Source organism: Setaria viridis, chromosome 9 (genome assembly GCF_005286985.2).
Source record: "Setaria viridis chromosome 9, Setaria_viridis_v4.0, whole genome shotgun sequence".
NCBI lineage: Eukaryota > Viridiplantae > Streptophyta > Magnoliopsida > Poales > Poaceae > Setaria > Setaria viridis.
This window is the reverse complement of record NC_048271.2, coordinates 51,289,146-51,417,996: the sequence shown is the minus strand read 5'-3', so window position 1 is coordinate 51,417,996 and position 128,851 is coordinate 51,289,146. Positions and strand designations below refer to the sequence as shown.

Here is a 128,851-nt window from a genome sequence, read left to right as displayed (position 1 = left end):
GCACGCTTTCCGATCCATTCCACGCACCCGGCGACGCGATCTATCCATGGCGGGCTAGCAAAAGCTAGCCGAGAGAGACGCCGGGACGGCCACACCTTTTGGAAACCTGGCAGGCGAGGTAGTGTGTGCCTTCTCAAGCCGATATGCTAGCGAGCTACCCGTAAAGCATGTAACGCCAACCCGCAGCTACGGTTCGGCACGCAGGATTCTCCTGTTTGGAGGAGCCCAACCCAAGTCGTGCACTAACACCCGGTGCTCTCTGCGAAAGCGTGCGGTTGAGATCGCGGCGGCCGAGATCGGGTACGCGCACTGCTCCTTATCCACGGCGCGCATGTGGTCAAATGCTATTTATGCGAGAGCTACGCGAACCACTCTCTGGTCGGGTTTGAACAGGGCACCAGTACGTGTGGAGGTCTGAGAGGCCAGAGGAGTGAGCAACCGGCTCCGTGCAAGAACCGGGGGTTGGGGGGGGGGGGGGGGGGGGGGGGGGGGGGGGGGGAGCTCCTCGTCCTGGTCCCCTCGGTCAAGCAGCTCGTCGTCCTCAAAAGCCACTAGGGTTAGGTACGAGCATCACCTGTGCGTGTAGTAGCTTAGGCTACGGCATACGGCTGGCTCATCATTTGATGAGAGGGAGAAGACCAGGTTCCCATCTCGCAAAGCGTCTGCAGCAGCTAGCTCTGCCAGAGAGAGACGTGTACTGTTTATCTTTGCAGCGCAGCTGCTGATGAGGGGTCGGAGAAAGTTCTCGCAATCCTTTTCCTTTCCTTGGAAGCATGGCCGCCAGCGAGTAGTACCGTGTCAGTGCTGCTGCGATGCGTCCACACTTTGTACGTGCAACTGCTCTTCCGTGTGCTGCGTTTTTATTTTTTTTATTTTTTAAAAAAAATTGAGGAGTTGTTCATCAGGCCTTCCTCGTCCACACGGGTCAAAACATTGCACGGTCGTTAGAAGCATGCCGGACGCACGTGAGGAGCTAGGCAGCTAGCTGTTAATCCAAGCTGTTGTTAAAAAAGTCACGATTAACGCATGCATAATGTTCGTTAAAGAAACATTATTTATGATATGTTCCAAGCTTGAATCACCGAGTAAAAGTAGAATTTCAGAGGTCACAGGCCAAAAACATTTACCGGAAATACATGACAAAAATTCAATACCGGTAAACATTATGGTATGCCTTTATTCCGTTCCCGTGTCGACTAGTTAAGCTCAAAACTAGCTTTATTACTGATTTCTACCGAAAAATATTGGAAAACAGTTTAATGTAATGCTTTCTTTCAAGAAAATATTTTCAGGTGGCTGACAGTTTAATATAATGTTTTCTTTCATAATATCCTCAGATAGCCAAGGGTACTTCTAATGTAATTTGTACATTTGCCTAGGTTGCGAACAAATCAACCACAAAAGTTAATATCAATGGAAAATTGGGTGGTAAATATTTTTTTTTATCCCACTAAGACCTTGCTCGGTTAATCTGGTTTGAAGTAGATTGGGGGGAATTAATTCCCCTACAAGTCTATAGCTATAGGGGAATTAATTCCTCTGAATCCACTTGGAAGAGAGGATTAACCGAACAAGACCTGAGACATTTGGGGCATTTGTATTCTTGCCCCTATTTTGAAGTATATATTGTGATTTTGCCCTCATTTTTCAACTTTGTGATTTTGCCATCGACTATTCAAAAGTCAACGGTCAAAATAGAGACAAATACGCAAAGACCAAGGGCAAAATCACAATAACTTTTGAATAGTTCAGGGCAAAATCACAAAGTTAGAAAAATGAGGGTAAAAACACAGTTGCACTTCAAAGTAGAGATAAGATCACCAAAAATCCAAGACATTTCAGGTGATTTTAGCTTGCTATACATGACGACTATCATCAAGTCTTAGCTAAATGCCATATTGATGATGTGAAGTTTCTCTCTTTACATATGCTTATTGCTCAGTTCTCTAGTGTCGCACTCTGAAATTTTTGGATTTCAGAATGTGATTAGAAAGAATAATTAAACAATAATTTCTCATAATTTTAAAATTTTCCCAAGATTTATTTTCTTTACCGGTAATTTAGTATATGAAAAGCAATTGGTTTTTTTTTCTAAATTAAATAGAATTGTTCTTTGTGTGTTGCATTCATGCCAATACATTCTGGTGTTTCATGAGTGTAAAAGTTTCAAAAATGCATTCAGACAAAGATTAGGTTCCTCTGAGAATTTTTCAGATTTTTCTGGAATTTATTCTCATTTTCCTAGAGCTTAATCCAATTTTTTTGGATAGTTCTACATGTCTTTTCAGGAGCTTGAAATATTTTATTTGGATTCCTCGTGCCCCAAATCATCTTCAGGAATTTTCCTGAATTTTTTGAAGTTTTTGAAGTATTTTTCGTGATTTGATTATAATTTTAGGATTTTTTGAAATTATTTTTGAATCCGAAATTAATTCCCGAAATTAGAAAAAGAAGAAAAATAAAATCGGACTCCAACAGGTCTATAAATACTTTCCGCTAGTATCGCCCCTTGACCCGACCGCCGGTCATCTACCATCGATCGAGATGCAGCGCGGAGGTTGAAGACGGTGACTTTGCACTTTAGCCCTCGAAGAAAAAGAAAATCGTGATCTAAAAGTTTGTGTCTTGTAGGTTTTGCGAAAAAAGTCCTCAAAAAGTTATTCTCGCGATCCAATCCATCTTTAAGCTTTTGCACGTTAGCCATTGTGTTTCTATACAAAATTAGATTTGTGCCCTCGGTTTCTCGCAATTTAGCCCCTAGAAGCTTCTAATCTTCACCAGCAAGTCCCTAGAGCTTAGTTAAGCCATATCTTTTGCATTTTAACTCCATTTTGAGTGATTCTTTCACTCACACATTCGTCTTAACATGTAGACTAATTTTGTACCGCTTTTCAGTACTGTTTATGATAATTGGTATATTGTTTTTAATTTAATTCATTTGTTTATTTGTATGTGCATGCTCTGGATGTTTGCTTTGGATGATTATCATGAGTAGAACGAACACACTTCAAGGACATTCAAGAGTAAGGAGATGGAGACATTCTGAGCAGCAGCGGTACTGTGGATAAAGGCAAGTGTGTCCTTGTGTTTTTGTCCCAATAACTTTATTTAATCACTTGCATTTAATTTTATGGGTCCTATTAAGGTTTGCCTTTCCTTATCAACCTAGGTTTTATCTCTCTGTTGGGTAGCTATACTTAGCTGCTATATTTGGGTTATGGTGGTTCTAATGAACAATAATGATGAACCTGCTTTACTTTTATGCTATACCTCTGGTTAATTAAAAGATCACCCTACTTAATTGGAACATGGAGAATCACCTAGGAAAACAGTGTAACCACAAGAACTGTATAGCTCTGGTCTTGACTAATTAATTGGAAACTCTAGTTTGTAGTAGCTTTACCTGAAAGGGGCAAGAGGGGGGGGGAGACAATAGTTGGTGTATAACCCGACCCTCAAACTGATCTGCTCTATAGTAGCTTCGCAGTTTGAGAGAGGTTTATGCATTGCGCTGATCATGAAACCTTAGCGAGCTATCCTTACTACGGAATCTTTGTAAAGGCCTTGTAGCGTCCCTATGCAGTCACATCTCGGTAGTGTGATGAGTGCCTCATCAGCACATCAAGGTTGGGTCTAAAGTTCTTCTGAACTTTTACGCGACTTGTGGGTAAATATGTACAACCTCTGCAGAGTATAAAACTGATATATCAGTCGTGCTCACGGTCAAGAGCGGCTTGGACCCTCACATGATAATCGAACTTGAAGATGGACTTACATTGTAGTTATGGTTATGTGCTTGTGCCATATGCTTATGGCTTATATTTCTATTAATGTGGGTTGGTACATACTTATACCTTAGTAATTAGGTGCTAATAAAATTTGACCAACTAAAAATGCTTAATGCAATTAACCAATCAGCCTTTTCTTGTTTAAGCCTTGCATTCATATGTTTCCCACACTTGCTGAGTACGACATGTGCTCACCCTTGTTATAACCAACATTGCTCAGAAGAAAAAACTGCCATGAAGTTGTTGTGAAGATGGTGCTGAGTTCTAGGCGTACGCAACCCCCAGTCGATTGCCTGTGAAGGTTGGAGCCTTCGTTTCCAGGATTAAGCATAAATCTCTGATATACTCTCTTGTTCTTTATGTGATACTGTTGATATTATTTACTTATGATGTCATGATACTATATTCTGATATATATATATATATAGGTAGCACTTGATTTTGTTTTAAAATCATATGTGACATCTAGTCAGCCTTCAATTCACTGTTATCCTCTTTTTGTTGAGTGACAGATTTGGACGTGGAGACATTCGCGGGCGTGTGCGGGCGTGCATGAAGCGGCCAGGGTAGTGGACGACAACGACGCACAGCAATCACCTGACCACCAGGAGGGACTCTATATATATACGCTTTGGAGCATTTAAGCTTGTCTTTTCGTAACCAACAAAATCTTACGCCATACTTACATCCAATTATATGTACATGATGCGATCTCCGTTACTTTAATTTGATAGATTTCATTGGATCTAATCATCTAAACCTGCATAGAGGAAAAGCTTCCGGGAAACGTAATCCGGCCATCACCATTTCTAGCAGCTGCAAGATTTGACGTCTTGACAGGGTCCCTGGTGGCCCGGAAACCCTTGTGCTCAGCGATAGTGGCCGCCGGCCAATGAAGAAAGAAACTACCCATAAGTGTTGTTGTGGGTGACCAGAGAGAGAGAGAGAAGACCCCGGGGCAAAAGAATATTGAATGGCCGGCCCGGGCTAGCCTGTGATGCATGCATGGAGCACGGGACGGGGGCGCTTGGGGGCTGGGGCTACACCTAGCCGCCTACGACACAAGGGTGCCTGCAGGCAGGCTGCCGCTGCCCGGTCGTGCACGGCGGTGGGGCAGGCCGTGGAAAGATCAGAGGCGGGGCAAAGGCACCACCAGCGGCGAGAAGGTGAGGCGAGGACCAGAGGCCAGAGCCCAGCCTCGATCGATCGGTCTCGATGTCCCGGGCCGGCACATGGGACGCCTCGAACGTGTCGCGGCCCCCGCGCGAGCCCGGCGCCCGGGGCCGCGCTCCCGCCGCGCCGCCACGCGTCCCCCCTCTCCCGTGCGCGCGTCCAAAGCCGATGAGATGGAAAAGCCTGCGGCGCGCACCAGGCCAGGGCAATCCTATCCGCGGCAGGCTTTCGGGGGAAAGCGACCGCGCGGGGAGCGCGCCCACCACCGCGCCCCGCCCCACCCCACCCGCCGGGACGGAATGGATGATGCCCTCTGAGCTCGGCGGCACCACCGCGCTGGGGCTGGGCGCGCCACGGCGTGAACAGGACATCCTGTCATGCGGCCGGCGCCGGAGGGGCGCGCGGGCCAGAGGGCCGGTGCTCTGGTGCCTGCCTGCCCCGACAGGCGCGCGCGCGTACGATGCATCTGGACCGAGCCCCCGAGCGCGGGTGGTGGAGTGGAGGGCAACTCGGATGTCATGCGGCGCGGAAAGAAAAGTAAGCGCTGGGGCTCCCGCGCGTCGTGAATGATGATGGGATCACTGACCCGTCGCATAGACCCGTGCGACGACAAGTGCGCCAAATGGCAGTGACCAAGCGGGGGAGCGGCGCGTAGACCCGGGCCCCGGCCGCGCCCCCATTGGCCAGCCGTGCTTCTCTCTCCAGCCCCGTCCTATCTCTCGTCACCATGCATGGCGTACGTGATCGAAAGACTTCAGGAGCCGGACACCTAGCTACAGCCTACAGGGGCTATACGGAGGGGCAGGGACGTTTTGATTTGGGCGGGTGAACAGAATCCATGCCGTTGCCGTAGCTGCTCGCTCTTTCTATTTCTCGGAAAGAACAAGCATGGCTAGGGGAGACGAGACGATATAGCCCTGCCCCTGGCTGATAGACCGTAGACGAAGCTGTTGCGTCAGGGCAGGGAGAACGGCTGGGGTGGTTGTTGGTTGGGTGGCTCCGCCTCCGGAGGGCGGATCGGAGGTGACGTTGTAGGGGGGCGGGGCAGTCACCACTCACTCATCAGGCGTGCGCGTACGGTACGAGCGTAGCTGCATCCTGCATTGCCTTGCATGTGGCGATGCAGTGGGCGCGTAGCTGCTCCGGAGAATGGCAGGCGCCTTTCCGCCACCTGCTCAACCTACGTACTGAATCGATCAGAGGCAGGCTTGACTTTCGGGTACCTAGATTTACAGCACGTTGAACAGGTGCTTCAAAAGTTCAAGATCCAGTCCCATGTAGACGCAGGACTTCTTAATTTACCGTGGGAATTTATAAAGGATGAAGATATACACTGAATTGATGAAAATGTATTACTCCAATGCTAGACTCTCTTCAGGTCTCTCCCTCAATGGCAAGGTAAAATTGTCCTATAGCTCTGTAGTTGGTGAACAAAATATCTAGCTTCACCCGTCTCTGCTGACTTGCAGCATATGTAGGCCACTTAAACTAGATAAAACCGTCAAGTACTCCGTACATGTCCACGCATATGATACTGCTGTTATCGCACATGTACGAAATGAATTGATGAGCATTCTTTATCTGCTCCAAAAATTAAATATTGCTGGATTGCCTATGCAAAAAGACAAGGTTATTAGTATATGTTTTCAAAAAAAAAAGATAGCAAAGGACAATCATATCTAATCTCCATTTGTGTGTGTCGTATTCTACCGCAATGCTTATTTTTGGAACTCACATGCACAACTGTAACTCCTCGTGCCCCAGTTTCGGTAACAGGATAAGGCGTACTCATGGCCATCCAATGCAATCGAGCTACTAACTGCATTGCATGGGAAAGAAAGTGTCGAAATGCAAGGTGTAAACGGAACGTACATGATCCATCAGCGTACAAATCATCATCTAAAACTTTATCCATCCCTGATCCCTCTTTGGCTGTTTGCTCTCAGGTATAGGACGGCGACACGCAGGCGAGTTAAAAGAGAGGGTGGCGATGCGCCACACACACACCCACACGCTACGACACTAGCGCAAATCTAGACATCCTCGCTTTAACCACCAGATTAAGGTACCGATCAGTTTAAACAACTACTCCGTGGTACGACTAGCTTTGGACCTATCCGGCCTGACCCTGACCGGAGCGTACGACTCGCCGGCCTTTCACGTGCATCCATGATCCCAACCCCTGTAGTCACCAACCTCGCCGGGGCCGGCCAATCGGCCGCCCCCGCGCCTTTGTACACCGGATAAGGATCGTCGCTTTGTTTAGGGCACGGTAAACTCCAGGGTTAGGGTTAGCTCCCAACAACTACCCATGCATCTTTTACAAACTCCAGCTTAATAAGCTCTTAAGCATCCAGCTTTTGACTTCAACGCAATTTCACTTCCTTTGGCCCTGGACCCCTGGTAGTTGTCCTTTTCCTGCTTGTTGCTCTTTTCGTTTTGCTGACTATTCCCTGGCCAGGAATCTGCCCAGCGCATCACGCGAAAATCTAGGGTCATTTGCAGGAGGTGTAGCACTAGTAAATTAACAAAATTCTGGCAGTAGTATGTAGTAAAAAAAGAGAGAGGTTGGAATAAGATGCCAAGTAGCGTAGAGCACATCACCCCGGGCTGAGAGAGTGTGATTCCCTGTCACATGCCTAGCTACCAAAGCTAGGAAATAAGGCCCCTTTGGCATGGCATGGGCCGATGCTGATGCGCATGGCACCTCACACCACACACACGCAGCACAATTTGGCAGTTGATTAGTGATTAGTCTGAAAAGAAAACCCCAAGTGACCGTTGATTAGTACGAGAGCCGGCGCATAAACTAAGCGGGTGTCATCCTTATCTCAGACACCTCCCCGCCCTGTTTCCCCATCTCCAACTCGTGGAATCCCGACGCCATTATAAACTAATCACCCCCCCACCACCACAATCACCAGCATATCCTAATATAATCCGCCAACCCACCAAACCTAATCTCCTCGGGCCACGGGCTACGCCTCCTTTGATTAGGCCTGAGCTTTGGAGGCTTTGACGATATCAAATCAGCATATGTTTAATCGGGGAGAGAGAGATGATCTTTCTCCGCCCGGATTGGGCGGCAGCTCGGAGCGGTGTCGTGGGCGCTGCGGAGGGCGACAGCGACGGCCGTGGCCGTCTGGCCGATGCCGATACGGCCGCGCGCATGCACGCTAAACGGAGGGAGAAAGCGGCAAGGAACGCCTCGAAGTGCGTACGGGGATTCGGTGATCTCCCTCTTCTCTCTCGTCGCCTTTGCGTGATCGGCTGATCGATCTCGACCACAGCTCGGTTTAGGTTAAAGTTTGGAAGAGGGTTTAGCTAGCGCTGCTAATACCGATGGTACTAGCGGCCTCGTCGTCACGCGCGCGTGCAGCTAATTTCGCGCCTGCCTTAACTGACTTGATCGTCAGCTTCCGGACGTGTTAGCTAGCCCTTAACAGTCGTGTGTCGATGGGTCAAGGAATTCATGAGGAGAAGTCAAGCTCCCCTTCTCTGATTTAATCCACTGCACAACCTTACTTTAGTGTGTCCACTGTTTTTTTACTGAGTACTGTACTACTACTGATACAATGGATGCTGCAAACATTCTTTACCATCATCAATCAGTTTGTACTCTTGAAAAGCAAGCATTTCTATGGTAAATTTGTCACTACTACTAAGTAATTTCTTCATCCATAAATGCAAGGCACATTCTGATCTACGGAGTATCATGCATTCATGCTATTGAAGTAATTAAGAAACATCCATGGTTTTTGTGGCTGCGACCTCCTCCAATCACCAAGCTAGGGACACGTGTTCAACAAATGCCAGTACTAGGGCTCGCACCATCGTAGCAACAAGTGTAAACTCGAGGCTTTGTTTTCACTAATGCCGCCACGTTAAACCGGAATCATGCATGGCCCGGCTTTCCCCGAAAGGTGCCAAGTTTCGTGCCACATTTTAAGGAGGCGGATTAATTGGCTGGCAAGCAAGCTTCAAACCCAAGGCTGCTGCACACTTGGCATGCTCCAGGCCATGGTTTGCACGGTTTGTTAGGATCCTTCTTTTCCCATGCCAACACCTTCACCACACTTGCTCCCTAAACTAATCCCCAGTTGCACGGTAAAGCTTAACCCACCAGCCACACAAGCAACCACACTTGCTCCCTAAACTAATTCCCACCTGCCTTTGCTAGCCTAGGGTTAGGGGTAGGGGACCTCCGGACCTGGGGGACCTTGGAACATTCAGACAAATTGAAGGCGGAAGGCTAACGTTAATCGCCACTAAACAACTCGCTAACCTTTGTGGACTTATTCTCCGGCCACACGCCGTAGCTTACACCGAGTAGTGATCTGGCATGACGTGGACGGACATCGCTGACTTGGCATCTCCCGGGACGCGACACGTGTGAGGCGGGTTCGGGCGACGACATCGTCGCGGGAGCGCTAGGGGCCCGGTGCGGATGCCGAGACGCCCTCGAGGATCGTTATATGAATTGTTGCGGGAGGGGGAAATGATGGGATTCCAAGCTTAAATATGACCAAGTGTTGAGGCTAAACAAAGGGTTTTGCGAGTGAGTTGGAGGAGAACACGTCCATGGCGAGGCGAAACGTGGCCATCGTGTCGTGATTAGTTTATGGGCCCGTTTTAATTAGGTGTCGGATTAACCGTATTGAGCGCTTGAAAGGTGCGGGAACTTTCGTGTGATCACTTTGTTTTAGGGGCTCACTTCTCAAGGAAAAGCTTTATCGTGTGATTTGCTATACAAGGCAAGTGTGTGACATACGGGCTGACGCATCATAACCATGTCAACACAACACCCTATGCTTTTTTTATATATGTAATCAGCCTCCGATCGATCGATGTCGATCGTAAAGAATGCAAAAGTGTCAGCTAATCTTGGATTAGCAGGAAAAGGAGGAAGATTAGCAGTAAATTGATATTCCACCTATACTCAATCATATCCACTCACCGGTTTAATTGACACCCGCTAATTGTTCTTGGAATAAAGAAACTTTTGGTAGGCAATCAGATGCAAGGTTCTTTTGTTGGGGAATAAAAGAACAGAGCCATGAAATGGCGAACTGCTAGAACATTGTATACCGCATTGTCTGTACATAGACACCAGGACCAGACACCGTACATTCAGAAAACAACACGAATCACTTTACATCAAGGCCAATCAAAGTGCATTCTGCAATACCAATATGATACATGTCAGAAAGCACGCCACACCTGAAAGCCGTTTAATCTTCTTATACACTATATACACCACTTGCTCTGTAGCATCCCAATGCACTGTCAAACTGTCATGACTATCACAGATAAAAAAAATCAAGCTGACTTCAGTGATTAACTACATCTCCCTGATATCTGAATCCTCTGAAGATGGTGAGCTCAACTTCCTATCAGGCAATGTTGATTCTGCTCTCACATTGTTTTCACTGGCCTTGTGTTGGCTGCAAGCCTTAAATCTGAAGCAACACGATAAATGGTCGTTAACGATCCCGGTAACCTGCATGAAGGAGTAGATCGTTGTAGGGCCAACACACTGGAACCCTCGGCGCATCAAGTCCCTGCTTATGGCTTCAGCTTTCGGCGTCTTTGTAGGTACTTGGCGAGCATACCGGAAGCAGTTTGTGATGGGCTTGTGGTTCACAAAGCTCCAACAATAGTTGCTGAATGATCCGAATTCCTTAACCACCTACATGTAAAGCATTTCGAAAGTTTAACACAACAAATATGGAATTTATGGAGCACATGGTACTACACATGAGCTGTTTGATGGTAAACTGCAAATCGTTTGCAGATGAAGGAAGCCCATGTATCACATTGTTCAGATTCTCAAAGGGTACAAGATTTGGCCCATGCAAACGAGGTCTCGACCTCTTGGGCTTTCTCTTTACTTACGGCTAGGAAATGACTCTTGGCACTCTGCTGCTCAGCTGATAGCTAAAGAAGAAAGCAGCAAAGGAGAAAAGCAAGCTGAAAGGATCTCACTCGTGCCTTTTTTTAATGCGTTTTGGCAAATGGTCATTATTTACCATGTTGCCAAATTTCTGATGCCCAATTTTCCCACATGTTGTTAAATGACAGATAATAAAACAGCAAAAAATTGTCATTCAGCCTGATCAGAAGTGCAATACGAAGATTCCAACATTTCTGTGTCACTCTAAACTCAACAAAAGAATTCAATGCAACTGCGAAACATTGTAAGAATACAGACTCTGTACCTTCTGCATTTGCTTGGCATTTGTTACAACAGCTCGTATCTTTTGCTCTGACAGCAGCACACTTCCGTTTGACCTCATCAGGTTTATCTTCTTCTCTGTAAATTCAGAGACAGATGCAGAGTTGAAGCCATCAAACATCTCCCTGTTACAAAGCTGAAGTATCAGTGACCATTACAACACTTCTTTTATGAACAGAGTTTTAGTCGTGAAAGCGAACCTGAATTCCTCCCTCTTACTCAAAATAGCAGGCCAAGTGAGTTCAGCTAAGGCTTGTGATAGCGTGAGCAGCTCGAAGAGCGTACGGTCATCATGAACTGGAACTGCCCATTCTTCGTCATGGAATGCAACATAGAGGGGATCTGTAGAAATGGAGGTACCACCAAAAGCATGATGTTAGTTGATAACTGCGGGCCTATACTTTCATAGAGCTGAAAATTCAGCAGGTGTCTCTTGTTGCAAGAATGACTATCTGTACTAAAGATGCATGATCCGCTATTTCACAATCTTCATGGATAACAATTCTAGAGCTAAGGATTTTCAGTACTAATTCACTAGCGTACAATAGTCAAAACAAAAATACCATGGCCGATTTATTTTTTATATAATGACAATACAACATAGGCACGCGATTCCACCTGATTATGCATCAGCTCCAGAGCACAAAAAAGAATTCTCAACCGTAACACTTCAAATTTGCAATGTACTAGAGGAAGCGTAGACAAAAGGCAATTGCTTGTACTTCTTGTAAAATATAGTGCTTGGTGCAGCAAAACAAACAGGAGGAATCAGAAAACAGTGAAGAACTTAGAACTCACCCGAGTTTGTGGTGATCCAGGAACACCTCATCCTCCCCGTGTCCAGGCCAACTGGCAGCGGCGGCGGCGAGTTCCTACGCCTCGCAGACGGGACAAGCCTGTCATTCTCCCCTCTACCACTCTTGCCCCGCCTCTCTTGATCATCCGGTCCCTTCGCCTTCGAATTGGCCGGCGACTTGGCTCTCTCGGCTAGCTTGGCCCTGGCACTGGCTACCTTGGAGGAAGCGGTGGGTAGGACCGTCTGGACGCGGCGGAGCTCCGGCGAGGTGGATCCTGATCTGACGCCCGGCATTTGCAGTTGCAGAGTCTAAGGTCCTTCTCGAGCTCTGCAGTAGTTGTTCAGTTCGGCAGGGATGAGCGGCTTATTAACGCTGTTTGAAACGGATGAGCAAGGACGGAGTTACCCCTGCCGCGAGTGGCAGCCTAGTAGCAGCCATGCGCAGGGGCAGATACGTGGTGGTGTTGGACAGGGCGGCCGTGTCGGGCTGGGCGTCGCCGTCGGCTGCGGGTGCAACGGCCTCGGCACCAGGGGGTGGCGTCGCCACGACGCCACGTACCGTTACGCACAAGCATTGCCATACGCCGCCCAAGTCCCAACTCGTAGTCAGTCTCCGTCGCCGCCTCGTCCCATTTGCACAACCGTCCGCCGCCGGGTATCCGTGGGTTCGCTTGCGGCAGCCGGCAGGATTCCCGTCGGCAAAGATATTCCCATGCAAGTACTCTGCAGATGTAGTCCTTGTGGAACCACCTTCCAAAATGTAGGTATGCAAGGAACACGACAGGACGAATGAACACAGAACTGAAGAATGCGATAGGAGAAACAGAGAATAAGCATTGGATAATACGGCAAAGCTTATGTCCATCCTCCAACCATTATCTTCAAAGCAGTGGTACACTCAACTGTTATACCGGGAGAATCGTCAATTTACAAGAGGAACCTAACCAGGGAACTCCAGCAATGGCTGTGGGATCTTGAGCTGAACTGTAATGTTGTGTACAAAATTTTTCATCTCTCTGACTGTCTGTTGCCGCTTGCTCTGAGTTTCCCAGGTATGCAAGGAACTGGGTGGAACTATAGAGTAATAAGGATGTCAGCTCCCAGACCAGCCTAGATAGATAGGATTCGCTTGACCTTGCTACCAATCAAGTGCTGCTGGGAATCAAGAAGTCACGGTAGGACAGCAGGCAGGCGACCAGTTCGTCTGGAGCTAGGGTGTTCTCTTCCGCTTCTTCAGCACCTGAAGAAACACATGACGTGGTGCTAAGTCAATAACAGTCAGCGAGAGAAGCAAATATACAACAATTTATACACCAGTCATGAATTGGCTCTCTACTGGAAACCGAAACATACAATGGTAATACAAAAGCACTTGACACAGGTGGCAGTTTCAGATGTTCATACCATGCTATTGCCAATCAAATTACTTCTCTGAGAAGTAAACGGAATCCTGAAAATGAAGTGGCTCATTTCCCCAAGAGGTCCATCTGGGAAACAACTCTCTGGCAAAAAGCTCGAGGCATCTTGGAGGTTTAGGACCTGGAATATATTCTGATAGTAATTCTTTTGCAGGTTAAGGATTAGTGTAGCTATAAACAGAAGGGGCACTGAAGTATTTCAGTGAAGGATACTCTCAAGGGGAGGTTTCCTTGAGTGAGCACCTGGAACACTCATGATTACTTGGCTTCCTTCTAATAACTTGAAGTTTAATTCTTGCTTAGCATCTGTGTTCTACATGAACATAACAGAAGAATAAAATCGATGAATTTAATAATACTGCTGCATAACAAAAGTCACAATCAAGAAAAATGACAAGTGGGCTGGTGGGACAAACTTACAACATTTATGTAGCCAAGAAGGAGGCACTCATAAGGCCTGTGATGGAACAAGTCTAGATCACCAATTAGAGAACCATCAGGTTTCACCTATGATTCACTGAGATTTTTAGAACCAGATAGCAGAAAAATAATAATGCCACTATAAAATTAGCAAATGTATTAATGAAACACGGTGCCAGCAGGTGCCAAATGAGTATCAGACCTTCAGCCAATAAAACACAGTGGGGTCTTTCACCCCCCAAGAAGGAAGTAATTCTTTCTCAACAAACATCCGCAGTTTCTCCCTATTTGTAATCCACAAAACAAGAAGGGCTCCGGCTGTATGGGCAAGTTCTTGCACTGGAAGATACAGCAAATATCTGTTGGGAAGTGTAGGGTACCTGCAGCATAATGAATGAATGATTTATCACTCTACAAGGTTCCTAACTCACAATCTATAAATGTTGAAATGATAATTAAAGAGATGAAAAACAGTGATGACCATGAGCTCATTTTAACCATAAGTGGTTTAGTTTTGCAGAGAGCCAACTCATGCTTTAGTTTTACGGAAGAAAATGATACAACATAAAGGCTCTATGGTCAGCCAGGGGCGGAGCTTAGTGAAGATCAAAGGGGGCCATGGCCCCACCTGCCCAACGCAAGTTTCTACTAAATGAACAGTAAACGTAGTACTGTACACTGTCATTTAACACCTAATTACATGGACCGGCCCCCCTATATATCTGGTGAAGCTCCGCCTCTGTGGTCAGCTAAGGTTATAATACCTGCACTCCATTGGACTGCACATTCTGACTTGAATATCAGCTAAGGAGTGTACCTAAAACATAGTTAAAACCAAGAGCATGTAACGAAAGCAAACAGAACAGTGTATTTTGAGACATGAAATTGACAAATGTGAAGGATAAAACAATATCTGAGACTACTCCTAAGAGCAACTCCAAGAGGCTGCTAATCTTACCCCCAATACCTTTTTTAGGAAAAAAGAGAGAAAAAATGAACTCCAACAATCCACCTAAACCTTTCCCAATTTTTTAGCGACGCTAAAAAACAGCCTGCCACCGCGTATATTTTAGCGTTGGCGTTCCTCCCCCAATCCTGATTCCCGCACGCCCGCGCGTCCTTTCCGATGGGCCCAATACGATGACGTGGCCTGTGTTTGAAATATTGGGGGCTATTTATTAGCGATCTGCTATGGACTAATATGTTTTTGGGGGAAATTTTTTTTAGGAGAACCCCCAATACATAGTTTTGGGAAGAATTTTTTAGGATACTCTTGGAGTTGCTCTAAGGACTGCAAAAATGCAAAGCCCAGCCTCCATAATGTCAAGTTGTCAACCATAGCTTAAGTCATAAGGCCCATCTAGCGCTCTAGGCAATAACTTTTATTTTACATGTCAGGGAAAAAGGTGTGAAAATTGTTATTAAATACTTCATAGACAAAGCAAATACAAAAAAAAAACGTACGCTTCTTTCTGACGAACACATCCATTCTCCCAAGGTGGGTCAACAACTATAAGATTATACCCTTCATCTGAACTACCTGAACGAAAAAGGGCAACAAAAACCAAAATAAGGAATTGCCGCACAGTGGTGGAGGCAGGGGAGGGGGCTGCAGGGGCCAAGCCCCCCCTCCCCCCACCCCAACCCAAGCCATGCAAATTTCCACTTCCGACTAAATTTTGAAAATTTTAACAGTATACCCCCACCCCTCCCCTAAAAAGGTAAAATTTGAGTTTCTGGCTCCGCCACTATTGTCACATACCAGGAATGAGATCTTGAACACGTTTGAAGTCGGACTTTAAGTCATTGGGTCACCAAGAGCATGAAAAGGCATTTCAAAATTAAAGGTGGATCATTGAGTTAGCTGAAGCTATATGTAACAGTAAAGAACAATATACTTACCATCAAGAAGCAACTTCCTCTTGGTAAAATATAACGCTTATTCTGGAACTCTCCTTCCGCCTCATCAATCGCTTCAACACTGATTATGCTATTAAATAGTGGAAAGGATGTCCTTTGGGCATGAAAGGAACCTTAGGACATCAGAACGAATACAACACTGCTTCAGTATTGCATTATGTAACTCCAAACATGGTCATCAAGAAGTAAATCATCTGTAGAATTATTTTACCTTCCCCATTGCCCAGAACAAGGGGTTTCCGAAAGCAAATAGTAATCTCATAGAATGGTGCTCGCCATGAGGTCCCAAGCTCGATGAAATTATTCTCAGGACCACTTCCCACATCAAGTGTGTGCTCCTTGCCCTCGATCATCTTGGAAAGGTGCTCCAGTAGATATTTATCCTTAATGAGTGATTCATGTGCACTCAACAGTAAAGTCCTCGCTTCCTAGTAAAAGGTAACAACAAACTACTCAGGCAATAGAACACTATCATCACTCTTCACTACACCTGCGAAACACACTTCAGAATTCTATACAGCCTCCAAACCAACATTGTGTCTCCACTTTCAACTGCCTAAAGCTTAAATAATCTAGCACACAGGCAATGTCAGCCAATGATCCTAGCAGCTCCAGTGCATCAATACCATCAGTTTAAAGTTTAAACCAAATAACCAATGTTTCTTAACCTTTATCATTTTTATTTTCCCAAAGTAAAGCAGTGTTACACATCACCTGGTGTCGCGCTTCAGCGATCCGCTCCATGGCATTGAGCTCCTTCGGCTTCGGCTTCTGATTACGCTTGCGCTTCTTCCGCTTCTCTGGCTGCTCGGTCTCTGGGTCGCCTAGCTGACGCGGCGGCTCGAAGCTTCTGGAGTAGTACGCAGAAGGGACGACGCGGAAGCGCTGGTAGGACCCGTTGAGGAGGCGGACCGGGTCGAGGAAGGTGGCTCCGGTGCTGGTGCCGGTGCCGTCGAGGCGGTAGACGCCGGTGGCCTCGAACGACCGCAGCTCGTCGCAGATTTCCATCTGCGGCGGCAGCAGCAAGAGATTGGGAGGGCTTACCCTACCCTCCCTAAACCTGAGCTCCTTCCTTCGGACCTGCGCCGAGCGCCGCGCCGCCGTGGGAGTGCGCGGGCCGCCTCCCTCCACCTCAGGTAAGCGGCGCCGCCAAGCAGCACCGGCCGGCAGGGAGCGAGCGGGCGTGGAGGTCAGGGAGGCACGCGCCGCAGGTTGGGGTTCAACTATTCAGAGGGCCCCACCAGTCAGAGACGAAGGAAATGTGAACTGGCACGCGGCGCCGCCGCATCGCCCACAGAAGCGAAGCGAACCAACCCCCGCGAAATCTTCAAACCCATCCGCCATTGCGCCATGCCCACCGCGCACCTCCTCTCGCCGCCTTCCCTCCCCTCCTCGCCGCCGCGCCTCCTCCGCAACGGAGCGCCACGGCGGTGCCCGACGCCAATCCATGCCGCCCTAGCGCTCCCGCCTCCGCGCCACCTGGGGCTCGCCGCGGCCCGTGGCGATGGGGGGATACTGGGCTCGAATAGAGCGCGGGCGGCTGCGACGGTTAGGGTTTCTGCGGTCCCCGGAGACGGTGATGACGGCGCTGGTGGTACGGGGATCGCGGCGGCAGCGGCGGCCACGGTGGTACTCGCGGTGATGAACCGGGTGCTCTACAAGCTGGCGCTCGTGCCAATGAAGAATTACCCCTTCTTCCTCGCCCAATTCGCTACATTTGGGTAATTGAGATATTTTCAATAACCTCTCACTGATTGCCGCGGAATCGTACATAATTTGTGCTACGGAGTATGGATTGCACCAGTTGTGCACTTGTGGTTTTCTGGGCTGATCAAATGTAGACGTACATTGATGGTGGTTTTGGACTTTTGGGTTTTGGCTTGACGAAATTAATTTTCCTAGGACTTACGATGTGCAATGCTTCGATTGAATTTAGTATTGGTAGAATACATGTGTTCTTTATACGCCTCAATGTTTCCTTCGCACAATTTCTAAGAGCAATGAACTACTCACTTGTTCTTTGCAGGTATGTCCTAGTGTATTTCTCTATTCTCTTCATAAGATTTCGTGCTGGTATTGTTACTAGAGAAATGTTAGCACTTCCAAAGGCACAGTTCATGCTAATTGGCTTACTAGAAGCGCTAGGTGCTGCTTCCGGCATGGCTGCTGCTGGTAATTGATGATGTCTACTTTACTGTTACAAGTCATTGTTCCAAGTCTGTGCATTTAGCAGTTTCAGTAGTTCAAAGTTATGGTTTCTTCAGACCATAACTAAATGGAATTGTACTGATGTTTGTTTGTCCTTGCAGCTATGTTGCCTGGGCCATCTATTCCAGTATTGTCGCAGGTAAAATGTCTAAATGCACCACTGGGTCACTTCTGATTACTTCGTACATAAAGCCCTGACGGTGGGATGTACGAATGCATTGTTTATATATAACCCTGTAAAATGCTGGTCACATGTATGCTGTTTTTGCTTAGCATTTCTCTTTAGATTGTTGTGTTCATTATAAGTGCTAGATCAACACTTCTATAACTGTTGTAGTCACAATGGTGGCTTCATTTCCACATACTCACGTGTATATTACTTTTAAGCGATCATATCAAGTATATCCACCTTCTTCATGACTACTTTTCATTTTATCTTCCTGTGAGTACTTTAACACATGCTGTCATCTTTTTGCAGTCTTTTCTGGTTTGGCAGCTTATCTTATCTGTCCTCATCTTGGGAAGGAAATATAGAGCAAATCAAATTCTTGGCTGCTTGCTTGTCACAGCTGGAGTAATTTCAGCAGTGGCTAGGTGTGTATTGGAATAGTTAGCCTTCTACTTTTGCTTACTCTTCTGTTGCACTACCATTTTGGGCACAAAATAATAGTTACATGCTGTCTTATTCAACACCATGCTTGTTTGTTGAGCTTGCTTTTGTAAAGATCATACTGGCTATTATCAAAGCGCATTGGTTTTGTCGTAGGATGTGCAGGCAATAAGAGAATTTGCATGTGCTATTTCAGTTTGCGCTAACAATGACACTTTGTTTCATAAAAGTTAGTGGCATAAATATTGACCAGTACATAGACATTTAACAGATTGCTTGTGTATTCCAAGTTTTCAGTTGCATGTTACTGAGAACAAGCCTGATACTCCCACAAGATATAATATAAAAGCTAAACAAGAGCTTGGAAAAATACAAACTGAGAACTGTTTATGGTGGACCAGTTGTATGCTATGACTTTTTTAGTGGTATTATGCTCATGACTTGATTAGCTTTTGTGTGTCTCTTTGTCATTTTTTTTTTCTGTATGAATGCAGTAGAGCCAACGGTGGTCCATTTCTATCTGAACTCAATTTTTTCTGGCCAGCAGTAATGATGGTTTCAGCTGCATTTCAAGCTGCTGCTTCCATTATCAAGGTTGAGTTTCCTCGTCAGTAGTGTTGTGGTAGAATTTTCAGGTTATTCAGCTTTATATTTCTTTTTTGCACTACTGCAGGAGTTTGTTTTCATTGATGGAGCGAAACGCCTTGAGGTTTGTATAATTCCATTAACAGTTTGTTTATTTATGTAATTCATTTTCTGATACTGAAATCATGATTACTCTTTTCTTTTATTTTGACATTTACATAGGGAAAGCGGCCTGATATATTTGTAGTCAACTCTTTTGGTTCAGGTTTTCAGGTAAAGGATGGAGTTCTGTTTTTGTTAACTGTCGGTTATTTTTCAATAATTAAAACAGGAATGGTACTAAGTTTTAAGATCGTCTTTGATACTCTATGATGCGTTAGAAAATTGTGGTGGTTTGCTTATGAATCATAGATTTTTGTTCCTTTTGTTCATTGAAAATCTGCTATCTTGAATCATACAGGCTCTTTTCATTTTCCTACTCCTTCCATTTCTCTCTAACTTGAAAGGGATACCTTTTGCTGAACTCCCTGCGTACTTAAACCGTGGTGCTGCATGCTTTCTGAATATCGGAGGGAATCTGAAGGGTGAGTACGTTTCTTATAGTAGTACCTTCAGATGGTAAATAAGTGGAACATTATCTCATATTTTGTAACTTCAAATATATGATTGATTGGAGGATGATGTGGCTATATTATTGGCTGATGAACACTATAGCAGGCTCTGAGCTTTAGGCTTATCTTTCTGCTTGATTACCATCTAATGCGCCAGGACTCTTATATAATGAGCTGGCCTGACAAATCCCAACTAATTGCTACTCTATCACTAATCTGAATCTAAAATAACTAACTAGTATCTCCTGGAAGAGCTGGACCCTTGTGCCTGCGGTGGAACTTCTTGCCAAAGAAGTTGTCCACAACAGAGGAAACAAAACTTTTCTGGAGTCTTCGAGGAGTGAATATTATCCATTTTATTGTTTTTCATCTGTTCAGTGTAATCATTCAATTATTCATTGAACAGAAATATATCTACAACACTGCAATTTTAAACTCAACACTTGAGGCCCTTAGCCTTGACTCTTGACCACTGGTTATCTATAATCTATGATGTCAGATCATTTGCTAATGGTTTTATTTTCAGAGTGCCATGGGGCTCCTTTGCTACCACTGCTCTACATAACTCTGAACATGGCCTTCAACATTTCTGCTCTTAATCTGGTGAAGATGTCTACTGCGGTGGTCGCTTCACTAACATCAACTTTAGCAGGTTATGCAACAGTCTGTTCTCCCTCTTCGTATTTTAATGTTGAACCAAAGTACTAGTGCAAGGCAATCAAAAAAGGGTATATCGATCTTTTAAGTTTCTAAAATATTAAAAACTGAGGTGCCTTGCAGTCATTTGAAGTTGTGCTAGAACATATTCCTATAAGCAGGTGGCATACTCTCTTACTCTAGATTGCCTTCATGTGATTCATGACTAAAAGTTCGAGGAAACAGGGCCTTTAATCAGAAGTATTTGCCGCACGTTTCTTCCGTTAGCTCTGCTGTATATCTTTTCTAATCGTTATACTTCCCTATGTCTGTTGTATATCTTTTCTAACGTTATACTTCCCTGCAGTACCTCTTACCATCTACGTCCTGTCACTGCCTCTGCCATTTCTACCTGAAGGAACAAATTTGAGCACTCCTTTTGTAATTGGGGCTGCGACCTTAGTGCTCGGGCTGCTTCTATACAATCTTCCTCAAAAATCAGCTGATCAAGTGAAGAAAGATTAATCTAAACTGGTATTGTGTATGAGGATGACGGGAAGCTATATCTATTGGCGCTCCTTCATACGGCACAATTTGATGCGGAACTTCTGCTACAGACATTTGAGACACACCTGACTAAAAGTATTCAAACTTCTGCTATCAGTTCTTATTGGGCAAACGTAAGTATCAACTACTCCCTCCGTTACAAATTGTAGGTCATTTTAGCTTTTCTAGGTTCATAATTTTTGTTATGCACTTAGATGTAGTTTATGTCTAGATGCATAATGATATCTATGAACCTAGAAAAGCTAAAACGACCTATAATTTGGAACGGAGGGAATACTTTCAAGAGAGTTAAGGCTTCACAAGTTCCTTGGTTGTATAGTTCTTTCTCACCATTTTTTGGGGGTTAATACAAGGATGTCATGCTTTCCTTTGTCTCACTCTCATGCCTGTCACCTGTGGCTCCCTTTTCGTTTATATCAACGTGAACTTCTCTTAATATCTGTCTATGTGCTGCTAACTAATTGCTTATTGCTTAGCCTGATGATAGGCATAACATCGTGACCTGTTTATTTAGTAGATATCTGCATACCATGATGATAAGCATGACACTCCGATTTCAGCAAACCATATTTCGACACGGGGGATTGTTTCTACCCTCACGGCTACTGCCAAACGGATTAAACTGCAGAACGATTCCTGCGAGCCGTCAGCAATCCCGGTACAGGTAAGTTCTGCCTTGCAGGCTTGGATTTTCTGGCATCATGACCAGAGAACAGAAACTTGTCGGACAAAGCTCCTAGTACCGACAAGTAACAGAGAATGTGGACAGGACGGAGTTCGTTGCTTGGCTCGGTACCCAAGTCCAAGTGACATCCGTGTCATACGTATGCGGGCGCATCCGCATCGACATCTCAGGGATTTTCATCGGGCGATGACGCTCGCAGAAGAGAGATATGCGTGGCAGATACATCGAAAGTAACAGTAGCTGCACACCATTTCGGCAGTAGCACGCATATGGGTTTTGGGTTTTCTCTTCAGAAAATTTGGCCCCGGCTGAGTGTTCCAGCAAGAAACCTGTGTACGAATTGGATAGCCTAACCGTTCGAATGTCGCCGAAAATGTTTTGCCGATCCGTGGCGGTTTTTGTGTTCAATGGTGACAGTTTCGGCACGGGGGAAATTGTTTGGAGCTGTATGGGTTGTTGGGTAAGGCCTTTTGTCCTGGATCCTTGTTCGTTCGATCCCGTATCGTGTTGCGAAGAAATAGGTTTGCCGGGTCATGGTCAGGCCGTGGTTTGGTCCGATGCTTTCTCCATCGATGCGAAATCATTTCGATGTGGATTTTCGGTCATGGTACTGTAACTTGCTAGCGAACGGCAAGCTGACTACACAACTCAAGAGTCACTATCTGAACGCAACTAGACTCGCTCTCGGGCCTGCCTCACCAGTCAGCGTCCACCCAAGAGCCGGCCCCCCGTCCTTCTTTCTCGGCCGCGCATGCGTCATGCACAAACACGGGCCTGACAAGCCATGACCTTGTGCACACACGAAACGGCTCGCTCTCGCTCGTGACAAACTAGCCGAAAATCCTGTGGAAACCAGCAATCTACGGGTCAGGATTGGTGCAGAGCCTGGCATCCAGCGCACAAGATTGTAGGCTGTAGGCATGGAGGCACGTCCTGGGTCGAAACGTCATGCGTCAACAGGCATGCATAATTGCGTCGGAAATCACGCACTCGAGATCCTCTCTCAGCTGGAGGAAGAAGAAAAAATTGTAAATGTTTGGCGATGCAATGCAAGCCAAGTAACCTGGTCTCTGGATGATAGATCGACCACCCGTGGCCGTGGGCAATGGTGTAGCAAGGCAAGCAAGGAGAACCCGTTAAGCGAGCGTGTCCGCCCAATCGGGCACACCCGAAGCTCTCAACCCTCTCCTCAGCTGCAGGGCGGCTACCGTGTGCCGCCACTCCACACGTGTCGCATCGGCGAGCTGGCCGCGGATCACCGGCCGTGGCTGCATTGATTTCTCAACGTGGGCACGACACGATCGATCGATCGATAGATGTGAGACCGTGTCATGTCGTCGTCGTCGTCGCGGCTGGTTGCTGGGCTGTGCCGTCAGCAGGTCAACACGCAAAGCGAGCTGAGCTCGAGTCCATATCTGTTTCTTTGCTCAAAAAAGTGTCCATATCCGATCTCCATGGTCATCGTCTGGTGAATCTTGGTCCGACTAAACTATGTACGTAGTGTGGACGTGGTAGTAGCCCCTACCGAAGAATCAACCTTTAGTACCCCCTCTAATATCGGGCGCTTGACCACCCGGTATCGCTTGTTAAGTCACAAGTCACGCGAATATCATGTATAATATGTGCGTGCGCGGTCCGTAGGATTCGAATCCACGACCTCAAGCCTCGCACAAACCTTCTTTACTATCTCACCTACACAGTACATATCATTGAGTTAGATATGCTTTACTTTTGAAGTAACCCGTGAAAAAGCTTTTAGTATCGGTTGGTGTTATTGACCGGTACTAAATGGTACTTTACATGGTACTTGTGTTATTGTCCAATACTAAAATACCTCCGATGATTGAAATTTTTTACCCAATATTAATTCCGCGCGTTAGTATCGGATGAAAAGTTGTCCGGTACTGACGAATGCTCCTACTAGCTGGAAGACTACGGCTAGCTGTGTATATCTGGGACGCCGTGGCCTCCGTGCCACGCGCATCTCGTGAACGAGAAATGACCCCGTGAGAAATGATCGAGAACTTGATCTTGTGGATGAACACGTACGGTGGAGTCAGCCTTTTGCTGCACTCTTCCATGCTGGGTTCAATCTTCTGGCAGTTGATTTTTGACCCCGCATTGCTACCAAATCGGTAAAAGCCGCAACTTTTTTTGCAGATGCTGTAAGTTTTTGTGTGTCCAACAACGTCGATTCAAAATGTATCAATGTCGCTTTAGGGGGTGTTTAGATAGCATGTGCTAAATTTTAGCACATGTCACATCGGATGTTTGGACACTAATTAGGAGTATTAAATATAGTCTAATTACAAAATTAATTGCACAACCCCTAGGCTAAATCGCGAGACGAATCTATTAAGCCTAATTAATCCATCATTAGCGAATGGTTACTGTAGCATCACATTGTCAAATCATGGACTAATTAGTGCGAGTGCTTGAAGAATTTTATTTTGATCTAGAAACTGTACTGTGCATGTGGTTTCAAAAGTTTCTAAATCAGTAAAACAAGGGTGTATGGGAGTACAGTAAGACGGCGCTGTACTGTGCTGACCAGGCATAGAACCGGTCAGCGATCATGTGGCCGGGCCAAACGCGGGCCCGCATGTCCACGCACCGTCCTTCTCCGAAGATTCCTGGGAGACCACGTGGTCGCGCCCATTCGCTCCGGCCGGCTTTCTTTCTCTGGTTTTTTCTGCTGCGCGTCCGCTTTTCAGCCGTTCACACTTGTCAAACCGGGTCTTGCGGTGCTTAACCCCGTTGCCATTTCCCTCTAGAAACATTACGCGCTCTTTCTTCCTAATCACATCTCCAAACTTCATAATGGCCATGGAGAGACTGGTGCGTCTTACCCTTGCCATGATGCTGCTGCATCCAAAGCTAAGCTTCACACAAGGGAAATGGATAGAAAGCTTTTGCGACTTGGCTATCACACAAAGGAAACAAATAACGGCCACACTTGGGCTGATGGCATGCATTAAGTCTGGGATTCTGTATAGATGCATTTATTCAAACGGTCCAAATGTGGAATTGTGGATATATACATTACGTATGTATGAGTTGGATTAGTGTAAGTTACTCTTACTCCTAGTCTCACCTCACACGTTTTGTGATTAGCCATATGCGTGCATAATGTGGCTAATTAGTGGGAAGAGATGAGCTTAAACTGACTGGGTAGTATCTAGCTGGAAGAATTCAGACACTCCACTCATCAGTTTCAGCTCGGAAACTTTCAGGGATTTCAGCAGGAAAATGGAGGCCCAACATGTCGGCTAACGCTACGAAATCTGATCAGAAGCTCACCGGAAACGCACTAGATCTTGCAACTGAATCTGGATTGCAAATCGCCAAATTCTTTTCTATGCACCGATTAGCATTTTGCCTTTTACGCTTTTTGCTGTGAGCCCGACAAAGCACCATGCCAAACAAACACGCGCACGCTCTCTTTCTCTCTCTCTCTCTCCTCGCTTGCTTGCTTCCACCAGGCAGCAAGCTCACCAAGCAGCAGCTGAGCCGCCTCCGTCCTCCTTGAGGAGAGAGAAACGGAAAGAGGCAGGCAGCGGGAGCACGCGCAATTGCTGAGTTGCTGCTACACACATCGCAGCAGTGCACACCACATCCACACGCGCGCGCGCCCGGGGGATGGAGTGACAAGCATCGGGTTGCTTCCGGCGATGGCCATTGCCAACCCCGCGCCATCCCCTTCGTCATGCGTACAAGCCATCCCCACATCACCCCTCCACTACCTCCTCCTCCTCCTCCTCGCCTGACGGCATCCGCCGCGCCGGCACCGCACCCCCGCAGAGCTCCACAAAACCCACCGCAAATCCATCCCCCCTCTTCCCCGGCCCCAGCATTCATTCCTCTTGCTTCCCCGAAACCTCGCGCTCGGTCTGACGCAACGCGCCTTCGATCCCTGAGATAAAGCCCGCCGCTTTCCGCCCCTTCCGCCAAATCCAGTTCTTGATTTTTCCCGAGCTCTCGGAATTTCTCTATTGGTTTGGTTCTTGGGAACCCCTTAGGTTGCCAGAATCCTTGGGTTCTGCCAATGCTCGCTGGTTTGATCCATTTTAGTTCCTGAAACGTTTCTTGATTATTTGGTCCTAGATTCCATTCGTCCAAGGGGAGTTTTTTTTTCCCTTTTTGGGGGTTTCTGATTTGAGTGTGTCACCTAGCGTCTCTGCTTCCGGCAATGGGGAACGGCCACAGCAGCGGCAGCAGCAGGCGTCCGGAGACGTCGGAGCCGGCGCTGCCGCCTGAGGCGGCGCCGGCGGAGGAGCTGAGCTCGTACGAGGCGGCGTGCCAGTCGGACCCGGAGCTGCGCACGTTCGACACGACGCTGCAGCGGCGCACGAGCCGCGCCATCTCGACGCTGGCGGTGGGCGTCGAGGTGCGTTCGCTGTCGCTGGACTCCCTCCGCGAGGTCACCGGCTGTCTCCTCGACATGAACCAGGAGGTGGTGCGCGTCATCCTCGACTGCAAGAAGGACATCTGGAAGAGCCCCGAGCTGTTCGACCTCGTCGAGGACTACTTCGAGAGCAGCCTCCACACCCTCGACTTCTGCACCGCGCTCGACAAGTGCCTCAAGCGCGCCCGCGACTCACAGCTCCTCCTCCACGTCGCGCTCCAGCGATTCGACGACGAGGAGGACGCCGCCGCCGCCGCCCCCTCCGCCCGGTACGCGCGCACGCTGCACGAGCTGCGCCAGTTCAAGGCAGCCGGCGACCCCTTCACGGAGGAGTTCTTCGCCGCCTTCCAGGCCGTGTACCGGCAGCAGCTGACCATGCTGGAGAAGCTGCAGCAGCGCAAGCACCGGCTCGACAAGAAGATCAAGACCATCAAGGCGTGGCGCCGGGTGTCAAGCATCATCTTCGCGACCACGTTCGCGGCCGTCCTCATCTGCTCGGTGGTTGCCGCGGCCATCGCTGCCCCGCCTGTCGCTGCCGCGTTGGCCGCGGCCGCTGCAGTTCCCCTGGGGTCTATGGGGAAGTGGATCGATTCATTGCTGAAAGGGTATCAGGACGCGCTCCGAGGACAGAAGGAGGTGGTTAGCGCAATGCAGGTCGGCACGTTCATTGCCATCAAGGATTTGGACAGTATCAGAGTTCTCATCAACCGGGTGGAGGTGGAGATCAGCTCAATGATCGACTGTGTAGAGTTTGCAGAGCGGGATGAGGAGGCGGTGAAATTTGGGGTGGAGGAGATCAAGAAGAAGCTGGAAAATTTCATGAAGAGTGTTGAGGATCTTGGGGAGCAGGCAGACCGGTGTAGCCGGGATATCCGTCGGGCTAGGACCGTCGTGCTGCAAAGGATCATCCGGAATCCAAACTGAAAAGAAAAAAAAAAAGAGGAGGAATGTAAGGTATGAATGTCTTAAGATATAGTCATGTACTATGGATAATGTTGTGGTGGAATGTACATAAGAGATACACCTTGTAGAAATATGTAGATGAATCAAATTATTTAATCATCATTTGATTCATGTTATCTTTGCTTTCCCCCCGCAGTGCTGTGTAAGATTAGTGTTGACGTTACTACAAGTTCAGCACATGTTTTGTTTGATCAATTATTCCATCCTAGCTATAAGTAAATATATTTTAAAACTCTACTCTTTGTATTGCTAGTATTAGACGCAATATGAGTCATGATCATGATCCGAAGAGCGAAGAGGTCATATAAGTTAGCACTTAACAGTCATGCTATTGAACTTAACTTCCACTTTTCTTGAAGTACCAATAAGTCCAGATTTCTCAAGTCTCTTGACAAAGAAAAATAGAGAAAGGTCGTTATCTAGGCTCGTGGTTGTTGCCGTGTTCCAGACGTGTAGTTGTTGTAGTCTCTGTTCTTTCCTCAAGTCATCTATGCTTCTAAGTGAAGGGAAATTTTAAATTCAGAAGTTCTGTGGTCTAAGAGAACATCTCAGTAGTGGCCCCCCTGTCTTTTCTTTAATCAAAATGATTGGTAAAAATGCTGTGATCCTAAAATGTAGCAAACTGTTAGGAATTTATTTTCAAAAAAGTTATCTGCTAACAAAAAGCATTTTATATTCTGTGAGGTTTATGTAACTTTTAGTTAACTCAATGCCCAGTTAGGACATCCTTTTCTTTTCTTTTCTATTTTTGGAAGTTAGTATCATCCCTTTTTCCATTATAGAAACAACAGAAATACAGAGTGATGTCTTTCAGTTACAGAACTAGATCGAGCCAGGGGAGAGAGAAACTAGAAATCTTGAGACAACCCTGCATAATCAATTACAGCATTCATGCTAGCCTGTGTGCACTTCTTGCTAACTCTGCACACATTATTTTCAATCACGTACATTTTTATTTTCTTGCTTTTAACCTATTGTACTTGTTTCTATAGAGCACGTTATTGTTCCCGGCGATTCCATTTCATAGCACTAGAAGTATCTGCACTTTTTCCTACATTCTGAATATCTGCACTTGCTCCATGATGTCTTGTATAATTGAATGACTAGCAATTATTTCATAATCTATGCAATTCATTTGATAAGATAGCCCCCATTTTCAGCAACGTGGCAATTGTGGTAATCATGGCCCTGAAAAACTGTTCTACAGTTCTTTCAGAAATTTCCAACCATGTTATACAGTAAACTACTGATAGTTATGGTCAGAATAGCAACATTTTTTTTGTTCTTTGATGACGCAATGAGCTCACCTTGTATGATCGTTTACCTCCTCGTAAGACTGCATGGAATTGGTTGTTCATTTGATCTTACAATTCATACGTGGATCAGAGTTCTGAAGTGCTAAGTTTAGTTTGAAATGCCTTGAAAATTGCATCATACAAAGTTACTGCAAGATATGTTTGATCTGTTCTTCATTATACCATGTACATTTTCCTGTGAAATTATTGATCAGTGAGGAAAATCCATGAACTCATCATGTTTCCCATGATTTTGCAGGGATTGGTGACAGTGATGTGCATGAAAGGGTCTGTGGCTTAGACGAAGAAGCAAACAAAGTAATGATTGTCCTAAAGCAACAAATAATGCTCGTGGACTTGTGTGAAGAAGAATCCGCATAACTAACTTATATGTTCCTTATCCAATTGTCTGATATTTATGGTTAAGAACACCGGCATGATTCTTTTCCCCTCCTTATACCTTATTTTTAGGACATCACTATACTGTTCTCTGGGTCGTATACTCGTATCCCTATATATCTCTCCTAATAATCGCCATGAGAAATGCTGAGTGTATTTGGCACTGGGAGTGCTGCCTGTTTCTTTCACCTCTGACATTCAGTTGAAGCCAAAGAGGTACTTGTGGTACTTGTGCACCGTTTGTGAAGAAAGAGCTAAGCTGTACTGTGCTAGTGATGGTTTATTGGTTTCCTTCGCATCAGGCTTCAGCTGGCGGCCTGGCGCACTTCCGGTGTACTGTGGCTGGTAATCTCTTGCCGTAATCGAAGATTGTTCATGCTGCATCTGTTACATGTCCTCGGTGTGTTTGGAACTTAGATTAGGTTTTTTTTTTGAGAAACGGAACTTAGATTAGTGAATTAGATTAGTGAATGGATTTGCAGTAATCGCTCCTGCAAAGGCCCACGGAATTTGTCGAGGTATACGAAGATTGAAGTGGGCCAGCCTAGGGCCCACGCGGGTGTATCGCCCCGGTCACGGCCCACGGGGATCCCACTAGTAGAAGCGGTCGGAATCGAGTCGTCGTCCCGTCCGAAAATTCCCACCTCACCCAGTCGAGTCCGGCCCGGCGAGCCGCACCCAACATGTTCGCCTCCATCTGCCGGAGGCGCCTCTTCCGCTTCCGCCAAATCCCCTCCGCTGCCGGCGCAGACCCCAGCCGGCGGCCCTACCCCATCGACGCCCTCCTCTCCCACGGCTACTCGTCGGCTGCCCTCGCGGGCGCCCCGCTACCCGAGCCCTGCCCCGCCACCGTCTCCAACCTGACCTCCTGCGGGCTCTCCCCCGCCTCCACGGCCGCCCGCAAGCACAGCATCCGCTCCGCCGACAGGGCCGACGCCGTCCGCGCGCTATTCCGCAGCTACGGCTTCACCGACGCGGACATCACCGAGATAGTCCGCCGGGCCTCGGCGGTTTTCACCCTCGACCCCGACCGGATCCTCCGCCCCAAGCTCGACCTCTTCGCCTCCCTCGGCGTCAGGCCGCGGAGGCTCTCCACCGCGCCGATCCTTTTCATGCGCAGCCTCGACAACCACCTTGTCCCCTGCGTCCAGTTCCTCCGCGGCGTCCTCGGCACCGACGCCGATGTCTGTGACGCGATCTCCCGCACCCCACGCGGCCTCCTCGCTGACCTGGAGAAGAACATGCGCCCCGCCGTGGCCGCCCTGCGCCGTCTTGGACTCCCCGACGAGTTCATCTCGAAGCTCATCACCATCGAGATGGGCGTGCTCATGCTTTCGCCCGACCGCATCACCCAGATCTTCGAGTACCTCAAGTTGCTCGACCTGGGTGTAACAGACCGGGGCTTCCTCTACGCCTTCCGCGCTCTCTGCTGCCTCAGTAGAGAGACATGGCTACGAAAGGTGGCCCTGTACCAGAGCTTCGGAGTGTCCGAGGGAGAGCTGCTCAAGGCGTTCAAGAAGCAGCCCACGATAACCCTCTTCTCCGATGAGATCATAACGAAGAAGCTGCAGTTCTACCTGGACGAGCTTAAGCTTGAAGTAAGCGATGTAATGCGGCATCCTGTGCTTATGGGGTATAGCCTGGAGAAGTGCATCATACCAAGGTGCGCTGTGCTGAGTGTGTTGATGAGGGAGGGGAAGATTGAGCCAAACATCAAGTTACCTACAGCATTGCTCGGTAGTGCCAAGAACTTCTCTGACAAGTATGTGATGAGGTATGCTCATGATGTGCCAGATGTTGTTAAGGCATATGAGGGTAAGATCAAATTCGAAGGTTTCAGGTAGCGGGGTGTTTCAGTTCCAGTGAAGCATTATGCGTACGCTGCATGTTTGCAATGACATTGGCATCAAAGCATTCTGTGACTTTCCAAAGTGCCATGTGCTGATGTTACCCATTTCCCTCTTCTAAGCACTTCCCATTTGGTAACCTCTGTCCTAACAAATCTAGAAATATAGACCTTGTCATGATGTCAAAGTAACTGAATCTGGAATGTTGAAGTGATTCATTCAATTGCTTATGCTTTTTAATCTAGTTCTTCCATAGATTTTGATATTTCTCTCTGGAATTGCCTTAGTGCTTCTTTACTTTTTACTACCTACCTGAAAACTCTATGCTCCTTTCCAATCGATAAATTTGTTGGTTTACTAAAAGTTGAGAACATTCTGATTTTGTTGGTCGTCAGGATATTTGAGTGTGCATCTACTGAGTTTTTCCATACAGAACTGTTGAGCATTTAAAAGTGAAAGCTTGTAGCTCTGTTTACAAAAGCTGCTGTCAGATTTGTAAAGCTTGTCTTTATATAAGTGATGTTGTGTATGAAAATGCCATTCTAGAATGACGCTGTTGCCATTGCGAATCACAATGCCACCGGCCAAGTTTGTAAGCTGGATAGATGACCGTAGTGGACAAAAAGCTGATGAATTTGCTTATGAACAATATCAGAAAAGAAAATATGGTAGGGGAAGTTAGCCCGGTAGTCGCACTCGCCACAGTTGGCCCGGTAGTCGCGTGTTGACCGGCCGGCTCCGCGATGCGCTAGCTTGTGTGTGACGGGCTGGCTATGCTGCGTTGGGGCATCAATCAGCCCGGCCCGATTTTGTTCTTGGGCTAGATCGCTTTGAATTGGTACATGGCTTTATTTGTTTTTCTTGCGTCAAGCGAGCCAGCCTGCTGCTGCTACGCGCACCAGCGCCCTAGCCTGCTACGCTGCTGACCTCGAGCTCGAACACTAGCAACGTGGCGCGGCTCGGTATGCTCGAACCCCATGTGGCTTGTCAGGTGCCAACTCACGCTCGGGTCTTTTGTTTTGCCGATTGACTCCTAGGGCTCGGCGACGCGCCCCTCCCGCCGTCCCGTACGCCCTCCCCATCCATCCCCTCTCCCCTCAGCGCCGTGGCCGCCGCCGCGCATTTGCCGGGCCTGCCCGCGGCCTTCGATGCGGAACAGCGGCGTAGGGCCCCGCGACGCCCCGTGCACACATGCCACGGTTCCGTGCGCGCGCCCGCGTCCCCCGCATGTGGATGCTGGCACACCCCTACAGGAACCAGGAATCCGCGATGGTGGCGCGCACGTGCCCGCCGATATGGGCACGCGCGCGGTTCGCGCCCGTCCGGCCGACGCGTCCGCGTCCCAGTTTTTGTTTGCTCTGCGAACCGAGGGATGGGAGGAACTGAGGTCAACGTTTCGCCGTTGGATATCCTAGTTTAGCACTGTGCTCCCTGCTGCGACGAGAGGGAGCACGACGTGCAATCGAAGCACAACCCAGCACTGTCGCTGGATCAACAAATCCACGAACCTTTATGCTGTCACAGTATCCTGAGCACGGGGACTGGAGACCCAACAGCTCTGCCTGCCACCCGTTGTATCAGCAACGTTGACGAGCGAGCCAGGAAACGCTGTCACGGCATGCTGTCATCTCCTTCCATCAGTGGAAGGCTTGAGCGATGGTGGTCACTGGTCAGAACAGGAACTCCATCCGACTACTCCGCTCTCCAAGCGCCGCAAAGTCATCATCAGACCATCAAGGCGCCATCAGCTGATCAACTCCAACGAGACCCGCCAGCAGCGCCACTGTCAGATCGATCAAGAAACCCGGTGCACATTCCACGAACCTACCAACGTTTCAGAAACGGGAACCCGCCCCACCACAGGAACGACGAGTCGACGACGAGGTCCTTTTGATGCAAAAGAGCACCACCACCACACAGTGGCAAACACACAAAGGCCTGAACCCAGTGAACCACCATCCTATCCAGCCGTGTACAGAGAAGCGTCATTTGGATTGCTAGGCCAACCGCCTGGGCGGCCGATCGCAATCCATCAATCCATCTAGTCGACCTTTTCTGGCGTCGCCGGGGAGCACTGCGTGCACTGTGCCGCTATAGTCTCTGAACACAGAAAGGCTCTCTTCCGTGATGGACGCACATGCGGGCATCAGAATCGGATAACGGGATCGCGAGCAGAGAGGTTTTGATTCCGTCCCCAATCCCGGCCATGATGGGCATAAAGTCGCTGCCACTCGGCATGATGGGCTGGCCCTGGCCGGCTGCAGCGGCGAGGCAGTTAGGCAGCTCCTTCCCCATGCCCTGTGCTCATCTCCATACAACACACACATGTGTGCGTGCTCGTTTGAGTGCGCGTGAGATGATTCTGTCCGCGGTTCGGATAGGCCCGGGGAATTGACGCATCAGAAACGATAGTGCCGGATAGCAGGATGGGAACTGTATTGTCCCCGGAACACTTCACAAACCTGCGTCGAAATGCTTTGCGATGGAGCTGGTCGGGAGGAGGAGGATTGATCATGAAGGAAAATCAGACCAACTCCTACGGTGGGGGTGAGTTTTCAGACTTCTATCTTGGGTCTCACTCGACGACACTGGAATATTTGGAGATAGATTCTGCAACTGCAAGCCCGATACTGGATTAGCTTTGCGTCAAGCGTCATGCAGTGACAGAATCAGCAGGATTAGAACAGAGCCCCAAAAGAAAACCAGATGCACCTGCAGCTGATCCGAGCCTGACTGTCCGTATCTGCGTAGCGGCCGTGCTGGTTTTCCGCTTCTAGGGGACAAGGATTGACTTTGCCTGTCATATTTTAGTGCCTGGCCTTGCTATGAATGCAAGCCTATTATTACACCAGGATGGATCCAAGGGGGACAGCCGCGGATGTGGCAACGCATCGTAATTAAATCGGAGGCATTGGCGGGAATCTTACCTCACTGTACATGGGATGTCGTGATCCATCCTTGGGAGCTTCATCTGTTCAGTTCTTGGCTTCTTGCCGCACTGTGCTGTTCTTCTCTTTCACTTCTCTTTTTTTTAGATTTCTGAACGACATCATTTTTCAGCTGCAATGGATTGGACTGTAAAAACGAAGCACTAGCTCAGATAAACCTTACATCCCGGAGCGAGTACATCGTTACGGTGAGCACAATAACTTTTGTCAGTGCATGTATGAGGCCACATGTACAAAGCCACCGCGTGCCTTTACGCAGAAACAACACGGCTCCATTCATGCATTAACGATACGCTGCCAGACACCACCACTCATCGCAAGCTGATGCCACCGCTGCGATCGGCGGCACCGGCAGCAGGCCAACAGCTGCGGCGGCATATGGCGAGGCACGATCCCTCTTGAATACCGGCACGCCCCCATCGTATCGTATCGATCAGATCGACGACAAGGCGACCGATTCAACGCCCAACAGTATGTGTGTGCTGGTCGTATAAATACTCCTATACCAGTACACCGCGTCGCAGGCGTATACAGTGTCGTTGCAGGAGGCGTACAGCTGCCGGAGTACTCTGTGCTCCACTAGGGGCACTGTGCGCAGGGTGTGTGTGGTGTGAGCACCTCGCTGCCTGCCTTCCTGCCGCTTGAGCGCGGGCACGGCCAGCGCGGGCGCAGTAAATGAAGCCGGAGTAATAGGCGTGTCCTCGGATTCACGGACAGCGCGGCTAGATGCCCCCGGCGCCACCCGCGATTGACAGCCAGCGCGGCCTTATTTACCGTGCAACCTCCCAGGGGTCACTCCGAGATCAGCACTGACCAGTCATCGTTTGGGTTTGGCTGGCATTGCCTCGTTGTTATTACCACAACGATTACCGGCTCCAAAAATTACCCAAGCCGCCAACAGTGCCAGCAGTTCACTTCACTGTCTCACTGAGACCAGCGTCAGTCGCGGCTCAGCAAGAGTCGTCGTACTAGCGCCATGCATGGCGCCCAGCCCAGTAGATAGAGCCTTGCAGGTAGCCATGCAACCCTAGCCGGTAGCCACGGAAGCCGGATGGGAATTTGGAGTACCGTGGCAGTCTAGCAAGGATGGGGAATCGCCAGCCGGGCTTCAAACGGCGCACAGATCCCGGCGCGTGACCGCGGTACGGCGGCGAGGGATCATCAATCGATCGATCGCCAGCGCGCCGAGGCCGGCAGCGGCAGCGGCAGCGGCAGTACAGGCGGCCTAGCTGGAGCACGGTATGATACGCGCCGATGCGAACAATCCCGCTTCCATCCTTTCCTGACGCCACGGGGCCGGCACCCCCCGTTGCGGAAACCGCCACATCAGGGCGCGCGCCCTGACGCCACCGTGATCGGTGATCCGTGCGCCCGCGCTTTTGCCGCGCTATCTCGTCGCGTCCCGTCGTCGCCCGGTGCTTGCCGGGCTCGTTAAGCCTCGGGCCACCCTGGCTCCGAGAGCGACCATGCCTGCGAGCACCTCACGCGAATGGCAGTAGGGCACCCCCTACAGCAATGCGCTCTCCGTTGTCCGTTGCCGACTTGCCGTCGAGGCCTTGACAGCTGACACTTCCAAGACAAGTAGCCTCCTCATTTGAATACTTTTTTTTTAAAAAAAAGATCTGCATGCATCATGCATGACCCCGACCGTCCTTCTGGGCAAACCCGGAATGAGAGATGGAAAAAGGGTAAGAGGAGGGAAACAGAAAACACAGGAACAGGATCGCCAGCCAGAGCCACCATACCAACCAATGCGTCACTTCATGTCACCATTGTCTGTCCTCCCCCATACATAAATAAATATATATAAGCTGATAAATAGCAAAACTGTAAATATATTCCCTCATCAAACAGGGTACCAGATGCGGGTATAGCAGCGAGCAGCAGGAGTATGTCTCTGAATCCTCAACCTCAACTGTAGTAGCGGGCATAACGAGAGATGCTTACCACTTACTGCAAAAAAACCGCTGCGATTCTCAAGCCCGCCCGCCGTGACCGTGGCATGGGCTCATGCCAATATACCATACGCACGCATGGCCGCGAGGGCGCATCGGTCCCGCTGTAAAAATATCCGTCGTCGTTGGGTGAGGGTACATTGGTTTTGCGAACTAGTACGAAATGTTCGGGAGCCATCCGGCGGTGACGAGGCTCACCCGAGGGCAAGGCAGCGGGACGGGTCGGGGTCGGCCTCGGCGCCGGGCGTCGCACGGTTCGAGCTCCTGGCAGCTGTCGCTGGAGGCCTGGAGCAGGAGCAGGCAGGGATCGCAGTTACGCTGCCCCGCGCCTGTCGCCGCTTTGTATCTTACCGCAACCGTGCACTAAACCAAAGGGACCCCCGCGGCCGCGCGGACACAAGTACTCGCCGCGCACATGCCGCGCCCGCCGCTTTAAAGAATTGGCCAGAGAGATCTTGTGCTGGAGCAGTATTACGCGCCCCTGGAGCCACACGCATACGCTCCCATCCCCTCCACTCGCCAAGTCGCCAATGCTTTGCTGCCCTCTGCTAATGCTGCTTCTCTCGCTCTCAGCTACCGCCACTAGAGAGAGCCTCGCTCGCTCGATCGTCCTCTTCCAACTTGGCAACTTACGCTGGGGCCTGCTCCCTCCCCCCGCGGCGTTTTGAATACGATGAGTCGTGCCGCTTCCTTTTGGGAGTATCACACACGACAAAGACACGCATGGCCACTGCCCGGCCATCCGTTCTAGCCTCACACGGTCTGGAAAAAAAAGAGGGAGAATTTTTTTTTTTTTGGCACGTACGAAATCTGAAGGCTTTGTTGTTTAGTGGACGGGGCAGCACGCACGGCGCGGGCGCTTAGAGGTCCAGGCTGGTCCTAAGATTATTTCGCGGATAATGACACTCGCGTTGGTTGGTTGGCCGGCATTCATGGTGGCGAGCCGCGCGCTGAATCTTCTGTTGCAAATATCTAGAAGTGAGCAGTGGACGGTTCCATCAGCGGGGGATCGCGGCTCGCGGGCGCCGGTTGACGTCAACGTTCACACAACAGGGACACAGCCCTTGGCGTCCCCGAAAGAGATGGTTATACATATACTCCCTTCCTACCTCTGACTGACTGCTCGGAGAGGATCATGCTCATACACAGTGACAAAGCGGCGGCAGCATATGACCGCGAGGTGGTGCAAAAGGGATTTCACGTCGGCGCGCTTGCTTTGTTTTGTTTTGTTTTGCCTCAGGTTGTTGTTTCCCACTGCAATGACAGCTAAAAAGTGGGGGAGAGACTAAACTCTGCAGATGTGGGAGGAGGAACAGGGGGGGCACACAGTTCACAGTGAAAACACACCACCAGGGGGCACAGAGCGAGGTGGCAAAACAGATGGGGATTACTGGATGGAATGGGAGGATCTCTTGGAGATCTGAAGAAGATTTGCAAACGCACTCGAGCCTGCCGGCCTGCCTGCCCATCTCCCCGTGCTCCCAGGAACACAGCAGGGCGGAGCAAAGCCATGAACATCCTTTCCTTCACTCCAGCCGGCACCGGCGAAAGCTCCTCGATCAACCAGCACTCGGCGGTCACCACCTCTTCTTCTCCGGCGCACCTCTGCTCACCTGCAAAAACGTCACACCGGCCATTTTTCTTTTGGTAAGATAAGACTGGGATGCAAAGTGCAACGAGGATAGATACGAGTACTATATTTGACTCTGTTTGTCTGAACAAGAAACAGAGCAGCATGCTGGGACTGGGAGGAATGCTCACTCACCTGTCTCGTGGGCATCGGATTGACAGGAGCCGGGGAGTACTGCATTTGCATGTAGCCGCCCAGAGCAGTTCCATTTAAGGGAGACTGCAGGAAGAAGAGGGAAATGCAGAACCAAATTAGTCATCGCCGTGGGCGAAAACGAACGGTGTCAGGCATTCACCGCTTGATGTCATGAGCCGTGACCGTGAGCGGCGCACCTTGAAGCCCGTCGTGGTGGAGAAGGCGTAGGAGAAGTCTGCAGCATTGGCGATCTCCATCATCGGGGCGTCGGCGCCGCCATAGCCATTGGCCTCTGCCGAGCCCATCGCCTGCAAATTAAAAAAACAGCAAACTTTGCATCAGCAATCATGGATGGCATGGTAAAGGAAAGCCAAGAAGTGTGCGTGCGTGCGTGCGTGCGGCCGGCAGCGGCGCATGGGCCCGGCACGTTACCTTGGAGTAGCCGAAGAAGGCCGGCGAGCTGGCCGTGTCCTCGAGCAGGGACGCGGCGGCGGCCCTCTTGCTCTGCCGCCTCGCCACCGCGGCGGCCTCCTCCCGCCTCCCTCTCCTCTCCGCATTGGCGCGTGCTGCGGCGCCGCCGCCGCCTTCGACGTCGTTGCCGGCGGAGCTCTGCTGGCGCGGGCCGGAGGAGGCGTCAGAGATCATGGACAGGTCGTCCTCCTCCGAGTAGTCGCAGTAGTACGGCTGCCCCGCCTTGCCGTGGAACCGCGCGGTGCCGTAGGAGTAGGAGGAGGAGTGGTCGTCGAGGTAGGTGGTCCAGCCAGACTGGCAGCCGCTGCTGCACTCGGAGCTCGCCGCCGCCGCCATCGCCATCGCCAGCTCCTCGTCCATCCCTCCTCTCCCCTCACCCGCACAGCTCAAACAATGCCACACACCAACACCACGGCTGGCTGGCGTCCCTGTCTGTCTACGGCTCTACTCTCCCACCCGTCCACCGCTAACGAATCCCTCACGAGCGAGCTGAGCTGCAGTGGTCAGGTAGACTGATTAGAGTAGCGGCTGTACACGAGCGCGTGTTGTGTTAGCGGCGCTGGTACTGCTAAGTAGCGGCGCGGATGAGAGGAGAGAGCGGGGGGTGCGGGAGACGGTAGGGCCTCCGCCGGGCGTCGCTGACAGGTGGGGAGACGCGGCGTGGGGCCGCGGCGTCGGCGGCGACCGGCGAGGGAGAGGCGGAGACGGGAGCGACCACGTGCGGGACAGCGAGGCAGAGGGACGGACCCCGTCGCGTGGCGTACGCAAACTGTGACGCGGTGGGGGCGCCTCGCCACGCCACGCCGGCCCTCGTCCTCATCTGACTCCCTCCGCCCCGGCCGTACGTACGCCACCGCGTCCGTCGCCACGCCGGTGGATTGGGGGGATGGGCCTCGGCCGGGTCGCGCCGCGCCTGGGGGTTTTGGACTTTGGAGGGCGATCAGGGGGCAACGCGCGGGAGGTTGGTTGGTGGCCTGGTGGCTGCCAGCTCCACAGTGCCGGGATGGTCGCGCGTACCCGCGCGCGCGCGCGCCGCGCCCGTGCCGCACGGCAGGAACGCCCGCGCGCCCGTGTCGGCTTTTTCACCTGAGCGAGCCGTGCGGCGCGCGCGCGGCGGCCGCCGGCGATGGTTGACTTCGTTTTGGGTACTTTGGGAGCTTGGGGGTTGCTGTCCACACGTACTTTGGCGTACGTGCGACGTAGTATCTCCTACCGGTCGTCAGGTGGTTTTTGTGGCCGGTTTGTTCTTGCTGGCCGGCGCACGCACGAGCACGGGACGGATCCGTGCTGTGGCGTGACGCGATGCCGTCCGGCGATGTGCGTTGTAGCTGGATGGAGGTCGCTGTGAGCTGGCGCGTGTTAGTGTGATCGTGATTTGGTGACGCAGTGTAGTAGCACTAGCACCACACGCGTGCCCACAGCAGTATCCGGGCTAGCTCAAGAACGGGAAGCGTTGGACTGTCTGAAGAATGAAACTATTGACGACTCAGAGTCTCGTATCATAGTATCATATGGCAGTATGGCGCCCCTGAGAGCTGGAAGTGAGGTGACATGTATCAACTCCAGGTGACATCGCAACGTCGACCGGGGGTAAACTTTGTGGTTGGTGAGCATCATTACGACTTTTTATGAATCGCTGCAAGCCTAGAGAACGTAGTACTGCTACGTCGCGATTCGATAAAAACACGAGCGCCAGCTGCTCTAGCTCCATGGATGAGCGAGAGGGGAGGGAGGAATACGACAAGAAGAAAGCGCCTGCTGCGAGTCCATCAGGCCATCAGGGGGGAACAGAATGGAACCTCTCCGGCGGCCCAACCTGGTGCAGCGTTTAGGACCTGCCCAGGGTTAGCGTTTTAATTTCCGCGTCGGCAAAAGCGCTGCGCCCGCCCAAGGCTGATTGAGTGATTGTGCTTTCCATAGGCCGCTCGATGATCCGATCCGAGTTGAGCGCGGAGCAGTACGAGTCCTTTTTAGACACAGCTTCTTTTATAGCTAACCGGATTAGCCCAGGCATAACTGGCAGATTTAATGCGCAGAAAAGTGCTCAGGTCCAGATTGGCAGGAAGACCCTCATGAGTACATTGGCAAGTATTTGAAAACGAAATACAAAATCTGCAGATATATTCGATTAGTTAACTAACATGATCCAGCTAGCTGCAGCTCCGCCAGCCCCAAACAGGCTCCAAGAGTCCAAGTGGTGCTGGTTTTAATTTTGACTTGTACGCATTTGTCCTGGTTGGAGTTGTGTGGGACGTGCATGTGTACATATTTCGAATTTTCGATCCGCGACCCCTTGGTTCAGGAGTTAACAAGGGTAGTTATGTAGCATCATCTATCCCTTAGCACCCACCGTAAGATCATTTAACTGTTCAGATTAGTACTTGCTCACTGGAGCATGCACGCTTTGCATTGCATCCAATGCGTTTGAACCCGCCGGGCCATGCGGGCACGAGGCAGAGTAAAACCTCTAGACCATCTGCCAGGCAGCCAGCGCGTAGCGGGCACGATGACACGGGAGAGACAGCTGGGCGTGCGTACGCGCATGCGATCCTCGAGAGGAAACAGTGGCGCCGATCAAAGCTAGCAGCGGCGGCAGGCCAAGGACGCGTACGCGACGACAGAGCGCTGCCATGTACGTACTACGTCGCTGCATGCGTGCACTGCTGGAGGCCACCCACAGCATATAAGACCCGGCACATGCACGCAGGTCATATGGCTGTAGCTAGCACGCAGATGCCGCCCGGCCGGCCGGATGCCGCCGCTGGACGTACGCCAGCCGCCTGGACCAGAACAGTTGTGCGCGAATTAATAGGCGTACAACGCGAACGCATCCACCCGATCAGATCACGTCGGGCGGCCCATGGCTCCTCGATCGCCTCTTCCCAGAGCTTCTCGGCACCCCGCCTGGTTCAACCTCTCACCGCCTATGGCACTATGGCAACAGAAGCACCCCCATCGATCGACAACGACACGATCGAAGACAGGCTACCAACTGCGCAGCGCAATTTATCTGCAGGGATGTTGCACAGTTGCAGGTAGATTGCACAGTAACCTGCTTTTCCTTAGATCGGGCTGACGTACTACATGTACAATCTCTCCCCCGGCCCTCCCAGAGCTTAATTGACACGGCGCACTTCAAGTGCGTCGATCCAGGGGGTTTGGGATCTGGGACACAGGCACAGTGGCTCCAGCGAATGCCGCGCAGCCGTCCAGCTCGGCGCGCGCGTCGCGACAGGCGACGACACCGCGCCGATCGACCGGCCCGGTCGACGCGGCCGACACTGTTCCGGCGTTAAGGGAGCGATCAGTGCCTGCAGCGAGCACCCTGACACGGGACAGTTAGGCCGCCAGCTCGAGCGCGCGCGCGCTCGCTCGCTCGCTCGCTCGCGAGAGAGAGAGAGAGAGAGAGAGCCCAGCCGTCGCCGCGCGGCCGGACGACGCCACGGCCCGGCCGCGGGCCGCCTGCATGCACACGGCGGGCAGGCGTAATTGAATGGCTCCACATGCGCGCGTGTAAGGCGCGCGCGGCGACACCATTCGAGCCATGACCCCATGGGCGGCCATGCTACGTGCTTTATCGCGCCGCATTAAACTTGCACGTGCGACATCGTACGGCCCACAGGGAGCGGCTCGCTGGCCGTGGCTGGCCACCGGCACAGCTCTCTCCGGCCACTCCACTCCCATGGACCTTTTGGTTGCATGCACGCGTCGCACGTAGATACGTACTCTACGTACGTATGCTACAGTGCGCGGACAGTGGCGCGAGTGCGCGCGCGTGCAAATGGGCTACATGCATGTAAGCACCGAAATATGCATGCATGTGCGAGGGGTTAGCTTCATCTCCACACATGCTGTGCCTGCCGCCGTGTAGCGTCTAGCGTGTACAGGATAATAGCAGCTGGCCGTGGGAAACAACTGGCTATATACAAGGGACCGTACCGTATCTGTTTGAAACATTAAAAGTTGGAAAATTTTGAAATAACACAGCCAAAGATGATTCATGGAAGGAAGCCCTTACAAATTTTGAAACTTTTTTAAAAGATAAATTTCGAAACTTTTATGATCCATGGATAGTTGGTATTATATCGTGGGTTCCACATGACTGTCATCGAGTTCCGATAACAAGCTCGGTCCCAATACGAATCCTGGGTTTATTTTTTATAAGCAGCAAATCCAGGGTTTAGATGCATGAAAGGGCAGATTTTGTTATTTTTGTCCTTTTGTGTGCAGGCGTGTCTGATTCCTATAATAGAACTTCCTGTGATTTGGTCAATTCCACTTACTCTTGTAATGGCAATTTATTCGTGAACAGAGGAGACAGGAGAGTAATATGTAACTAAATGGTATGGCAGCCCCGTGTCCAATGTGAAAAAAAAAAGAGTGACGCAGGTAAAAGTGGAATCTAGCTGCAATAGGAGGTTGAAGAATGACGACGACAGGCAGGAGAGCAAGACCGATGGAGATTCAGCCGCGAGAATGCATTGAGCGAAAAGCCGAAAGCCAAAGCAGTTGAATGCAGTGGAATTCCAAAACCGATTCTTCCTCCCCTCTCCATCAAGCCAGCGAGGCGTAATACGTCGCGAGATATTCGCTGCCGTAGCTCGCTACGTCGACTGATCATGAGTCTCATGATGGTCAGGTGCTTGTTGCCCGGCCGCCTTGTCGCCGTCACGCGAATAATGCGATCGCGATTCTTATTATTGCATTGGCCGATTCGCGCGCACCGGTGCACGTAGGGGGTATTGTACTTTCTAATTTTTTCTCCGTCCTGCGCTCAACCCGCACATGAACGAGTCGTCGTTCATGCTGAGTTTTGATCGCGATCGGACGGGGCATGCGTTCGGCAGACCACCCGGCAAACCGGCAGCTAGCAAGCGAAATGGCGACGGGATTGGTGGAAGTTGCAAATTGCAATGGATCTGGTGGTCCTACTGGGAGCTAATCGTCGATATCACTGCAGCTGTGTTGGATATACACACCGTAGATGCAGCGTGGCATGCATCCATCAACGCCTCTTTGTACACTGGTGCCTCTGCATGTGTGAGTTGGCACATGCGACGAGCCGACGATCGATGCCTATATACAGTGGCGTGGATGTAATATAGACTGCAGCACCATACTAGCTGTACATGATCTGGACTCTGCAGACAAATCTGATACTACCCATCATATCGCCGGCTGAATGTACGCTATACATTTAGACTTTGCTAGAAAATCAACCAAAGAACAAAAATGAAACGGAAAGGGCTCGAAGATATTTCGCCACTAGCACCCAATGCACAATCACGAGCTTTTCGCGCTGATATACAAGGCTCACATGTCGACTCGTATCAAGTGTCTGCTGCACTGCCTGCCTACCCAACATTCTCGGGGGAAAATATCTGGATAGGTCTCGATCAAATAATGCTCCCGATCGACGACGGGAGATACATTGCATGCGCCTCTCGCTGTCGCCACATTCTCATGCCGCTCACGTTCTGGACGCTTCTCACGTATGGTTGGCACTTCGCTAGCAGCCTACGCTTGCTGCGTATCTACCCGTAAGTACATCCAAGACAGAGAAATAAACGAGATTTTTTTTTTGCTGCATTTACGGAGGAGAATATTGGATATATACGTGGATGAAAAGGCAGGGGTAGCTTATTAGCTGGCTGGCCGTAACGGGTTCCGGTGACCAGGCTAGGCGTGCATAGGACAGGAGGAGTATATGGTACTTGCGATGGATCGACAGACAACTTGTTGGGATCGGCATGAGTGCTCGCGACCTGACCTGATGGATCGCGCGCCTCTCCCAGCCGTGTCTTACCGCGACCGATCGACGCTAACGGCTTCCATGTGCACCCGCGATTTATTCGGTGATGCGATGCGATGCGAAATATGCAGGTGCCGTTGGCACCACCGCCCACCTTGTCGCGTGTCGATCCGGAGCCCTGGCTGACGTAAACGTAAGGTACGTACCGGAGAGTTCGTCGTATATCGTACGTACGCTTTGCTAACTTAGCTACACAGCTACATCCGGTACGTGCCGTCGTCTTCTTACACAGGGGTATGCGTGCGAGGAAAAAAGAAGACGACGACGAGACAGTTGCGGTGCTGAATCGTATGCAGATCGACGGTGGGGCTCCAGGAACAATACGGCGAGACCAAATGTGTGTGGCCGTATATATGGCTTGTCGTGTACGGTGGACTCACGTAGCACCTGCTGGCCCGCGTACGTACAGGTGACACTACGCCGCATATGGAGAATTGAAGACAGACAGCGAGATTTAGGGCTCATTTTTTGGGCTCCAGCTCCGGCTCCAATCGCGACTTCTGCTGGAGCCCTACCAAAAGGCAGCGTTGCAAACGGCTTCACAAGTGGAGCACCCACGGAGCCGGAGCCCATTTTGTACTGCCGGGGATGAGTCAAAAATAGTAGCTCCTCCTCCTCTTCCTTGGGGAGGGCCCACAGGAAGAGCCGTTTTGCCAAATATTTTTTTTCAAAAGGAGAGGTAAGAACTGGAGAAGCCACTTCATTAGAGGAGCCAGAGCCAGAGTCCTACCAAATTGGTCCTTATACGATGACGCGCGCGACGCTACTGGGAAGACATAAGGATTTGAAATTTTCGGAACCTGAACGAATTTCACAAGGATTTGAATCCACAGCACATCCATTGCGGAGAGATGCGTGCAGTTCTCGTGAGTGGTTGTCGAACGTCTGGAATAGGCGCTACAGACTTCCAGGTTGAACTCTGAATTTGGGATTCAGTCCAACTCAGCCGGCGTTCCGTCGTTCTTCGTGGAAACAGAAAAGACCAGGCCTAAGCCCAACAGTGCAATAAACAGGCCCAGGGCCCGCTATCCTTCCCCAGTGCTTCGTGTCCACGGGCCGTTGACATCCCCGTCCCATCCCGTCTATTGTCCACCGGAAATCCTATCCATCCTCCGAGGAGGAAGAATTTTTTCTCCCTCACTTTTCAATGTTTGAGGTTCATGTAAAATAATTGACATCGTTGAATCCCACAACCCTAACAACACACCACACCCACCCCCTCTCTCCTCCATTCCTGCCGCCACCCCCTTAGCCCGGCCACATTGCTGCGTCGCCCCCCACGCCAGCACGCCACCATGAAGCCCGGTCCCTCCCCCCTCCCCGCCCTCCTCCCTCGCCTCCACCGCACCGCTCGCTGGCGTCGGAGAAGAAAGCTTTCGAAAAATGTTGGGTTCATAAAAAATGTTAGCTGAATTTTGTCGAAAAAATGTTAGTTCAACTTTTGTCGGAAAAATGTTGGTTCTATCTTTTTTTGAAAAAATGTTGATTCAACATTTTTCTAAAAAATATCGATTCAACAATTTTCATCCAACATTTTTTTCATCCCCATGCTGGTTCACCTAAGGCACAAACAAAATGGGATAATTAGCTAGCTAGCACCAGGCAATAGCTATAGCTAATGGATTTAATTGGGCTCCATCAACCCATACTCCCACACGGGCTAATGTTTTTAGAAGCTATTATATTTGAAAATTATTTAAAAATTAAACTCCTAACTAATAATCAAAATTGTTTACCTACTACTCTCTTATTTTTTAATACTTCAATATAATATTTATAAAGATATGTACCTATCTTTGTCCAGTTGTGATTGATTTTTAATTAATAATTACTCTATGCACGTTTTCATCCATATTTGTACTTATTCCATTTTGTATCACACCTCCAATCCTCCATACATTATGTTTAGCATACAAATCAATATTTTTCATCGATTCCTCATGTATAAATGGTCTAAATGGTGGCACTCATCATGTGTATATACTTTAACTTAGTATTTTTATACTAACAATGACATAAATAGGTAATTTAGAATCATATATTAGTTTACTTTTTGAAATTTCTGTATGATGCACATGAAGATAATTAGATTAATATTTAGGTATTTACTTTAGATTATTTTTCATAATGACACACGTGGATAACATAGATAAAATTTTAGAATGACATTTTAAGTTATGCTTTATAATGATGTGTATTAGTAAATTGGATGAAGATTATGGGGTTACTTTAGATTATTTTTTATAATAGCTGAGCTCGGAAATTTAGATATAGGTTTAGAGCTTATTTTTGAATATTTTCACAATGACAATGGAGGGTAACTTTTTAGAAAATATAATAGATCAATGGCTATGATTATTAGAGTTTACAGGATTGGTGTTTGATGTTTTTAATTTTTATGAGAATTTATCTCTTTTTTCTAGCTTGTCTCATGGGAACTAATGCGGAGTCTTCAATGAAAAAAATGAGACTACATTGCTACAAAACTATTACCATAAGCTACATCTCGTTTGTGAAATATTCGAACATAATACTTATAGATATATATACTTAATATCTTCATCCAGTTGTGATTGATTTTAGTTAGTAATTACTCTATAGTATTTTCAACCACATTTATAATCTTTAACTTTTCACTTCGCATCGCAGATATGCGCTTGAATTTGTTTAATGAATCCTAAGTTTGAGATACAATTTTAGCATAGAAATCTATATTCTCATCACTTTATATCTTTATAAATGGTGACACACATCATGCGTATAGACCTTAAATATTATATCGTATACCAATAGTGAAACATATAGACGATTTAGAATCATATATTGCTGTATCTTTTTAATTAAGGTTATTTGATTCAAATGTAGGGTTACCCAATGTTATTTTTAATAATGGCATGTGTGGGTAATATAGATGCAAATTTAAGGCTTCCTTTAAGTTTTTTAAGTAATAGTGGTAGGCAATTCAATTGTAAATTAGGGGTTATTTTAAATATTGTTTATAATGGCATAAGTGGATAATTTGGATGAAGTTTAGGGGTCACTTTAGTTTATTTTACATAATGGTAGAGGTGTGTAATTTATATGTAGATTTAGGTGTTACTTTAGGTTATTTACATAATGGCAGAAAACATAATAGATCCAAAGGCTACGATGATTTCAATCTATTGATTGATGGTTGGATGTTTCGATTTTTTGTGAGAATTTTTAGGATTTCTCTCTTTTTTTGACTGTCCACCTAGAAATCCTAGGTGGCTTCACCTGTAGGCCTCAAAAGGAACCTCATAATTGAAGCCTCCAATTAGTAACAGTAAGGTCCTGTTTGGTAGAGCTTCGGCTTCTCATAATACGGCTTCGGTTTCGGCTTCTTCGGTGGAGTGGCTTTTTTAGTGAAGTTGAAGCCGTTTTGCAAAACGTTTGGTAAAACGGCTTCTCAATGGCAATATATGTAATTTTATGATCACTTAATGCTTGGAGAGAGAGGAGAAGCCGGTGAAGCCACTTTTTTCGGCTTCTCCTCTCTAGTGTAAGCCGTTTTGCGGCTTCTCCCCGACTTTGGTGGTGAAGCCGTTTTGAAATTGGCCCTCTGGTAGGGCTTCACCAAAAACTGGTGGAGAAGCACTTTGAGAAGCTCTACCAAACGGGACATAAGACAGCTCTTGTCCACCTTCTGGAATATGCATAGGAGCCCCGTTGTCCACGCGCGTCGCGCACCGAACAGCAGAAGAAACGCTGAAAAGTCGCAGCGCCGGACCTCGGACCGTCGGACGGCACCCCACCGGCGGCAGTGCGCGCCGCCCGCGAGAGACGAATAGGAGATCCCGCACTTGAAGCTGAGAACCGACAGAGCTACCGTACCAACGGTCGCCGGGACGGTGTCGTGGTGCTCATGCCGCTCCGATCCACCAGATTTTGCTCCCAAGGCGGCAGCCGAGACAGGGACAACGCAACGAGCTACCACCCGATGCCCGATAACCGGCGCCTTCACATAAAAAAAAAAATTTGTTGGCAGATTGCTGCCGGCTGCCCCTCGCTTTGCCGACGCCGAGGAGTATATCATCGTCAGCACAAAGGGGATATAGGGACATGTGTGATTGAATTGTGATCGCCCGTCGCCACTCGCTACGACAACATTTTGTCCAGTGCGAAACGGAGAAGAGTAGTATACAACTTCTTATGGAACAACGCGAAGCGTCGATGCGAAATATGGCGTGTGAGCGAACATCCAACCAGCGCGCGCATCATCGGCAACAACAAGCGCTGCTACTTGGAGCGTGTAACTGGATCGGTCGAGCTCGCATAGGATGTATCGGCAACGGAGAAACACAGGGCCTGGAGGGGCCTTTCTCCAAGAAGCAAGGAGCCATGTCCGATACTTCGGCATGCTAGCGGGCTCCACCCGCGGCGGATACTACATTTTTCTTTGTACAAACGAGGGTGACACTACTTTGCCTAGGTCACGAGAGGCATCCGGAAAAATATGGTTCCAATTCACCACTAGCGTACCATTTTAGTGTGTCACTGTATTGACCGTTGACTAGGCTTCTCGCAGATCGTTGGCGTGCCGGACCGCTGGCCTTTGTTGCTGCTTTCAAATGTCAAGCAACGGAGTTCCGACTTGAACACACAGTGGCAGCATCGTTTCTCTGACGAGGCTCTGCTTGCTGATCTGCACCTGCCCTGGCTTTACATAGTTTTTATCATCCGGTGACCGTTTTAGCTCTGCGCCCTGATGATTTCTTCTTATGATAAGCCGCCAAAGGTGAACTCCCGTCGTGCTTGCCGTACCGCATCAGTCCCTTGATGTCTGACCAAACAATTCTCATTTCCCACGAGCAAAAATTGAGCAGCAGCAACCCTACAAGACTGCAACTGCCAGCCCATTTGACAGAGGAACAGGAAATCCAAGGAAAATCCAGCACACTGACTAGTAGTACACCGAAACAGAACAAGCGAATGCACCCGGCTCGGCTGGTCCGCTAAAACCCGCGCCAAAAACTGGACCGTGACCACGAATACAATTTCTCCATGTCCCGGCCGCCCGGCCGCCGTCCCACTAATCGGACCGGTTCGCGGTCACAGAATCCCCGTACACGAAACAAGCGACCTCGCGCTCACACACAACCGGCTGCCGCGCCGCCTATTTATATCCCAACAAGCTAGCGCAACCATGCAAAACACACCTCCTCGGCTCTTCATCAAGTGGCACGAGAAGCCGTGGTGCACGAGGACTTCCAACAACAAGTCAACAAGCGGCTGGCCGGAATGGCTTCCACGGTGACGCTGGAGAAGACGACCACCGTCCAGAGTGGTGACACGGGTGTTGGGTCGCCCAAGACCGTGTTGAGGTCTCCTCTCCTCATGAAGGGGCGGAAGGTCGGCGACGGCGGCGGCGAGGACGCCACGGACAACTGCTGCGGGCACAGGTGCGAGCTCATCAGCTACGACAAGCTCCCGGAGTTCCTCAAGCACAACGAGTTCATCGTCGACTACTACCGCAGCGAGTGGCCGGTGAAGGAGGCGCTCCTCAGCGCCTTCTCCATCCACAACGAGACCATCAACGTCTGGACGTAAGAGCTCGATCGTTCATGTCGCGAGCTGAGCACGATCAAGTAATTAGCTGCCGAGGATCGAGTAGCGTGTGACCTGACGTTTTCTTCGCAATTTCCTTTCAGGCATCTGATCGGCTTCTTCGTCTTCCTCGCGCTCACCGTGTGCGCCGCCACGATGGTCCCGATGGAGTACGAGGTCTCTCACACTCCCCTGGCGGCGTCCACGGGACTAGACAACATCACCGGCAACGCGATGGTGCTGAGGAGCTACAGCGCCGACGGAGCGGCCGTCGTGGCAATGAAGGCGCTGCGGAGCAACGTGTCCGTCGAAACCGAGCTCGCCGCCGCGCTGTCGCCGCCCGCGGGGCACCGCGTCGCGCGGTGGCCGTTCTACGCGTACCTGTGCGGCGCCATGTTCTGCCTGCTGATGAGCAGCGCGTGCCACCTCCTGGCCTGCCACTCGGAGCACGCCAGCTACGTGCTCCTCCGCCTCGACTACGCCGGCATCACGGGGCTCATCGTCAGCTCCTTCTACCCGCTCGTCTACTACACCTTCCTCTGCGACCCTCTCTACCAGGCGCTCTACCTCGGCTTCATCACCGCCTCCGGCGCCGCCGCCGTGGTGGTGTCCCTGCTCCCCGTGTTCGAGAGGCCCGAGCTGCGGTGGGCGCGCGCGGGGCTGTTCGCGTGCATGGGCATGTCGGGCCTGGTTCCCATCGTGCACAAGATGCTCGTGTTCGGGGACCGGCCGGAGGCCGTGCTCACGACGGGGTACGAGATGGCCATGGGCGCCGCGTACCTGGCCGGCGTGGTGGTGTACGCCACCAGGGTCCCCGAGCGCTGGATGCCCGGTCGGTTCGACCTCGCCGGACACAGCCACCAGCTGTTCCACGTGCTCGTCATCGCCGGCGCCTACGCGCACTACCTCGCCGGCCTGGTATACCTCAGCTGGAGGGACATGGAAGGGTGCTGAGGAGGCCTGAGGGCGACGCGCGCAAGCTGTAGAGATTTGACCGGATTTACTCGCTTGGTTGACTCGTCGTTGATTGATTTTCTTTCTTAGTTGTTGCTGTGTTTTTGTTTTACAGAAAGTGAACATACATGTACCAATACAAGAGGAATGTAACCAAATCAATTAACTTGAATAATAAAAGCAAGAGAAACGTGGTACACCTGCGTCATAATTCGGGCGGCTCCGACATTACGGGGAGCTCCGGTAGCGAAATGCTTGGCTACTAGACCATCTTGGGTTATAGCACGCGTCTAATTTTCGAGCGTGCAAAGATGACAAATCGCCTTGTGGAGTTGTGGCAGGCGGACTAATCTATGCCGTGGGGGCGGACTTGAGCGAACGATACAGGACAGGTCAGACGACTGTGAGCGCCCCTCGGCTCGCGACGAGGGGTCGAGGCGTGCGGCGCGGGGGCGATCGCGAACCGGGTCGGCCAGGGGCGGCTGGGGTTGGCGCCGTCGGAAACGGACGTCAAAGATCTGGGGACCCGGACCAGGCCAGGAGTCGAGGAGTCAATTTCGAGGCACTGGTGAATTTATTATTGTGAGGAAAATACTGACATGGAAAAGTTCCGTCAGAACGGCTGGGAATTTTGTCGCTTGAATCTGAAGGGCTACAACTGCTTACGTGTAGAAAGGCGTGGGTGATGTGATGTTTACTTCCACTGAGGCACGTTCCTGTTACTGGGTGCCCTGCAGCAAGTTTACGAAGTGCAGGCGTGCCGGTCGCCACTGCTCCGATCCGGAAAATTTGCCGCACTTTAGTTTCGAAAGAAAATATATTTTGATCAATATAGTTGGCCGCAAGATGATGTAGGGTCAAATTTCCGGGTCGAGTAGGGTCAATTTAGAACGAAATTGACCGAACAAACACGAATGGACCTCTTCCAAACTCTCCAATAGGAAGGAGTTTGTGCGTGGCTGACATGGCCCGATACCAGACATGCCGGCCCACTACGCTTGATGTTTGTGCGGCCCACCATATAGGCCGGAGAAATTACCAGATTCGGCCTGTTCGTCTTCGTCCCGTATAACAGCCCAGTAGCCCACAGAAGCCGTCAATTCGAAGGGCCCACTTGTAACCCAAAGGCCGATGGCTGCTGTATGTGTATGAACTGTCGCTGCTCTGGTACGGTAACAACATCTCAACCAAATTTTCGATCGATTCGCCTGGCATCTCCCCGGAACAACAAGTAAGCACAGCACTGCATTCTTGGATCAGTCATTCGCCAGTGCTTTTCTTGTTGATCCAGGCTTTTCATCCCAAGTAGTAGTTAGTCGTGCCCTGCTCGGCGCTATCCTCTCCTCTCTCCACTTCGCCAGCTCAGGGCCCCTTGAGCCTGCCGGATGCACGCACGCTCCCAGCTGAAGCAAGCAGCAAAGCGACACGACAGGGCTCGCCACGTTGCGGGAGGCCCCAAGCCCGACCGCCTGCCTCTAACTTGCGCATTAATCCACACAGGAAAACCCGAGCAAGCAAGAAAACAAGCGGATACGTCCGCCATAACGCACAGGATTGTGCGGTTGCGGCCCGCGCGGGACCATTCATCCATCCATCGGCGCACAAAACGCATCCAGTTGTTGTTGCGAGATTACACTCGTTGTTGCTTAGGCTCGCAACCTTCCCTTCCCGGCGGCCATGTGTTCGGTGTTCCCCCCTGCACCGCGTCACCCTACTCTTCAGGGAGACGAAACGGAACCTCCCTTTTTGGCTTTTCCCCTGTCATGACCTCAGGGCGCCATGGCGTTTTGCTGGATCGGTCAGCCCCGGCCGGGGTTGCTAGAAAGCCCCAACGGCGACGGGGGGTTCGGCTTGCTTGGACACTAATCTTCGCCGGCAACGGGACAAGCTCGTCGGCATCCCCTGATCCCCGGTGACACACCCATCTCAACCCACGGGTTTGGTTTCTGCGGACGGACGCCGGCGCACGTTCAGTATGCAGGGGCCCCCGTGTCCTCCAGAATGTGCCAACGGTCTTGCAGGTTTCAGGCTCATGTGACGGGCGACCCGTGGCGTGGCTGATACGGGCCTCCTCAAGGCGAAAGCAATCAGGTAACCGCCGCTGGGAAATGTGCGTGCGCCGGGGACGGGGAGGAAGAGGGGATCGGATCGGGATCGCCGGGGTTGGTTGTTGCTTGCTGCAGGCTCCAGTTAGTGCAGGGTTCGGTGCGCGAACTGTACGGTTGCACCGGTCCCTGACCGGAGCCTGATGTGGACCCACACCGATGCACCAAGTGGCAAGTGCCGTGTCGACAGCCTCTGTCGGATCGGCGGACGCTGAGCTGCTGAAATATAAGCAGCTCTGTAAGTATGATTGGCCACGGACTCACGGTCGGGTTTGACTCGGCCGCCGAAATAAAGTAGGCGACCGTGGTTGTTTACTCTGTCCTTGCGAGGTGTTGTACTTGGAATTGAAGATAGAGAGAGAACTGTTTGAATCGTCACAGGACGTTGATTTTTGTCTCTTTCACGTCTCGTTCCTGTCAGCTATGGTGGAAGTTGCACGGTGTGCTAAATCTAGAAATAGTTGCAGTGCCAATCATTCAGAAATAGTTGCAGTGCCAATCATTCAGAAATAATTTCCATATATTCAGATCTCTTGTTGGTAGCTTGTGGCTATACTCGCCTTCATGCTGTCTTTTGTTGCTCAACCTCTCGGGGTTATGGCATGGACAATTCATGGGCTCTTAGCGAAAATGCTTGAGAGAAAGGATAAGACACGTTACGAAACATCTTCTGAAGAGCAGTACTTCCAATGCGAAGTTGAAATAACGTACTTAGATCATAATTTGAACATAAATAAACACATATTTAAACTTGGGTCGTATTCGTATTCTAGAAATTTTATTTACACTAGTTCGAAGCACCTGACTCTACATAGATGTGTCAGTCCAATTGAAGCATCACCAAGAGCTACTGCAGCATGCTAACTTCCTGATTGTCTTATGACTTCTCTCTATGTTTGTCTTGTCCGATAATGTATTGTGCATATCATTATTGTATCGCATAGTTTAGGTCTATTCTCCCCCTTTTCTATACTATTGGGGATAACTTGTTCGTATAGGGTCATGCGTCCCCTCCCCTAGTAGCATCTATGACCACGTGTTTTGTTAGTTCTACTTAAGGTATGTTTGGGAGCACTCCATCTTCCAAAAATTAGTTCCACTCCACCAGCTCCACATATTCCCTGCTCTACTCCACCAACTATAGAAAATCATGGAGCAGTTGTACGTGTTTGACTGTTTGTAGCGCTCCAGCTCCAGAATCACAAGGATTTGGTGGGAAAGTTCTATTTTGCCCGTGGTGGATAGCTGGTTCTGTTTTTAGCATCGTGAAGGTTTTTTTATTTTGCTGTGCTACAGTAATCGCTACACTAACAAGGCGCTACAGTACATGATGCATGGATGATAGATGGATTCCTGACGTGTTTGAAGCAATCCCTTCATTCCAGGGCATACAACACCTGTGCTCTGAGCTCCTGGAGATCAAGAAAGCTTCGGAGGAAGACTTGCGCGCTAATGTCTACCTCAGCTACCTCTCCTTTGCTAGGATGTTCCACGAAGCTGGTGATCTGGACAAGCACGTCCACCGCCTCAAACGTCAGGCCATGGCACACAGGCGGCTCATCCAGCATCTGAGCAGCAGCAACTGCGGCGGCGGCTTGGATGATGAGGATGGTGCCGGTTCCGGTACCAAGGTCGACGAGGAGCCAGACATGGACATGGGCGACGACGGTAAGCTGGAACTGGAAGTGCTTCTGTCGGAGCAGCAGGTGGAGTAGGCCTTGGAGCTCGTCCTACGGGAGAGGACGATGGTGCCGCAGCAGGGGAAGGCTAGGGTCATCGAGTGCTTGGCTTCGTGGCCGGCAACCCGAGGACGCCACGGCCGGAGCTCCTCAGGGCGCTCTCCGGCCTGTCCAAGCTCGGCGAAGCGGAGCGGGCTAACCACCTGCTCTTCAGATGGCACCGTGCGAGCGTCATCCAGGGATCCCATGACTGCTACATCAAGGAGCTCGCGCGCATGGTGTTCTCCTCCATTGTCCATTGTCCAGGCGTCGAGGAGCTTCGTGGCGCTGCACGGGCACCCATCCCCCCACACCCCTCAGCTACTCCGGTGGGCGAGGGAGGAGATGGAGGATTTCAGCACCGCCTTCTCCGAGTACGTGAGGTCGTCGGCCATGTCCATCTCGCCGGGAAAGACCGCCGGCGGCGGCTGGGGAAGAAAGGGGCGAGGCCACGGGAGAAAGAACGATATGTTTTTTTAATGAATCGGTACGTGTAACCAGTGGCAATGGTGGATAAATACCCACCAACTTCACGAGAAGGTTTGAAAAGGAGGTTTTTAAAGCACCTCTTGAGGTACTTCGCAAAAAATGTAGATCTACCCTCATGCTCCACCATTTTCCTGAAGCCGGAGTTGAGTGATTTTTGCTGAAGTGAAGTGCTCCCAAACGGACCTTAATATTTTTTGCCCCTTATTTTTCCCCATACTCACTCCTTCTATCTGATTGTTTAAAAAAAAACATCGCGATAATAAATTTTCAAACCTTAAATTAGACTAGTAAAAATGCATGTGCCACTAGTAGAGAATTGGGCTTTAGTCCCGGTTGGTAGGGTGCAAATATCCCGAAAATCCATCCGGGATAAACCAACCGGGACAAAAGGGGGGGGTCTTTTATCCCGGGTCACTCAACCGGGACAAAAGACCCCCTTTTATCCCGGATAAAACGGCCGGCGCTGCAAAAAAAAAATCTCACCACGGCCGGCGCTGCAAAAAAAAAATCTCACCACGGCCGGCGCTGCAAAAAAAAAATCCCGAGCTCCCAGGACCTTTTATCACACGCGAAATATGCGCGTGCGCGGTTCGTGGGATTCGAACCCACAACCTCCAGTCTCACGCATAGCTTCCTTGCCATCCCACCTACACACCACATCTGAGTATGTAGGGGATGCTATCCTTTTGTATTAACTCGTGGGGGGCCCTTTTATCCCGGTTGGAAACACCAATCGGGATAAAAGGCCCCATTTTATCGCGGTTGGTATTACAAACCGGGATAAAAGGGTTCGAGGATTTAATCCTCTTCCAGTCACCTTCCAGTCACCTCGTTGGGGACCCTTTTATCCCGGTTTGAAACACCAACCGGGATAAATGACCCCCTTTTATCCCGGTTGGTATTACAAACCGGGATAAAAGGCTCTTGACCCTTTTATCCCGGTTGGTGTTACCAACCGGGATAAAAGGGGGGTCTTTTATCCCGGTTGGTGTTTCAAATCGGGATAAAAGGCCTCTCAGAGTCTTTTTTCCCACTAGCCTTTGCAACCGGGATAAAAGGTCCCGGTTGGTGAGCCCCCCACCAGTGACCGAGTTTTAGTCCCGGTTGGTGAACCTTTTGTCCCGAGCCAACTTTAAACCGGAACAAAAGGGGGCGCATGGAAAGCTAATTCTCTACTAGTGTGCGATACGCAAGTGTTGTATTTTGATATGTTGAAAAAGAAATAAACTAAATAACCTTTCCCCCCTTCTATACATAACTACGTGAACTCCACACACTTCTAAACTTCAGTCTAACCAAAGTAAGTCGAATTAAAAAAAACGAACTGTACCCTAAGAAATTTCGTAATACACAGGTATAGTTAAGTTGGAAAAAGAACTTACACCGAATCACACGTAGAAGTATTTTAAGGAAAAGGTTTCCAACATTATAATTTTGCATCTTTTACTTTCTACTACTATACTATCGTGTCAGTTGTCACTTGTCACGCACGGTCTTGATTAAAGGGATCTGTTTGGATCCCGAGCTAAACTTTAGTCCTGTTACATCGAATGTTTAGATACTAATTAGGAGTATTAAATATAGATTATTTACAAAACCCATTACATAGATAGAGGCTAAACGGTGAGACGAATCTATTAAGCCTAATTAGTCTATGATTTGATAATATGCTACTACAGTAACCATTTGCTAATGATGGATTAATTAGGCTTAATAGATTTCTCTCGCCACTTAACCTCTATCTGTAATTAGTTTTATAATTAACTTATATTTAGTCCTTCTAATTAGCCTTCGAATATTTGATATGACACGGACACGGACTAAATTTTATCTCAGGATTCAAACACCCTTAGAACCCCGATTTCCCGAGACCCCAAAATAGTGCGTATCCGCCACGTATCACGTGCGCCCGCTATATAATCAGATGACGGGCCCATCGGCGGCGTACAGCCGTATACCATCGCGCTGATCTCGAGCTGAGGCCGCGCCGCGCGCCAAAACCCCTATAAAACGTTCGGCGCCTCTACCGCCCGCGGTTCACTCGCCCACCCCACCTCCTCTGTCCGGTCCTCCTCCCCTGCCGCAGAGAAAGAAACCACGCGAGCAAACCACGCAAGAAACGCGCGTGCGGGGCAGCGGCAACCAGCCAAGCCAGGCACGCGTCAATGGGCAACTGCCAGGCGGCGGAGGTGGCGACGGTGCTGATCCAGCACCCGGGCGGCGGCCGCACGGAGCGCGCCTACTGGGCGCTCTCGGCCGGCGCCGTCATGGCGGCCAACCCGGGCCACTACGTCGCCGCCGTCATCGCCACCACGCAGCCGGCCGCGGCCGGGGACGCCTCGGGGTCCGCGCCCGTCAAGCACCTCAAGCTGCTCCGCCCCGACGACACGCTCCTGCTCGGCCGCGTCTACCGCCTCGTCAGCTTCGAAGGTACGTACCCCACCCCTCGCGCTCCGTCCGATCCTGCATTGCACGCCCAACGTTTTGCTTGCGGCCAGTGCTGCGCTGCCGGCCGTGTTAGGCCGGCCGGTTGGTGCGCATGAGATCCTTGCGTGTTCTTGTTCGGTTTGAATGCCATTGTTGACTAAGATGACGAAGGTACCTGTAGGTTAGCGAGCCCCTTTCTGAACCTTTTTCCTGGCGTCCGTAATTGGACTCGACGGTGACGATTTTATCGTCGTTTCTGACCGGTTTATTTCACCGTTTCTGGCTTGCTTTTCTCATGTCGCTTTTTGGCTTTTGCTGCCTGCCGGTCCAACTAATGAATGAATGGATGCATGAACCGTGGATGTGTGAGCAGAGGTGCTGAGGGAGTTCGCGTCGAAGCGGCACGTCAAGCTGAGCCGCGTCACGATCAGGGCCAAGGACGAGGACGAGGAAGCGAAGCCAGCGGCCAATCACCGCCGCCGGCGTGCCAGAGTCGACAGCCGCGGCGCCGGGGCCGGCGAGCGCAAGGAATCCGACCGGTCACTGGCCAAGGTACGCACGCCGCGTTGGCCTCCATGATACTATTCCGCTTTCCAATAATCTCCAACCACTCGATCCGCTCGCTCGGTCTCCATCGCACGTCGACCACGTCTCGGCGTTTGACAAGCCGCTCGTGCAGTTACGCCTCATGCATTCACTCCCGTTCCCATCAACACAGGTCATGCGCCAGACGGAGGAGGTGGAGCCAGAGCCGGAGCAAGACCCGTCGTCGTCCGACCCCAGCGTCACCAAACACGGCCACACCGACGCGGCGGCCGACCTCGACGCCGAGCTGGACGCGCTGCTGCCGCACGAGGCGCTGCTCGGCCGCCGCGCCGCCCGGCAATGGAGGCCCGCGCTGCAGAGCATCGCCGAAGGGTGACCAGGCCCCTTCGGTAGTTCGGTCCCGGCGACCCGGCCGGTCGGTGAGCGGCCGAGCTCAGTGCAGGTCGGTCGCACGCCACTTGCGAGGCTGACAGCGTATTGTAAAATAAGCGAGGAGTAATTGTTATAGCGCCCTGTGTGGATACCACCAGCTCCAGATGTCTAGTAGTGTGTAGCAGTTGGGTAGTGGTAGTTGCTTGTAAGGTGGCGGATCGGTATACAAGACAGTATCGCATAAAATCCTTTGTCTATTTTGCGAGCTCTCTCCATCATCGTCACCACGGACAGCGGACGACGTTTATGGCTTCGATTTGATTTGATGCCGGCATTAGCAGACCTTTCGTCATTAACGAAGCACATGCATGCATGAGATGATGCAGCTGCACACGATGTTAACGTGCCTGATTGACGGGAGCTTCCGTTTTGGCGTTCGGAACACCACGGATTGTCTCTGTCGGTTGGGCCGTCCGGCATCCGAAACTGGTCCTGATTCGAGACTCCGGACACTTTCAACGAACTGCCCTTTTCATTTCGTGCATGATGAAGCCATGGGAGAGCCATTGGGATTTTGTACTGGGGCAGATGGCAAGGGAGACGGAGACATGCTTGCTTGCACGGTAGATCGATTTCACGAACCAGGACGCTGGGATTACTCGCCGAGTCGTGTTGGACTGCTCTGCTGGCATCTGGAGCTCTGAGCGCACACGTGCACCACTGGGGCATGATTTGCCTGGACGAACAGGTCGCGTGGTCGACGACGAATAAGCATGTGCACTGCTGCAATGCAAGCCTGCAACACGAGCGAGCCCGGGGCCCTGGACGCTGGATGCAGCGAGCACTCAACACCTGGTCACCTGCGCAGCACCGCAGCAGATGTGCACGGAGATGTCCAGCGGTGACGGGATCGCTCCGGTCGCTTCTGAAAAGAGGCGTGGTGCATGCAGTGTTTCGTCAATCTCCGAGCAGACGCCCGTCGACGTGGACGGGTTGATGCGTGCGGGGGACGGGTTGCAGGCACAGGCAGGCAGGCAGCCTTGCAACCTGGCGCCGTGGCGCGCGTGTGGCATCGCCGGTTCGTCGCCGGCTAGATGCGCTGCCGGCCGGCGAAATTCCTGGCGCGCATGCACGAGCAAAAGATTCGTGCGGCGACTTGACGAATCGCTCGTCCGGAGTCCGGACTGGGCCGCGATGCAGCTGGGATGGCCGGATGGGAACGCTTCGTTCTCTTCTGGGCACTGGGCCAGGTACGAATCCTACAGCAGCGTGCAGCGAGCTGGCGAATTGCCTGCCTATTTGCCTTGCTGACAAAAATAGCTATAGCGTTTCGGGGAGAAAAACAAAATGGCCCCAACCAAACCATAATCTTCGTCTGTTAATCCCTGGGCACCCTCCCAGCGCTCCGAGCCTCCCTCTCCTGTTTTCCTCTTTGTTCTTCTCGAAATCAGACGCAAAGCACCAAGCCGTTGCATTCCGTTTCCAACTGTATTCGTGTCGTTGCTGCAGGCCAGGAAGATGAGCTACGGAGTAGTGAGTACTACCTGTTAGAATAATTGGGCAGGCCCAATTACTTAATTAATCAAATAAATCTCAAAGTCCATTAGTGGTCGTAGTTACAAAAAGAATAAAACCAACTTAAAGTTGAGAGGGTCTCTAACCAAATTATATGGTGAAGCTGTGCTGCACCTGTTGAGAAGTTGATAGAAGGATAGCAGGATGCCACACGCGCGCTCTCGCTAGCCGAGCCGCGGCGCGATGCGACGACGTGATGTGTGGGTTGGGATTTGTCAGGTTTTGCAGTTTTTTTGTCACAGTTGATGACTATAGATGTACATGCAGCCCGCAGCTCGACAGTACGCCTCAGCCTGATGGGCGGCACGGCCCGGCACGGTGGCAAGGAGACGGCTCGTTAAGGCCCGTATAATACCAACCAGAGAAAAAACATCCGACAAACTCTAACCCTATCTCTTCTGCCCGACAGTACGCCTCAGCCTGATGGGCGGCACGGCCCGGCACGATGGCAAGGAGATGGCCCGTTAAGGCCCGTGTAATACCAACCAGAGAAAAATCATCCGACAAACTCTAACCCTATCTCTTCTCATTTACCCTCCCGCCACCCTTCCGAGACTTCGAGTTCCGACTCCGTGACCCCATCGCCTCCCCTCCGAGGCTCCAACCTCCCCTCCGCCTGCCGCCTCCCTCCCTCGCAGGCTCGCGGCCTCCTTCGGCGCCGCCGCCGCCACCTCCCTCCAAGGCTCCAACCTTCCCTCCGCGGCTCCGCCTGCGGCCTCCCCTTCGGCAGGTGGCACCGCCTCCCTCCCTCGCGGGCTCGTGACCTCCACCGGTGCCGCCTCCCTCCCTCGCGGCCTCCGCCGGCGCCGCCATCGCCCTCCATCACGCCCTCCACCACCACCGCCCTCATGACCTCCACTCCACCAGCGCCGCCTCCCTCCCTCGCGGCCTCCTCCACCGCCGCCGGCATAGCGAGAGCTGCGGGGGCCGGCAGCGGCGAGGGGTCCGGCGATGGCATGGGGCCTTGCCGTGCCTCGCTGGGCCCGAAGCCTATCATGCTCGACAGGTGGCCCGACACGAAAAAGGCCTTGTGAACACGTGCTGGGGCCGCCGGGGAGGCCTGTGGGTCGGCACGGCACGGCACAACGGTCGTGACGGGCTAGGCTCGGCACGAAATTTAACGGGCCTTGCCGGGCCCATGCCGTACCGGGCCGAGCGGCCCGAATATACATCTATATTGATGACTAGTAATTGAAGACTCATTCAGTGACTAGTAACTGATGATTCAAATGACCAGTAACTGACGACTGCTAATGGCTGGCAATTACCAGAAACTGCCATTTTTATTTGCTGCATTAACTTGAGCGTCCAAAGGTCTTGTGCTGCCTATAAGAGAGAGGTTGCCTCTCATTCTTTCACGTGCGAAAACACTGACCACCAGAGCTTTTGTCCACTGCTGTGCTGCGCTGCGCTTTTGTCATCTCCGTTCCGCCTATCAGTGTGCACGGGCTTCGCTGGAAGAGCATGCCTTCGAAGCTGCGCTCTTCGCTAGAGACTCTGCATCCGAGGAGTAGAAGGGCGATCAAGTTTTTAGGGAGCGCGACTGCTCACTGTTCGTCTATGACTACTTCCCGGTGATGCATCTGCACTACCTCAACTCTACACTGCGTCAACTCTTGAACGACTACATCGAACAGGCTCGAGTATCAATGTCAGGTAACGCCACATTCGATTCCTCCGGAACTGGCCCAGCCTCTGGGTATTTCCTTTTGAACTTTATCGTTCAAATCTTATATTTTATAGTACCTACTGTATGCTTTATGTTCATTGCAAATACAATGATGGATCATGTTCTTATTTACACTATCTTAATTATCATATTTTATTCTATATTTTGGATTAAAATGAACCATAAAATACCTCTGATTCCAACACTGCCATCCCCCCGTCCCAACGTGACGCGCTGTTTCTTCCCAACGCATTTCAGATCCTTGTTAGATTATTGTTATTATCATCCATTTCCACGTTCGCTCGTGGTCGCCATGCTTCCCCGATCGATTATTTTTCTTTCCCCCCCGAGCGGAATCTCGCTGGCTCTGTTTCTCAGACCGGAACCATTTTCAAAATCCTAACAAGTCAACCGACCGACGGATTGTTCGCGCACGGGCAGGGCAGGATGGACGAACACCACCAGCACGGGCATGCTCCGCCCCCCGCCCATGTACCCGCCGCCGCCCTACGGGCAGCTGCCACTGCCGACGTACTTTTGAGTGAACTACTGAACTTGAAGGACGGACACTAATCAGGAGTTGTACTTCGATTCTTGCATGCTGACACCATGGCCAAGATAAGTGTCGAGCCCAGTTCGTATCTCTTGTTCGTTTGTTGGATTTCATGCGAAGCTCAACCGTGGCTGTTCGGTGCTTGCGACCTGCACAGCCGGTAGCTGTGGAGGGAGGGAATAAAGGATGACGATTGACGATGCCGTGTAGGTGTGTCGTGGCCTCGTGGGCGCCTCACCGGCTTTAGTGTCAAGATAGTCAGGTTACCCGCGGCCGCGAGAGATCGACTCCTTCCTCGTTGTCATTTTAATTTTCTTTTAGACATAGTATATATTTAAGCGCATATAAAAATATATTTATAGAAAAGTCAAAACAAATACTCCCTCCGTCCTAAATTGTAGGTCGTTTTAACTTTTCTATAGCATATTTTTTGCTATGTACCTTGATATATTCTATGTCTAGATGCATGATAATATCTATGAATCTAAAAAAACTAAAACATCTACAATTTAAAATGGAGGAAGTAGTAATTTAGAATGGAGGGAATTCATTTGTTCGTGCAAGTAGGTCGTCAAGTCAAGTCCGTAATGACCTGCTAAAGTTTAAACATTGGATCAGCGATAACAAAGATACAAGTTTTAAGAATTTACCATCAAACCGTCTCGATACACTTTAATACTAGCGCATATCATCACACCTTTTCATTTTGTTTTTTCAATTTTCTTTTTACGTTGCAAATTTTCGTGTAAATTGATAGTGCTAACTTGCGCTGCATGAAAACAAATGATAGGAAGTTTTAGATGCACGTAACAAACTCATATTGTAATATCTAACGGTGAGTTTGGGGCTACATTACACCTCATGGCACTGTTTTTCTACGCAACCATATAACTCGCGAGTCGCAACCTCCATTCCCGCGTGGTTACCACTAGGCAGTCATAGTGACACCATGAAATGCAGTTACACGGATAAGATATTTCTCATGCATCACCGATCTCATCTTTGCAGGTGCTGGCAGCCACCGACCACCGTGTCTTAGTTGGAGCTGGTTCCGCGACTCGAGTGCTTGATGCAGAAGCGACATTGGCTGCTCAGCTCGCTACCATTCCCCCGATAGGATGGATGGAGATGGTGCTTAGGGCGCTGTGGGCACCGACGGCGGCTGATATTCGGGGGATGCTGCTGGAGGCGGAGGGGGCCAGCGCCCCCTGTGCTTGTCATACTCCAACCGTGTACATCCTTTATATAGTTTTTGTCTTTTTGAAGGAACCGCATGTGATAGTGCGTGTTTCATTGATATAGTAGAAAATACAAGACTATAATCTTGGGAGGCTATAGGCAGGAAAAGGAAGAGAAAAGAAACAAAACAGACTCGTCCGATTGGATTGGGACATCAATGCGGGTAACCAAAACCCGCCACACCCGACCGGTTGGAACGGGACGTAAATGCGGCCTTACCACTCCACTCACCACGGCGGCACCCACCATCATTCATGCTCATGTATTCGCCGAAACCTCCAGGCGTGGTCCTAACCGATAGAAACAGACTGCACCGTACCGAGCATGCCAACGCCATGCAGGATCCTCCGCTGTAGTGCCGTTGCAGCATCACACTCCACCTGACAGAATGATACCACCGAATACAGATCTCTCGCATGCTACCTCGCAGTCACCACCACGATAACACAACGCGCGAGGGTCTCGCCACATCCGTCATTGGACTCCACCTCACTCTTGTGGTCTCGAAGAAACAACGCACGCGGGGGCTGTAGCGCCCGCAAAATACACCCGGTTAAATCACCCGTTAAAAACACTTTCCAAAATTTTTCCGACCGCCGAGCTCCGTCAAATCAATTCCTTTCCGCCGGACCCGCCGTCCCGGTACCCGACGTCGTCAACCCTCTTTTTCCGTTCCCCGCAAATTTCGCCGCGTGCCGTCCAATCCATCACGCGAGCCGTCTAAATCCCGCCACTTTCGCTGAGCTGCCCCTCCCCTTTTTCTTTTCCTCTCCCTTCCCCTTCCTTTTTCTTTTTCTTCCTTTACTCCTTCCTTCCTCTTCTTCTTCCTTCTCTCTCCCTCCCTCTCTTTTTCTTCTGGCGTAGCACCCTCCTGGCGCCTGGCGCTACCGCCCGCCGCCTGGCCCACCAGGCCGCTCGCCCCGCTTGCGCTCGGGCCGCGCACGCGCCCGGCCGCGCACGCGCCCGGCCGCGCACGCGCCCGGCCGCGCACGCGCCCGGCCGCGCACGCGCCCGGCCGCGCTCGGTCGCGCCGCGCGCGCCAGGCCGCGCCGGCTGCGCCGCGGGCGCCGGGGCGCGCCGCGCGCCTGACCGCGCCGGCCGCGCCGGCCGCGCTGAGCGCCCCTGTGCTCCCCTGTGCGCCGCGCGCGCCGCCCGAGCCGTCCCGTCGCCACCCCTGTACGCCGCACCATCCGCCGGCCACCTCGCCATTCCCCCCCCCCCCCCCGGCGCATTTCCCCAAGAGGTCGCCGCCCCTGTGCGTCCTCGACGACCACGCCACCACGCCATCCACGCGCAAGCTCGCCCGGGCACGCCACCGGCCGGAAGTTCCGGCCACCATTATTGCTACCGCCGCCCCTCCCTTGCCGGCCTATAAAAGGAGGGCCACGCCCGGCCTTCCGCAGCACCACCGCCGCCGCCAGTTGCCGCCGCCCCTCCCCTGCTCCCCTGTGCGCCCGACCGCCGCCGCCCCCCCCTACTGACCGGCGCCGGCGCCCCTCCTCCCACCATCGCCGCCCAAGGTGAGGGCCCAAAACGGGCCCCCCACGCCACCCTCTCCCTCCCCCATCACCTGGCCGCGCCGCCGGCAAGAAAGGCCGGCCGGCCGCCGCCGGTCAACGCCCCCCCCCTCTCTTCCTGTTATGGCCCAAGGAGGAAGAAGGGATAAAATCCCTCCCCTCCCGATCTAACCCTCGAGTTTTTCCTATTCGCGAACAAGTCCTCCCACCAGTCCGAAAATATTTACAAATAGGTCCCTGCTCTCGCGGTTTAGTCCTAAACCTCCTTTAAAGCCCCTAATACCTCTTTTAAACCGTCATTTCATGCGCCAAATTTCCTCCGATTAACCCCAAATTCGACCACGGCCTCCTCTCATATATTTCCGCCGAGGCATATCAAAATCCCACGAAAATACCCTTCCTACCTATTTTCCGTTCATGTTTCCTGTTCGGAGCTCATCGGGTAAAACCCTTTTTCTTTTTATTTATTGTGTGCTTGTCTGTGTGTGCCGTAGATCGCGGAGTACCCGAGGAGGAGCGCGAGGAGGAGTTCGACCGCGAGCCCGAGCCCGAGGACCAGTACCGCGAGCAGGAGCTCCCGGAAGGCTTTGAGAACGGCAAGTCCAATCTCACCCTTTGATGCATATTCTAATACCCAGTTTTTCAGACACAACCTATCGGCCTGTTTTATAAAATGCATATTGTTTTATCGCAAGACATGGTTGGATAGCCACCCCTTGATTGTTATGACTATTCCTTGTTGTCCCATATTTATCTCTAAATATGAGTTGCTCTGTTTAGATGATAAATGCTGCTAGAATGCTTAGGAACTCATTAACCAAATTCAAACATGACTACACCTGTTTACTCGGAAAATAAATGTGTGAGTATGTTTAACTGAGAAGTTGGGTTTTCCGGGTGTTAGGAGAGGTGGTGGATGAGATGGATGGGTGTTTCTTGTGTGGAACTCCGGTTGATAGGCTCGTACCTCAGTGGTTGAGCAATGTGGGAGATATCCATCTTGTCATAACTAAGGACCGAGTTGATGTGTCATCCTGCCTAATTCCATCATCGTACAACCACTCGACCGTTGTATGGGCAACGGCTTAGCATAAATCCCACTAGCTAAACTGCTAGGCTTCAGGTGTGCTGGTGAGCAACGGGAGGCCTTGGAAAAGGACTAAGCTCTTGGTGACTTAGGTCCCGGTTACGACCCCGTGGATGGGTTGCTAACCCCTTGAGCGCTCCTGCGTTGACTAGTCAGTGTTGGCTAGGATGGGTAATGGCTTTGTTAGGATCCGTACCGACACTAAGGTGTTCGCGATACGGTACCCTACTTGTGGGAAAAGTGTACAACCTCTGCAGAGTTAAAACCTATCCGGGTAGCCGTGTCCACGGCATTGGACGAGTTACGGCTCGGTCGCACAACTAGCTTTTGGGGATGACTGGTTTTCTACTGCGTGTGTGGGTGCGTGGAATTTTGGAAGTGTCCGGCAGGTGTGCCGTGCGCTACGGCGGACGGGGAGTCCGGTAGCGATAAAACTTGGATCCTTTGTGTAGGATCAACCCCACTTGATATCTTGTGTACTAAAATGTTTCTATGAAACTTCTTTGAAATGGATCCCTGCATGTGTTTTAAAATCTAGCTTTACTGCAAATAAACCATAGCTTATTCCTTGATTATTCTCGTGCATACTCTGTTGTATCCCCTCCGTGGATGGGGTTGGACTTGCTGAGTACCTTTGTACTCACCCTTGTGTTGTTACTTCAGAGGAAGATCCGAACTTCGTCGCCGAGGACTTCGAGTAGGAGGTTGCGTCTGCACCCAACGCTGCCTGCGGTGTTGGCCCTTTTGCAGGATGCTTCCGCTGACGCTTAGCTCCGATTGCAGCCCGGAGTCCGACTGGACTGCAACTTGGATTTGTGTTGTTATCGCTTTAGTCTTGCTTTGGGTGTGGCTTGCCCGCCCGCTCCTTCGGGAGCTGTACGGTTTCTGAACTATCTGTTGAATAAATGTGTTATCAGCCTCCTGGGACTGATAATTTTGGATCACATTTAGTCTCTACTTATGTGGGGACGCTTCAGGGGCCTAGCCACGCCTGCCACAGTACTCCATGTCACGGATCCGTTTCTTTTGTTGGCGTTAGAGTAGTGAGCAATGTTGCTCCGCTCCACAAGATCTCCATCGATCAGCCAAGCCGCCGCCGCAGGTCGACTTTGCCTCGTTGCTTCACCTGCGCAGAATCCTCCACTGCCATGTCAGCAAGCCAGAGAAGTCATTTGCACTGTCTTGCGACGATGTACCGCACCGGGTAGCCCAACCAAGCTGAGCAACCCGTCGCGGTCTGCTGCAAGCCTAGTTGTTCCACGATCCCGTTGCCGCAAGCGTCGTCCTCCGACGCAGTCCCACGCCGCACTGACCGTTGCCAAGCAACGCCAGCCGCCACGGTTTGCTGCAAGCAGCCAAGACCGATAACCATGCGACAACCCCTGACAACCACCATAACTGCGATCGCCTCCACGTGGCCTCAGCAACACCCATCCAGCTTGCCACGCGGCAGAGTTGCCACCACCCCCTGCGGCCGCCCATGACCAATGGACCGGCAATGCCATAAACCGAGATGGGTCTGAGACGACGCCTCCAAGGAGGGCACGACGCCAATAGCGCTACCGTCGCTCGTCCAGGATTTGGATAAGGTTTTCACCCAGAGGATCCCGTGCAGCAGAGTTTAGCTCAGACATGATGCCCCCAACGGGGATAATGATGCCCTAGGATTCTGCCGTCATCTCCACAAGCAAGACCGCCAGTGAGGGCTTTCGCCCGAAGCATCCCAACCCCTCGCCGCACGCTCACGGCTCCGCACTTCCGGTCCACAATCACGGCAGCCCATCCAGGATGGCGTTGCCACCGTGCCTCCACGTACCACGCCGCCGTACCTCCACCTCCGCTCGCTCCACGCCGCGCCTCCACGCCGCCATACCCCCACTCCTCGCATGCGGCCACCGACGCACCGCCTCACCATCACGCGTCATCGGGCATCTCCTCCGGGCGTCACCACTTTACACACATGCCTCTCCGTGCACAACCTCCTCCACACCGCGCGAGCCTCCACCAGCGCCCAGCCGCCTCCCTCTCCCGTTGCCGCCTCCGTAACTCCTCAGCTGAGAAAAGGTAGCCCGACGCTACCCGCAGCACCACCTCGGTGCGCCAGCGCGCCCCTGCCTCCATGGTGCCGCTGGCACGCTTTGCACGGACCACCCAGCCGCGGCATGACGCCGCTGCTGTTGAAGGCACAGGAGCTGCCTTGCCACTTCCGCTGTCGGGAATCGATGGCTACTTCCGCTCGCGGCGCGCACTGATTAGCAGCCCCCGCCCAGCTCTCAGGTGGAGCTGCGGAGCTTGTCAGCGACCATCCCATCAAGCCCACGGCTGGAGGCTTCGGTGAGGGCGTGAGGCGGAGTTCGAGGCCGGTGCTGCGATGCAGGCTCTATCCTGTGACGGTGGCAAAGCAGCAGGAGATGCTGCTCGACAGCACGAGCAGGATGGCCTGACGGGCGTCAACATCTCGTCCAGGAAGATAGCTCAGTTCTTAGCTTTCCGTCTTCATTCAATAGTCTGTTCCTTTGTTTCTCCGTGATTTGATTTTCTTGATTTCTTTTCTATTTCTTCTTGCCGAATGGATTTTCCCTCTTATGTTCTTTCTGCTTGCTAGTTATTGGTGTAGATTAGTGTTTGAAAATTTGACTTAATTTCGAGAAACTATATGGAATTCCAGAGGTTGCCCAATTAATTTGGCTTTAATTTGCGAAACTATATTGGATTCCGGAGGGGATAAATATTTGTTATTGCCTGAATCTCTAATTTCATCTATTGACTTTCTGTGATGATTTATTACTACACGAGCTCGCGAGCTAGACCGAGCCGAGCCGAGCTGGCTTTGCTGCTCGTTACGTTCACGAGCCGAGCCAGCTCGTTTAGATAACGAGCCGCACCGAGCCGATACGAGCTGAGCTCGCTCGTTAACTGCTGCTACACACGAGTGAAAAAAATCATTGAATGAAAAAATAAAACGAAAAAGAAAAAAAATCGAACACGCACATCTTCGCATCTTCTCTGGCCGCGGGCCCGGCTCCATGTGCGTGGACCACGCGCCATCGGGGAAGCGGCTAAGCGGTCGAATCGATGGCTGGATCACAGGTACGTTTGGTTCCTGTATCACTGGTTCGCGAAATGATTTCGGTTCAAAATAATAATAATTCCACTTAATTTATTATTCTATTTCGGTTTAAAATAATAATAATCTCAATTAATTTATTATTCTAAGGAGTGAATCATATGGTAAAAGAAATTGGTTGAATCCTATCGTTCAGAGTCATCTATACATATATTACGTTGTTCAAACACACCTTAAAACAACGCGCGAATGTAGTTTTAGCTTTGCGACATCGATCGCGCCTTCGTGGCTCTATCCAAATTTCTTTTTGCTGCAAGTTTGCGAATGTTCCCGTTGGCTTATTTTGTGATAGGAACCGTGTGGTGGATTAAAACTGCAAAACATTGCTTTGTGATTCCTAGGAAGCCGCAGAAAACGCCCTCGGAGGCCACAGCCCATAAACTGACCGTGAGCCAAGGCCACAAGAGTCCCTTTGGGTGCTGGGCTTCCATTCAGCTAGCTGTGGTTGTGTTGTCGTGCATCAGTCCAGATGCTGCGAGGAGAATCATTTCCCTTTCTTTTCTTTCCTTTCCTACGAATGCCTTTTCTTTTCTTTCCTACGAATGAACTGAATGTCTGAATCTTTTCCTCTTAGATAGAGATAGAATTCTCAGCATACGGCTTCTCAGGCACTTACGCACTTGAGATTTCCGCTACGACAACTGAATTGAAATGCAATTCCACATCCAGAGGCCAACTGCAGTGAAGGGAGGATTCAACTAGTCCCACAGCAAAAAGGAAGGTGCTACAGATTATTTCCTTTTCGTTTGTCTTAGGCACCAACAATCACAGGCTGTAACACACTGCTAGCGGATTAGAAAAATACTTGCACAAAAGTTACATGTCTCATTCCATGCTTACATTCCTTCATTACACTACACCAGGTTAGATCACATCAGGTCGTATGGTTGCTGGATGTAAACAAGGTGGGGATAGTTCACTACTTGTTTCATCCATTCATAATACACCTGAGTTGCCACAACAGTTGGCCCTTCAACTTCATCCTCCTCAAGTGTCAAGGTAGTTTGCAGCCATCATCAGCTCCAGGGTTATCTCGGGCTCAATTGGAAACTCCGTCGTCTCCTTCCCACTGCACAATCAAGACCAAAGCAAAACAAATCATTCAGTCTGCAGTAAGAGCAAACGAAAGGGCATGCAACTGCAAAGCACGCTATCATCAAACTTCCGTGGCGACGATATGACCAGTGGCGGAGCCAAGTGTCCGCCAATCTGGGCCATGGCCCTCCCTTGCTCTGTGACAATCATTCAGTACCCAGTAGCATTCAGTAATAGCGGTTCAGAGCATGCAACCAGCACAGCAATCAGTATGCAGCACGGGGGCAGTCAGCAGCATCAGACTGAAACTCTCCAAGAGCTAAAAGTGCACTGTGCAACCTACATGGCCGTGGAAAGTAGTGCACCAGCACTTGGCATAGATATGCTGAATCTTGTCCCAAAATGTATCGATCTACTTGTTTAGGCAAGAGGTTGCAATATTAATTCATGAATTATGCAATTTCAACGATATTTATTTGAAGTGTCCCAAATGAAAATTGAAACATCCTCACAAAGAATTGGAAAAGGTTACTTTATCATATCATCTTTAATATTTTTTTCCCTTTTGTACATCACACAAAAATTGTTCTTTATGCTATGAATACTTAATGCATGCATGCATAGTTCAAAGTTGATGACAATATAATCAGTCTTTGTGATTCTTGGCTCCCCCTTGGTACAATTCCTGGCTCTGCCGCAGTATGTGACAACTTCTACCTTACATATATTTCATTTCAATAGCAAGCACCAAGAGTCATGAGATGAGCGTCTACTGGTCCCATCACAGTTTCTACTACAAGGTAATGCACAGCGGAACTAAAGTCTGCTCTGCTAGGTGGAAGGACCACCACAATCTCAACATGGAAGCAATTTATGTGCTTCAAGCCTTGAACACTAGTACCACACCTGCATGCCCATCAAATTTCAACAGAAAAAATAAATTGCGCTTCATCTATACTTAGCCACCCATGTCTTCAACCAACAAACATGTGCCATCTTCAAGTTGTTTTAAGCATCACTTCCCAGTTTGTTTGGTGTCTAAGCATGCATTTCCTAGTTTGTTTCGGTGACCAGTAATCAAGTTTCCCACACCGAAATTCACTGCATCTCAATACTGAACCAGACAACTCCTTGATGATAACACAATAACTAACTGCCTTTATAGTTGGAGATGTCAAGTTCTGAGTGATGGGGTTCATAAGGCAGAAAACACAACAAGATTATGGTCCTGTTTGGTAGCCGCCGGAGCTCGCCAGGCCGCAGTTCTGGCCACGCCAAAGCTGCAGCGGACAAAACGTCCGCCACGCTTTTGGCGAACTGCGGCGCAAAAAAACAGCATAGATGCGGCGTGATTTCTTTGGCAAGCCTAAGCTGCGGCGTAAAGCAAACGGAGCTACCGCATGCCAGACTTGTGGTGTGACAGCCTGTGGCGTGATGACGGCAAGAACCAAACAGGCCCTCAGCATTTTTTTGACCTGAACAGCAGGGGAGTCCCCTACTGGCCCTATATTCTCAGAAATTATGCAGGTCAACAACATCACCTCTCCATTAAGAAGGCACCCCGCGCATTCAATTGATACTCTCCTAGATGGGTGTTAAATCTTAAATCTTTACTAGGCAAGTGGATGGACAAGTCGAACCAGCCAACTAATTAGGCAACTAATTTTATATGAGGCTCAAGCTTTACATTGCCAGCACTAAACTATACATCCAGGCTCAGGTTCAATACTTACAGGCTTATCCCAGGTCAATGATACCGCCAGTAAAATAAGAGAAATTCGCGAGAAACCCACCAGTGCAGAAGAAGGAAAAGGCAAATAAAATATGGTAGCTGTACGTACTGTGTATTGAGCAAGCTAAGTAATGCAGATTAGATGTACACACTAAGCACCTCGTGCACCATTAGCCTGATGGAAACAACATTCTCAAAGCAGATTGAATTATGTGTTTTAGCTAGAAGATAACATTTCCAAAATACCATGCTTTGTGTGTCCTGGACTATAGGACTAGTGAACAATAACATGAAAGACACAAGGGTAATGCATGTTGCAAGGCTTGGTTAGGACTTGTCATTGTCCTGATTGGCTCAGACTCAAATTCCGATATCTGCCGTAGTTGCTGGTTTTCAATAGATTAGACACAAGTTGCTTGTTCTTAAGTGTAGATTGACTATGGGAGGAACCAATAAGTGACTACACAGCAGACCCTTTAGATCTGTGTCTACAGAGATTAAGAATTTACTAGAAGTTAACGACATATGCAGAGCATAAACGATGAATAATAGAGGGGTTGGCCAAAAGTGGGCAAAGGGGACAAGTTAGCTACGTGATCAATCATCATTAATGCCTTAATGGTATGGAGATGAACAACGCGCAGCAGCAGCAGCAGGCCATCAATCAATCATACACGTGGTGAATTGCAGGGACGCGCACAAGCAAGCAAGTGAAGCAATCGAGCACAAGCAAGTAGCAAGCGAATCTGGGTGTAACCTGGAGTAATGGAGCGACCAGTAGAAGTACTGGCAGATCTTCTCGAGGACGTGGGTAGAGATCTCCGGGAAGCGGACCTCGCCCTGGCGTGTCTCGGAGAATCCGCCTGGATCACGGCATCAAGGGATGGACGAAATCAGCGGCAGATGAGGGGTAGCCATGATGTGTTGGGGGATGAATCGAATCAAATCGAAACGAATTGGAAAGCTAAAGCACCTAAAGGTACCTGGCGATGTGAGCATGTTGCGCAGGGTGTTGGAGACCATGGCCGCCTTCTTATCGACGACGAACTCGAAACCCTCGGCGCTGATGAGCTTGACGACGCCTCCGGTGTCCTCCTCCTCCTCCTCGGGCTCACGCGGAGCCGGGGCCTCTCCCTTCCCCATCATCCCCTCTGCTGGGATTGGATTGGATTTGGTCGGTTGCTTCCTTCCTTCTGTCAACGACGAACGGGACGGCAGGTAATTTGCTTCCTTTGCGTAATTTGCAAATTAGACCCTCATTTGGATCGAGATTATTCTACGCGATCTGTTGATTTTCATAAACCTCCCTAAATCGGATCGCGATTATTAATCGCGATCAAATTTAGGGGGTTTTATGTAAATATTTGGATCGCGATTATTAATCGCGATCCGAATATTTACATAAAACCCCCTATATGTGGCCCTATATCTTACAGACTAGTCCCTTCTGTAGTTCTGTTCTCTTCTCCCTACCACGGCGACGCAGCGTTCTCTTTCCCGTCCGCCGCCGGCGAGATACACTGGCTGGAAAGCTGCGCCTGGTGACACATTCGGAGTGCCCCGTCGCACCTTCTCGTCGTCGTGGCCGTACTCATGCTCCTCCCAACCTTTCTCCTCCACCTAGTCCTCTCCTCCCTTTCTCCGCCCGGGGCGGCGGCGGCGGCCAGGCGATGCGGTAAGGGGTCTCTACGGAGATCGAGGGCGAGTGATCCTCCAGGTATAGGCCGTACAGCTGGATCTGCAGTTTAGTGGGTGAGCTCTGGAACGCCACGATGGTCGTCGTGCTGCTCCGCCGCACCATCGTCGTGCTGCTCATCGTCGTGTGAGGTGTGACCCGTGCTCGACGCTCAGGGTCGACGCCCACGCTGCCCTCGAGGGCGGCAGTCTGTACGAGGCCGTGGAGATCCTTCAGAAGCTGAGGTAAACACCGCACATTTTGCATTCAGTTTGGCCAAGTTGGTTTGGTCAATGGTCATTGGTGTGGCTGAAATTGCTTAGATTCGAATGTGGCCTACGCTTTTTGTTTGCAGCTTGCGTCTTGTGAAATAAATACAGCGGTAATAGTTGTTTGGAACATTGTGGCTTGCTGAAACAATATCTGGCTTGTTTAGTGTTACCCATATGAACAAGAGTTTGCTTAGTGTAGAAGAGACCAATGTCCTATTCTTGAGGGAAGAAAGAATTAATGCTGTATATTCTGTGGCGTGATTAGATACCACTTATGGGAGGGATGGATAAGCTTGGTTGAATCTGCTGAACCTGTCCATCACAAGGCAATACAGCATCCTTGACAACAATCCTCCCCAACTACCAAGCTCTCATCACAGCTCTCACTTTGCATTGTCATGGACCAGGATCAGAGGGCCGTTTTCAGTGTTGATGACTGTGGGATCATAGGTACTAGTGGGCAGCTGATTGTCAGGGATGGTGATGGCAATGCCATCCTCTTCATTCACAAGAAGGTGGAAAGAAAATCAAGAGCTAATCTGAATGTTTCTGTTTTCTTTTCCGAGTGTTCGAAAACTTTCTGGAATGCTTCCTTTTCTAGTGCAAAAACTCTTCAGCTATTTCAAGTTGCTGAAAAACTGATCAAACTTGATCTCACAGGGAGGCGTTGTTCAAGCATTGAGTGTTAACAACTGGTGGAGAGGATATCTGACCAACTATGGTGAACCAAGCAAGCTGGTTTTCAGCTTGCAGGATCCTAAACCTGTCCTCTGCATGAAGGGTGATGTTCAGGTCACTGTGGAACCGAAGGAGAGAAACAGGCACTGGGACTATGAGGTGACTGCATCCTTTGTTCAGAGATCCTGTGCCATAAAAAACCGAGCAGGCCACGTTGCAGCGCAGGTAAAAGCTCCACGTCCAGTACAACGAAGTTTGGAGGAACTTAGGAGTAGAATTACATTATGATCCAATGAGGGATGCAATTTTTTGTTCTTTGTCTTTGTGCACCACAGAATGGTGTGAAGGGGATGTTGGCAGGGAGGGACTTGTACCAAGTGGTGGTGCAACCAGGTTTATGACCAGGCCTTTGTGGTTCAACAAGGTGTTAATGCTAGTATAGATGAGAGCTGCTTGCCTGCTCATCATATACATCTGCCGATAAGATTCATTACATTAGTAATTTGTTAGGATACAGTTGCGTAGCTTGATTATTTATTGCACATTACACTCTCTTTCGTTGATAGATTACCATGTACATGATATATATGATATGGAAATGTGTTCTGTTGTAAAGTGTTTCGAGGTAGTTTGCTTTTCAATGAAAGTATCCTTTGGGTTCCTGATAGTGGTTACTCCTTGAGAAAGGTCATACCAGAAATCGGATCAACGAGGTCACCTCCTAGGGCCTGAGACAAATTAGGCCCAGATTAGATTCCGGCCACGATAGGAGTCGGCCTCGGCTTCAGAATTAGGCTCCATTGCTGCCGCTGTGAATGCTTCCGTTTTCTTCTGGCATTGCTCTGTGTAGGTTAGGTTCGTCAGTTACGAATCCTACAGGCTACAACTCAGCTCGCGAATTGCCTGGCTCCCCAGAATGGAAAAAAAAAATTCTGTAGAAACGGTCCGTAAAGTCCTAGGACCCGTCCCACATGCATGCCACGTGGCAATTCCAGACATCCGAGGCTTGCCTGGATTTGGACGCTGCGCCCATCTAATCGATCGGCTTCCTCAGCTCCCATCTAATCGATCGGCTTCCTCAGCTTGGCTTGGCTCCCAGGGCGACAACTGAGCGTCCGTCATCCGCCACCACCTCCTTCCTCGTCCGTCGCCGCTTTCGTCATCTGACCCCCTTTACGCTACCGCGCAGTTAGAGTGTGCACAACATCTTCTCAAATCCGTCGACCAAATTGCCTCCAAGCTTGTGTATATGTGGTCACGATTGGTTCTATTCTTTGCTTCAGATCTAAGTTACACACCAATCCGGTTCGCTCTTATCAATTGCTAGCTTCTCTTATTTTGATGCTTCAGGCTATGGACTTCTCGTGACTGGAATACGAGCTTTTGCCACTTCTGTATTATATGTAGAACCTTACCAATTGCTACAGGGTAGATATAGGTGTGTTTGGTTGGGATGTGATTTTTGGAAAAGCTGCTGGGAGCTGTGGGTTGTGGAAAAGCAGCTGTGAGAAAGCAGCTATGGGAAAAGCAGAAGGCCGTTTGGTTAGAGCAGCTGTGAAACTGTAGGTTGTGTAAGAAATATCTGTAATACCCCTAAAGGCATGAGAGTTTCTTTATATGCAAATTGCTAGTAACAAAATAATATCTTCGTTAATTCGCATGTAAATAATTATTTTAGAAAGGAAATTCGCATAAAATCAAAAATGTTTTATTGAGAATTTGAGTATAATGTGTACAGAAACTTTGAACTAGGTACACAGGATATGATGTTTGCGTATTTTATTTGAAGCTCAAAGTTTGAACTTTAAGTTATTTTGAGACTAAGCTAGAATCACAGTTCGTCTGAAACTGAAACTCGAAGTGTCAGTTCATGAACGATCTTTCAGAGCTCTTAATATTTCAAACCATGGATCATTTGAACAAAGTTCCCATCTATCATTTGTAGACCTATGTTACATCTACACTTTTGTTTATTGGTGCTTGAAGAGATTGTGTTTGGTTTGGACAAATTTTGCTCAAGAAAGAAGGAATGTTTCTGTGTACCGAAGCCAATACATACAGCAGTAAAACCACAGCAGCGCCACTGCTCACCGCCGGGCCGCCGCGGTAATTCTCTGCAAGCCGCCATGCGCCATGGAGCGGCGAAGCCAGAGCAACAAGCAGACAGAGCAGTCGTGAAGGATAGAGACGAAGCTTCATATATATATATCGCAGCACCATCATCATCCGCTCTCTGTTCTTCTCTCCGCTCAGTGCCGCCCACTTGAGCTCGCCGTCGATTCCGTCACCATCGAGCCGTCTCCGGCCGATTTCTTCCGCACACCGTGCCGTGACACCCGCCCAAACAACCCCAGGCACTCCTCGCCCAACGCCATCAGCCATAACGCCGCCTCCGACCTTGCCCTATTTTCGCCGGCCGCCATTAACACACCAAGGTGAGCACCCCTTCCCAGCCCTCTCCGCTCAAGCTGATTACAAAAATGAGCTCGCCAGAGCTCGTGGGTGGCGACAGGAACGCCCTCCTCGGCATGCCGGTTCCCAACGCGGCGGGCGTCGCTGCCGCCCTGGCCGTGCTCGTCGTCCTCGCCGCGGTGGCCGCCGCTGTGTACTTCGCGCGCCGGCGAGGCGCCAGGCCGCCCTCGCTGTCGCGCGTCGAGCACGCGCCGTCCTCCACCTCAGGCTCGAGCTCCTCCCGCCTGGTGTCGTCCGCGCGCAAGGACAAGGTCGGCGGCGCGAATCGTGCCGCGGGTACGGGCGCGGGCGCCAGCTCGTCCGCGACCGTGAGCTCACTTGAGTCGCCCTGTGAAGAGGAAGTCGGAGCCGATCAGGAGAGCAGAGCAGTTGATGACGGCGACGGCAAGGAGGACCTGCTCGACGTGCTCCTAAGGATCCAGACAAAAGACGTGCCCGCGCCCGGCGGCAGCAGAGCCCTCGCCCGGCGGCGAGGAGGAGGAGGAGCACGGTGCGCGGTCATGGCGAGCGGTGGGTGGCGGGCTGGCGGCTGGGGACGTCCAGGGGCGGCGGGCGGGGGCCGGTTGCCGGGGGTGGCGGGAGGAGGCGAAGGGATTGCGCGTGTGTGTGCGGGAGAAAAATAAAACGAACCGGTACGTTCATAACAAAGTGGCAGGCGGATATTTTTTTTCCCTAAAAGCACTTGAAAGCAGGAGGAAATGTGCTTTTGATTTTGTACTAGAACAAAAGCAGCTTTTGGGCAAAAGCATCTGTGGCTTTTAGTCCTTTTGGTTGGCTTTTGACTTTTGCAAAAGCAAAAGCAGGTTGAAAAGTCCAACCAAAATCACCCGTACATCGATGTACGCTAATTCTGATTGCAGATAATGTTGACCTGAAAGACAGAACTAATTTGCATGGCAAGCAGCAATCCACGTGGACACTTTTATCATTTATGCAGACATCCACAAACCAAATGGTTCACAAGAAAATTTCAGAAGATATGATGAGAAGAAAGAGAAGAACTGACGCCAATAGAGATAATAAAGATGCATTCCATATTTCCATTTGCTGATGACTACCGTGAGTGATGCAATTGAGAATGGACAATCAACGCAGTTGCACTGGCTTAATTGGTGGAAAGGATTGTACAGTATTTGTAGTAGTTTGATGATTGTTTTCTTTGCTTGTAACCTCTACTGTACAATGTATTTTTTTATTTGAAAAATGCACATGGTTTACTCTCGCTCCTTTTCTCTGATGATTTCCTGCTCTGTAGCCTTGCTGATAAAATTGTTTCCTCCTTTGCAGCCATGTAGAGAAGAAACACCAATCAATCCTCTATGACTGCACTATATACTGAAAAATAAGTTATCAGTAGTACACTCCAATACAAAAGCTACTTATTTTCTATCACTAGTCATTTTTTCTCGGATTTTCATCAGGCACTAGTCATTTTTTCTCGGATTATCGTCAGGACAGCTCCTGCAAACTAAATTATATAGATATACTCATATACATCCATCACAGATTCACAGGCTTCAGGTCCAAATCACGTAGCATACATGAATCGTTTACGGTCTAAAGGGAGGAAAGCTATTTGAAGAAAATCAGGGCGTATGGGAGGGACGGACAAGGCGACTGCGCCGACACCAGTTGAGGTATACAGGGCGCAGAACGAAGCAACTGCACTAGCAGATGAGGGGGTGGTAGGACGGTGGCGGACAACGAAGGAAGCATGGTGGTGGACAACGAAGGTAGCATCGGCGGCAGTTTGGTGGATGGGGGTGTGGCGAGCCGGCGATGATAAGGGTGCGTTTCTACGTTGGGAGCCGAGTTCCGGTGTTGACCTCTCCGGGACTGGGAGCTGAGCCGCACGTTGGTCTTTTGGTGGGAGCCGGGCTGAGCCTTTCCCAGGTGGAGGTACGTGCCCCTGAGCAGTCGTTAGATGGACTGAGTCGCCACGCGGCACGATTCTGGAGTATGGTCCGCACGGTGAGTGCTTTGGGACCGTCCGCACCTAATTTTCCCCCCAAGAATAGCTATAGCTTTTCGGGAGAGTGAAAGAGAAAAAAAGATGCCCTCTACCAAATTAGCATAATCTTCTCCTGCTAATCCCTCGGCACCCTCTCCTGTTTTCCCCTTTGTTCCTCTCGAGATCAAACGCGACCACCACGCCATTGCATCCCATCTCCAATCCCGATCGTGCCGTTGCTCTAGGCCGGGGAGATGAGCTACTGCAATCCCCACGGGGGCCCTGCCGGCGGCGCGCCCCCGTCGCCGTCCCCGCCCCCAGGTGACTCGCCGATTCCTCCCAACGCATTTCAGATCCTCGTTGGATTATTGCTATCCATCTCCATGCTCGCTCGTGACCGCCATGCGAGCGGAATCATTTCAAATCCTAACAAGTTGATCGGAAGACGTCGCTGATCGCCGTGTTCGTTCGGAAATGTTGCCGTTTCTTGTGACCTGCCAGGGTACCCGATGGATCCCTACGGCGAGCGCGGGACGGACGAGCACATCCAGCAGCAGCAGCAGCAGCACGGGACGCCGCCGCAGCAACCGGTGTACGGGGAGCGCGGGGTCGACGAGCACCACCACCACCACCACCAATACCATCACCAGCACGGGACGCCTCCGTCGCAGCCCATGTACCCGCCGCCCTACGGGCAGCAGCCGCCGCCGATGTACCCGCCGCCGTACGGGACGCCGCCGCCGATGTACCAGCAGCCGTACGGGCAGCCGCCGCCGCCGATGTACCCGCCGCCGTACGCGCAGCAGCCGCCGCCTCCGCCTCCCCACAGGAGCCACGGCCCTTCGTTCGTGGAAGGATGGTACGTGCCAAAACTTGAAATTTGGAGGAACAGTCATGGTGAACGGTGATCGTGTGCTGTTTGAGCCATCGACAATGACAGGCCCCCGGACTGTCCATTGGATAGGCCCATGCAGATGCAGAACGAAATAATCAAATAAAGATAGCAATGTCTACCAGATTTCTGTCACTACTCACTAGCAATACGCCATGATCAGCCAAACACGTTTTTCATGCCTGTCACTCCTACAGAGAACCAAAATTTAAACTTAATTTGTGATAGTCATTTGTGAACGGCAATAGGGGTATGCTATGATGCTATCATGGTAATGACGTTTTTGATGATTCAGTAATCAGCTGCAAGCCTGCAACTGCATGCTGTGTTTAATACCGGTGTGGCTTAACATCTGCGTTTTTTTAATTCTTTTCTGTTGCCAGTTGCGCAGGTTTTGCAGCAATCTGTTGCTGCTGCCTCATGGACGCATGCTTCTGACATGAAGCTCAAGCCATTGCATGCCGTCTTCCTCCCTGGGGTGCCCGTCAGCGAGGGGATCAGAAGGAGGACCATCGCCTCGAGCAGACTAGCTGTTCACTTGATCCCTGAACTGTTCCATCCTCTGCAAATTCCGTTTGCATTTCTACGCCGGGAATCTCGAGGTGCACGCAAGGCTGCCGGCGGATGCGACGACGATCGAGCTCTCATCCTGAAGCTGGCAACGATGCCCTGATGCGTTGTAGATTTTCTTGTACATAGGAATTTGTGAATAAAACACTACAGCAGTGATGCCCGTGTATGATGGTACCGTTGAGCTAGCTTTGCTGGTTGCTGCTGCCTGTACTGTGATCCCGGTTCGCCATCAGCATTTCGTCGAACACCACCGCCACCCGCCCGTCGCCATGTCTGCTGCCAGTCCCTGCTAGCCTTCCTCCTCGCCGCCAACGGCCGCGTGCCGTGCTCCCGCATCACGCGTTGCCGCGGCTGAAGCAACATCAAGAGGGAGCAACGGAGATTGGGTGGCCGCCGCTCCACCCCGCGCCGGCCTTCCTCGCGGAGCAGGAGGGGGCGTGGTTGCTCATCGTCGCTGGCGCCCGCGGGGGCGGAGGAAGCGCGTGTGCTCGACGGTGGGAGCGCTGGCTGTGAAGCAGCGGAGGACGCGAAGGGGGCGGCGGCGCGACCTCGCCGGCGCACAATAGGTTTGCAAAATGCCCCTGGTTTGGATCGCGATTATTAATCGCGATTAGATGTTTTACGAAACACCCCTTATTTATGCATATAGCCCCCTATTTGGATCGTGATTAATAATCGCGATCCGACTTTTTTTCAATTTACCCCCTATATATTTTCATATAGACTCCTGATTTGGATCGCGATTATTATTCGCGATCCGAATGTTTTCAAATCCACCCCCACCGCCGCAGCCGTACGGGCAACCGCCGCCGTACGCGCAGCAGCCGCCGCCTCCGCCTCCGCCTCCCCACGGGAGCAAGGGCCCTTCGTTCGTAGAAGGCTGGTACATGCCGAACATAAGATTTGGAAGAGCAGTCATGGTGAACTGGTGATCGTGCTGCTGAGCCGTTGACAATGGCACGTCCCCGGACTGTCATTTATTTTCTTTCTTGAGGGCATCCCCGGACTGTCATTGGATAGATAGGCCATGCAGAACCAAAGAAAGATTTCAACGCCTGACAGGTTTCTGAAACTAGCAATAAGCCATGATCAGCCAAGCAAGTTTTTCATGCCTGTTACTGCAGCAGAGAACCAAAATTTAAACTTTGTGATGGATATTTGTGAACGGCAGCATGATAATGATGTTTTTCAGTAGGCTGCAACTGCATACGTTGTTTAATATTTGTGTGGCCTGACACCTTCATTTTTTCAGTAATTATTTTTCGGTTGTCAGTTGTGCAGGGTTTGCAGCAATCTGTTGCTGCTGCCTCATGGACGCATGCTTCTGACCTCGACCTCAAGCAAATGCCGCCTTCCTCCTCCCTGGGGTGCCGTCGGCGAGGGGATCAGGATTCAGGAGGACCATCGCCTTGAGCAGTTAGCTGTTCACTTGATCCCTGAATTGTGCCATGCTCTGCAACTGCAACTTCCGTTTGCATTTGTACACGGGGAATCTCAAGGTGCACCCAGAAGCTGGCGGTCGATGCAACGATGGTCGATTGTGCGAGCTCTTAGTGACCTGAAGCAGGCGACGAGCGATGACCTGAATCATTGTAGATTTTCCTGTAAATAGGGATTCGTCAATAAAACACTGCAGCAGTGATGCCCGTGTATGATGGGATCTGTTCAATTCTACACTTGACATGCAGAGATCGACCTAATCTCGGCAGAAGGTTCCAGGCTTCCTCATTCAGCAGGCTCTGGCCTAATTTTTCACTGGCACAGCATTTATTCGACACGAGTCGACGAACAACAAGTCAACAACTATTTTTTGTTCAAAAAGAAGGCTGGAGTTGTGTGGGCCCAAGGACCATGATCGGCCCAAGTCAGCTATTTTTTGTTGTCATCGGTTTTTCTCGACAGTCAACTGGGCCAAACAGGCCTCTGACGGCCCAACCCAAGCACGCCGCAGAGCAGCGCATCGTGCGCGTCCATCAACACTTGAGAGCCTCCCGACCGCACGATCGAACCCTGGAACCCTCATCCTCAGCTATATAGGCCGCTCCACCCCGACGCATAAAAACCCTAGACGAAGCCGCGCCGCCAGCCTCTCCACCTCCCTTCCCCCCGGCAGCAGCGCAGCGGCGGCGGCGGCGGCAAGATGGCGGTCGGGAAGAACAAGAGGATCAGCAAAGGGAAGAAGGGTGGAAAGAAGAAGACGTAAGTTTGCTAGCCCTCCCCGTTTCGTTCTTGAGATTGGATCCGTCGCTGTTCATTTCTTCGTTCCTTCAGCTCAGTGCTGGTGCTGTTCTGATTGCGCTTTGGCTCTCTGTCTTGCAGCGTCGATCCCTTCGCCAAGAAGGACTGGTATGACATCAAGGCCCCCTCTGTGTTCTCCGTGCGCAACATCGGCAAGACTCTCGTCTCCAGGACTCAGGGTACCAAGGTTCGTGATCATCTTGCTCTCTAGATCGTCTCGATTTGTACTGCTGCTACGCTCTCTGTTAAAAATTGTGCGCATCTGTTTTTCCTGTGTGGCCGCGGTAGTGCTAGCTTGACAGACAATTCATGCAGTAGCTTAAATGTGCTCGTGCCTTATGTGCGCTTGCTCAAGTTGTATTTTAGGACTGTATATTTGCGACTTACGAACTCGTATTAACAAACGAATCGTGTATCATGCTTCTCCTTAGTAAGTGTAGTTCATCTACTCCACTGATGCTAGTGTTGACACTTCTTTTTCTAGAGGGATATTGCTGAATTTACTAGAGTTGATAGAATTCTCGTACTGATTGTGCACACACCTTGGTGTCTGATATCTCATCTGATAGTATATGTAGTGCATTCATGTTAGTTGGCACCTATTATTGGGAACCGCTCTCTGTGGGAATGATTCTGCTAGTTATGTGTTTTTGGTTCTATATCAATATACTAGTAAGGGTCATTCTGAATTGCTATTGTGATTTTTTGGGACCTGAACTGTGGATCAAGAGTCTATGAAATTGAAGCTTTGAAACCTTCAGATACTGTTTTATTGGCTGCTACTATTTGCAATCTTCTGAATGTAGATGCACTACTTGTTGGCATAATATGCTGATTCATGCATGTTTTCTGTGGTTTTAGATTGCTTCAGAGGGTCTCAAGCACCGTGTGTTTGAGGTTTCCCTTGCTGATCTTCAGAGTGATGAAGATCAGGCCTACAGGAAGATCCGTCTCCGGGCTGAAGATATCCAGGGTCGTAATGTCCTTACCAACTTCTGGGTAATGATCAGCAGCACATACTTGTTGCCCCTTTCATTGTGTTTGTGTTGTTAACTTGTCCTCTTTGTTTCTTAGGGTATGGATTTTACGACCGACAAGCTTCGGTCCCTGGTCAGGAAATGGCAGACACTGATTGAGGCCCATGTTGATGTGAAGACCACTGACAACTACATGTTGCGGTTGTTTTGCATCGGATTCACAAAGAGGAGACCCAACCAAGTGAAGCGTACCTGCTATGCACAGGCCTCCCAGATCCGTCAGGTAACATCTGTCGTTGCTTATGTAGAAGAGTTCTAAAGCTAGCAATGTCCATGTATCTGTCAAATCAGCCTGAAACTATGTTATCCTGTTTGTCTCACTATACTTGCGCTCTATGTGCAGATCCGCCGGAAGATGGTTGAGATCATGGCCAACCAGGCCTCTACCTGTGACCTGAAGGAGTTGGTGTCTAAGTTTATTCCTGAGGTCATTGGTAAGGAAATTGAAAAGGCTACCTCAAGCATCTTCCCACTGCAGAATGTTTTTATCCGGAAGGTCAAGATCCTCAAGGCCCCCAAGTTTGACCTCGGGAAGCTAATGGAGGTAATTCCTAGTGACAGAGCTATCATGTTTTTTTCGGCCTTTCTGTGGCCTGTCATTCTAACACTTAATATTGCTTTGCAGGTCCATGGTGACTATACCAAGGAGGATGTCGGTGTCAAGCTTGAGAGGCCTGCTGAGGGTGAGGAGGCCGTGGTTGGCCAGGAGGCTGCTGCAGCTGAGTAGGATAGTTAATCATCGTATTTTGCTATATTTGGAAGATATATGTACTGTCACCTGTTGAGGTGTTTATGTGCCTTTCGGAACAATTTGTCTGAGAACCGGTGGGCGGCTTATTTTGGCTATGTGGTAGTTCTTGTCTGAAAACAAGTGTTTGAGTTTATTCGTTTGTGGTTATCTGGATCCTAAGTTTTGGTGTCATCTTCGTGGTGTTCAATTTGTTGCCTGAAGTTTTGTTTGGTGAATTTTGTCCATGATAGGTTCTGCTTGGTGATTCACGTAGGTGGATTGTTCTTTCTGAGCGGAGATGCTCGATGCTGCCTGTTTTTCAATTTGTTATACTAATGCAAAAGGTTTCAATTTGTTATTTCAATGCAAAAGGAGACTGGCTGATACTGATCCGTTTACAATTCTATCGGTGATGGATTGATAGTTGGCTCGCCCATTGTATGATTGGTCGTCGACAATTCATTTGTGAAAAGCTCGAGGCCACCCAATCGACCAGAATGGCTCGACTCATCGACCCTGACTCCCTGAGCCAGACCCTCGACCATGCAGGCCCTCTACAAGAGCTCAACCAGGGTCATCTCCGACGGACCTCGTTTCCATCCCGCTGTCTTCACTGGCCTTGCATGCTCGTTCCAAGGCGAGAAGGCATTGAGCGCCATCCACCGAGACCGTTCCAGTCAAGAGAACGCGCGTCGTTTGGCATCCGCTGTCGAGAGCCCCAAGAGGCAGCAAGTACTGGACAGGTATCTGTTGCAAAGAGGATGTCTCACACCGCCGTCGGCCTTGAGTCAGAGGTTTCAGGTTTGTTTTCCAAGTTACAATTCATGTGACTACCAAACAATAAGATCAGGAAATGGATACCAATGCAATCACCCATGGATTTGGATTGAGAACAAGAGTGCAAGTTAAGCAGTCCGGAGCCTGCAGTGCAGCCTACAGGTAGGACATTGTTGCAAGAAACTTCAGCCTGATGTTGCTGGGGAAGCGCATAACAGCGGGCAAAATTGTTCACGAACAGAAGTGAATTAATTTACATTCACAAAATTATATGCTTCCTACCTTTTGCAAGTGATAGCTGATAAGTTAATAACTGAGAAATGAAGAAAATTTCTACATGAAAAACTGTGAACCTTTGCTACAGGTTCCTAATGCAGCATGATGGGGAGTTGCTCGGAGAAATCCTGAATCGGCGACAATTCTCTGAGCTCGTATGCTGCCTGGAAGCAGTCCGCGGCCTCCACCAGCGATCCTTCAGCTTTCAGGACAAGCCCAAGGCTCAACCAGGCTCGGTGGTTTGTAGGCTCTAAACGGAGGGCATTGCGCAAGAAAGTTCTTGCAATTGATAACGATTTCCCTCCAATATTTCGGAGAATTCCTGCCATACAAACCATGCCTGGTACATAATCTGGATCGATTGAGAGGGCAAATGAGAACGCCATCAGGGCTTCCTGGTGCAAGGATTGCGCCTCCAATAGAAGACCTGCAAAGGATCACATGAGCACTTTCATACACCTAGATCCGTCAAACGAACTATAGTAGTTATATATAACAGTTCCAGATACACATTTAACTTTTACGGACATGATTTTTGCTTTAATATGATGTAACTTAATATTAATACAGAAGCAAAGTATTATCATGTTTCAGGGACTATCCCAACTTTCGTAATGCCCAGAGCACACAAAAGCATCAAGAAGAAATTGGTTAAGTTACAAGAATTTATTTAAATTTTCTTAAGGTTCAATGAAGCAATGATCATAGTAGTTTAATCGTAGCATTTGCAAATCCATTGCTCAAAAGCTCACTATTGTACAAACAGTAGCAGAGTCAACTTTTCAGTGGGATCACAGCAACCCAAATTTTTTGAAGAAAGTAAGCAGATCCCTCCTCAACTCCACACATAAGTTGCAAGAAAACAATCAAGAAAGCAAACACCCAGTCCCAAACAAAGAAGCACGAATTGCAAAGGAAGGGCGAACGGCTGGCAAACAGGCCGCATACTGATCTCTTCCTGGAAGAGCAGGCTACAGCATTGATCATGAAGAGGTGTTGTTTCCTGGACACGAACAAGGTACTGGATTCAGAGGCTCATGCACAGTCAGAGCCCAATTCGTTGAGCCACTAAAGGAGGAAGTTGTCCTCGAGGCACAAGGAGGCACTGACAGTCTCAGCGCTATTGCTATCACCTATAAATGCAGAGGCTTAGATGGCGGATGTTGCCATGTCGTTGTGTGTGCGTGTGTGCACTTGTTTTCCCCATCATGTTTGTGTGTGTCTTCAATCATTTTCCACATCGACTTGTAGCTGTGATAACCATTGCAGCTGCTAGTAGCAAGAATCTGTCAGTTTTAGTTTGCAAGTTGTTAAGAGTTCCAGAGTTGTTTTAGTTTGAATAATGGGTGACCAACAAGGCCTTTTGCTCAATTGGAATACACGTGGGCTAAACAATCCATCCAGGAGGAAGGTGGCCAAAGATCTGGCAAATGAAACCTGATGCATTTGGTCAGTTTGCAGGAAAGAAAAATGGAACACATGCTCAGATGGTTAGAGAAACCCTTGGGGAGAAGTTCGAGAACAATTTTGAAGTGCTACCGGCACAAGGTCCTAGAGGGGGTTGCTTTGCTCACGGCTGATGAGGATCACTACAGAGTTAGTCTGGCTGAGCACAGAAATAATTCAGTCACGGCCAAGATAGAATCAAGGTCAACAGTGGCAGTATGGTGGTTGACAGCGATGTATGGCCCACAAGAAGACAATGGAAAGATCTTATTCTTACAAGAGCTGAGATATGTTAGGCAGGCTGTCTCGGATAAATGGCTAATGGATGTCGATTTCAATATGATTCTGCAAGCCACGGACAAGAGTAACTCGAATCTGAATCGTAGAATCATGGAAGAATTCAGAAATCCTGTGCAAGATCTTGAACTACCGGAAATCTGCCTGAAAGGAAGAAAATTTACATGGTCCAGCAAAGTCAGAGACACGGATCAATAGAGCTTTTTGCACATCTGAGGGGTGAAATCCTGCAGCCAAACTCTATCCTTCAGGCCATGTCATCGTTAGTTTGTCAGACCACTGTCCGCTCTTGCTTGTCTGACAGGCTTACAGTGCCTACTTACATGGGGTTTCGCTTTGAAAGTTTCTGGCCAAAGATCGAAGGGTATCATGTGGCAGTATCTGCAGCTTGGACTCAGCCATTGTCAGTTTTTTTCTCTCTAACACACAGGAGAGCTGCGTACCAGTGTATTAATAGGGACATTGTCAGTTACCAATCCATTCCTTCGCCTGCACACTAAATGGCAAAGAACAGCGAGGAAACTGCGGCATTGGGCCAAATAAAAAATTGGGCATCACAAGCTTCTGCTTCTGTCAGCAAAACAGCTCATTTGGATCTTTGACGTGGTGCAAGATTATAGGGACCTTAGTCAGGGGGAGGTGCAATTCAAAAGAGATCTCAAAGCAAGAAACTTGGGTACGATTGAGGTTGAGAAATCAAGGCTGAAACAGCAGTCAAGGCTAACAATGGTCAGAGCCACTGAAGCGTCAGACAAACTCTTCTATCTCAGGGTAACTGGAAGAAGGAAGAACTTTATTCAGCAACTACATACCAATGAGGGTTTTGCATATACACATGGAGATAAAGCAGAAGCCATCTATCAGCACTTTAGCAAGCAGTTTGGAGAACAGCCAAGCAGATCACATACTCTGGACTGGGAGGCCATTGGCTTGCAAAGCCACAACTTAGAACACTTGGAAGAGTCTTTTACAGAAGAAAGAGGTCCTGTCAGTAGTGAAGGACATAGAGGATGACAAGGTACCAGGCCCTGATTGCAGTGCCACAGATAGGAGATAGTCTAGAGAATTGGTGGCGCAACTCCTTAAAGGCATTGCCAAAAAAATACAAGAAGAGTGAAAGCTGCCCTTATGATGTACATGGCATGGAATATCTGGAAAGGAAGGAACCACAGGATCTTTGAAGGGAAATGAGAGCAATCAATCCAAGTGGTCAGACTGATCAAGGAAGAGATCGTGCTGCGGAGAAAGGCTCATGGGATCCCAGAGTCAATTTAAATTTCATGAATTGTAAACCTAGAGTAAGAATAGTGCTAGTTATTTATGTAATTGCATTGTTGTAAGACTTGCATGCCTTGTCTTCTTATCTGACAAGACAGTGCTCCTGCTGATTATTAAAAAAAACAGTAATAGTTACCTCTGATGTGCCAACACTTGGGATAAAACAAATCAATGGATATGGCTTTGTCCAGGCAGACGTTCGAGTCATGCCATGCTTCGAGCTTTGAGTATATTGACGCCAAATCTAACCATGCGTCCATCTCCAACTTCTGTAGGGATTTAACCTGTCAAGATCAAATGGATCATGAGCAAAGAAGAAACATGATACTTTTATTAAAGATCAATAAAGATGAGGGCACTGTACCTCCTTACAAGTGGTCGATTTCCAAACTTCCTTCTTTGCTTGAATAGTTGAAAGCAAAACCTGAAAAGATTCCACTGCAGACTTGAACTGTCCACGGGAAGCCTGAATTTGTGCTTTCAGCCTCAAAATATCCAACTGATCATCTTTCTCAGCTTCATCCATTGCAAAATCTGCTACTGCTTCGGCTTCTTGTAAATTTTGCTGTGCAGATAATACAAGAATTAATAACTTCCAGGCACTAACGGAACCTCCCATCACCATCTCAAGACATTCTGTTGCACTTTCAACAGCTGCATTGAGTTTCCGTTGCATTGCATTTTCCCAAGCAAGGCTGTACAATATTTCAGGATTATACTCTGCCATTGCAGCAGCATCCTGCAGCAGCCTCAGTGCATCGTCTTGTAATCTCGATTTGTCCAAGTGTGAGGTGGAGGACCTAGAAAAAGGTCCATAACAAACACCGAGAAAATGGTTCACAATGCTGATGAAATGCATATCACAACTTCTGAATGACTTCATGGCTTTATTTGCAAATTTTATCCCTTCCGAAGCATGCTTTGGGTTCTTACAGCATAGTTTTGCTCCCAAAAGAAGAGATGGAATATGAGGCTTTCCCTTTCTCTCCAGTACACAATAACCATTCCTTATGATGTTTAATGCACTATCATCCATGCCAGCTGCACTATAGCAAAGTGCAAGGATATACCATCTCTCCGATCTGGTATAGGTTCCAGGCAACAACATTTCTAGATGGCTGGCCAAAACTTCAGTTTGCCCAGATAATGACAGTGCATACATCAAATGGTTCACAAGGTCAGGATCCCATTTTATTTCTTGGAGGGATAGCTTTCTTGTTAGTATGAGTAACAACAAAATTGCTTCCTCTATATTGTTCCCAGGGCTTACCAGATTCCTTTCCTGAGCAAATTCTTGAGGGAACTTCACATCAACACCACAATACAGCAGAGTCACTGCCAAATCTTTTTGTAAGTTGGCGGACCTTTGAGAATCTAGATTCCATGGCTTTGCAAGAGCTCTCCGATATGCAATGATGGCTTCGTCAAAACAACCACTCCTCATCCACAGTTTAGGAAGATATTCTAGAGCTGAATGGAATATGTCTATTAGCTTACACTCTTCAGCAATACCATCTGGAACACCATATGGCCATGCAGACTCTATGATGTCTATGATAATTCTGCATTCTTCTGCAGCATCTGCGATGATAAGGTAGCATGAAGTGAAATTCAGATTTATGCAACAAAGTTCTTTCAGATGCAGAAGATGTCAATACGAAGCATAACAGACTTCATTTCAGTTTGTGAAATGCACATGTTTCAGTTTGCATTAATTTTATTAAACAAAAATAACTAGGCCCCACATACATAGGACAACAGCGAATTCGCAATGCTTCTGGAGCTAGTGTACATATTTCAGATGAAGATGCTTAAGTAGAATACAAGAAAGCACACTGAACAAAAAGTGCAGTTAATACCTGTTACTCTACCAAGGGCGTCCAAAGATTTTGCTTTAAGCAATATGGCCTCTAGAAGCAAGCTTACAGAGTGCATTGACATATGCATTAGCATTCCATTCACTTGTGAGGATTTCCTTCTTGAAGAGCGTGGTGGCACTCTAGGCTTGATACTTTCAGCAATAGCAGTGGTCATTCGTGGTCTCAGGCTTCTTATATCAATTCCCTGAAGAACTTGCAATGCTGCATCAAAGTTCCTTCTCTGATGTTCCAGTCTACCTAACAATGCCCGGGCCTCCTGTTACATTATCAAATAAATCTGACAGTGAGCAAATCTTTGCAAGACAGCATATCTTCTTTAAAGAGCAGGAGTTGGAGGTTCAGCCAAACCTCATAATTTAGTGAAAGGGTCTCTCTTAGGTCTGATTCTACTTCATTTACTTGGCTATCATCAGGAGTTGTTTCACGACTTGCCATCTTTGAAGAAGAGCCATTTGCTGAGAAATCACGTGTCGCAAGAGATTCTGGCGATCGAGGAAGATCTTCAAACTTGGAGTGGTCCCCGCTGCAAGTACATAACATGATCGCGGACATATTTGGCGTGCAGATAATTTAACTTAATTTAGATAAAACAGCTGTATCTCCGGGGATCTTTCGTCAGGCCACCATTCAATAAGTAAGACTACAGGGCCTAGCAATGACAAATAAGAAGTCTCAGTGCATATTTCAGTAAGATACTAAGCAAGAAACTCATGGGCAAACACATAAAAGACTATATACATGGCAGATTTAGCAGTTCCTATTTAGTTAGAGTGGCGTCTCAGATTAAAAAAAAAATACAGCTCCATGAATAGCAACAGCAAGGAAGGTCCGGAGTTTCTAGAACACAACTGTAGAACAGAATTGGATTTACCAATCAAGTGGCTGAGGAGGCAAATGCCCACAAAAGCAATAAAATGGTAACAATTATTTGCACTCAGGCCCGTACTAACTCCCAGGAAAGTTACAAACACCATCATCTCCTACAGACCTAACACATATCAAGATCACAGCAAGAGGCCAAGAACATTAACATCCAGTCCTACTGTGTACTGTCAACTGCAGCAATGGCCCACTATGCAGCAGACAGTAGAGAGATCGGTTCCATCCTCCATATATCCCAACCAACCATTTCATTAAAAGAGCAAGGAAAAAGAATCGGATAAATCCTGATGAACAAACGCGGAATTGGACAAATCCCCATGAATAATTGCATGGCAACCAGATATCCACCATTTACACCTCAGGAAACAGCAGAGCAGAGCAGAATTCTGGCACGCCGTACAACCTCCCAAGAAATGCAGCAACGTTTTCCCCCGAAAAACGCCAGGGGACGGACTCAGCGTGGGGCATGAACCCCGATCTTTACTCAGAAAATTAGCTGCACCCCCTACCTGAGATCCCAAGTCCCACACTCCCACGGCGTGAAACTGAAATCGCTGAAGAAGAAGACTACGAGCCTACTCGAACCCAACAAGCATCAAGCACGCAGAAACGGATGGAAGTACTACGTCGTCGATGCTCCCCCCATGTTGCAGCAAAGAAATCCGCAACTGAACGATGACGATTGCCCAATGCAGTTGAAACATCTCCCAGACCAAAATTCACCCCCGAGGAAGATCGCGAGAAACACTCGTGGAGAGCTTCCATCTAGGCAAGGTAGGGCTGGTCTCTTACCAACGAGAGGAATCGATCCCAATGCCGCATGGATCCCCGGCCGCTCCAGTCCACGCGAGTTCCCCGCCCCGCCAATCCAACAACACGAGCAGAGGCGGCGGCGAGACGAGGGAACAAGACGCTTGCAGGGAAGAGTTTGTTGGGTGGGTGTGCGGGGCGGTGTGGCTGGCGTGTGCCTCGGTGGAATCAGGCTGGAGAGAGAGAGAGAGAGAGAGCGGGGGGGGGGGGGGGGGGGGGGGGGGGGGGGGGGGGGGGGGGGGGGGGGGGGGTAGCGGGTTCGGCAGCGGGGGCGGTTGGCGGGTGCTGAGTGCTGACGGTGACTTGGTGAGGAGGTGGAGCCGTGAAGCCTCTGATTGCCTGAAGGGGATGAGACAGACTCACAGACACGACAAGGGTGTGGGTGTGTGGGCGATGCTTTTGAGGGCCTGTACTGGGCTGGGCCTGATTTGGGCCCCGTCAAACCCTACATGTCGGTGCGGTTATCCGTTGGTGAAAATGATCTGCCCCGAGAACCTTGCCAAAATGTCACAAATGTGATCCCTACATGTGCTTGCACCATTATGCGCCTGCTCGTCAGACATTTCAATTTTTTTTAACGAACCCGACGAGATAGGGCGAGTTTCTTGATATAGCAGAAGAATACAAGACTACGATAATGGCAGGTCATAGGTAGGAAAATGAAAAAGAAAGAAAAAACAGCCTGTAATCGTCCGGTTAGATTGTGACATCAACGCGGGTAGCACACAACTCAAACCGCCAACTCCACTCGACAACGGTAGCCGTACCAAAAGTCCTATTGCAGCGCCCACCAATAATTTCAATCTCATATAGTCGCCGAGACCTCCTGACGGGACTCCACGTTGACAGGGACCCAAGAAAAAATAGATCGCATCGCACAAGAAGACCACTGCCATGCGGGACCCTTCGCCGTAGTGCCGCTGCAACACCACACTCCATCTGACAGAGTGATACCATAAGATCCAGACCCCTCACCACGCGCGGGGGGGTCTCGCCACGTCCACCACAGTACTCCATGTCATGGATCCGTCTATTGTCGCCATCAAAATGGAGGGCAATCCTGCCCCGCTTCCCAAGGTCCCATCGAACAGCCAAAATACTGCCGCAGGCCGACTTCGCTTCGTTGCTCCACCCGCGCACATAGCCTTCGCCACCGAGGTAGTAGCCGAAGAAGTTGCTTACGTCGTCTTCCGACGAGGTACCACACCGGAGTAGCCCAGCAATGCTGAGCCACCCTCCGTAGTCCGCAGCAAACCTAGTCATCCACGGTGCCGTTGCTGCAAGCGCGGTCCTCCAACGCAGTCCCACGCCGCACTGCTAGTTGCCAAGCAACACCATCCGCCGCGGTCCACTGCAAGCAGCCAACCGACAACAATGCGATAACCCCTGACCGCCACCAGAATTGTGATCGCCTCCACGTGAACTCAGCAATCCCCATCAAGCTCGCCATCCTGCACCATGCCGCCTTGCGCCACCACCGACTGCAACCTCCCTTGATCGTCGTCACTAGCAATGCCACAAGCCGAGTTGGATCTCTAGAGATGACGCCTCCAAGGAGGGGTTGATGCCGGTGGCGCCGCCGTTGCTCGTCCAGAATCTGGACAGGGTTTTCACCCAGAGAACCCCGTATAGCTGGGATGGAGTTCCAAGATGACGCCCCCAACGGGGAGAATGACGCCCTAGGACGCTGTCGCCATCGCCACCAGCAAGATCGCTGGCAAAGGCTTTCACCCGGAACATCCTATCCCCACCATTGCACGTCCCCAGCTCGGCATTCCCAAGACCACTGCCTTGGAAGCCCTCCCGAGGCGGCGGCGGCGCCATGCCTCCTCGCACAATGCGTAGACCCCCTCGGCTGCGCCACCACGACGCCTCACCGCATCGTCGATGCGCACGCGGCTGCTACCGCGCACGGTCGTCACCGCCCGCCGCAGCCTGACACATCTCGAGCCGGATGCAGGTCTTCTCCTCCGCCGCCTGCACCCGCGACATTTCTCCCTGCCGACGCCGCGCGTCAGCTTGCAGCCGCACGGCTTGCAGCATGCTGCCTCCCAGGGCCGTCGCGCGCGGCCTGCAACCACCGCCGCGCGCCCACGCAGCCAGCTCCACGATGCGCTGGCCCTCCGCACGTGCAGCCTCGTCGCCCCACGCGGGGCCCCGCCACGCGGCCTCGCCGCCATCGCGCCCACCGTCCTCCACCCGGACCGCCGCCACCGTCGCGCATCCTCTCTCCGTGCCGCTTGTCGCGCGCCGAAATGGGTCGGGGGCGGCGGATCCGAGGGTAGGAAAGCCGGATCCGCCCACGGCACGGCTGGATCTAGGCCGTCGCCGCTTCGGCGCGCCGCCTGGCCATGGCCTCCTTGCACCATCTTGGCCCGGCGCACGAGACCCACACCGGCCGATTTTACCCGCCACCGTTGTCCACGGGCTTCCGGAGACTCCCTGTGGCAACAACGAGGCGGGCACGAGAGGCGGGAGGTGTTGGTGGTGTTGGTGATGGCGGCTAGGGCACCGCCTGTGTCGCCCGCGGGGGGAGCGACGCGAGCCAATTTTTCTTTTCCTCAACAAACGTCCTGCTCTTCTGAATTTGGAGATGTTTCAGAGTCAGATACAAATACACCAAAGTCGGCGGCCTTTAGCCACTCTACAAAACTCACTATCTCGACAGGACAAAGCGCATTCACTCAACCCCCCCCCCCTCTAGCCACGAAGGAGCGAAAGACCATTGAAGCGGTGGCCAGCTTTGTGGGCAAAGGAAAAAAGGAGGGTAGCTGGCCACGGCTAGCCTTTGACATTTCGGAACCCCTGCAGGCCGGCTGTCCCCTACCTGCTCCTGTCATCCGGTCATCCCTGCTTAGGGATGGCAATGGGTCCGGTGGGGTAAAACCCACCCATAACCCGTCGTATCTATCTACACCCACACACATAATACTTAACTGGTGAATTTTTGCACCCACACCTGCACCTGCTGGGTGATGGGTACCCACTGGGTCTGTTCAAAGAAGTAGAAATTTACAAAATATACGCAGGAGCATACGATGTCAAGCGATATAATATGAACTTGGCACACAAAATACAATTTAAGCAACACACCGAATTAGGGAAACATTCATGTTTGATCTCAACAAAAAAAAAGTTAGTCTAGCAATGGCAGGAAGCCAAACTTTTATCAAACATTACATGATACATCAACAATTCAACTACAGTAAAGCAGCAGTCTAAAATTTCACCTCATAGCCCATGATATATCGACAATTGAACTAAAATATGATCACCCATTAAGCACACATGGGTAAAATCTTGCACCCACATGTGACCCATCTCAATACACTGACGGGTTGGGTCAGGTCCGAATCCATGGGTGAAATTTTACACCCGCACCCTCAAAGCCGTGGGCACCCGCATCCATGGGTCCGACTGCCATCCTATCCCTGCTCATCGCATCGCATTCCCGCCGGTAGGACAACCAAACCGAGCGATCTGGTGGGTGGGTACGGTGGCTCACGCTGCCAGACGACGGGGGCGCAGTGATTTCCCAATCACCGAGCACCGAGCTGCAGCTGCAATCTTGGCATGTTCTTGGGGCCTTGGGGGGACGTAAATCGCTTTCCTGCGAGCGAGCCTGCGGGCGACCTCTTGTTCTTTCTTCCCCCCTGAAAGCTACTGCTCATGCCTCATGGCATGGACACATCGCACCTCGCGAAGCGTGTTGGGGGTATGATCCAAAAGAAGAGAAGAATCCAATGTGCGGCGATTGGCGACTCCAGGTCCATGACATGTGCGCATGCGGTTTGGGGTCTGGGGTTTGATGCCGGCTGCGAGTGGTTAAGGTTAGGTTAATCATGATTAGCGGCTGAATATAACTCCCGGTGTGTCCATTTGTCCGTTTTGGCAGCAGTGACATGACATGACATACATTATATATAATAATATCTATGAATTAAAAAAACTAAAACGAAGTGGGTAGAACGCTAGGCACAGCGTATCACCGTCAGTGTCGCTGCAACAAAGGCGTCGGTTCAGTTCGATGCACGGCGGTACGAGCAGGCTCCATGAGTGGTATTTAAGCCGCACGGCGTGTACTGAGCCCGTGTAAGGCCGGCAATCAAACCGGGGAAGGTACCGTCACATGCGACGCATTGCTGACGTGCTCTCGTCAGAGGCCGCACTGTTAGGGTACTGTACGAGCAATCCAAACCCTTTTCCCCCATTCACACTCACGCCTTTCTCTTGAGGGGAATTTACTCGCGCCTGACTCGTTGGAACGTGGATGGATCAGTCCTACCGAGACATAGTTATTTCACTGTATGTCTACTGGAGAGGAGTCTACTGCCCTGGCGGCCTTGCTTGTGTGAAAACAAGCCAGAGCAGGCAACCGATGTCAGAAGAGGACAAGTGGAAGTGGAAACAGCATCACAGATTCACAGCTCACGAGCATCGCATGCCTACAGTTATTCCCTCTGGCATTTTGTCTAAAAGGATAAACACAGTTAGGCCTTGTTTATTCCCAATTTGGGAGTGGCAAAATTGATATTTTACCACAAATGCACAACTGTAGCGTTTCGTTTGTATTTGTGAAATTGTCAAAATATTGACTAATTAGGCTCAAAAGATTCGTCTCGCAAAGTACAACAAAACTGTGCAATTAGTTTTTGATTTCATCTACATTTAGTACTCCATGCATATACCGCAAGTTTGATGTGACGGGGAATCTTCTTTTTGCATAGTGTCAAAGTTGGGAGTTTGGAGGGAACTAGGGCTTACTCTCTAGTACGAAATAATACAAAGTAAACTGACTGAGCATATAAATTTGTCTCCAATGTATTTTCCAATACACTGGCTTTCACAAATCACAAGCCTCTACAAACGTGCCGTAACAAAAAATTGTTGCCGGACAAGTGCATTGCTTGCCTGACAATTTCAAATGATGGAGTACTAAGATGGTGGGAAAACATGCTAAGGCACGAACACATAAACTGAATCGAAAAAGAAAATACATGATACGAACTCGTTTTAGGTCTTCATATGATTGTGGCCATTAGAATCAGCTGCTAGTGAAAGCACCATGAAGCCCATCAGCAGATGTTCCTAGTATAGGGGCACAAAGCCTTTTGGTGCTAGTGACCTCGACGCAAGCCAGCAAGGCCGCAACGGCCCAGTCTAGCTAAGGAAAATGCAATGTCAGACAACCCAGTTCAACAATTTCTCGGGTGAAGCAATCATCATACAAAAATGCTAAAAGAAGATAAGGCTACCCTGTATGAAAGCTCCCTGACAAAAATTTTACAAGGAAGCAGGAATCAAGCTAACAAAATTGCTGTATCCTCTGAGCTCCACCAGGAGAAACTGCTAGTCAATGTACAACATACTAAAACAAAAGAGGGCAATGTTATACTTATTGCTTGAGATGAAAGAGGCATAAGCTTGGGCATCTGCGATAGGTTTCAATGTGCGAAGTATATGGTGGACTCCAATCCTGTTACAACCTAACCTTCTTAGCCTTTATCCGCTTGGAAGCCATGTAAGTCACAGCAGCAGAAAGAGTGTACCTAAAACAACAAACAAAACATATAAAGTGGCAATAAGGTGTCCACAAGGAAGAGATTATCACATTTACAGAGTTAGCATCACATTTTGATGTCATCTAATTCTGAATTCAATTAACACCATGCACCAACATATGCTACCTCCAAGCTCATCGCATGTGAGCATGCAGATGCAGTGTCTCCCCAGATCCTTATTCCCTTCCTTATTCACAGATTTTCACGCCTCAATTTATGATACCCACAGTTGCATTTCATGGGCTTATCCTAGATCCCATTGCTTCAATTATGTGATGCACAAACATAACAGAATGTGTAAAGTGTAATCCAGAAAAAATTATACTACTATAAATGCAGAGTGATGTACAACAAGCAATGTTTCAATGGGAAAAAGGCTATTGTCCAATCATACAAAGTAAGCCCACCTAAGTAAAGCTGTTTTTTGAATACATTAATCATTCCAGTATTTGATCTGCACATAACGTGCAGCAGAAAAGGGTTTTTCTATGTTATGTTAATCATCCCAGTATTTGAGCTCCGCATAATATACAACAAAAAGGATTTTTCTATGTTCAGCACAAATATTTCTGACTGAGAAGATGCCAACTATCATGGTCCGTCAGTGATGAACTGTCAAACCATGATAGTGTGGATTTGTAGCAGATATCAGATAAAGTCAGATATTACCGTCCAAAACATCCAGATAATAGCAGCAATAGACTAGTTTCTATCATGATGAGTGAAACTACTGGTACCAACAGTCAAAAAATAAAACTAACACAGAATGAAATAATCCAACTGCAAAGGGTTAAGTGCTTACCATGTAAAAGTGTATTTAAGATGGTCTTCTGGCATCACTGAGTGACGAATCAAGGTGTTGACATCTTTTGGAACAGGATAAGGGTTTGTTGGCAAGACGTCTTCGTTTATATCTTCTATATAAACAGTATTTTCAGGAAGCCCACAAGCACGAGCAATCATGGGAACATCCACATAAAACCACTGGCCACTACTGGGCTCATTTGCTGGAACAAATATGCTTGGCTTCTCACTTCCTCGGATTACTCCAATAACTCTTACAGGAGGTTCTCTAGGTTTTTCAATCTGCAAAAGGTACTTTGCATAAATTTTGTGCCTAACTGAAGCAATACAAATACAACTCAAGGGATATGGATACTTTGATCTAAAGCAGGTATAGTACTTATGGCAACATGATCTTGATTCAATTGCCACAGACCCCCAACAACCAGCCTACATTCCATACCATTTATCACTCTAGAAGCCACAAATGATCTAAAGCAGATCTAGTAAAAACAACAACTAGAATATAACTTATTTGGTAAATTGCTGCCACAGCATTAGCATGTACAACAGTACAAGGAGTTGACATATCATGGCACGCAAAATATAACATTATAGAAACACTCACAAAAGACATGCTAATCTAATTCGATGAGCAAATTCACAATCTCATGCATTTAGAATTTTAGGCAACAGATTGGAAGCTAAGCAAAAGACTGGGAACAAACGTCACCTCAGGAGACGATTTAGGCTCATTAGACCAGAACTTCCACCACGAACTTTTTCCATCTGGCTGTTTAACAGCTTTTGGTTCTGAAGCTTCATGCAGGATTTGGTGATCCTTAACATTTTTATAGCGCCATCCACGAGGAACCCATCCTCTATTCACAAGGATAGGTGACTGCAAACTGACAAACCATTTCTTAGAAAGATAAATGACTAGATAAAGAGAACCTGTAAAATACTATGGTTGGTTTTAAATTTCTAGTTGACAGGTGGAGACGTGGAGCCATCAGCTTTCTAGCACAGGAATATGTGGGAGATAAAGTCAAAACAGGCATAGCAACAACTTGCATCCTGGTCACCCATAAATTTGTGCTGGCCAAGAACGATGAGCTATCAGACAGCACGAGGTATGATCACTCAATTATGGGCTTCATGCATAATTTAACAAATTATGTCTTTTGAGATTATTACTTGGGTAGGGATCTTCTCTGTGGACAAATACAAATTAAATCTGAAGAGTGCACCCCACCCCCATAGCACACATACATCACCTATCGTTGCAACAAAACTGCAAATCTGCAGGATCGATGCCAAACACGTTTTACAATCCACTATATCTCTCAAATTTTAGTTCAGTTACCAATACATGAAAAGATAACACAGGAGTACTCGAATGCAGGCAAGCTTTTCAAATTTTCAATGAAGATAATTACATTACTTTTCAATTCATTCATATCCAGTTGAAGATTTCAGTTTCCATGGAAAGGCAATGGGGGGCATATACACAAGCCAGTTTAAAATGAAAGGAATTGCAATCACTGCCAGCTTAAGCATCTTCCACCAACTTAATTGTTTTGGTTTTGCCCTAACATAAGACGTGTATTCCTAGCTGTTTCACATCTGATCTGACATTGGATCATCTTTTCCTTCATCCCTTTTGGCCTTTTGAAAAAAATTCTTAACTTAATTCTTACTAGACTAAATCATCATTTTCCAATTTGAGCACAGACAGGCTTTCATAGTTTACAATTACAAATATCAGCCATTTTCATTGTAGTAGCTTTCCACAAGAACTTCCCAGCTAAAATAAAGGGTATCAAGCTCAATTGTAGTGATAATTTCCTTGCAAGACTGCAAGGATGGTTCTCAAGGTAATCTGGAAAATAGGAATTGCGATTCAGCATTTCGAAGTAACTTACCTGCCAGGCTCAGTCGACCTAGGAATCAACGGAGTGATCACATAATACCCATTCTCCGTCACACCAGAGATGCTCCGGGAGCGAGGTCCGACGAACACCGACTTCTCCTCGTCGAAATCGCCCTCGCATACGATCTTCCGGAACTCCAGCGCGTCTGGATCACGCAGGGCGCCGGTCGAGGCCACCTCGTTCCACGCCACGGGTTCCATCTCCAGCCTCCGCGTCCTGTAATCCAGCATCTCTATCTGAGGTCGAGCAGGAAACACCAAACGGTGAGGTCTCGTCGGCCAACAAAACCAAGCATAGAGTAACGAGCGCGTGTGCGAGTGTGACCTTCTCCTGCCTCCGGAAGAGCTGCCATGTGCCGAGGCCGAAGGTGATGGCGCCGGGAGCGAAGAGGAAGAGCTTGGACCACGCGCTGGCCTCCTTCCCTGCCCCTGTGCGTGGAACACGAACAGATTTGCGGATGATTCGCAAGGCATTTCGCAAGATGATGACGGTTAGGATAGATGGATACCTGGGGGCGGCGGCGCGGCCGCGCCTGGAGGAGGAGGGGGCGGAGGAGGCGCGGGTGATGAGGCGTGTGAAGTGGAGGCGCGAGAGAGGAGGAGGCGTTGCTCGCCGCCGCCTCCGCGCAGGCGGAAGAGGAGGTGCTTGGAGAGCGACGCCGCCATCTCCGAGGTCAGAGAGGGTCAGGGGTTTGGAGTTTGGACTTCAGGACAGGTCGACTCAGAGAGGGCAGCATCAGCGCATAGGCCAACTGGGCAAGTTTGCATTTTCTTGGGTTGGAATTCGAAAATGTAAATGTTTACTGTTGATGAACATTATTACGATCTTTTTCATTTGTTCGTATATGTGCCATATGTTTGTTTGGGCCTTAATTCCAAACCAAGATTTGGATTGACAAAAGTAGTTTGAACTCGATCAAACAAAGGGTAGCATATGATTTTACTTATTATAAGTATGTGAATCCAAGCACAAAAGAGAGAGCTACAAAAGGCTGGAACAGAATGTTGCACTATTGGCTGTTTACAACTTTACATAGAGCGCTCGGAAAAACAAAAATAAAATAAAATAAAAACTTCAAGGAGATAACAAAAAATAAAAACTTTAAGGAGATAACTCTGAAGAGAGTGCCACGAAGCCTTTGACCCGTTTGTTTCTTTAGCCACTCCTAAAATTTCTGTCGCATCGAATGTTTAGATAAATATTAAACATAGACTAATTACAAAACCAATTGCACAGATGGAGGCTAATTTGCGAGACAAATCTATTAAGCCTAATTAGTCCATGATTTGACAATGTGGTGCTACAGTAAATATGTGCAAATGATGGATTAGGCTTAATAGATTCGTCTTGGGAATTAGCCTCCATCTGTGTAATTAGTTTTATAATTAACTCATGTTTGGTCCTTCTAATTAGCCTCTGAATATTTGATGTGACATAAATTTTAATCTGGATTAAAGATCCAAACACCCCCTAAGATTTGGAACCTCTAAAAAGTACCTTTTTCTCTATTTCAAAAGCTACCTAATCAATTTCCCATCCCATATCTCGTGATATATGTATTTCACATTTCAAAACAACTAGCAGATCCCTTGCACAGATTCGTCTGGTGGATCATTTATTTACTTAACCACATTTGTTTTTCCAGGAACGTTCATTTGCACGCAGTGACACTTGATTTCATTTTTGTTTGATCAAACAAAGTGAAACAAATCACACAGCTCAAATTGACCAAGCAAGTATGGAACACAGAGAGCAGCCTCCTGTAAGTTGTAACAGAGCACGCGCGTGCACAATACCAGACGCGGCCTACCAACATATTGCCAAACCAGGTTAACAAAATTATGAACACAGCATCCCTAATTAATACCTCTTGCATAATTTACAGCCCCAATGCTACGCGACATGCAAAAAGAGAGAAACTGGAGCACGCTTCAAGAGTTACAGATTTAGATCAATTCTTCTTTTTCGAGTGCTTCACCAGCCAGTCGATGACAGAATCAATGTTGGTCGAGTTCTTGCACGATATCATGAAGCATGCCACTTCTCGGTCAGTGATTGTCTTTAGGCCCCTGCAATACCATTAGTAACACAGCAGATGAGTAAAATGTATCAAACAGATATTTATGGTGGGGAATTGTAACGGACCGCAGTAGCTTAGCATGCACTTACATGACTTCTGTGAAGCTTTGCTTAGGGAAAGCTTCAGGCTTGTCAATTTTATTGCCAATGACTAGTAATGGGATTCCAGTCAAAGATGGCTTGCTCAGGAGGTCATGGAGCTCACCTTTTGCAATGGCCATGTTTTCTCTATCTGCTGCGTCAACAACATAACTGCACAACCAAAACAATATAAACATCCAACACTAGAAGCTCATTCCCTATTGATTCAACTCTGACATCCAGAAAAAAAATCATGCACCAGTTTCAATGCAGCTAGTTATTAAATAGAAAACCTGTGGAAGTAAATCAGAATAAAAAACCATACAGCTGGTGCAAGTTCCAGCTCATTATTTAAGCAAAGATAACAGAAAGTCAGAAAAATAAAAAGTGCTTCATCAATATCAAGAAAACGAGCAAAAAGATAGAAATAAACAATGCACCCACCACCATCATACACAACAAAGCAAATTTGGGGGAAAACAGGTAACAGGATAAAGAATATCATCATTATTAAAAAATCAAAATAACATAAATACAAACATATAAGCAAGGCATCACCAGGACAACTAAGACATAAACTGGTATAAGCAAGCTAACACTTGTCCTGATCACAAAAAGGAAAATAAAATATAAGCCAAAAGAACAGTAGGATAGTTGAGAAAGACTTTGTACATAAATCAAACTATCAAAATGATATGAACACGGTCTTCCAAAATAATAGACATGCGCAACAAGCCACAACTAAATCATGACAGCTAGTGAGCATTAGTGCTATTCTTACTGTAAGTGTCAGATTAGACATGAAAGACATACACAATTGCAGAAACTGCACGGCAGTATCTCTCCCACATGCTCCGGAATCTTGGCTGGCCTCCAAGATCCCACAATTTTATTGTGACATTTCCTTTGGTTACCTTTCTCATATTGAATCCTACAGTAGGAATCATATCCTCACTAAAGCCTCCGGTCTGAAAAAAAAAAGTTGACCCATGATAAATATATTTCATCAGGCATCCAGTATATGAGTGGTACCAAAAGTGTGACTGATACTTACAGCAATAACATTGACAAGTGATGTTTTTCCGGCATTTTGGAGCCCTATCAAGGAAAGCTCCATCTCTTGCTTGAAGAAGAGGCTGCAGATGTAAGAAAGCAGAAAACCGTTATTCAAGCAGCCAAGCCCATCGAGCAAAACAAATGGCAGATTACATCAGTTCATCCTTTTACTTGGAAACTGGATCATATAATCAAATATGTCAAAGTAATGCTCCACCACCCAACAAGTGCATGTGCAAGACATTCTTAGAATTGAAGCTCTTTTGTATTTTTATGTATCCAGTTCAAAGCCTACCTGTCTGGTAGGTAGAGAAGAAATAAATTATAGTCTACTGGCAGCTATACTATATGCCAATGATTGAAGTACAGCAAATAACTACCAGCTTCAGTTCAAGTATGGAGTGACATCCAAAGAACTTTTACTAGCGTAACTGATATTGATACTTCTGTGTAATATGGAATCCATGATAGCGAACTATAACAAAAAAAAACGCGAATTGCAGAATAACAAGACATTGCGGAACACGACAATCAACACTGAATAAATCCTCCCGTTTTCGTTTTGGAAAGAGTGATCTTCACAAGTTTTATGTCTTGCAATCCCACCGATAATGGTTGATTTTGGCCAGCATGTTCAATTAAAACATATTCTGTTGAGAGGATAGCTTAATTAAACTTGATTGGTATGCTAGCTTGATGGTCATACGGCAGTTACCCGCAAAGCTCCAAAATATGAAGCAGAAACCAACCATAAGAACCCAATTCCTTCCCTAATAGGATCACGCTGCACCAATCACATTCGCTACATATCAGAAGCTCTCCACCAGCAACCTACAACTTCGTATCGTAGCCTCCGTAACTATCCCAACCAATCATGACCAAACCAGAAGAACTCCCAGATCTCCTAGACACCGATCCCCGCACCCCGGCAGCCGCAATGCGCAGCAGATCAAACCCGCGAGACACGAGGCACGACGGAGCAGCCCAAGAGCGTATTATATACCTGCGGAGCCAGTTGAGGAAGGCCTCCCAGAACCCCATGGCGCCCGGCTCCCCTTCTCCTCTCCCTGACCCCCCGCGAACAAGAGAGGAGGGAGGGAGGCAGGCCCGGTGGCGGCGAAGAAGGCGGAGGGGATCGAGCGGGGGGCGGCGACGGGTTAAGAGCGAGCGGGCGCGGCGGAGGAGGAGGATTCGGTGGTGGCCTCCCTGTCACCCCCCGCGTTTACTTTATTTGGAGGCGGAGGGCGACGCGGCGTGGATGGGGCGGGGTGACGGCCTGACGGGGAGGGGAGGACGCCGCGACCGCGAGCGAGGGAGCGAGCGAGCGAGCCAGCTGCGGCGATGAGGCGAGGCGAGATAGGAGGGAGGGAGGGGGGGTATTATTGGCGTCCGGCTCGCCAATCATACGGCCTCGCGTGGGCGCTGGTGCTAGGGCGGCCAACCACGAGTGCCGTTCCGTTCCGGTATCCGCTCCCCTCGCCAACGGGATTCCAACTGATGGGTGGACTGATCTCTGGTAGCGTCTATCCATCCGGAGCTGACCTGACCTGTTTTTTCGGGGCGCCCTGTTTTTTCGGGAGTTCGATGGGGACCTGCGGTCCTGGGCTAATCGTCGTTGTGTGCTAGCGTTTGAAGTGGGCCTATGAAGCCAGAAGGACGACGAGTGCTCAGTGGTTTGGGCCCGATGGGCTGGCTACTTGTTGGGTTAGTGAGGGCTTCTCTGCCGGATCTTCTTCTTCTTTCTTTTTGAGGGGATGGATTTGCCGGATCTTCTTCAGTATCTCGTGGTGTTTGCCTGCCGCCCATCGTGTTTTTGCTGCCCTGAGTTGTGTGTTCCGCTGGAATCGTGGGAGTAGTTGGAGAGAGCAGCTGGACGCATGGGCAGGCGGGCAGTCATCAACGGGCCAGCGCAAGTACAGTAGCTCTTCGGCAATGCCGTTCGTGCAACGTGTGCCCAACCACCAAAGGGGTGATTGGTTTCCCGACGAGCCTAGCCAGGCTCGTATCTGGGAATCTAGCTCTCGCAGAGGCCAAGCTCAGCGGATGCGATACCAGTTTGATAGGTGGCGTGTATTTATCCAGTCAGATTATGAATATTATGAATAGAAGTTGTTTGGTTGCTTGTATAAGGATACATCACATGAGATAAAATATTATAATTGAGTACCCTTGTGATGTTTATGTTGCATAAATATACTAGGGCCTGTTCGCTTCAGCTTATTCAGTCGGTTTATCAGCCACCAAACAGTGTTTTTCTCTCACAACAAATCAGCCGTTTCAACTTTTCAGCCAGCTTATAAGCTGAAGCGAACATGTCCCTAATCATCTTTAGAAAACGCTAATATCACTTAATACACGCTAATCACCTACTTAATACCGTCATTAGCTAGCGCGCACCTGCATCGGGCGAGCCTGGCCCGCGGAAAACAGGACTTCATTTGCATTTCCCGAGAGCCAGGCTCGTGGTTGCTTTTTGCATGCGCCGACCTAGGCTCAGGTGACCCTCAGGCTGCATCTCAAGAGCCTGGCCCGAAGGCTGCTGCAGCCAACCAATCGCCTCCCAAAACTCAAAAGTTCGCAGTGTTGACTTCCTCCCACGGTCCCACTCCCTCAGCCCGCAAGGGTCTAATTGGTTTCAGGATCGGCGGAGCTTGGCTCATATCAGGCAGGCATGCAGAATCCCGGCAGCCAGGCTCTCCCCATGCAACTGCTAGCTAAAGAACTTGATTGGTTGCTTGGTTAACCAGTGCCCAACTACTTTTCTTGTATCTATACGCACCTTCCGAGGACTCACTGCTGCACCGTGCGAGCCTGGCTCATTTCGGTAGCCAAACTCGAGGAGTCTAGTGTAGGCAACCAATCAACCTAAGGCTATCTGCACCGCACACCTTTTAACTGGACTTGAATTGCAAATTTACCGGCTAGAGTCCCGCACCGCACACCTCTATCACAACCCCAACCCCTCCGTTTGCTACAGGGCACCTTCAAACCCAGAGGCTTCCGAGACGAACGCTATCCTCTCCACGCTCTCTCTTGCGCCATCCTAGAGAAACTGGAGCTCGGCAACAACTGCGGGCGAGCCGCCATGAGCTCCGCGAGCCATCGTTGGCCGGGTCACGGCGGCGTGGCGAGGGCCACGGGGAGCCGCGACGCCGCCCGCCGGGTGCCCACGTATAGCCCCGCGCCTCCGGGCCGCCGGCCACCACCCGCCGCTTGGCGCGGCCTCCGCCTCCATCCCCTCCGCGGAGGTGCGCGACGGTGGCCTCCACTTCCATCCCCTCCGTTTTGCAGGTCAGTGGTGGAAGTAGAGGCCAAGACATAGGGGTTCGAAGGCGAGGGTAAGCTTGGCGGTCGGCGGGACAAGCGGCGGGGATTTCTTCAATCCCCGGCCGGAGGGGCCATGGCCGGTGCCAAGGGGTGGCGGCAGGTGGAGGTTGGGAGGTGGGTTAGGCTCGACCGGCGGCTATTTGGTAATGGTGGCCGGAGTAGTGAGGAATCGGTCTGCGGGGGGACTGCTCTATTTGCTGGAGGAAAAAGAAAGAGAAAGAAGCGTGTGGCGGTTGATTTGGGGATCGGAATAGAGGCGTCTGCACGGCAGCATTTTCAGTTTACTGATCTCTATAATAAAACTGTCATGTGGACCATACCTTTGTACAGGTGTATTTAGCTGCCGTGCGGTGCGATAGCCTAAGGCTGCATCCTGAGGGCCTGGTTCGCCTGCCATACGGGGAACCCCCTTCCCGTCTTCGGCACCAAGCTGCGACGGGCGCACGTACGTACTCTCCTCTTGCTCTACCACCGTGTGGTAGTACCAATGATGGTATCCCAAACAGGCACGGACACGAGAGATCTGTACCTGCGAGGCTGCATGGACCACAACCTGTCCTGGAGTGGTGCACAGCTTGTACACAGAATCCGGCGAGCAAGCGTACGTACGTCCGGGCGTTTCCCATCCGCCCAACCCCCCTCAGGCGGTCAGGCCTGCGTGCACGGCCACGTGCAGTGCAGGCCGTCCTTGTCCGTGAATTGGATGGAGTACGGGAGGCCCAGCGCTGGGTGTTGGCTGTTGACAGCCGCCCGTATCTCGTCGCACGGATATGCTATCTGGAACGAAAATGGCTTCACGTGCTACGGCCTTCGCCACCACCTCGGGCTCTACTCATTCAGCGTGCTTCGCGATGTGCTCGAGCCAGTTCGATCATGTGCACATTTTGTCCACCTAACTTGACAATATTGAGTCGTGATTTGCTTGTAGGGGTTCAAGGGAGGGGAGCAAAGTAACGACTGCTTGAACGACATGCTCCCTCCGTCCTAAAAAAGAATGCAACTATCGCTTCTCGAGGAGTCAACTAATTTCAAAATTAATCAAATTTATATAAAATAGTACTAACATTTATGGTACAAAATAAATATTAATAGATTAATCATGTAATATATTTTCATACTAAATCTATTTGGAGACGTGAATGTTACTACATTTTTGTATAAATTTGATCAAGCTTGGAACTGTTTGACTCCTCGGGAAGTAAGATTTGCATTTTTTTTGGACGGAGAGAGTACGCCACATTGAATTTGGCAAAAATGTTTAATCGTCCTTTTATTTTTTGCCCAAAAACTGTAGCTCGAAAGACACCATGGCGTGGAGCATCTCTAAGCTGGTGCTGTCGGTATGCTTGGTGTGTTGCAGCAAGAATGGATTCGTCGTCGGGAGTCCAAGTGTGAAGGTGACTTGGTAGAGGAGCGAGCAGATAGGAAGAGCGAGAATGATGTGGGTGAATCATGGGAAATGGCCGTGCATGCATAGACGGGAGAAATTTAGCCATTGGAGTATAGCCGTTGAAATACAGGATTGAAACTATTCATACTAGAGCTGTCACAGATAAATAGTAGTTTCAGTATAGCCATCACAACAACTTCAATACAAATAAAGTATAGTTCAATAAGATTTGGATTGTGAAATTTGACTAGTCAGCTAAAGTGCCGACAATATGGAGAGAATTTTTTTAGAGTAGATGGCCAAACTAAGGCTAATACTTGCGTTCATGACATTGTTTTATGGATACATGGGAGAAAAATAAAGATGGTTGGCCACTTTATCGCAGGAAAGAAACCCATATCCATAGTTATAAGGAAGGATGACGAGATTTTAAAAAAAATTGGAAAATATCTAGATGAAACTTGCTTACAGTATCCTCTTTGCTTATATGGCAACTTCTTAATTAAAAATAAAACTGCCATTAGGAGTAGCTTAAGGCATGAAGGATGCAATTTGGAGTGTGCTGGAGATGCTCAGCACTCAGCAAGTTCAGGCGTTCAGCACCCCAACCACAAGGGCGGAGAGGAATAGACAGCCCGACGCAACAAGCACGGCGGCCACCTGCCGCAGAAGACCATCCGTCATCCGCCTCCTGCCCCAACCGCAGGCAACGCCGCGCGCACACAGGCCAGGTGTCCGGGCGCCCCTCCAATCTACTACCCTCACTCACACGCCCCCACGCCGTACCCACCACAATGTGACGGGCGACCTTTCCAGAGCGACGCCGCAGTTCGCTGTCCGCGAGGGAGGCCAGCCAGCCATACGCTACCACACCAAATCACTCTCATCAGGCCGCGTTGCCAGCCGCTCAAGCCAAGACAGCCCCCTAATCTCCCCTGGGATCGCGGCTCGTGCTAAGCTAATCGGGGCGCCCCCAACCATCTCTCGCCAAGATCTCGACAGGACTAGCCCATGGTGAGCTGCGCCGCCGATTTTTATATTAGCTGGTCAGATTGTGTTACTCTACTGCTATGCTAGCTGGTAGCAGGTACTCACCTGATGGGACTGGGTTTGGTTTTAGTTTAGTTGAGCTTTTGATTTGTCCTCTTCGATTCTCTGGATCAACCTACCATGGTGAGCATCGCCTTTTCTCTTTCTTTTTTTTTCGTTTTTTCATTTTTATCGTTGCTTGCAAGGTATGTCCGATTCTTGCTGAATTCTTTGGCCTTGTTACGAATCTACGGCTGAGCTTGAGCTGTGTTGCTGGAGGTTCTCCAGCTCTCCAGTTCCGGTTGCTCCATTTGTTGTGGCTGTGATGGAGCGGGTGGTTAGGCAATGATAAGCTGTTGAGTTTGCTTGCTGGTTTCTGCTTGGTAGCTCCCTGATTTGAGTGTAGGGCGACGTTAATTCAGGAATGAAATCTGGTTGGTTAAATGTTGCTAATAAACTGTTTCTTTCCTGGGGAGTTTCCAGCTCCCAATTTCATTTGCTGCTACTGTGCCTTTCTTAATTTGACATGCAGATCATCCCGTTATTTCCAGAAATTCCAACAGCTACAAATTTGCCGTCTAATTTTTGCACTTTTTGGGCTCAATTCGTTTCATTTTGGCTGCAGCGCGTGTCAGCTGGAGTAGATAAGGGGCGCCATGGGTATGAGGAGCAGGCACCCAAAGGCGTTAGGTCTCCGCTGCTATCCGGCAAGCCACAGGTCCTTAACCCTGGTATTGTGGAGCCTAGCAGCGCTGGTTGTCGTTGTGAATTTCCATCTTATCATCATTCATAAGGAGGAGGATGAGAGTATGAGTACACATGAGATCCGTCGATCGATTATGAGGGAACTGGAAGCAGTGGAGGAGGAGAAGTTCCGGTTATCGCCTCCCCGGAGCCGAAGGAATCCCCGGGCTGTGCGGCGCAAGGGCGAGAGGAAGCCACCTACAGTAGTGGATGAGTTCTTGGATGAATCTTCTGCAGTGCATGATATGTTCTTCCCAGAATCGAACATGGCTGTAGATCCAATCAATGGTCGGAATGACAGCATGTACTTCTATTACCCAGGGAGAGTTTGGCTTGATACTGATGGCAAACCTATCCAAGCCCACGGAGGAGGTGTACTGTATGACAAGAAGACCAAGACCTATTTCTGGTATGGGGAAAATAAGGATGGCAAAACCTACAAAGCTCACAGCAAGGGAGCAGACCGGGTGAGTTGTACTATTCTGATGCTGTTAACACCATTTATGTTCAGAGACTTGTGGTATGTGGCTGCAGAAGCACTTAATTCAAATGTTTCAACTAATGTCACATTCCTCTGTAAAACTCAAAGGTACTAGCTCCCACATAGGCGAATGTGATTGCGTGAGATTTATACCAGATTGTATACACTGTACTTCACACTCTATTTTTACTTTTTTAGAGTTGCGGCAGATAGTACATGTAGAAACCAAATCGATTGAGTTTCTTTTTTCACGCACCGCACTTGATCAGAGCAGGCTCATGTAGATGCACTGGTGCTAGAAATGTGAAGAACAATGATGGGGAAACATCAACTTCCCCCCATTTTAGAACTTTCTTGTAGGAATTTGTTGCAGCATTATCCTAAACCAATGCCTTGCTCCAAGATTAACTAATCATATCATTGGAGTAATTTTTTCTTTTTAATAAACCATCATAGAAATTGCTAAAACTTAAAAACTACTATGTACAACACCTAAAAATACTATTTTCCAAGAGAAAGTTTAGTTTCTCTAAATGTGACTGAACATTTCAGTACATGTGTAGCAGTGTGTGCTAATGCATACATCTAATTTTACAGACCTTTTAGATTCTGTTGGTGAGGCCAAATTGCTAGGGAACATGTTGGAAGTTATGATCTGTTGGGAAGGTAAGAAAATTGACTGGGCTTGTTCAAGACGGATCACTTGGTGTGTAGAGATGAAAAGCTAGTAACAATTTAAACAGTTTATTCATATGAAATTGGTCTGGGCTCCAAAATTTTCCTTGCCCACAAACTTATATTCATTATATTCTAGTGGTTTTGAATCATAGTATGGCAAATTGCATCAATGAAATAGAAGTAGATTTGGGTTCGGGTTCACATAATACCAAAGGAAGAATTACCTTGCGTTGCAGGCTGTTGTCATGCAAGTAGCAAGCTAATAGCTTTTATTTTATCAGAACTGAAAAAAGAACTTAAGCTTCAGATAATAAATTAGACACACATGCGTGCGTGCATCCCATTAGATATGCACACCAATTGCGATATATTTGGGAAGTGCGTTATGCCAGTGTGATTGCAGTTCTTTCATACCCAATATATGTTCACACCAACGGCAATGGCAATGTCAATGTATTGGGAGGTGCAGTGTCCTGTATGATTGCAGTTCTATCATTGGTTCAATCTAAAGTGTCTGTGATAGGGTAAAAGCATATGATGCTACCAACAACCAGGAAATGCCTTTTAATTTCTATTTTGTACTAATGACCTCTTCTAGACAGCAAAAAAAATATTTGGTGGTTACTATGAATTGGTGGAGGCATTTCTTAGTTCAGTAAGGATTCCCTGGATAGACTTCGACTTGATTATTCTAATGTAATGAATACCAACTTTGGGTGGACTGTGGGCCTGTGGCAACCATTAGAGTTCACTAAATTTTGCAATAACCAAAAACACAGAACTATGTACTATGCTACTGACAAACTGAAGTGATGTTTCAGCAACAGAACTTTATAGATGCAACTACTGTTACTTTATTAGTACTTCAAGTGATTGTCTGTTTTGCCCACTTTCCTCTTTAGCAGTGTCTTTATCATCTCTAACCACTAACTAGGACAAGTAATTTTCCAGGTTGACATCGTTGGAGTAAGTTGCTATTCTTCAAAGGACCTATGGACGTGGAAAAATGAAGGAGTTGTCCTCCGTGGTGAGGAAAAGAATGTAACACATGATCTCCACAAATCCAATGTCCTAGAGAGGCCCAAGGTGATATACAATGACTGGACTGGCAAATATGTGATGTGGATGCACATAGATGATGCTAACTACACTAAAGCTTCAGTTGGTGTGGCTGTCAGTGATTCCCCAACTGGTCCATTCACTTATCTCTACAGCAAGCGCCCACATGACTACGAAAGTAGAGACATGACCATATTCAAGGATGATGATGGGAAGGCCTACCTGATATACTCTTCTGAGGACAACAGTGAGCTCCACATCGGTCCGCTAACAGATGACTACCTTGATGTCACTGATGTTATGCGGAGGTTTCTCATTGCACAGCACCGAGAAGCTCCTGCGCTTTTCAAGCACGAAGGCACCTACTATATGGTAACCTCTGGCTGCACAGGCTGGGCGCCAAACACTGCACTGGCTCACGCTGCAACTTCAGTAATGGGACCTTGGGAAACACTAGGGAACCCCTGCGTGGGAGGAAATGAGGTCTTCAGATCAACAACATTCTTCTCCCAGAGCACATTCGTGCTGCCAGTTCCAGGACTACCAGGTTCATTCATCTTCATGGCTGATCGGTGGAACCCGTCCGACCTGAGAGATTCTCGGTACGTCTGGCTACCTCTGACGATAGGGGGAGTCCCTGATGAAGCTGCAGATTACAGCTTCATGTTCCCTCTCTGGTCCCGAGTGTCCATTTACTGGCACAAGCAGTGGCGTCTCCCCGAGGGGTGGAGGGATTCATGAAAGCTCAAAGTTTCTTAAAACAGTTGAAGTTCTTATACACCGTTACATTGATAGATACTATCAAAGTATTGACATTTGACACATTGGGCTGCGTTGTATAGATCAGATGTAGATGCAGAGTCTGTAAATGTGCAGTTGAGTTTGGACTAAAAATCAGATAAAAGTATGTGGCCTTTTGGGCGAGCTGTGGTGTTTGATCCACTCGTCTTAGTTTCAGAATAGTCTGGCTGCACCTTCGGTGTTACTCGTCTTACTGTCTTAGTATCGTTTTCCGTGGTCTCGTTTGAAATTTGTGTTGATGGCTGTGGAGCTGGTGCAGCGCCTTCCCTATTTGAGCAATGCGCTGTGGATCTGGTAATTCTTGTAGTTCTGTCACCCAGACGCATCCTTTGTGCATCTCTGAATTATAATTTGCAAAAACATACGAAACATTTTGCGTTTCTTTTTGTATACCGTCCATGGCTGCCGACGCCAGAAAGGCGATGGAGCTGTTCTTATCCGTAGGGGTGTTTCGCCAGAAAGGCGATCGTAGGGGTATTTGGATTCTGAGTTAATAGTTTAGTCCGTGTCACATCGAATGTTTGGATGTTAATTAGGAGGATTAAATATAAGTTAATTATAAAACTAATTACACAGATGAAGACTAAACGGCGAGACGAATCTATTAAACCTAATTAGCAGCGTATTGTTAATTAGGTTTAATAGATTCGTCTCGCCGTTTAGTCTCCATCTGTGCAATGAATTTTTTAAATAGTCTATATTTAATACTCTTAACTAGTATCTAAATATTTGATGTGACAATGGCTAAAGTTTAACTTGGGGATCCGAACACCCCCTAGTTCAAATCAAGGAGATCACGAAGTCCAGGATTGGCGACGGGCGAGATCTGATCGAATCCGTTGCGAACTTGCAGTCAGCTGATTAGCTACGTGATCGGTTCGCAGTCAACGGCCCCCGCACGTCAACTCCAGAAGACAACAACGCCGTAAGATATGAGGACGGCCCCCGGGCGCGACACGTGTCTAGCGCCGCAACAAAAACACCACACGGGTCCACACATGATTTTTCGCTCGCCGTTTCATCAGGGAACAAAATGAAAATTTTTAAACCTCCTGTTTTAGTAGGAGTATTTATCTCCAACTGTTTTTATTTATTTCCCGAGAAAATTCTCTCTCACTCTCTCTCTCTGGTCATTCTACGATTTTTTTCCTTTTATTATTTTACAGATGCCATAATAAATATCTCGCCCAACAGACTTCCCGACCCCTTCCCTCGCCTTCGCTGGTTCGTTTGGTTAGGGCGCACGAGGGGCGATCTCTCTCGCGGCGAAGCAAAGCCACCACCAGCTACCGGCCATGGTCGGGGGAAGCATCCGCGCGGCCGCCAAGGCCGCGATGATCGGCGGCTACCGCTCCGCCGCGTACATGCGGCGTGCCGTCATCCCGTCGTCCAACTCCTCCTCTTCCTCGTCGGCCGCCGACAACCGGAAGGCGTCCACGTTGGTAGCGGACGACTGGGTCATCCCGGACCGCGAGGTGTTCGGCCCCGTGCCCACCCACGAGGAGGCCATGGCCGCCACGCTCGATCTCAGCGAGGCCTTCGAGATGTGCGTGCTCTCGCTTTGCTTACGTTCACTCGCTCTTTTCAGTTTTCCTGGCCTCCTGCCTTTTCGATCTCTGAACTTTTTTTTCGGCGATCGCTTTACTTTTTTTTTTCGATCTCTTAACCAAAATTGTAAAAAAACCGTAGGCGATCTGATTAAATGTTTACTCCACTCTGTTATAACAAACAACAGTACTAATACTTCCGATGTTCCTTGGCACGGAGCGTTACAAATTGTTGTGAATTACGCAAGTTTAGTCATTAGCTAATGATGCCTATTGGTAAGTTTCTTCAATGTAGAAAAGGATATGGTTTTTGCTTCTTGGTAGCACAAGTAATAAAATTCTCTTCTGGTAGATTGCACTTCGTTATAAAATAAAAAAATTGTTAGTTAGCCACCCTCTCATGTTTACGTAGACATGATCAGTACATATACCTTTTGTTACCGAACAATGATTTCAAGTTTGTTAAGGGTTTCATGATATGTTTGGGAAACAAAAGAGTTTACATACAGAAGAGTTTTAGTTAGAAATGTTAACTCAAATCCAATGAAGATAAACCATGATTAGATTCCACAAAGAAGAGCCTTACATGTTCTTTTGTTCTTTCTTTTGTTTTTTCTCGAACTAAGCAGGAGAGCTATGTATCATTTCATTATATTAAGGTAGAAAAAGAGTACACGAGTCAAGATAGACCCACTCGAGTACAAGAGCATCACACACACCCACGTACCAAAAGTTCTTTTGTTCTTTCAGTAATTTTCTTCTACCTTTAGCTTAATTTATTTTTTGTATTTGTGGTATTTATTTTTGAACATCCCTTTTCCTGAAATTGAACTGATAAGTCATGTTTCGTGTAACCAGTGCTAAGGCTGAATCTCACACTGCTGACCTCGATACTCCGAAGAAGCATTTCTCAATTACTGACCAGGATAATCATGCAAAGGTTGCTCAACAAATTGCACTTCCACAATCTGTTGAGTCTGAAACACCCCAGGTCGTTGTTCATTCAGAAACATCTAAGAAAGAAGATAACTACGAAAATTTACTCGCTGCCTCTGGAACTCCTGGACGTGTTGTGCAAGCATTCACATTGCTACATGAGAACCCTGAAGCTCAGGTTTGTCTCTCTGATCTTGTATAGCAAATGCCAAGACATATCCTCCTCCTTTGTGTTTGTTCCTTTCTCACGTTACCATCATCAGGCTTTACTTGTATTTATTCTTTTCATGAGGTTTATTTTGTCGTGGAGAGATCAAAAGAGAGAGACTTATTTCTCCACGACCTTTAATTTGTTGCTTGCAGGATGTTGTTGCCTCACTTGCTTCTGATAAGAATGTTTGGGATGCTGTGATGAAGAACGAGAAGGTTTTGAAGTTCTATAAGACATATGAGTCGAGTAAGCATTGATATCAACATTATTCTTCAGTTTAGATTCATCAACTCTCTATAGCACAGCTTCTATTTTGAACTTTTGCCTTCCCATTTTACAGAGCTCAGCCAGTGCTCTAGTGCAGCTTCAAGCGTTTCTGGGGATGAGGCGGAGGATGGTGATGCAGCTAGCGTGCAAAGCACTGACCTCCGTCCAAGCACTGGCGAATCGGTCAAGGATTACTTGGAGAAAATGAGGGCACTGGTGTTCGAGATGGTGACCAATCTGTCAAACATGATGCAAGATCTCGTCGCAACCCCGGACGAGGGCCGCTGCAAGGGGAAGATCAAGACTCTGATCATGAGCTCCAGCAAAGATTTTCCGAGCGCGCCATCAGCCTTTGTGCTCTTGGCCATCGCGTCCATCATGGTAGTTTTGCTTAAGCGTGCTTAGGTCAGTCAAATAGAATAGATAAAAGGAAACTTTCCATACATGTTAGAGTGGTTGTTTGGCACTTCAATTTTGTAACATTTTTTTCAGCTGACGCGGGGCTTAATCTTCCTAGTTCAACAAGTGGTTGACTTATAGTGTACATCTGTTCGCAAGACAAGATTTTTTTTCACCGAGTTGCTTCTACAGGGTATTTTGATTATCTGATATGTAATTATGTTGCATGATGTCTGCCAGTTAGACGGTACAACATTGCGGTATCGAGTTTTACTGAGTTGTGGGTTGGGCATCGCCAAGCTGCAGCTTCATGCAGAACTCGCATTTCAGCAAAACATTCATCAAGGCGGAAAGCAGCCCCAATGTGCGGAGGAGGTAAACTGTGAAGTAGGCATCGAACATTAATCGTAGCCTCGTAGGATGGTATCCCCGTATAACGAGGATATACAAAAAAAAAACTGCACAATTATAAGCTCAGCCGTCCTGCAGTACATAGACTGGTGCAAACCACATTAACTCCACAGATTACAACCAGTTCCATAATTCCCAGTTCTGCTTGACAGCTCGCCCTGCTTACAGCAGGAAAATCAGTTCAGCGGTTGGCATGACATTTCCATACTGTAATCAACACAGTAGTGACACTTTTGCACCAACCGCACTCTTGAATTGCATACCTTCTGACCACCCAAACCGAAGACAAACTTCTCCATATCCGATTAGTCGACCTGAAAAGGTCAAGCAGGGCAAATGATGCAGCTAGATACAACACAAATTTGTAGTCGTCAGCATAATTCTACTCCTACCTCCTGCACAGCAGCAACAATCATCGTAGCAGGTTGAAACACCGTTTTTCAGTATTTTAGTATCAAGCAAGTTTGAAGAAAAACTTACGGAACACACACCGAAAAATGGGGCCTTGTGTAGACAGTTCTCTTTTACAACAGCATGGACGTACATGTCAAAAATGCAACCAGAGTATGCACCAGCAGATTCTTCTGAGAGAAGCAAGAGGAAATACAAGCACATAAAATCTACCAGCCAGAGAAATCTTTGAACTCTACACTAGATGCAGTCGCTTTTCTCTTCTTGCTTGAATCATCAGGTGCACCAGCATTTACAGTCACATCAACAGAGCCAGCAGTTTGAGCTTTTAGATACTTGCCAACTCCACCGCCAGTGCTTGTTGAACCAGCGACACCAGTTCCAGGGTTGCTATACCAAGATCCCACCTTATCCTGAATTAATGCAAACGGGTGTTAATAGAATTGGGGGAAATAAATGCAGAAAATATATGGATATAGCTAAAACAAAAAATAAGAGGCATCTTTACATAATCCTCATCCTTTTTCTTCTCTTCTTCCTCCTTTGCCTTTTCTTCTTCCTCATCTGGCTCCGTGTAAGGATTCACGAATACACTTATTCTTAGAATCTTTATTTCCTCCTGCAAATAGAAGCACAGGAATACCATGTTAAGGTTCTATAGATATATAAAAAAAAATACAGTATCGGAGGAAGTGTAACATTCAGAGCTAGAGAATAACGATTATGCTTCCCAAAGACAATCTGGAATATACAAGTACACAACATAATGCTTAAAAGACAGCATCTTGCAATTAAACCAGAACTCGTTAACTCAATGCTCGAAATAACCATCATACTACCAGAAATTTACTTGGACAATACTAACCAATGGCCGGTCGTCATCATCAACGGGAACCTTTTCCATAGCTGAAAGTGTGGTCAAACCACCCACCACCATGCCAAATACTGTGTGCTTGAAATTTAAATGTGGTGCCGACTTGTACAGGATAAAAAATTGGGATCCATTGGTATGAGGGCCTGAATTTGCCATGCTGACTACACCTCTTCCTGAATGTAGCAGCTTTGAGTTCACCTCATCCTTGAAGGGTTTACCCCATATGGACTCTCCTCCACTTCCTGTGCCAGTTGGATCACCTCCTTGAATCATGAAGTTTCTGTATAAAGGGAATGGCAAAAAAAAACCCCGACAAGATTTAGATATTACCATAAGATTTAAAGGAAGATTGCTACAAAAGATGAACACAATCAGAACATACTTGATACTCCGATGGAAGATAAGACCATTGTAGTAACCGTTTTCACAATGTGTGAGGAAATTTTCACACGTCCGAGGAGTTATATCACAATGAAGCTCCAAATTCAAATCACCATGGGTTGTATGCAGCTGAACATATCCTTTCTTTTTTGGATTCCTTTCAACTTTAACATACTCAAATTCATTTTTCGTAACAGGATCATAGGCAGTTGATGTGAAAGAGCGTGAAGCTGCTCCAGTAGTGTAACGACTTTTGACCTGAAATCATTAAATTATCACCATAAGATAACACCAATGGATAGGTAAAACAAGGCCAATGTAACACACGAAGATGAGATGACTGTATACCAATTTAGCATTTACAGGAGCCCGATCCCCAGCCATATGCATAGCAATTCTAGCAGCGGTTTTTTCAGCAGAAGCTGCTTTTGCTGCGGCTGCACTCCTGCCATGAACAGAAGCAGAAGCAGCATCAACAATACTGAAAGTTTGCTGAGGTTTAGGTTCTTTTCCTGATTTTGAGTCATCCTTCTCCTTTCTTGCTAAAATAGCAGCAAGAGCAGCAGCTCTTTCCTTTTGAGCTTTATGCCCTCCTCCACCCTGCAAGAAAGCTTCCTTTCCCTTTTCCGTCCCAAGTTCCTTAATCATTTGCTTAAGATCACCAGAAATATTTATGTTGTAGGTTGGATCATCTTTCATTCGCTGCAACTCTGCAAAGCAGTCAGACTATCAGAATATGCAAGTTAAATCAAAACTGAAACTGAAAAAAGAAAGGTAAACGAAAGAGGGAGCATAATCGAACCTTCATCCTCAAGTTTGAGACCCTTTTTAACATGGTCAAATTCCCCTAGGACCTTGCTATCAAGCACGTTTGGATTCTGCCAAAATTACAAAAGGTGAACATAGTTAGCCTAATTAGTTAAATGTTAATAAGAAACTGTGCAAGTTATAGGTACCTGAATTGTTATCAAGTCATTTCGAGTGAAGGGATCATCAGTTAGCAACTCTTTCCAATTCTTTGGCTTGATGTTAAGTTCTTGGATGGCCTGTGTTTATGAAGCATGGACATGTAAGCTAAGAAAGTACCACACCATCAACCTAAACACTTGAAAAAGTTTGTCACCTCATAACAGAAGACATTTCCAGTAGTTTTTACAGCAACTATGTGAGTGAATTCTGTAAAAACTTTGTTCAGAACGGGACACTGGAACTCTCCTGCCATAAGTGAAAACTGATTTAATATATCAAATGGATGTAAAGTACATATATCTCAAGATAGAAGGAAGGCATAACTGTACTAGCAGTTCAATCCAGTACTAGCCTAGATATCTCATAGCCTAGAGTTAAATTACCGTCTGAGTTCTTGTGGAATGTGAGAGGAATCAAATCTTCCTGCTTAAGCGGGGCTCCGGTTACTGGATGTTTCCCGAACTTTTTAAGGTATGGGATTATGCTCCTACATAGACAAGCAAAAACTCAGAAAGCCTTACATTTTTATAAAAAATCTAAAGAGCTCATTGAACTGGATGCTTAGCCACTCACATCAAATCGAAGACGCTTCCATCAACAGTGCACACTGGATCCTCAAATGGAAGAAACGTGAGTCTACACCACCCAACAGAATTATGATCAGCCGAGAAAGAAGATAAATTAACATTTAGCTAGTAACAATCTTAATGACTTATTATCGATTTAAATCATCTACAATCCACATGCTTGTGTCCTCTAGAGCTGAACTTTTAGGACAGAATAGCTCAAAAGAGTAACTGCTTAAACTAGCACTGTATCATCGAAGTGACTAATTTTAGCACGAAACAACCATACACTATGCAAAGAAATTAATTCCACAACCTAAAGATGAAACCCTACAAGCTCAAGCTCCCCCAGAACAAGAACCCGAACAGACACACGCCGGCAATCTTTCTTTCAACTTGTGAGGAACAGAAAGTAATGGAAAGGCAAGGTAGTTACGCGCAGCAGTAGAAGGGGAGGCGCTTGAACGGCGCGGCGACCTCCTTCTGCTTGGCGCCGCCCCATTCGGTCGCCCACTCCGTCCGCGTGATGAACATCCGGTCCTTGCTGTGCTGCTTCTTCCCCATCTTCGCACCCCGAACTGAGACCGCACACTACACTGCTGGTAACACCACCGCCGGGGATTTCGTCGGTGACGAGGTGAAGGCCGGCGGGCGGCTCGACGGCGGCGAGCGCGGGGTTGGATCGGCAGGTTGGGGGGAAGATGCGGCTAGTTCGTCAGCGGCTCGGCGCCGGGTTGGAATACGGCTCGAGCCGCCGCCGCGCTAGGTCGGTCCGTAACAGTTTGGGCCAAGCCCAGACTACTAACAAAGCCCACGAGCGGCCCAAAGAGGATCCGGAAGTGGCACGCGGCCCAGCGCACGCGGCGGCCGAACGAATCGAGTCGGCTCGAGCAGCAACAGAGAATGGGGGGCGGCGGCGGCGGCGGGAGCCCGGCGGCGAGCGGCAGCGGGAGCAGCAGCGAGGATGACGGGGACGCCGCGTGGAAGGCGGCCATTAACTCCATCGCTGCTGTGGGGTTCGGCGTCCCGTCGTCCAACGGCGTGGCGAAGGCGGTCTCTGGCGGCAGCGGCGAGGCGGACAGCGACGCGGAGCTGGAGCAGCCGCATGAGGGGAAGCCACAGGCTCCTAAGCTTAAGCTGTACCAGATCAAGGTACTCTGTTTGCTCCTTTTCCTTCCTTTACCGTGAGTCAGAGGCATCGTGTACGAATTTTGATGACCGGGGGCCTGATTGATTCGTGAATCCAGCGTTCCCTTTGTTGAGCTTGTTCCGTGGAGGAATTGATGCTACCATCTTCTAGACTGGAGTAAATTCTGTGCTAACACGAACACATTTTCTCCGTTTGTGCGATCGATTGAGGTGATGAATGTTACTAGGGGCAAGAGCACATCAGCACAACTGTAGAAGTCATGAGCTTGAAAAAACTACCACCCCGCATGACTTGTTTACATGGTTGTAGCACCGCATTTTCTGTTCATGAATGTAGCACCAAGGCAAATGTGATTCCTTCTTGTATGAACTGGATTCATGTCAAATGGAGTGCTATATTGCCGTTCCAAGTTGTGGTATTGGTGGTTTTGATGGCATGGAGTGTGTTCTAAAGACATGCATTGCAGACTGAACATTTTTACCAGTAGGGGTAAATTCCTCCTGTTTCACTCCAAAAAAAAAGACTGAACATTTTTTTTCTTTAAGAGATAACAGAAAACAAATTTGAGATAGAGGAATCTTGGGGCCGAATTCTATGTAAGGTGAAATTGTGTAGTTTATTGCCTTCAGGAACGACGATGGTAGGTCTGTTTATCTTATCATCAATTGAATGGTTATTGGACCTGTTGACAGCTAAATTCGTACTTGATGCATGCTCTTGGTGGTGAAACATGTGAATTCCATCCACTTGTGAAACATGTGAATTCCATCCACTATGTGATATACATATTCATCCTTCGCTTGAACAATTCTTCTCCTTATGTAGCGACTCATGATCCAACCTGGCAAGCCTAATGCGCAACAAGACAAACTGTTGCGCGATGTTTGATGTGGAGCTGTAACCTATAGCATAACCATTTCCGTTCAATGAGTTTACCAGCTTCTTCACGCCTAGCTTTATTGTTGTGTCCTTCATCCACCTGTGCTTCTATCCGCATAGTTTCCTTCTTTCAAGTCAAGCAATGATGCTATATTTCTATTTTACATTTTAATCTTACAGCCTTCAGACTGTACATTTCAGGTAAGAAATATGTTGGATGATATTTTAGAGAAAAATCTTGAAATAGTCAAAGCTCCTTGCTTGAACTTAACTGACCCTACGGAAACAGAAGGAGGAATAAAGTTATTTAAAAAAGCACCACCGGGTATTAAAATGGATTCTACAGGTAAGTGACAAATTATATCAATCTGAAAGCGAAAATTTCATCATTGCGGCCTGTGTCAAAAGTCAAAACATACTCAAATGTAGCATATATTTCCAGATAAATTGCATGTGCAACTCAAGAGGCCAAGAATTGTGCCTGGGGAAGAGATTGATGAGAAATCAAAGAAGGTTGGATACTAATTATTTCTTTAATGTGGACTATGCTTGAAGTTTTTAGTCATTTATACTAGTCTTACTTCGATCTTGGTTTCAGTTCAGGCATATGCTCCGGTCTGTTGTTGTTGATGGCAGTGACATTCTTGTTTCCGCAAAGAATGCATCCCAGAGATCTTTGGCTAGATTAGAAGCGAGAGAAACTGCAGCGAAGGCAAAAGCGAAGAGGGAGGAAGAAAGGGTGCGGGAGCTGAAGAAGGTTAGAGGAGAGAAATGGCTTCCTTCCATTGCTAGACAAATGAAGGTCAGTTTTGATATCAACATGTGCTGTAATTCATTGTTCCATTTCAAGTATTTATTGTGATCGATTTGCAAATTGTATCGTTGTTCTATTTTTTTCCCCGCGCAGGAAGAAAAAGATTGGGAGCAGCGAAGGCAATGAACCGCAGATCGATGGAGCTGCATACGCTGATATCTAAGTCCAGATATCCTAGTGCCCTTTCCTGAGTGACCAAAAGTACTGTGCCCAATTTCTAACATCTGGCCATGGTGATAGGATCAAGATAGATTGCCCTATTGAAGATCTTTTGTTCTAATTGAGAATGCAGATTTGGATACCAGTGCTCCTTTTTCATGCAAGTTCTGTAGTAAAATTTGCGGTTGACATTCCAGAATGTGATATGGTAGCAATCTGCCCTAGAAAATACATTTAATTTCTCTTTTCTTTACGCGGAAGACAAACTTGCGAATGAACGGCAACTTTTTTTGAGCTGAGTAGTACCTTTTTTTTTGACTCGATGAATGGCAGTAGTTTTGTTGCGACAATGCGAGTATGTGACAATCAGGCTCTGTCCCCTCTCTTTCGATCTTTTCTTCCCGGACACTGTTTCGGTCGGTGGGCCGAAGATAAGCGTAGCTGGGCCTCTATAAAGCCCACGAAGGCCTCATCTCCAATTGGGCGGCCAGTCCCCCTTCTTCCTTCCTCTTCCCTCCGCCTGCCGCGCCGTCACACAACGCCACCTCCCTCCTCCCGTCCCCATGGACGACACCCCACCTTCCACCCCCGCTTCCGCCTCCGCCTCCTCCTCGCCGGCGGCCGCATCCGGCCGCGGCCGCGGCACCGGCTCAGACTCCGCCCTTGTCTCGGCCGTGGCGGAAGCTCTCGTCTCCGGCTCCCGCCTGCCCTCGCCGCCGCCCATGGACGCTCTCCTGGGCCCGTACCTGCCTCGTCTCACCGCCTCGCACCACCCGCGCGTGCTCGCCCTTGCCGCTGCAAACCCGTCGCTTGCCTCGCCGCACGTTCTCATCGCCTACCGCCGCCTCGTCTCACCTCCGTCCTGCCTTGCCTCCCTCCTTCCACTCCTCCCCGTGCTCCCCTACCGCAACCTCCTCCCGCTCCTCCTCGACTTCGTTCCGCACGACCCGCTGAGCCGCCTCCACCGCCACCTCCTCACGAGTCGCCCCACGAGCGCGCTCGCCGACGCCGCGCTGTCCGCGTACGCCCGTCTCGGCCGCCCCCAACTCGCCGCGCAGCTCCTCCACTCCTTTCGCCGCCGCGGACGCATTTGTCCCTCCCTCCAGGCCGCTAACGCCGTCCTCTCCGCCCTCTCTCGCTGCCCCACCACCTCGCCGCAGGCCTCTCTGGACGCCTTCCGCTCCCTCATCGGGTTGCGGCTCCACCCCAACCATTACACCTTCAACCTCCTGGTCCACACCCACTGCTCCAAGGGCACCCTCGCCGACGCCCTCTCCACGCTCTCCACAATGCAGGGGTTTGGACTTTCCCCAGACGCTGTCACCTACAACACGCTCCTCAACGCGCATTGCCGCAAGGGCATGCTCGGTGAGGCGCGGGCGCTGCTGGCCAGGATGAAGAAGGAGGGGATCACGCCCACCAGGCCCACGTATAATACCCTCGTCTCGGCGTATGCGAGGTTTGGGTGGATCAAGCAGGCGACCAAGGTCGTGGAGGCCATGACAGCGTTCGGGTTGGAGCCTGACCTGTGGACGTACAATGTGCTCGCTGCAGGGCTCTGCCAGGCAGGGAAGGTGGATGAGGCATTTAGGTTGAAGGATAAGATTGAGCGGCTCGGCATAGTATCGCCTGATGTAGTCACCTACAATACGCTTGTTGATGCATGTTTCAAGTGGAAGCGCTCTTCTGATGCATTGATTCTGCTCGAGGAAATGCACTACAAAGGGGTGAAGGCAAGTTTGGTCACACATAACATTGTGGTGAAGGGGCTCTGCAGGGAGGGACATTTGGAACAGGCATTAGTGCGCTTGAATATGATGGCAAAGGAGGGCTTGGCACCGGATGTGGTTACATACAATACATTGATTGATGCATACTGCAAAGCCGGCAATGTTGCCAAAGCATATTTATTGATGGATGAGATGGTGGGAAAGGGACTCAAAATGGACACTTTCACCCTGAACACTTTACTATATAACCTATGCAAAGAGAAGCGCTATGAAGAAGCTGAGGAGCTATTGCGTTCACCGCCGCAGAGGGGTTTTGTACCTGATGAAGTTAGCTATGGTACAATGATGGCAGCCTACTTCAAGGAGTATAATCCAGAGCCTGCTCTGCGTCTGTGGGATGAAATGGTTGCAAGGAAGTTAACACCTAGTATTTCTACTTACAACACATTAATCAAAGGGCTTTCCAGAATGGGGAAGTTGAAAGAGGCAATTGATAAATTGAATGAAGTGGTGGAGAAGGGGTTAGTGCCAGATGAAACCACCTACAATATAATCATTCATGCCTATTGTAAGGAAGGAGACTTGGAGAACGCTTTCCAATTCCACAACAAGATGGTGGAAAATTCTTTTAAGCCAGATGTTGTTACCTGCAACACTTTGATGAATGGGCTTTGTCAATATGGCAAGCTTGACAAAGCGTTGAAGCTTTTCAAGTCATGGGTAGAGAAAGGGAAGAAGGTTGATGTCATCACCTATAACACTTTAATTCAAGCTTTGTGCAAAGATGGCAATGTCGATATGGCTTTGCATTTCTTTGCTGACATGGAGATCAGAGGTTTGCAGCCTGATGCATTTGCTTACAATGTTGTGTTATCTGCACTATCTGAGGCAGGCCGATCAGAGGAAGCACAGAATATGCTGCATAAGCTAACTGAGAGCGGAAAATTATCTAAAAGTTTTTCTTATCCTCTAATGGGATCTTCTGTGGAGGAAGTGGAGACAGGAAAGGACCCAGAGGTCAAACCTAAGACAGAAACTGGTGATCAGGAGAACTATAGGAAACGTGTAAATGAGCTCTGCATTGGTGGGCAACTGAAAGAAGCTAAGGCTGCTTTGGATGAGATGATGCAGAAGGGCTTGTCTGTTGACAGTTCAACTTATATCACTTTGATGGAAGGCCTTATCAAAAGACAAAAGAGGCAAACACATGCAGCTGGATAGTACATGCTGCTTTGGGATGTGACATTGTCCATGCTTCTGTAACTTCCTCAAATGATCAGGTACTGACTAGGTATACTATCTGGTCCTTGGAATATGTAGTAAATGTCAGAATAACAGTAGCAACAATTCGAATATTGGACTTTTGGGTTCCTGGTAAAATACGAGTGCTCTGGAACACAAAATAGATAGGAACATAGAGCAAAAGCATTTACTATGTACAAGCTCCAGATCATAATCCATTATGTTATTCTCTGAAAAGTAAAGAACCTCACTAGATTATCTGCAGACAAACTTAGAAACAAGATTTGAGCAATATGCTTTATCAGCCTTGGGCAAGATTCTGAAAGCTGTTGCCGAAGATTGTAAACTGGAAATTCTAGCTCTGGTTTTCAGAACTCTGCCTGGTTTGTCCTCACACCCTTGTTGACTACCAGCAAATGCAATCAAATATGGTTGAAGTATGTGTATTTTGACTTCAACATTGTGTTCCGAGATTTTGAATTAGAATAATTGAAAAGAGGGGCAACAAACCACCGAGTAAATACAGTTGCTGACTAGAAAAAGAAAAAGGTCTTGACCTGGTTTTTAAATCCCAATCAGACCTTTACTCGGGATACTTCTTTGTTGGAACAGTTCTTACTGTTGGTTGATGTATATGTGTAGCACACATATAAGGCCATGTAGCCAGCTAGGATATCTGGCTCCAGCATATATATATATATATATATATATATATATATATATATATATATATATATATATATAGACAGACCTATTTATCAGCAGCCGGTCACAGAATAGGTTATTTTGTAACCAGACCGTCCAACCGTCCGATCGGCATCCGGCCCACGAGCCGTGCGCGGTGCACCGAGCGAGCCGGCGAGCCGAGTCCAGCGCGAGCGGAGTAGCCAGTCGATCTTTTCTTTTTCGCTCCTTCCTTTCCCCGTGCGGCTCATCCACCTAATCTGCTCCGGCTTCCCCTCCCCGTGCGGCTCATCCACCACGTTATCCAGCTCCGTCCCCCGTCCCCAATATTCTCCGCTGCCGCCACCACCGCCCAAAATCTCGCTCGTTCGCCGCCGGAGATGCAGATCTTGGCGGTAGGGAGAGGCAGTGGAGGCGCTCCCCTCGTCAGCGGGAGCAGCGGTGATCCGGCGGGCGGCGACCCTAGCGGCGGCTCAGCGGCATGCTGGCTCTGCGTCGCCTCGGCGGCTACCTGCCACTCTCTTCGCGACGGTCGCCGTGAAGCGCACGGAGCCCAAGCTTCCCGGCCAGTGCGTCATCGATGTACCCTTGGATCTCGGAGACAGGATCCTGAGGTGAGCACCCACAAAGATATGCCTACACATTCAATCTCGAGTGAATTCCCTCTGGTTTAGGAGATGAATCCCTTTGGATTCGATTTATTGTTTTACTGTGCATCTATTTGTATTGTGTTTTTCCGTCGATCTGATTACCGACAAGGGATTGGGAGTGCTATTGGATTGAGCATCAATTTCCCCCAAATTGTTTCAGATCACTGGCAATTTTTAATCACCAGAGTGCAACTTACACCAGGATGAGAGATGACGCACGCTCTCTGTTTGCGTAAATGCCCCAGCCAAGCTGAAAACCAGTACATGCAGAGCACGGGTAAGCAGAGTACATGCCAAGCTGGATTAGGAGTGCTATATTGTTTGACTTTGAACTGTGTAAGAGACTATTCTTAAAGTAATTTTTCCTTTATATGGACCCTGATTATAAACGAAAGAATTTCAAAATAACTCTGTGGTAAATATATGAAGCTATTATGGTAAATACCGTTGTGGTATTATTGACGCTACTGGTAAATACTTTGTGGTAAATCGGTGACGCTTTTCTGGTAAACACTTTGTGGTAAACCGATGATAGTATTCTAGTACATACTGAGGTAAATCGTAGACGTTATTCTCGTAACTAGTTTGAGGTAAATGGATGACGCTATTTTGGTAAATACTTTGCAGTAATCTGTAATCATGTGGGACAAGATGCACTGAAGTGTTGATTTTTCCCCCTAGCCTAGCAGTTCTGTAGTTGCACTATGCTCTGAACCCTTACCACCCCGTGAACAGAATCTAGAAGCTCCCTGCTGGACATGAGTCGGCTCGATCTTGATCTTTGCTGATGGTTGTAGTCAAAGTAAATACTTCTTGAACAGAATCTAGAAGCTCCCTGCTGGACATGAGTCGGCTCGATCTTGATCTTTGCTGATGGTTGTAGTCAAAGTAAATACTTCTTTTTTCTGAAATCAGTGTGTACCCAACACTTTTTCTGAAAGCAATGTTTTTTGTTCTCAGACACACCAATTCAATTATGCTGACTTTTGTATCACTGTCATTATTTGTGCCCTGGCACCTGTGGTAAATCACCTGCCACAGTCAGTAATTTACGTTCAACTTTGTTGTGTTACTATATATATGGTTCATTGGTGCTTGTGCGCTTATTTGCTCACTGTTCGTCCAATTTTTTTAGCGCTTTTCCATGGTGCGTGGTGAGCCACCCAAAAAAAATCCACTTTACTTAGTCGGATTCCCTTTGGATTAGAAGCAGATTAGCTCTAGATTAGCAGCTTCGTTGACCCTTGCCAGTGGTAAATTGGTTTATGCCTAATCTGCATGCATATATGCTATTAGCCATCTAAACACTTGTTACAGATGTGAAATGAACGTACTTTTTAACTATTCTCCTCGTTATTATGAAGTTTTCAGGTGATGAGGCCTTCTGCCAAGTCCTGGGCAAGATGCGCTCACTAAGGAGCAGCTAATAGGCACGGTTGAAATCTGAATTCAATATCTGTGGCCAGCTAGCTGCAACAAAACGAGAGAAGCTCCAAATAAATGATTTTCTCAAATTCTGGAAATGTTGTTTACCTGCTATACCACCCCATCAGTAAGGCTGGGAAAATGAAATTTGCTCCCAGGTGATTCAGGAAGGCAGAAGCAAAGTGAACGAGTTACATCTCAGTATATGACAGTACACTTGCCACTTGCCTGTGATTTTGTGAGGCCGTTACTGAAGGCATAGTCGTAATTCTATCTGGTGTATTGGATTCTAGTAAACTGGACACCATTTTACGTTAACTTTTATGCCATTGCTGTAAATGTCTTTGTTGTAAATACTTGACACCATTGTGGTAATTCTACGTTAACTGGGTATTGCTTTGTAGTAACTTGATCACGCCATTTTGTGGCCTACGCCATTCTCGTAAATGAGTTGTGTTTTCTCTATAGAATACCAGTCATGTATTCTCGTAATCTGCGTGTACGTTGCACGAGTTCTGGACGGAGCTATTTTGTTTACGAGAATCTGGCTGAAATCTCGATCACATCGGAACGTAATAACTCTAGCTGTAAACCTGGCGCTAATTACGTCCTAGCTGTAAACTTGACGCTAATTACGTCCTAGCTGTAAACCTGACGCTAATTACATAATGAAAGCTCCCTGGATGCTCGGCTCGCTCACTCCCTGAGCTCGGCTACAGTCCAGATCGGCTGCAATGCGTGGGCCTAGCGGGTC

General features: G+C 48.9%; 18 protein-coding genes and 1 non-coding gene across 27 annotated transcripts; 12 read left to right on the top strand and 7 right to left on the bottom strand.

The window, feature by feature from the left end:
• Positions 1-9,979: 9,979 nt before the first annotated feature.
• On the bottom strand, positions 9,980-16,758 carry LOC117835797 (methyltransferase-like protein 2). Its single transcript, XM_072290556.1, has 14 exons — positions 16,465-16,758; positions 15,962-16,178; positions 15,733-15,863; positions 15,593-15,626; positions 15,295-15,370; positions 14,033-14,210; positions 13,831-13,917; positions 13,624-13,723; positions 13,420-13,555; positions 12,715-12,793; positions 11,995-12,301; positions 11,397-11,538; positions 11,180-11,321; positions 9,980-10,650 (listed from the first exon to the last, which is right to left on the bottom strand). The coding sequence occupies exons 1-14, from the start codon at positions 16,756-16,758 to the stop codon at positions 10,303-10,305; spliced, it is 2,271 nt and encodes a 756-aa protein (XP_072146657.1). The 3' UTR covers positions 9,980-10,302.
• A 342-nt stretch (positions 16,759-17,100) lies between these two features.
• Positions 17,101-22,060, top strand: LOC117838739 (protein CLT2, chloroplastic). 3 transcript variants are annotated; one of them, XR_011897299.1, is made up of 11 exons: positions 17,101-17,471; positions 17,777-17,922; positions 18,060-18,097; positions 18,437-18,552; positions 19,063-19,162; positions 19,242-19,277; positions 19,376-19,426; positions 19,614-19,737; positions 20,291-20,416; positions 20,768-21,080; positions 21,528-22,060. XR_011897299.1 is itself a non-coding variant. In XM_034718881.2 (10 exons), the coding sequence occupies exons 1-10, from the start codon at positions 17,101-17,103 to the stop codon at positions 20,923-20,925; spliced, it is 1,263 nt and encodes a 420-aa protein (XP_034574772.1). In that variant the 3' UTR covers positions 20,926-21,403. The 3 variants fall into 3 exon arrangements, 2 of the variants coding, with proteins under 2 accessions (XP_034574772.1, XP_034574771.1); XM_034718881.2 differs by lacking the exon at positions 21,528-22,060 and having other exon boundaries at positions 19,066-19,162; positions 20,768-21,403; XM_034718880.1 differs by lacking the exon at positions 21,528-22,060 and having other exon boundaries at positions 20,768-21,403.
• A 3,029-nt stretch (positions 22,061-25,089) lies between these two features.
• On the top strand, positions 25,090-28,986 carry LOC117839429 (UPF0496 protein 1). The gene is made up of 2 exons (XM_034719762.2): positions 25,090-27,011; positions 28,575-28,986. The coding sequence occupies exon 1, from the start codon at positions 25,842-25,844 to the stop codon at positions 26,979-26,981; it is 1,140 nt and encodes a 379-aa protein (XP_034575653.1). The 5' UTR covers positions 25,090-25,841; the 3' UTR covers positions 26,982-27,011; positions 28,575-28,986.
• Positions 28,987-29,139: 153 nt separating this feature from the next.
• On the top strand, positions 29,140-30,801 carry LOC117839428 (transcription termination factor MTERF8, chloroplastic). Its single transcript, XM_034719761.2, has one exon. It carries the CDS (start codon positions 29,398-29,400, stop codon positions 30,556-30,558), a length of 1,161 nt encoding a protein of 386 aa, XP_034575652.1. The 5' UTR covers positions 29,140-29,397; the 3' UTR covers positions 30,559-30,801.
• A 5,844-nt stretch (positions 30,802-36,645) lies between these two features.
• LOC117836610 (uncharacterized) lies at positions 36,646-38,254 on the bottom strand. The gene is made up of 4 exons (XM_034716078.2): positions 37,662-38,254; positions 37,427-37,537; positions 37,230-37,313; positions 36,646-37,077 (listed from the first exon to the last, which is right to left on the bottom strand). Exons 1-4 carry the CDS (start codon positions 38,058-38,060, stop codon positions 37,042-37,044), a joined length of 630 nt encoding a protein of 209 aa, XP_034571969.1. The 5' UTR covers positions 38,061-38,254; the 3' UTR covers positions 36,646-37,041.
• A 10,139-nt stretch (positions 38,255-48,393) lies between these two features.
• LOC117840154 (heptahelical transmembrane protein 4) lies at positions 48,394-50,231 on the top strand. The gene is made up of 2 exons (XM_034720614.2): positions 48,394-49,079; positions 49,185-50,231. Exons 1-2 carry the CDS (start codon positions 48,775-48,777, stop codon positions 50,032-50,034), a joined length of 1,155 nt encoding a protein of 384 aa, XP_034576505.1. The 5' UTR covers positions 48,394-48,774; the 3' UTR covers positions 50,035-50,231.
• A 6,075-nt stretch (positions 50,232-56,306) lies between these two features.
• LOC117836820 (uncharacterized) lies at positions 56,307-57,948 on the top strand. Its single transcript, XM_034716330.2, has 3 exons — positions 56,307-56,776; positions 57,147-57,325; positions 57,492-57,948. Exons 1-3 carry the CDS (start codon positions 56,512-56,514, stop codon positions 57,693-57,695), a joined length of 648 nt encoding a protein of 215 aa, XP_034572221.1. The 5' UTR covers positions 56,307-56,511; the 3' UTR covers positions 57,696-57,948.
• An 11,187-nt stretch (positions 57,949-69,135) lies between these two features.
• LOC117839526 (uncharacterized) lies at positions 69,136-72,438 on the bottom strand. Its single transcript, XM_034719868.2, has 3 exons — positions 72,209-72,438; positions 71,983-72,088; positions 69,136-69,527 (listed from the first exon to the last, which is right to left on the bottom strand). Exons 1-3 carry the CDS (start codon positions 72,369-72,371, stop codon positions 69,446-69,448), a joined length of 351 nt encoding a protein of 116 aa, XP_034575759.1. The 5' UTR covers positions 72,372-72,438; the 3' UTR covers positions 69,136-69,445.
• A 137-nt stretch (positions 72,439-72,575) lies between these two features.
• LOC117839524 (uncharacterized) lies at positions 72,576-74,511 on the top strand. The gene is made up of 2 exons (XR_004636839.2): positions 72,576-73,145; positions 73,833-74,511. It is a non-coding gene; the product is annotated as an uncharacterized protein (transcript).
• A 3,391-nt stretch (positions 74,512-77,902) lies between these two features.
• On the top strand, positions 77,903-80,287 carry LOC117840369 (uncharacterized). The gene is made up of 2 exons (XM_072290941.1): positions 77,903-79,132; positions 79,549-80,287. Exons 1-2 carry the CDS (start codon positions 78,783-78,785, stop codon positions 79,601-79,603), a joined length of 405 nt encoding a protein of 134 aa, XP_072147042.1. The 5' UTR covers positions 77,903-78,782; the 3' UTR covers positions 79,604-80,287.
• A 1,491-nt stretch (positions 80,288-81,778) lies between these two features.
• On the top strand, positions 81,779-83,935 carry LOC117837466 (small ribosomal subunit protein eS1). The gene is made up of 6 exons (XM_034717101.2): positions 81,779-81,937; positions 82,058-82,163; positions 82,838-82,975; positions 83,051-83,236; positions 83,357-83,557; positions 83,639-83,935. Exons 1-6 carry the CDS (start codon positions 81,879-81,881, stop codon positions 83,738-83,740), a joined length of 792 nt encoding a protein of 263 aa, XP_034572992.1. The 5' UTR covers positions 81,779-81,878; the 3' UTR covers positions 83,741-83,935.
• Positions 83,936-84,716: 781 nt separating this feature from the next.
• Positions 84,717-91,581, bottom strand: LOC117837465 (protein NPGR1). The gene is made up of 6 exons (XM_034717100.2): positions 91,372-91,581; positions 90,046-90,346; positions 89,677-89,953; positions 88,182-89,398; positions 87,954-88,101; positions 84,717-85,223 (listed from the first exon to the last, which is right to left on the bottom strand). The coding sequence occupies exons 2-6, from the start codon at positions 90,247-90,249 to the stop codon at positions 84,889-84,891; spliced, it is 2,181 nt and encodes a 726-aa protein (XP_034572991.1). The 5' UTR covers positions 90,250-90,346; positions 91,372-91,581; the 3' UTR covers positions 84,717-84,888.
• Positions 91,582-96,387: 4,806 nt separating this feature from the next.
• On the bottom strand, positions 96,388-100,406 carry LOC117835109 (surfeit locus protein 1). 2 transcript variants are annotated; one of them, XR_004635928.2, is made up of 7 exons: positions 100,176-100,406; positions 99,992-100,095; positions 99,659-99,903; positions 98,467-98,641; positions 97,753-98,036; positions 97,077-97,212; positions 96,388-96,938 (listed from the first exon to the last, which is right to left on the bottom strand). XR_004635928.2 is itself a non-coding variant. In XM_034714475.2 (6 exons), the coding sequence occupies exons 1-6, from the start codon at positions 100,330-100,332 to the stop codon at positions 96,869-96,871; spliced, it is 1,035 nt and encodes a 344-aa protein (XP_034570366.1). In that variant the 5' UTR covers positions 100,333-100,403; the 3' UTR covers positions 96,388-96,868. The 2 variants fall into 2 exon arrangements, 1 of the variants encoding a protein (XP_034570366.1); XM_034714475.2 differs by lacking the exon at positions 97,077-97,212 and having other exon boundaries at positions 100,176-100,403.
• A 962-nt stretch (positions 100,407-101,368) lies between these two features.
• Positions 101,369-104,227, bottom strand: LOC117840753 (ADP-ribosylation factor-like protein 8a). Its single transcript, XM_034721274.2, has 5 exons — positions 103,887-104,227; positions 102,882-102,963; positions 102,641-102,795; positions 101,837-101,998; positions 101,369-101,736 (listed from the first exon to the last, which is right to left on the bottom strand). Exons 1-5 carry the CDS (start codon positions 103,922-103,924, stop codon positions 101,619-101,621), a joined length of 555 nt encoding a protein of 184 aa, XP_034577165.1. The 5' UTR covers positions 103,925-104,227; the 3' UTR covers positions 101,369-101,618.
• Positions 104,228-108,298: 4,071 nt separating this feature from the next.
• LOC117839241 (uncharacterized) lies at positions 108,299-112,515 on the top strand. 2 transcript variants are annotated; one of them, XM_034719531.2, is made up of 3 exons: positions 108,299-108,614; positions 109,255-109,840; positions 111,484-112,515. In XM_034719531.2, the coding sequence occupies exons 2-3, from the start codon at positions 109,286-109,288 to the stop codon at positions 112,330-112,332; spliced, it is 1,404 nt and encodes a 467-aa protein (XP_034575422.1). In that variant the 5' UTR covers positions 108,299-108,614; positions 109,255-109,285; the 3' UTR covers positions 112,333-112,515. The 2 variants fall into 2 exon arrangements, with proteins under 2 accessions (XP_034575422.1, XP_034575423.1); XM_034719532.2 differs by lacking the exon at positions 108,299-108,614 and adding an exon at positions 108,621-108,773.
• A 1,072-nt stretch (positions 112,516-113,587) lies between these two features.
• LOC117835528 (uncharacterized) lies at positions 113,588-115,957 on the top strand. Its single transcript, XM_034714884.1, has 4 exons — positions 113,588-113,938; positions 114,798-115,053; positions 115,239-115,332; positions 115,427-115,957. The coding sequence occupies exons 1-4, from the start codon at positions 113,688-113,690 to the stop codon at positions 115,756-115,758; spliced, it is 933 nt and encodes a 310-aa protein (XP_034570775.1). The 5' UTR covers positions 113,588-113,687; the 3' UTR covers positions 115,759-115,957.
• A 624-nt stretch (positions 115,958-116,581) lies between these two features.
• Positions 116,582-120,091, bottom strand: LOC117835527 (peptidyl-prolyl cis-trans isomerase CYP65). The gene is made up of 11 exons (XM_034714883.1): positions 119,801-120,091; positions 119,372-119,434; positions 119,182-119,285; positions 118,953-119,044; positions 118,786-118,875; positions 118,632-118,707; positions 118,178-118,539; positions 117,831-118,087; positions 117,440-117,728; positions 117,083-117,193; positions 116,582-116,987 (listed from the first exon to the last, which is right to left on the bottom strand). The coding sequence occupies exons 1-11, from the start codon at positions 119,926-119,928 to the stop codon at positions 116,784-116,786; spliced, it is 1,776 nt and encodes a 591-aa protein (XP_034570774.1). The 5' UTR covers positions 119,929-120,091; the 3' UTR covers positions 116,582-116,783.
• Positions 120,092-120,225: 134 nt separating this feature from the next.
• LOC117835529 (uncharacterized) lies at positions 120,226-122,665 on the top strand. The gene is made up of 5 exons (XM_034714885.2): positions 120,226-120,516; positions 121,595-121,739; positions 121,836-121,906; positions 121,992-122,195; positions 122,301-122,665. Exons 1-5 carry the CDS (start codon positions 120,268-120,270, stop codon positions 122,331-122,333), a joined length of 702 nt encoding a protein of 233 aa, XP_034570776.1. The 5' UTR covers positions 120,226-120,267; the 3' UTR covers positions 122,334-122,665.
• Positions 122,666-122,864: 199 nt separating this feature from the next.
• LOC117835526 (uncharacterized) lies at positions 122,865-128,504 on the top strand. Of its 5 annotated transcripts, none has more exons than XM_034714879.2 (3): positions 122,865-125,376; positions 126,833-126,949; positions 128,044-128,504. In XM_034714879.2, the coding sequence occupies exon 1, from the start codon at positions 122,930-122,932 to the stop codon at positions 125,315-125,317; it is 2,388 nt and encodes a 795-aa protein (XP_034570770.1). In that variant the 5' UTR covers positions 122,865-122,929; the 3' UTR covers positions 125,318-125,376; positions 126,833-126,949; positions 128,044-128,504. The 5 variants fall into 5 exon arrangements, 4 of the variants coding, with proteins under 4 accessions (XP_034570770.1, XP_034570769.1, XP_034570772.1 ...); XM_034714878.2 differs by having other exon boundaries at positions 128,037-128,504; XR_004635949.2 differs by lacking the exon at positions 122,865-125,376 and adding an exon at positions 126,253-126,636 and having other exon boundaries at positions 128,037-128,504.
• The last annotated feature ends 347 nt before the right edge of the window (positions 128,505-128,851 follow it).

Coding starts and splice junctions, on each gene's coding strand:
- LOC117840369 (XM_072290941.1), top strand. CDS start 78,783: ATGGATCCCTACGGCGAGCGCGGGACGGACGAGCACATCCAGCAGCAG. Junction 79,133..79,548: donor CCTTCGTTCGTGGAAGGATG/GTACGTGCCAAA, acceptor TTCTGTTGCCAG/TTGCGCAGGTTTTGCAGCAA.
- LOC117840753 (XM_034721274.2), bottom strand. CDS start 103,924: ATGGGGTTCTGGGAGGCCTTCCTCAACTGGCTCCGCAG. Junction 102,796..102,881: donor CACTTGTCAATGTTATTGCT/GTAAGTATCAGT, acceptor TTTTTTTTTCAG/ACCGGAGGCTTTAGTGAGGA. Junction 101,999..102,640: donor CGTGCAGTTTCTGCAATTGT/GTATGTCTTTCA, acceptor TTGGTTGTGCAG/TTATGTTGTTGACGCAGCAG.
- LOC117835797 (XM_072290556.1), bottom strand. CDS start 16,758: ATGGAAATCTGCGACGAGCTGCGGTCGTTCGAGGCCACCGGCGTCTAC. Junction 12,302..12,714: donor ACAAGGACTACATCTGCAGA/GTACTTGCATGG, acceptor GAAGGACCTTAG/ACTCTGCAACTGCAAATGCC. Junction 11,322..11,396: donor AGTAAGAGGGAGGAATTCAG/GTTCGCTTTCAC, acceptor GCTTTGTAACAG/GGAGATGTTTGATGGCTTCA.
- LOC117835109 (XM_034714475.2), bottom strand. CDS start 100,332: ATGGCGGCGTCGCTCTCCAAGCACCTCCTCTTCCGCCTGCGCGGAGGC. Junction 100,096..100,175: donor GGCCGCGCCGCCGCCCCCAG/GTATCCATCTAT, acceptor TTCCACGCACAG/GGGCAGGGAAGGAGGCCAGC. Junction 96,939..97,752: donor CTTAAATACACTTTTACATG/GTAAGCACTTAA, acceptor TTGTTGTTTTAG/GTACACTCTTTCTGCTGCTG.
- LOC117835526 (XM_034714881.2), top strand. CDS start 122,930: ATGGACGACACCCCACCTTCCACCCCCGCTTCCGCCTCCGCCTCCTCC.
- LOC117838739 (XM_034718880.1), top strand. CDS start 17,101: ATGCCCACCGCGCACCTCCTCTCGCCGCCTTCCCTCCCCTCCTCGCCG. Junction 18,098..18,436: donor CTATTCCAGTATTGTCGCAG/GTAAAATGTCTA, acceptor ATCTTTTTGCAG/TCTTTTCTGGTTTGGCAGCT. Junction 19,278..19,375: donor ATGGAGCGAAACGCCTTGAG/GTTTGTATAATT, acceptor ACATTTACATAG/GGAAAGCGGCCTGATATATT.
- LOC117839241 (XM_034719531.2), top strand. CDS start 109,286: ATGGGTATGAGGAGCAGGCACCCAAAGGCGTTAGGTCTCCGCTGCTAT. Junction 109,841..111,483: donor ACAGCAAGGGAGCAGACCGG/GTGAGTTGTACT, acceptor GTAATTTTCCAG/GTTGACATCGTTGGAGTAAG.
- LOC117839429 (XM_034719762.2), top strand. CDS start 25,842: ATGGGGAACGGCCACAGCAGCGGCAGCAGCAGGCGTCCGGAGACGTCG.
- LOC117836610 (XM_034716078.2), bottom strand. CDS start 38,060: ATGGACGAGGAGCTGGCGATGGCGATGGCGGCGGCGGCGAGCTCCGAG. Junction 37,538..37,661: donor CCTTCTTCGGCTACTCCAAG/GTAACGTGCCGG, acceptor TTTAATTTGCAG/GCGATGGGCTCGGCAGAGGC. Junction 37,078..37,229: donor ATCCGATGCCCACGAGACAG/GTGAGTGAGCAT, acceptor ACGTTTTTGCAG/GTGAGCAGAGGTGCGCCGGA.
- LOC117835529 (XM_034714885.2), top strand. CDS start 120,268: ATGGGGGGCGGCGGCGGCGGCGGGAGCCCGGCGGCGAGCGGCAGCGGG. Junction 120,517..121,594: donor TTAAGCTGTACCAGATCAAG/GTACTCTGTTTG, acceptor TGTACATTTCAG/GTAAGAAATATGTTGGATGA. Junction 121,740..121,835: donor TATTAAAATGGATTCTACAG/GTAAGTGACAAA, acceptor ATATATTTCCAG/ATAAATTGCATGTGCAACTC.
- LOC117840154 (XM_034720614.2), top strand. CDS start 48,775: ATGGCTTCCACGGTGACGCTGGAGAAGACGACCACCGTCCAGAGTGGT. Junction 49,080..49,184: donor GAGACCATCAACGTCTGGAC/GTAAGAGCTCGA, acceptor ATTTCCTTTCAG/GCATCTGATCGGCTTCTTCG.
- LOC117837465 (XM_034717100.2), bottom strand. CDS start 90,249: ATGTCCGCGATCATGTTATGTACTTGCAGCGGGGACCACTCCAAGTTT. Junction 89,399..89,676: donor CGCCCTTGGTAGAGTAACAG/GTATTAACTGCA, acceptor TTATCATCGCAG/ATGCTGCAGAAGAATGCAGA. Junction 85,224..87,953: donor CAAGTGTTGGCACATCAGAG/GTAACTATTACT, acceptor GATCCTTTGCAG/GTCTTCTATTGGAGGCGCAA.
- LOC117837466 (XM_034717101.2), top strand. CDS start 81,879: ATGGCGGTCGGGAAGAACAAGAGGATCAGCAAAGGGAAGAAGGGTGGA. Junction 82,164..82,837: donor CCAGGACTCAGGGTACCAAG/GTTCGTGATCAT, acceptor CTGTGGTTTTAG/ATTGCTTCAGAGGGTCTCAA. Junction 83,237..83,356: donor AGGCCTCCCAGATCCGTCAG/GTAACATCTGTC, acceptor CTCTATGTGCAG/ATCCGCCGGAAGATGGTTGA.
- LOC117839526 (XM_034719868.2), bottom strand. CDS start 72,371: ATGATGGGGAAGGGAGAGGCCCCGGCTCCGCGTGAGCCCGAGGAGGAG. Junction 72,089..72,208: donor CAACATGCTCACATCGCCAG/GTACCTTTAGGT, acceptor GCCGTGATCCAG/GCGGATTCTCCGAGACACGC. Junction 69,528..71,982: donor TGGTCGCTCCATTACTCCAG/GTTACACCCAGA, acceptor TTGATTGTGCAG/TGGGAAGGAGACGACGGAGT.
- LOC117839428 (XM_034719761.2), top strand. CDS start 29,398: ATGTTCGCCTCCATCTGCCGGAGGCGCCTCTTCCGCTTCCGCCAAATC.
- LOC117835528 (XM_034714884.1), top strand. CDS start 113,688: ATGGTCGGGGGAAGCATCCGCGCGGCCGCCAAGGCCGCGATGATCGGC. Junction 113,939..114,797: donor CTCAGCGAGGCCTTCGAGAT/GTGCGTGCTCTC, acceptor TCGTGTAACCAG/TGCTAAGGCTGAATCTCACA. Junction 115,333..115,426: donor CTATAAGACATATGAGTCGA/GTAAGCATTGAT, acceptor CCCATTTTACAG/AGCTCAGCCAGTGCTCTAGT.
- LOC117836820 (XM_034716330.2), top strand. CDS start 56,512: ATGGGCAACTGCCAGGCGGCGGAGGTGGCGACGGTGCTGATCCAGCAC. Junction 56,777..57,146: donor CCGCCTCGTCAGCTTCGAAG/GTACGTACCCCA, acceptor ATGTGTGAGCAG/AGGTGCTGAGGGAGTTCGCG. Junction 57,326..57,491: donor CCGACCGGTCACTGGCCAAG/GTACGCACGCCG, acceptor CCATCAACACAG/GTCATGCGCCAGACGGAGGA.
- LOC117835527 (XM_034714883.1), bottom strand. CDS start 119,928: ATGGGGAAGAAGCAGCACAGCAAGGACCGGATGTTCATCACGCGGACG. Junction 119,435..119,800: donor CTCCCCTTCTACTGCTGCGC/GTAACTACCTTG, acceptor TGGGTGGTGTAG/ACTCACGTTTCTTCCATTTG. Junction 117,729..117,830: donor ATCTTCCATCGGAGTATCAA/GTATGTTCTGAT, acceptor CCCTTTATACAG/AAACTTCATGATTCAAGGAG.